A 144179-nucleotide genomic window follows, 5' to 3' on the forward strand; every position below is an offset into this window, starting at 1 on the left:
TATAATTTGCAAAGTCAGACTCTCGGTATTAGTTTTTACCAACTGCCAGGCAGAATTAGTTCATTCTGACAAACTAAAAAAATACCGTACTCAGAGTGCTCTAAAACTAACCATGGAGAAACCACAGGGTTTGCTGCATCAATGAACAGAATACATTTATAGGCCATTTTATTTTTTTTTTTCATTTACCTCCTTACCCCAACACCATTTTGAGTGAAGCAAGAAAATGAACACTCCTTGCAGGAGAACCGAGTTCATAACTGTCACAAAACACTGGAAGTCAGCATGATAATGAGCCAATTTGTGTGGAAATGAACTCATTAATGCTAATGTTTTGCTGACTCCCAACTGATTCACGAACTCCTTAACAAAAATCAAAACAGAAGAAGGAGGGGAGGCTCATGAATTTTGGAAGTGTTGCATGAAGAAACAAATGTGTCTCTTCCTTATTCATATTCCAAATTCAGTGATCTACTCTCTGATCTGATCATCCTATCCCAGAATGTAGTCTGGGGAATATCAGTTTGTACAGAAGATATTATAGCTGAACTGTAGAAATACCCACTAGGTAGAAAAGAAAGTATTGATTGCTTCCAATTTTTAATTCTTTTCTAACAAAACTCTTCTTTACTTTCAAATGAATAAGCTTTCCAACCTGAGGAAAATAGGACTTTTTATATAAAGAAATCTCAAAAACAATTCTAGAAGATATTGATTCTCATACAACACTTCAGACATATACACAAATTTGTCCTTCTTGCCAATGATGCTTTTACCAAGGTAATTTCCTGGTAGAGTATACCTATATCACCAGTACTTTCTGTATCTAACCCACATATTTCAAATTCACCATATTTTTTTTTCCTTAAAATAAACCCACAAAAAAACAGGGAAAAGCTGAGGTACAAAGGTAAAACATGAAGTTTTGTTATCTCAGAGGAGCATTGAGAGTTTTATCACTACAGGCTGCAAAATATTAGAAAGCTTCTACTGCAAACGTATTGGAAGAGCTGGAGTTCACAAGGTATGTGCAGTTCAGATAAACATCTCAACTCTTAACTTGAAAGATTAGACTGTAAATCTTGCTTGAGTGCTTGAATAAGGAACTTCAGAAGTGCATCACATGCAGTTACAACTATTTTATGAAGATTAGGATAAAGTTTTTTAAGACTCATGAAGATAAATTTGCATTGAGTTTATTTTTTAAAACTGATATTTATTAGATTTGGTTAAGATGATGCAGGGTTCAATTAACACGTAATAATTTATAATTATTTTATCTACTCTAATTCATACTTAAAGGCTCTAATTAATTAAGATTTTAGAAAATCATTCTTCTTGATTATGCCAATTACTTCAGTCAAAATTGCATTACCATTTATTTTTATAGGACCACAGTCAGTACAATTGTATTTCTTTGTTATTGAGCAACATACCTAGCACGGAAGAGAGACAAATTAATTTAGCAAAAATATACTTCTTTTATTTCCTAACAAACAGTCAACATTTCTAATAATTTTCTCAATGCGACAGCTATACAGTGATGCTACCTTTTACAGAAAGTACTCGAATTAATAATTTTTTATGGGTTTTGGTTGGTTGGTTGGTGTTTTTGGTTTTGTTCTGTGGTTTTTTCTTACATCAAAACATCTTGAGTAAATCAGAATTCTTTGACTTCATATCTGAAGTGAGATATCTAGGACCATGACCACCTTCTAGACAGAAACCTAGTATTACCAAACAGTTATTTATCTTTTCGCTAAGCTAAAATATAACACTTTATTTCCCTTTTCTATTCAGCTTAGGAATTCCAAAATTTTCAACTTGTTGATGATCTAAATGAAGATGATTAAACAGTGTAGTTATGGGAATTAAACAGTAGTGAAAAATTACATATAACTTCATTTATTTTTTCTGTGGTTTCTTAAGGCTAGTTTTTAATGATTGGTAAAACAATCATTACTACTTAACTGTTGTGCTGCTGAAAAGTCACGCCAGAAAACATTCTGACCCTGCAGTGTAGCTCTGAGAAAACTGAGCTAATTTTAAGCAAGTAGTACCATAAAGTGGATAAAGGAGCACATCCAGGGGTCCATAAAGGCTGTTATTTTAGCTATCAAAATAAGTTCATTTTGCTCCAATGGAGGCATCTCTCTACTATTATATTTTGTTTACATACCTGAGAAGTATTTGAGTCATACTTATCCCTGTTCTTTCTCTTTCACTCTAGAAAAGTAATCAAATGGCAACTTATATTTGCACCAATCGTTATCCATTGAGCACGTGACCTGCTCTCAGGATTGTTGTTTTTAAGTGACAACAGGCTCAAAACGAAGCAGGTTGCAAACCACATTACTGGTATTGACAATTTACAGTTAGTCCTTGCCACTAGACCTCCAAAGACTTTTTCCTGGAAACTTGGGTTTCCCCACCACTTGCGTCGTGTGACAAAAGACCAGCAGAAGGAAAACATGTAGTTAAAAGTCACTAGTGTACTGCAGAGTAGGGAACATGGTTTGCAGCCTGTTTTCTGCCCACCTCCTTTTTTAAGGAGAGGGAATTTTTGGAAACTGTAACAGTATGATAATTTTGACAGGAAAAACATCTCCCAGAGCAGAGAGTTGCAAAGGGTCACCTGTGTGCAAAAGTGGTTTACTCATGAGCAAATACTATCAAGAAATACTTTCTCTCCAAAGTGCTCTCATCGTAATTCTATCTGTCAATACCAGGTGAATATGTGACCACACACTTTATTCACTCAGCAACAGTCAGGTAATGATCAGTGGCTTTATGTTATTTTTCCATTTGTATGCTGTGTGCCATTCAGCCTTTGCAGCACAGAATGGGTGAAAAAAAAAAGGCTATATTTCGTTTCTGGGAGCTTCTGAATTCTACTGCATTTCAATGAAGATTCACCTGCACATAGACCAGATGATTTACAAAAGCATATTTTGCACAGCTGGAACACATTAAAATATAAAATGTTATTTCAATGATCAGTCTCTCCCCTGTGCAGGGAAATATGTTCCAGATAAGCTTCAAAACCACATACTTTAGCACCAGAGCAGATAGAGCAGTTTATGCAGATGGATAAAAGAACTATAATAATCTTGTTAGGAGAAGTTATACCATAGATGGAATTTCTTTTAGTATTTAAGCGCTTATTTATAATCTTCATAAATCACCTGAGCAGACAGTCCAACTTTGAAAAGCTTAAAGTTGCTGACAAAACAAAATTGCCAACAGTGAAAAAAGTAGAACCAAGAGTTAAGTAAGCAGTTCCCACTATAGACAGATAAAATAATTGGATCATTACATGCACCAGATGACTAATGTCATATAAAATAGTATTGAGACATCTGAAAATCACTGATTGCTTAAAAAGAGAAAAAAGGGGTACAGCATAAGCTCTGTCTCTCAACATTCCCCCCCCCCCTCCCATCAAGGGGTTGGGGGTGAGCAGTATTCTGGAAGGGCCAGAACCACCAGGCTAGCTGACCCAAATTAACCAAAGGGCTATTGCATACTATAATGACATCAGCTCAGATATAAAAGCTAAGGGAGTGAGGAGGAAGGGAGGGCAGGAGGGTGGTATTTGTTATTTTATGGTGTTTCCCTTCTGGAGCAACTGCTCCTGCTGAAGCATGGCTTCCTGGGAAGCATTTGAGCATTGCTTGCTGATGGGAAGTAAAGATTAATTTTTTCACCTTTGCTTATGCACCTGCAAGCTTTTGCATTTTTCTTCTTTTTCTTGTTTTTATTTAGTAAACTGCCTTATCTCAACCCACTAGTTGTTTTTCATCTTATTTTTCTCTCCCCTGTCCCACTGGGAAGGGGAGTGATAGAGAGGCTTGGTGGACACCTGGTGCCCAGCCAAGGTGAACCCACTACAGTGACTACCATTAACATATAAACAGAGAGAAAACAGAAACAGAAGTTTTGTCTCTGTCCCTTTTACCTGCTGTTAAAGAATAAACATCTGTCTGTATAACACAGAGTATTGTCAAAGGAAAAGCCAGGTGAAAACCTCAGATACACTAAGCAAAAAACTTTTTAATATAAACCCTTTTTCTGCTTGTATTTAGAATTATCCAGATACTCTTTCTCTTATAAATACTTTTTATACTTCTAAAATAAATGCAAAATTATATAACCAAATTACTTTAAATAAATAAATAAGACACACACCTCATTCATCTCTGGTGTTTTCAGAATTACAAGAACAAATAAAACTTAGATTTTGAAAATATCAGAAATTATATTCCATCCACATAAAATACAGCCTTCTGAATCTGCTCTATAACTCCAGTTGTTTGACTGAAAAAAAAATCACCACCCTTTACAGAAACATTCAATTAAACAATATTGTTTACACTTAGAAAGATCACTTATCATGTTCTCTTTATCAAAGCAGTCATTTTCTTTGCCTTGTACCTAATTAATTTAAACTTGTCTTATACAGTTCTTGAATGACAGTCCTTAAGACACATTTTAAACTAAGGATGATAATGGACAATCAATGGAAAATCCTCTCTAAGTATTTTCTTACATAGAGAAGATCATTTGCAGAAAACTAGGGTGTAAATTTATAACAGAGTCATCACTTCTCATTAGTTTCACCTGCAAGCACTCAGTCTTCTGTACCCATGGGGTGTCAGGCCATACTTTGTAAGTAGAGTAAACAGCCCCATGAGAAAGGCACCTAGTAGGTAGAATAACTTTTTAGACTGGCAGTCAGTAGTGACCCTTTGTTTGGTCTGCACTGCTGAGCTATATTGGACAAAAATGGGTAGAAACAAAATTCTCCCCAAATTGTGGACATTGCAGAAATGTCACCATCTCCTCAGAGAAGTTCTCTGGGCCACTTATTTTGCATATAGATGGTCACAGGTTCATAGGTTGACTGCATATCTTGGACAACTGTTATGACTACAGGGGTGAGTCTTTTCTGACTAATTTTTCTTCTTTATATCTGTGTAGGCATCCAGGGATGCTAGAAGTAAAAAGACCAACCAACCAACCAAAAAAAAAAAAAAAGACCAAACAAGGAAAACAACAACAGTGAATAAACCACAACCAATCCTCATTCTTTTTTTCTATATCCTCGCCCTTTCTGTAAATTAATTCCCATATTGCATTCTTCATAGTGAATTGAATGATGTCTGTGATTTCCCCAGATTTAATTTTCTACAGAAATGCAAGATAAAGGTGGAGAGAAAAGGGGAAATAAACATCTAGTTATAATTGAATCTACAGACCTCCTTCATTTCTTCAGGAGTGTTCAGCTGTCTGAAGTTTATCACAGTAGCCAATGATCAAATACCAGCAGGCTCCTTAGGTGATACTTAAGGATTAAACAGATACTCTAATTCACACCCTTCTTACGGATTTTGATGCCTAAAGGTGACACTATTCTTCATCAAGATTCCATCTAGAGATCTATAATCCTCACAGATCATGCTCCCATTTGAGCTCATTTTTTCCCTTTAAAATTTTTTTAGCCTTGGCACATCCAGAAGGTGTGGCAACAAGGATCTATTTAGGCTCTCTTAATTACTCAGTCCTTTCTTCCTTCATATGAAAACAAAAAAAACTTCCTAATGACTAAAAGTGTCTTTCAAAGGACAAAACTATACAAACAGAAAAGCATATATTTGAACCTAATATACTGATTGCCCTTCTGTGAAACCTGTGCTATTTACAAATACAGTCCTTATTTCCTATTTCAGAAATTACCAACAGGACAGTGATTTTAATGGAAGTTATGATGCTGAAATTGTGCACATTGAGAAAAAAATTGTGTTTTCCAAATGTGTTTTTCCATTGTTCTTCTATAAGACACTGAAAATCATTTTTCCTCTAGTCAAATGAACCAGGAGGTTCCCGGGTCCTTCTGAGACTTTGATCGCATGAGTCATGATTTATGTCCTGAAATCACTTGCTGCTACTATTAAATCAGTTTAGGTTTTGCTCTGAAATGATGTCACTATCAAGAATAAAATATAGACTGGTTTTTTTCCTTTTAATTTACCAGAAGCAACTATAAATGAACTGTAATTTTTCTTCTCTTTCAATCATGGTCTACTAGGGTAAATAATCTAAAATTTAAAAAAAAAATCAAAAGAAACATTTCAATAATACTGTGGTTTGATTTTTTTAAAGTAGCTTTATGAAAAGAGTAAGTTTTAACAGTGGTTAAAAAATACCTTTTTTTGTGCAAAGCTAATCTCAGTTTGTTTTTGAATTGGTTTAGCAAAATTGGAACTTATATGTAATTTCCACTCAAACCCACAAGTAATTTAGTTTAATTTGTAAAACATCACAGTCAGATTTCAAACTGCATCACAGCCATTACATGTTTCTCCATTTTTTTATAAACAATAGAGATCACTTCCTAAGGAGAAAGAGGAAAAACAACCACTTGCTAATGAAAATTATTGTATCTGGTTATGGTAGAACTCAGTTAAAGCCCTGTAGTTTACTGTAGGAAGAAGAGGTCAGCAGATGATAGCATCCACATTCTGTTGTGGCCACATTGCTATGTATGCAGTCAGAATCACGAGGTGATAGAGACAAAAACTCTAAAAACTGCCCCCAAAATAAAGTTGATAGAGATCCTCAGCCTCAAATGCAGTGTTCATTAAAACTCTCTGTATTCCTAAACTACAAAATATACCTTAAAAATAACTGAGGGTCACACAGTTCTGAATCTGAATTCACCTGAACAAATTTTATACGCATTAAAATAATTGTAAAAGTTATTATTTATCATTATTAGAAGTGTTAGATGAATAGCAGCTAATTAGTGTTAAGGAACAAATCATAGCTGTAATTTCTTTATACTTCTCTAGTTTGAAAATTCATCCTACTAGTTTTCTTCTTTGTATTTCTAATAAATAAAGAATTATTGCTTAATGTATCTGGCCTCCATCATATTTTTTATATAAGACCAGTCTTTTGTAAAATATGGGGATTGGCAGGGAGATGACATGAACATCACAGTAGCCAAGATTTTTTCCTTAAGTTTGTAGATTTAAACCATTAACATTTGAAATATTAAAATGAAGACATTTATAAATTATGTGTCTTGTAAATGATTTAGCATCTGAAGAATTTATAAAAATGAAATGATGATGAAATATAATGATGATGAAATATAATCGTTGTTAGTGTCTATTCTAGAAACTATTAGTTAAATCAATGGGAGTCAGCTTATTGGTTCCGGTAGATTTTGCATCAGTCCCTAAGCTACTCTAAACAACCAGCAAATCAAATTTTGTCCTAATGTTTCCCCTCATACTTTGTTTATGATCAATGTTTATTTTAAACTTCACGAATGAGATTAAAGGTTCATCTTAACCAAATAAATGCTGTAGATCTAACTGAACCTTGACTATGTGTTTGCTACAAGTATTTCTAGGAAACACAGGGAGTAGTTACAACAAAATTCTTTGTCATTACCTGAGCAGTCACTATGATTGAGTGACAAAATGCAGTCAATGGGTTTGCATCAGTAAGTCACCTAATACATAGGAATGTGCAGGATATTCAATATACTGTCTTCCTACATCACAAGATCTACAGAAACACCTGCTTAAGTAATTTTATGCTTATTCACTTGGGAAAACAGGCAAAGATTAAAGACTAACAGGCTGTCAAATGTATTTTTCCTTTACTTTAACATTTGTCGTCCTCGAGTCCTCTGGAAAACAATATCTGAAATCAAAAGAAGTGCATTTATTCTTCTGGCTAAAGAATGACCAAGTTTATTTCTTAGTTTGACATAATTAATTAACTAATTAAATATTTTAAAGTGGAGGATTAGAATGGCAGTGCTTGGCCTCAAGCACAATTCATGCTTTTGTTTTAAATCCTTGCAGTACCTGTACTTAATAATGCTAGTGACATGTTAGCTATAGCTTAAGGAATTGTGAACATTTCAAAGAAATTAATTACAACTTCCCATTCAGAGGCTGGCAAGAAAGAGTTAATTTAGTACCTTTTCTCTCAAGATACGAATTTTTAAGAATACCTATGAACTTTTAATTAGTTGAATTGTGGTATGTTACATGATGTTGCATGATCCGATTTACTGAAACAGAGTTAATTTTTTTCACTATGATTGAAAGAAGGACTTTTTTTTAAGTATTTTGAATTGACAGCTGCATTCCTACACATTTTCCATCCAGGTCCATTTTTTGAGTTTTGAAAAGTTAATTTTTTAATAAAAAAGTCCAGTTTTATAAAATCTGAATGACTGAAATGAGCTATGGAGCACAAGAGATGGAAGCTGCCCAGAGACCCTTGGCTGCAGAGCTGAATGAGAGTGTCAAGCACAGGTACAATGGCTTCCATGGGGCACCGTGTTAACCAGCCACTTGTCACACGTTTCTGCAGGGCAAAGTACATTAGAGACCCAGTCTCAAACGTGTCCCATATATTATCACAGAACCATAATTGGAATTCTAAAGTAATTCAAGGGTTCAAGCTTTAAATTCATGGATTTCATAAGGAAAAAAATAATCTTTAATTTATTTTTTGCAATCCGTTGCTGTACCCATAAATGTCACTTATCTTACTAACTTGTATTTACTTGCAAGACAATATCCCATAATTTGGAAATTTTAGCAGAATCCAGTTCAAGAAGATTGTAAAGCTCACACCATTGGATAATTGTATGATATATAATATTAACCTCAAAATAACTATAATAAAGAGAAAGGGTTTTTCCTTAGGTTTGAGAGCATCAGGGAGGTATTGATGAACTGGTCACCTGTGATGTAGATCAAAGCTATCCAAGAATGCAGTGAGTTACATATTAAGGGTAAGGATAGGAAAATATGCACAAGATATTCATTAAACAAATATTTTGGAGGGAGATATTTCCCAAGGTTCATGAGGGGAATGATTTCGGTACCCTGTAAAGAGGCATGGACAGACCATGTTAGCTCAGGCTAGTGAAATGAAAGCTGACAAGACATTATTGAGAAAAATATTAAAGAATAATACAAGTACATGGTTAAGTAAATCCTGTAATAATATGCAGAAGCATACACTGGTAATGAATTAATTTAATTAAACTTATAATCCACATAAATAAAAGCCATGACACATTTTTATGGTCTGTGGCACAGGACATGTTCCACTTTCTGAGATCATCTAGGGTTTTATTTCTTAAATATACTATCATTGCAAAAACTTGGGATATTGGCAACATCCATGGTATTTTGTCCCTTCTTTCTAGAGCATGTTAGATTTATGAATTTTTTTTTTCCACTACATGTCATAGGTTAATTGCAAAACATAAATTTAGTGTGTATTCTGCAAACCCTTCTACATCTAGATTTCTATTACATGCAGTTACAGAATTTTGGATGGTACTGTACTATTCAGTTCTGTCTTTCTGGGCCGGAAAACTAACTTCCTTGAAAGATTTCCAAACTTGCTCCTGACTGTAGCTGTCTCCAAGTGTATCTTTAGTTTCTTTATAATTTAGGAAGGTTAAAATGGGAACAAATACAACAATTACTGCAGCTACTCAGCTAAATTACTGCATTTGCTAGCAATTTTGCTTCATCTTTCAGCTGAATCACTGTTCTGTACTGACAAAGTTAAAATAGCCTTTCCTTACAAAGACAACAAAAACAGCTTTTTTTCCTCTGAGCAGGTAGTGAGACTGAACTCAGTTCTTACATAAATGCATTTCAAATGTTTAATTATTTCTGAAATGTATAATGGGAGATGTTAGTGAAAACAGTATTTTGGGAATGGCTGATCATGGCTGTAGAATATGAGGTTACCTGATAGAACCCTTTCAGCCTCCCACAGGCTAAGCTGTTTTGCATAGCACTGCAGCTGCTTTCAGAGGCAGATGATCCATCACCTCCTCAGCAGGTGGTATGGGAAATCAGAAACTATAAGAGGGAAAAGGAACAATAATAACTGTAATAATTGCTGCGAAAAAAAACCCCAATAATAGTAAGTATTTGCAAGGCAGGAATAACGTGTTCTATCCCAAACTTGCTGAGTTTGCAAGACTTGCAAGGCTGTATTTTGAAACACGCTGAGATTCAAACCATTCAGCAAAGGATAAGGAAAGATATGACTTTCTGCAAGACCTTTTCACAGACCCCAGCGGCAAATTGAATCTATATGCTGATTTAAAATAGACTTAAATCCTTCCCCACATCCAAAACAGAACTCAAAACTTTAGAAAGAGTGTTGAGGCTACAAAGATGAAGGTGAATAATTTTTTTTATCCATCTCTGTTGGCTTGTATTCCCAGTTTCTTCAAGAAAGTCTCACTAGTACACATTTGCAGAAGGAACAGACTTGCATTCTATTTTATGCTCTGAATGCGTCAGATCATGATTAGCTCTAAAGGATCCCCTCCTCTACTTTATTCCCTGTTAATTTATCATAAAGCAGCAGCCCAGCAACCTCACGAGAGTTGCACATTCCCATATGTGTGAGAATATAAGAAAGTTGAATTCAGATAAAAGTAAGAAGAGGAGGAAGGGTGAATTCTGTGTTTCCTCAATGGTTTCAAGGATACCTCCAGGAAATCTGTTGCTTGATGTGTCTCAGTTCATTTGCTTCTGTTCTGTGACTACTTCATGGATAATAAAAGAGACCTATGGAAGGAGCCTTAAAATTACTATCTAAAGTTTTATTTCCCTTGCTTGGATGACGAAATTATTCAGCAGCTTATCCAGAATGCTATGATATTTTGAAGTCCAGAGGAATTTCAGCAATTACCAGCAGTTTTTCCTCTCGCTGAACTTCATCTTCCAGTGAAGTGATAATGAACACAAATTCACAGATTATTATTCCGAGGTTTACAGCTTGGGCCAGGGACACACAAAATTGAGAACTGATACTTTTTAGATGTACAGTCATTTGAGAGCTTTCTTTTGTATTTGAAGATATTTGATTCCATGATAACTACAAACAAAAGGCAAAAGCAAGACCAAAAGTAGTATCAGCTACTAATGATGTCAAGGAAGATCTGCCTTTGATATTAATATTTGCTTGTGTTATGTGTCATAGGATTGAAAGAAACTTCATACATCATCTAGTTCATTCTCCAAGCCAACATACACATAAATCATTTAAAGTCATTTGGATGTAAAAACTTTAGATTATGAATATTCAAAAATGTCAATGAAACCTGATCCAGAGCTTACCCAAAACTATTGCAGAATATTTTGTGTAAGGAACTTGTGGATTAATTGTCGTAATCCAGTATTGTTTTTCTGTACTGACATCAGAGGAAAGTATCTTTGTAGTATTTTGCTGATAACTTAAAAAGAGAAAAAAATACAAGAATTAAAGACATACTGCTACAGTTTCAACCAAATATAAAAGTTCAATATAGTCTAAATTCTGAAGAAAATCTTCATCCCATCCTTAAACTGGATTTGCTATAGCTGAGACAACAGCTTGTTTGGGTGCTGCACAAAAACTTATTGAAACTGGGAGGAACACTGGCAAGGCACAGAGTCTTGGAGCACAACCCAGCAAGCAAAGGGAGGAAAAGACAGGATAAAATGCAAAAGTGACCCAAAGAAGCCTTTGTACTCACAAGGTTGTTTGACAAACAGTTATACAAAGTAACCTCTGACTTTCATAAAGAAAAAGAAATATAACTTTTTGGTTACTACCGACTGTTCTCTAGTTCTGCAGAATTTTTACTTCTCTTTGGTATTGAAAACTCAGAAAACATTATCTTTTTTACTGGGCATTTTAGAAGAAATCTGCAGTAACAGCAAGTCACAGTTGGCTGCTTTGGCTGCTTTAGTAACGTGGTGTGATTTCAAACATACTACTTCCAACACCAAATTCTAACACCTGCAATGAAAAGGAGTGGGTGAGACACCAAAAGAAATTACTGAGAAAAATTTAAAATTAAAGGAGTGCCTGTATGAAACATGCTAGTGACACACGTACAGGTTAAGCCGAGTTCAGAAGACAACATGAACTGCTGAAAAAATATTGCTGCCAAGCTTAAGCACTCCTTTTGAAAGGATGACTAGCCAAACGTAACCCTCTCTTTTTTAAATGTCTGAATAATGCCTGACATTTCCCCACATTCACTCTCTGAGAAAAATCCTGATAAAAATGAATGAGAGAAATATGAGGCAATTGATGTTGCTGCTGAACATTGTGCTGCACAGCCTCCATGCTTGACACCAGCAAAAGTTTTTATGAAAGAACAAGAAGTCATTTGCTTCAGGTCTGAGGCTAGCTGAATTTCAATGTACAGTCTTAGATGGACATTGCTTCAAGAACCAGCTTCCTAATTGCGAGTAGTTATTTGAAGGGTTGATCTCAAACACTAATAAAAGGTTCATAAATGTAATAGATTAGATAAATAACACATCAAGACAAAAGACAAATAGCCTGGAAAAATAGCAAAGTTGCTAAATTGTCCTGGATGAGTGTGTATTTCATTTTTAATTCACAAAGGAGAAGTAGTTTACAGTAACCAGCTGGAAGAAATGAGGCTAGAAGAAAAAACGTAACAGGGTGGCACTGGGAATAATACTTAATCTTTTTTCCTTATGGCAGTAAATTCCATATCCACTACTGAAGACGGTAACTCTTCTTTGATTATGTGTCACTATTCTGAGAAGAAAATAAATCAGCTTACACCATTCTGCAGCAGCTGAGGTGTCTATGCTACCTCCCCTTATATGTACCTGAGGTATAGCTGTCTTCCAGTGCACACAATGAAAACCCACTTGAACAATATACAAGGAATTGTCTTTAAAATAGCTCCAGATATTTTCAATATATTAAAATAAAATTATGTTCTTAATCAAGTTACTCCTGTGGTTTACATATGTTCAGAAGTTGAAATTTACATTGGCCACATCCATCTCCTCCAAATGCATGTGTTCTGAACATTTCTGGAGGCTGAAACTTTTGTAGAGGAGTATTCAATTCTATTTTTCTTGATATTCCTTCTAAAGAAAAAGTCCTGTGATTTATTCATTGCAAAGTAAGACTATTAAAGTGTCAAAGGTTGAGAAATGAGAAATACTGGTACACTCATCAAAATGTTTTTAGTTGGGACATGATGTGTTATAGTTTAAAAAAAGTTTAATTGAAAGGGATTATTTATAGTGACTACTTTCAGATAGACTGATTTTAATTTAACTTGCTTATATAGGATGTTTAAGGGTGTGTTGAGGGGAAGCTGATTAATAAGCATAGCTGTCTGTGGTAACATGTAGTTTTTTTTAAAAATTGTTACTGTATTTATATTTGGTATCATCATTATTAACAGTGATTAGGAAAATAATCTGATTAAAATAAAATATGATTAAAATAAAATTGATAATACATTTTCATGTAGTGCTCATGGACATTATTTTTAGCTCAGCAGAATGTGTCAGTGTTTGCTGATATTACAAAGTGGAAAGCAGCTCTGAACATTCGGCTGTAGTTCTCTGTTAGACAACTGCCTAAAAGATTTCCCTTATAGTCCAGACTAGAAAACCCCTTATATTTACTATGTATGTGTTGCTGCTGTCCACAGGGATGGCGACAAAAATGACACAGAAGTCCAAGTCCAGGATAAATGGAAATATTTAATTAATTACAGACTCATTTATATAGCTTTGTTCGCGAGAGTGGTATAATTATTGGGTGCTTGACCATCCACCTCCCAGAGTGATTGGCTGAATGCTACAACGCCTATTTCAAAATATTTTCTTCAGTGTGGAAAACAAGACTGTGCATAACAAGTTTGCACCTGTGAGATCAAGTCTTGGTTTACAAAACCCTCTACACTGTTTACGGCTAGCTTGCAGAAGGGAGACTCTCACAAGCAGCTATAAAAATGAGAAAATTTCTCTCCCAGCGTTTTTAGCATCTACATGTTTGCATCTCTGTGGCGATAGTAATATTTGCCATAAGGTATTTTCTTCAGGAATTTAATTTGTGAGTGATATCTATAGAGTATGAAGTGTCCCATCTGCCTTAACTTTTCTTGCAGACAAAGAATTTACTGAAATGAAAAGTTTGGTGAATTTGACTGATAAATTTATACAAAAGGGCTTATACACTCCTGGCCTGCTTTTCATTAGCACTTGTTCTCCAAAGATATGGGGGGCTTTGAAATCACAGGGAAATTGAAGAGGGGTTTAATTTTTTTTTTCTCTAATTTTTTTTTTTTTAAATCAACAGGTTGCTGAGATTAAAAGATCAGATATTCAGAAAACCAGTATTCTTCAAGTGAGAATGTAATTTATTCCTGTTTCTTTTTTTTTAATAGGAACTTTAATGTTTATTTTTTTTTTTTATTCCTACTTGCTGTACTTTTCCCAGCACCTAAAATTGCCCTTCTTTTACTTGAATATCTACGTATGCAGTTTATTTCACAAATACATAGGTAAGAAGGATTCTGATTTGTAGACTAAGAATAGTAATTTGACTGTTATTAAAGTATAATTTCAGAGCTGTTGGCTGCAGGAGGGAAATGTTGGACCTTCAGAAAAAAGCTTCTATTTATATGGGGAACTTTTAAGAAACAGTTATTTTCCTTTATTAAACCCAGACTGCCAGATACCTGAGAAGAATTGTGTGACACAAATATTATCCTGTCAAAGCATCTAATGGAACCCATAATACTCATCTAGTTTCTCTCTTCCCTGAATTGTTAAGGTCCCCAGTGATACCACTTGGGAATATAAGCTACAAGTCATTTCTTTATGACTGGCAAAAACCTATTTGGTAACTCTCATTTTATCTTTTTCTGTGGAAAAGATCTGTAGCAGTCTTTAAAGAAGCAATGCAGAATCTCAGATTTCATTAAGAGCACAGGCCACTTTCTGTTTTCTCAAGCAAATCTCAGTATCTATATCACAAATAAGAAAAAAGCAGGGAGATAGAATAAACACTGTTGTTGAAGTACAGTTCCGTATCCCAAGGATTTCAGAAGCATTCTGTGAAGTTAACTTGAAAGAGAATACATAGTAATAATTCAGTGCTAGTCTTTGTTATACCATCTGTGGTTCACAGCAGTTGAAATATGATTTCGTGAATAATACTGATTGTCCCTCCTACCTCTGAGTTACCTTTGTGGATTTCATCAAATTATGTGAGCAACCAAAAAAAGATGCTCTGAAGTAGGCTCCTAGATATTATTTTCTCTTTTATAATCAAAAGAGCAAGTGAGAATCAGCTGAATTTAACAAAGTAATAACATAAATGAGCATAAATGGTTGGAAAAATGAGACTGCACTATTTTCCCCAAGAAAAAAATAAAATGTGAGAGAACATGTTGTCAACCATAGCTGTAATGTTTTCTTTGAACAATAAAAAAATCTGAAAACATAGAAGCTGTCCAGACCTGTTATTCTTATGGTCACCATGACAGCTTAATATGCCACTGGATTTAGAGTTTATATTCGCTCAGAGGAATTCGGGGCTGCTATTTGATCATGCTTAGTGTCAGTGAATAAAAGACAGTTCCATTCAGTAATAAATATATTGTACATATATACAGTCATTCCATTTGAATCATTTTTACTGAAGCTGAGAAAATCTATAAGAAGCATTGACTTAAAAAAAAGAACAAAATAAGAACACAAATTAGATAGAATAGAGAATGGAAATTATATTCTCTAATACAAACAATAATTTTACAGGATTAGAGCACAACCCATCCAAACATAATTATAAAATTATGATAGCAATTAAAAATAGATTGTGAAGTGGTAGAAAGTAAAAAACAGATGTCACCAACCATCGATATCAAGAAAAGATAACAAAGATCACAAAGATAGTAAGGACCCCTGGGATGGGAAAATGTTTGCCATTCTAAATGTATTTCTGGAAACTTGTCATGGACTATGCAAATCTTGGCAAAGCCATTGCACTAGATGAAGATAGTACATTACAAAATCAGATTGAAATAAGAACATTCAAGTGACACATTTATTCTAAGTATTTCTGTACCATAATTGCAATAAACCAGTGATAATATTCTAAAAAAAAAAAAAAAAAACCAAACAAAAACAAAACCAAAAAAAATTCACCATGAAGTTAGACAATATATTTAAAAGATCATAGAATCCCAGAATGCTGTGGGTTGGAAGGACCTTAGAGATCATCTAGTTACAATCCCCCTGCCATGGACCGGAACACCTTCCACTAGACCAGGTTGCTCAGAACTCCATCCAAACTGGCCTTTCAACACTTAAAGGGATGGGACATCCACAGCTTCTCTGGACAACCTGCTCCAGTACCTCCCCATCCTCACAATGAAGAATATTTTCCTGATAACTAATATAAACCTACTCTCTGCCAGTTTTAAGCCATTGCCCCTTGTCCTGTCACTACATGCCCTTGTAAATAATCTTTGCCCGTCTTTCCTGTAGGCTAAGCAATTTGATAAACAAGACCTGAATATTAAGCTCACAAGTGCCAAATAGGATAATAGAAGATATTTCAAAGCCCACTTACACTATTTTTTAAAAATTAAATTAGTTGAAAAGATTTAGAAAATAGTGCAGAGATTAGATTAAAGTTTAAAGGGTAAAGTAGTCAGCGTAGCTGTAATAGACTTACAGCAATTTGGGGTTGCTGGAATTCTAATTAATATATAATTAAGAAAGACATTGAGGTGCTGGAGCATGTCCAGAGAATGTCAACAAAGCTGGTAAAGGGTTCAGAGTGTGAGTCTTTTAAGGCTGAGGGAGCTGGGGTTTGCTTAGACAGGAGCTTAAGGGAGATCTTTCTCTTTACAACTACCCGAAAGGACGTTACAGCAAGATGGGGATTGGTCTCTTCTCCCAAGCCACAAGTGATAGGACAAGAGGAAATGGCTTCAAGTTGTACCAGAGGAAGTTTAGTTTGGCTATTAGGAAAAATTTCATTACAGAAAATGCTGTCAAGCATTTGAACAGGCTGACCAGGTAAGTGGTGGAGTTACCATCCTTGGAGGCATTAAAAAGGCTTGTAGAAGGGTCACTTAGAAACGTGATTTAGTATGGACTTGGCAGTGCTGTATTAACAGTTGGTTTTGATGATCTTAGAGGTCTTTTTCAAACTAACCAATTTTATGTTTATGTGCTTGACAAAAGCAGTAATACATCTTTTGTTATTCAAAACTTCCACCAAAAAAATTTCAGCAAAAATTAATTGTTGAGATAGACACAAAAAAAGCTCTGATAGTGCAGAAAACAGGGAGGCATCCATATTTGGGTTAGCTTGGGTCAAGTCTTTGTCATCAAACACAAAGTATTCATCCAGCAAAGAGCCACACAGGCCACAGTTACAAAAGTGATAAGTACTCATGGAAGAGCTTTGGGAGAAGAAGTTAGTGGGATATTTTGTCCCAGAAATATTTCTCAAAAACCTAGCTACAGCAGCCAAGTAACTATTATAAATGGCCTCTTGCCTGATAAGGCAGGAAACAAAGTTAACAGCTGTGTTGTATGTGTAAACAATAGATAACTGACTTTTGAGTCATTGACTAATTTACACAAAGTGTAAGATTTTGACTTCTAAGAAATTTTCACAGATTAGACACTCTGCCATACCCCACAAAAAACCCTATTAAGGATTGTTAAATTTCTTAATTTTGCAGGCAAATTAATATTAATATCTAAATGATAATCTCAAAGTCACTCAAAAATCTTGTCTTATTTTCTCTACAGATATATCTGTAGAAATTCACTACAGAATATTCCCTGTGGTATATTCCTGTATGGGGAAGAATTCAATTCCTGAGAAACTAAACCAAAGCAGAGATCCCCACTGAGCTGTACTACTCATCAGTCCTGAAAAAGCATGTTTGTTCTGCTTCCTCCTACTGTGTGAGCTTTGGGCATCAGAAAAAGGATACATCAAAGTAATAATGGTCTAATGACTGATCTAAGTCCCCATGAGATGTCTTGACCATCCTATGATAAATCTTCCTGTCTCTATTTTTGATTTAAAAGTTCAGGAGAAGAACTTCTTCTATCTAGCAAAGCCTGCCTCCAAGATATTAGGAAAAGAGTGACTTGGAAGGTCTGTTGTGGATTTATGCAATGTGATTCCTTGAAATATATCATACTTCGCTGGCATCTGTTTTTGTGAAAAAGTTGGAGGGTTCTTACGCAGATTAAAAAGTCCTGAAAGAATACTGGTTTATGAGTTTATAAGCATTTCAATACAACGTATCAATGAATGTAAGCAAAAATAAAAAAAAAACACCCATAAACCAACATAAACTCCTAGAAATGACTGCTCATTCAACATATATCTTAGGAAAACAGAAAAAAAGCCCTGCTTAATACAAATTTATAAAAGGAAAAATATATGATGAAGCATGATTTTTGAACAAATTCTGTGTTGAAATAAGATAAATTTTCGTTATTATTTTCTGGAATAGTTCATCCAACTATAAAAAAAAAATACTTTAAGATTCTCAGATGAATCCCACTGTAAACATATGATTTTAACTAATCTATATTCCCAAGGAAGCCATCCCTTTCATACATTATGAATATTAATTATGAAATGAAACTTGACCATGTATTTTAAAATGTTTGCAATTACAAGCTGCAAAAAAAGCATCTAAAATCCTTCTTTGCATATATATTCTAGCTAAAACTATTTTTGTGAACACAGTGAGGGTAAGTTGAATTTCAGTTTTGCATCTGGATACTAGTATTTTATGAATGATGCCTTGCTGTAGGTACAGAACTAAAAGGAGGGCGTTGAAACTGCAAACAGTTGTTTTATGAGTATATTCACCTTGCATTTGGGTCTGGATATGGCCTTTAATTCCTGTCCTAAACTGAGATGTTGCTTCATAGCTAATAAACATGGATGAATGAAATTATCCTTGTGTGCAGAATATAAATCATTTTTAAGGCCCTTTGAGATGCTTAGGGGTTAAAGATGTCATAGAAAATTATCACAGTATTGTGAGCATCAGTCCATCATTCTGTTATTTCCATAAGCTATCCATAATAGCTTTATCTTATGATCAGACTGAAGCTTCAGGATAGTTTTTATCTCAGAAGAGGGTGAGATCTCTTTTCAAAACTATTGATTGATTTCAAGCTGCAATGCAGTTTGGATTAATGGTAAAATACAAGTATGTTACATTGGGCAATGAAGAGAAAAAAAAAAAGATGAATCATAGTATAGAGGAATAGGAAGAATATACAGAACAAGACATTGTAGTGTGTTGGATAGAGTATTCTAGATGTTCATTCAAATAATCATCTCACCAGTATGTATCAATAAGACCACAGCCAGGAGATGGAGGAGACAGGGGTTCTGTTCAACACTCTGAAGAGTACATATAAATACTGCATCCAGTTTTGAGTTCCCCACAGGGCATAGACATTGATAAACTGGAATTAGTTCAGCAGAAGTCTCCCAAGCTGGTGGGGTCTAGAGCTCCTGCTCTATGCAGTGATGCTGAGAGACTGAGCCTTGTTCAGCCTGGAGATGAGGTTTTGAGCAGCCTGCATGTACCCAAAATGGGGGTTGCAAGAACACAGAGCTGGGAAGACACTGTGGTACCTGGTGAGAGTACACGGCACAGCAGGCTTAGGTGGAATACAATGAAGTTCTATTCAGACATGAGGAAGATATCACCATAGTGAAAACTTTCAAGTATTGGAAAAGGCTTCCCAGGGAGCCTGTGCAGTCTTTATCTTTGGAGAGTTTGAAAGTCTGACTACATAAAGCCCTTAGAAACTTGGTGTGGATTCAGTCTTAGTCAAGGAGACCGTACCAGAGACCTCCTGAGGTCCCTTCCCTCTGTAAGCGTTCAGTGATCCAGGCACAGCCAGAATCACAGCACAGCAAAATGAACTCCTTAGATACCCACACAGGTTCACTGATTCCTTCAAGTGCTCAACATTTGCCTATCAGACCATAAAGTCTGTTAGGGATGTGAGATGGTCAGCTGCAGTCTGAGAGCACATGATGGAGATTGTTAAAAAACCCTCTCAGGTTAAGAAATAAGCAGAGGAAAGAGTGCATTTTTATCCCAGGAAAACAACCAAACCAAACCAAACCAAACGTTGTGGTTTGACACTGGCCAAACACCAGGCACCCACAAAAGCTGCTCATTCACCCTCCCCTGCTACAGCTGGGCAGAGGAGACAAAAATTAAACAAAGGGTTCATGAATCGAGATAATGTACGGAAAATTACGCCATGAAAAGCCAGTGTCCATAAAGCAGACAGAGGAGTCCTGCAACTTTATTCAAATAAAGAGAGAGTCCACTGGGGCACATGCCCGCAGGGTTTTCTCTCTCAACGTTTTGGAGGATGCAGCCTCCTGTTATCCTAAACTCCCGACCTCATGTTGCCCTCTTCCTTTCCCCATTGCTGAGGTTCCAGGAAGGTACAGCCTTCCTGAACTGCCTACCACATATTTCCCCTTGAACCTGTCATTTTACCCCAAAGTTCTGAAGTTCAGGCTTGTGCAGACCCTTGTCTGTTTCAGGAGCCAAGCTGTCTGCGCTCTGCAACAAACCTGCTGCCCAAAGTTCAGAAACTCAAAATTGTACAGATCCACTTGTCTGTTTCAGGAGTCAAGCCATCTGGGCTTTGTAGCACACCTGCTGCTTGAAGTTAATAGAGACATTAAGACTAATTTCAAAGACGTTAACACCCGTACTTCACCCGTGGAATTGTTTGTGAAGACATTAGCGCACATCTTCCCTATCAATAGAGACCGGGAGAAAACACTTCAAGGCAAAACAGGCTCAACTTAGAGATACAAAGTGAATTTGTAACTAACAAAATCAGAGGAGGATAATGAAAAGTAAAATAAGCCCTTAAAAAACACCTTTTCTTCCCTCAGCCCCTCCCTCCTTCCCACTGACAGCACAGGGAGACAGGGCATGGGGGTTTTGGTCAGTTCATCACCCAAAGTTTTCTTCTGCCGCTCAGGGAGAGGAGTCCTTCCCCTGTGAGACGGTGGGGTCCCTTCCCACGGGAGACAGTTCTCTGTGAACTTCTCCAGTGTGGCTCCAATCTCACAAGCAGCAGTCCTCCTAAAACTGCTGCACCGTGGCTCTCTCTTTCCACGGGGTTCAGTCCTCCAAGGACAGGCTGCTCCAGCCTGGAAGCAAGGGCCCCCTCTCTCCACTGGGTCTTCCACTGGATCACAGCCTCATCCAGGCATCCGCCCGCTCCAGCATGGGCACCTCCCCCATGGGCTGTGGGTTGATCTCTGCATCCCCTGTGGACCCCTGGGCTGCAGGGGCACAGCTGCTTCACCATGGCCTTCACCATGGCCTGCAGAGGAACCTCAGCTCCAGTGCCTGGAGCACCCCCTCCTTCTTCACTGACCTTGGTGTCACCATGTTGCTTCCCTCACATGTTCTCACCTCCTTGTCTTCTCTGGCTGGAATTAAAACTATGCCCCACTTTGTTTTGATTTTCTTCTTAAATATGTTATCACAGAGGTTTATCACCATCTCTAATTGTCCCAGCCTTGGCCTGCAGCGTGTCTGTGTGCAGAGCCATCAGGGATTGGCTCTGTTGGACATGGTGGAAGCTTCCAGCAGCTTCTCGCAGAAGCCACCTCTGTGGCCCTGCCACTACCAAAATACCAAGCACTGCAAAACCAACACACCAAACCAAACAAAAAACCTCCAAAACCACACAAGCAACAAAAAAGAAAACAATATCCAACACTCAGACATAATAAGAGCCAAGAGTAAAACACAAAAGCAATTTCATTTAGGCTGGAAATATATTCAGGTGTATAAAAGTATTTTATAAATACTTATATACAGTATATTTATAAAATACTTTTATAAATACAAAAGATGGCATAAATAAGAGAGATTTCTTTCACATTAACTTTGCACATCTCAAAGGTGGAGGTTTAATGCACTCTCTTAAAAACACATATTTATGTCTCTCTATTGTTATCTATATAATCTATATTTATCTATATACAAATATTCAAATATTCACAGAGAGAAAGGATTTGTCTTAATCTTTTACTAAGTAAATGCTCAAAGTATGGAATAATTTGGAGTCCTGTACATCCTGACTTTGTAAAAATTGCCAGGAATTTATTTTTCTTCTGTCAAAATTATTTTTTTGAAAAAAAGTTTCAGCAAATTAATTAAGATTTTTTTACATTTTTTGGTAGATTTTTCTGGTTTAATATTATTGCTATTAGCCTGGATTTGATTTTGACTGTTTAGATTTTTAAAGGCATGAAATGGACTTGATGATCTCAAGTCGTGTGCTGGTCTTGGTATATAGGTTTATATCATCAACATTTATTTCAAGAAGTATTTAGACTTTAAAATGACAATTCTTAATAATAATAGTTTTCATTTCCAATTAGAACACTTAAATATTATTTAACCTAAACAACCACTTTTTCAAATTCTTATATTTGTTAAGATTTATAAACCTTTCTACTCCCCAGTCTAAAAAGATAAGTAGGCACAAATCCTATATGGAACTGCTAGTACTTAAATTCATTGCTGAATTTAGCCTGGGAATAGAATACTACTTTCATTTAAATGAATAATGCTCTGGAGATTGACATCAGCTGGACCTGGATTTTAATGACAGTCTCCTACTCATCTGTTCTACTAATGTCAAGTAAATAATTGTTCTTTTGTTAATTAATAAAAGTTTTTCATATGCCTAATGATGCAAAGATTGGCTCACAGTAAATAATATCATGTCAGTGGAAAAGAGATCAGTGATATTATGCATTCAGTAACAAGTCCTGACAACTTTCTCTTGTCTCAAACCGGGACAAATTCACTTGCATCAGGATTATCAGTGACAATGCTCAGTATCAGAGGTATTGAAACCTAATTAAACTGTTCCTTGGTTCAAACATTCAAAAAACCTGACTATAATTTTCAGATGGCAAACTGCTGATTTTGTAGGGAACCTAGAAAACACAGTTTTCCTGAAGGGCTCTGATTTACCTTACATTTCAACAGGATAGTAGCACTGAAACTGTAAGTTCCACACGTCCGCCTGTGATGGCATTGCTATTCCTCTGATCACAGTGAGGAGATAATGAGAGCAGGTCAGAAGCTGGATCAGAGGAGGGAATCTTTTGTTTTGGTCCAAAAAAGTACCTGTGCATATCCTTAACTTTCCTCTCTGACAGTGCTTACAGGTCTACATAGGCGATGTAGGTGGATTTGCTTTATGAAGACAACATTGTCAAAGTCCTAATGAAGCCATCCATGAACTGTCCCCAAAGGCTGTTCTATTAATCAAATTCACATAAAAGTAATCTCATTTTGACTTAAAATAATTAATCTAATTCATCCCATGATAATTAGTGAAGGATATTACTATGTTTAATAAACCACATTCTCAAATCAAGACTTATATTTTTAGACCTTTTTTCCCAATACATTTAAAAATAAACTCCTTAGGTAAAAGAAAATTAATAAAACTTAAATTAAGTTCATAATTATTATGAACAAGATATATTTATGCTTTTTCTTCCCATGTACCAGATAGCATGCACAGCTAGCTAGTAATTTACAAATGAGCAATTATCCATCACTAGGGAATGACCAGGAGACAGATAAGTTCAAATGTTATATATCAGCAATTAATATTTTAGAATATAGAAAAAAAAGATCTGTAAGATGAAAAGAAAAAAACCTACCACTCTGTAGAGGATGTGGTTTTAAACACTTCCATGGAGAAAAATGTCAATAAAAAAAGAAAAGTAAGTTGTTTGAGAGTTGGTTGGCACAGTTTTTTTCAGGTTCTGAGAGAACAACTTCAGATGGAATTACTCTTTGGTTGAATGTTTTCTACCCCAGAGTGCACCAGCAGCAAAATGCAGGAGTATGAGTGAGCCATCACAGCAGCTAAAGGGATGGTGAAGCACTTATTGTAAAGGGGTACTGTACCTGCAGTAAAACTGCATTTGTAGCTTTAGTACCCATGTAAGCTATTTCTTTTCTTAACAAAAAAAAAAAAATCATGTAATTGTTTAAAAAAAAAGGCCAATGGCCAGTGGAGTTCACACAGACCAATATCCATGAATGTTTTCCCCTCTCCAGGACTCTACTAGACTGGAGAGTTGATACATTCTATATACTGACCTCTCAGTTCATAATCCCTGGCTTTTGATGCAGTAGGCCACCTTTTGTTCAGATCAGAGTTTTTTCCAAACCAGACACATTCACCCAGCCTGTCATATTTTTAGTGGAGCAGGCTTGTTTTGGGTCAGGTTTATTGTTCTTTTTTTTTGTAATTTCTTTTCTTTTGAGAGTTAGTTAGAATGACCATAAGAATGGATGAAACCAGTTGGAAACCCACAGAGAACATTATTCTACAAATATCCTGAAACTACAAGTTTCTAGGGCTGAAAATGCCAAAAGTACTTTCTCATGGCTGTCTAATAATGCAGATTCCTCTTTCAGAAATTAGGAAACGTGGATATGTATAAAATAAAACTTAACAATTGTCAAGTGTTAACCACATGTTTTATGTGCTAAGTAATAGTAAACCTTTACCTTAAGTGAAGTTGAAGAAGAATATTTCACTTTCGCTAAACTTGTTTAATCATCCCAAAAAGTTTTACTTACAGGTTCTTTAATTGTACATCTTTCAGGTTGACATAATTACATGAATTTTAATTATTTAAGAGCAGATACTTCTAGGATGAATTCAGACATGTAAAAGGAAAAAAAGAACAGTAAAAGTACAGGTATAAACAATGATGCAAGAGAGATTTAATGATTTGGAATACATAAGTACAATAGCTTTATTTCATCTTATTATAAAATGGACATTTTTACATTGTCAAATATGTTTAAAAGCAAAACTCAAACAATTTACAATGAAGACTAATGCCCATGTAAGCCTTTTTTTTTTTTTTTTTTCAGAATGTCAGGGGAAAAGGAAATACTGCAATACATAATTCAGGTTTAACACTAGAATTCTCAGACAGGGGGAGGGCGGGGAAGGGCCTATATTTTCTAAAAGTAGTGAAAAATATATATTACTGATTTTTACCTAAACATTCTTGCAAAATAATACATCTAAAAATTCCTTAGGAGTAATAAAGGAACAACAGACCCTTGTATAGATTTTTTTGCTTGCTTAAATATTTAATTAGAGTTTCATCTTTTTTGTCACTGCTATCTGATGAGAGAACATTTATGTAGGAACATAGCGCCTTCCCTTGGGAATTCAGTTCAAAACTGCCTTAGTACTTTCATGGAAACCACTGAGCTTCAGCCACCAGTTGAGCGCTATTTTCTTAAAATATCGGTTTAAAATTGTCTAAATGGATTCTCCGTGTCTGGTCTGCCTTAGTCATGGATGGATAGGAACAAATGAGGAGGAAAAGAAGCACTACATCACTGCTGCAACCCCTCCCAGCCTTTCCCATAAGGCAGAAGGTGAATTTCCCCAACAATTAGAGGCTGATGCTTTGTAAGATTCAGTCATTTGTCTGCGATGCTACAAACAGTATTTAAACTCCTGTCCCACTGCAGCTGATCTGAGCAGATTTTGAGATTTTGTGTTGTGCACAGATGACCTGCATTCATAATATGAGGATAGTGGACAGATATGTTATAGTTATGCATATCTACACAGATTTACAAAGGTTAACATTAAATTTTTCTGTCCAGGTATAAGCATTGGAGATCCATCATCATGAAGATCAGATAGATATATTTTATTCTATTTCACCTAATTAGGTGCAATAGAATGTTCATAATCAGCAAAACAATTTCTTCATGATGTTCAAATACTTTGCAAACCAAGACCTTAATTGATCCTCTGCCAAATGCTTATATTTGAATTCAAATAAAAATATGAGCTAAAACTATTTGATTTTGTCTTCACAGAATCATAGAATTGTTTACATTAGAAAAGACCTTAAGATCAAGTCTGAAATGACTAACAAACCCTTTTTTATAGTTTTAAAAATTACAATCTTAAATAATACAGTATTTCTCAAAATGAAAAATAGCTTATTTTAGAATGAAAGACAAAAAAACCCACCAAACAACAACAACAACAAAAAACCCTAAAATAAAGCATTATTAAAAAAAAACCTAATAGACTTCTTTAACATTTTCGAAGTTCTCTTTTCTGGCTATTTTTTTAAGACCAAACCGAAGACCCACATGACCTAATTTAAGTCTTTCAATTAATAAAGAAGTTGTAAGTTCTATATCAGTCTTTCAAATCATCTATTCACAAAAAGCATTCACTCATTTTCCCATAAGCTATCTATATTTCTGAAAGGAATGTCAAGAAATCTCTAAATTCTCCAAAATAGCTAAATTTAAACAAGATGTCAGTAAAAGATTGATTCCTCTTTTCCTCTTTTTTTTTTTTTTTTTTTTTTTTTTTTTTTTTTTTTTTTTTTTTAATTGCAGGGAAAAAGGTTTTGTTTCAGCCAGACCCATTCTGTTGCTATGGGCTTTTGACCTAAGGAGTGGTTATCTAGAAGTCTCCAGTCCTGATTTTCTTTTAAATGTCAGGATTTATATATAAACATTACTTCCCCACAACTAACAAAGAGTCCCGTTGCTCCTGTCAGATGGAAAAGAAGATATTGGTGTCTGGAGAAATGTTTTTCCATGGGGTAGCAGGTGAAATGCAGTTTAATCCTTTCTGAAGGTTTTGGATGGGATAGAATTAGACTTCCTCATAATAACTGGTATGGGGCTGGGTTTTGGATTTATGCTGGAAACAGGTTGGTAAAACAGGGATGTTTTCATTACTGCTGAGCAGGGCCAAGCCAAGAGCCAAGGCCTTTTCTGCTTCTCGCCCCATCCCACAGCAAATAGACTGGGGCACACAAGAAGTTGGAAAGGGAGCACAGCCAGGACAGCTGACCACATCCGTAGTATATGATGTCATGCTTAGCATACACAGCTGCAGGAGGTGCTGAGGGCTGCTGGTTGGGAACTGGCTGGGCATCATTTGGTTGTTGGTGGTGAGAAATAGTTTCAATTTACATCACTTGTCTTTCCTTGGATTTTCTTTTTCTCTCTGTGTTTTTTTTTAATAATAATAATAGTAACAATAATAATAATAATAATAATAATAATAATCATGTTAAAATCCAGGTCTGTCTCAACCCATGAGTTTTCTCACTTTTACACTTCTAATTCTCTCTACCATCCCACTAGGGCAGAAGAGTGAGCAAGTGGCTGTGGTGTTTAGTTGCTTCCTGGGGTTAAATGCTGATAGTATTAGGCACGATAAAAATCAATGCATTTTCACAATTCAAAATAATAATTTAGTTATAAGAGTATGATATGCAGTTGTTCGGTTTTGTATAAAGCACCTTTTTCTTCTAATAATTCTTTGATTAGATCTCTGTAGATCAGTTTTATTTCTAAACAGAAACATTGGATTTTGCTCCTGGTTAACATTAGTGAGTGATTGCACATCCAGGGTGTTTTCACCCCTTTTGACATTCCAATGTATTGAACTGAGTCAGATTTACATTTTCCTAAGAATCATCATTTACAAGGGCACAATGCTTTGTGCAATAGTTATTTCTTGCAAAGTGCGACATCTTCTTCAGAGATTATATTAACCAAAGTGAACAAGTGATATGCATTCTACTAAAGGGAAAGGACATCACCATGATGCCTGATAATAGAGATCAAGAAAATGCTTCTGGGCACTGTACCTCTAGCATGGTTTCAAAAGTCACCATTCCTTACACTCTATTTTAATTATTTATCCGTGCTGTTTTTATAACTGAATCACTTTTGACAAAATATAAATGATGATAGTAAAAGACAGTTCTTTTTTCTAAAGGGTAATAAGAATTGTTGGAGGCTACTCAGTTGTCACATCTGATTGCAGCAATCCTTTCTCTTTTTAAGAGTGTGTATAATTGCCATAAGTGTACAGAGACCCTTGAATTTCAGGATCTCTTCCCATTCTGCTGTTGCTTGCCACCTGTCTATCGCTGATGCTTCCCAACACAGGCTTCTTTGCACCATCTGGACATGCTTCCAGCCACATCTGACAGCTTTGGATGTGCTTTGCTGCCCCATGCCTTGAAAACACCTAAACCTATGGTACTCAGCAAACTACTTTCCAGAATGCTCCCCACCTCACTCTATTAGGAAAAAAAAGGTATATCAATAAGGCTGGAAAGTCTTAGGGGCTTTCCTCTAACACTTAATTGTGACAAGAAGTTTAATAAGGGTGTCATATTAAAGGCTGTAGGAAAAGGACTGATTTAAACAAATTCAGCTAACTGAGAAGCACATGAAACAAGACATATCATGAGAAACTGCTGGATATGATAGAAAACTCTAAGTGTGAGAAACTTAGTGAATTATGGATAGTGCTGGGAGGGACTGCAGAGTGTCACAGGTGGTAAAGGGGAAGCTATGGGAGAAATGACCCAACTTCTCCTCAGTGGAGGAGAACACTGAAAATTTTTGGGGGCAGAGTCTTGCAAGGCCAGTTCCATATGTTGGGCTGACATTGCCAAAGGAACAGTATAATAAATAGTAAGTTTGTGTACAGTTGCGACAAAACTGGGAATTATGGAAAGTAGGGTAAATAGAGCAGGTTTCACAGCTAAGCAGATTGTGGTAGAGACAGAGAGGTAAAACAATGGTGAAAATGAAAGTCAGAAAATGACAAAAAGATTAACAAGGTATGCAAGTCATGCGCTGGTCTCATCTGGGGGCAACTGTTGGCAGCCTTGGGCATAATCAGTATCCTGAGCATAACCAGAGAAACAGACCTTTTTTTCTGACCACACCATAGGTGCCAGACCTGCTGCCATGGTCACAAGGACCAGAGATGGTGGAGCAGATGCTTTCCCAGGTGAGCAAGAGGAACACATGGATTGACAACTCAAGCATCCTGGTGTCTTCACATTAATGACTGCTGCAGATGTGGTACCACCAGTAACAGCCCACACTTCATACCACAAAGCAGCAATCCTTGCACAAATGTATCGACTATGTTAAGACATAAAACTTTCTACTAGCTCTTGACAGAGAACATATGAGAGAGGAAACAAAATGTATTTGAGAATAGCAATGGGTATAAACTAGTCAGTTCATCAAATACAATCTGCTGACATGAGCAAAGTCCATCACAAAAGTCAGATGCTGAGATGAGTAATGTGGGCCAGGACACTACTAATTCATATGTCAGTGCCACTAGAAGAGTAAAATCAAGGCTCCACAAATATATCAGGAAAGGGTAGTTTGAAACTGCTGCCACGTGGAACAGTCATCATCACAGCACATTTACAGAAACAGGACTTTTTGCTTATGTATAATTCTGGCTTAAAATAGATTAAAATGCTTCCAGAACCACTGCATGTTTCTGTATTATTTCTAAAGTACAAACCAGGGGAAAATTAAAGCAGAAGTTTCACATCACCACATGTACAATTCATATATTTCTGGGGTAAGTGGTTACCACCCCATTATGAAGATAACTGGAGATTTGGCAGAAGGAGTTCTGGTTTTTGGTGATTTTATTTTTAATAAAAAAAACTTCAAATATCCACTTATTTATTCATAGCCCCTCAAACTTTTCCATTCTCCAAAAAGATGTGAAGGTCCAGATCTCTTTATTTCAACACATATACAGGTAATTAAATATGGATTGAGATTTTTTTTGCTAGGCGGATTTAAGTTCAAGCAAAATAAGCAAAATAATTACAGTACCTGAATGTATAATATTCAGTTTTGTCCTTCCACATTAGTTTACCAGCACTGTATATGTTTAAACTATCAAATGTTTATATCAAACTTTTTATTACAGCTCCTCTAAGAAAATTATCAGGATCAAGTTTAATTTTTCGACATAAAGGGTAAAAACATTGGGATATATCTTCTTGCTATTTTGAATGGATTATACAGGTCCATTAAATTTATAGATTTGTGTTTGAATGTTTTGTTTCTGCAGGGTTTTTTTTTTTTTTCCAACTTATAAAAAACACAAGAAAATAAAACTCATAAAAGTTGTTTAAGGGCAAAGTATCCATAAAGTCATGCCAAGATTTTTACAGACAAAAAGGTTCTGTCTGCTGACCCTGAAAGAAAATTTGATTAAGGCATAAGGCATTCAAGCAGACATCCTACAATGTATTTGTCAGAGTTAAAGAGCCCCATATTGACGTATTTGCTCACTGCTACAACTGTTTTTGAAGTATGCACTCCAATAGAGCCAAATGTCATCCAACAGAGCAAATCCTGCGTGTGTGTTCCCATGTATAAATACTCACACACACAAAGCAATAGGCAGGTTGACTACAGAATTCTGAGATTAATAATAAGGATTTTTTTCTCAGAAACTTCATGGTTTTAAAGCCATTCTGGTGACAGTCATTAGACAGAGCTCACTAGGCAAATCTGCAGGTGTGAGTAACCATGATCAAACAGCATGTGAAACTCAAATACTTTCCAGCTTCAGAAGGAATAGTATAGTGTAAGATAATAATGCTAAGAGCATGAAGAAAAAAAATCCAGAGACAAAGAATAAAGCAGACTCATGGAAACCTAGAATTGTTTATATTGGAAAAGATAAGACGATCAAGTCCAACCATTAATCCAGCACGGCCAAGCCCACCATTAAACCATGTACCCAAAGGCCACATTTACATGTCTTTAAAGTATCTCCAGGGGATGGTTACTCTTACCATTTCCCTGGGCAGCCTGTTCCAGTGCTTGACAACCCTTTTGGTGAAGAAATTCTACTAATATCCCATGTAACCCTCCCCTGGGGCAAATTGAGCACTTCCTCCCTTGTCCTATTGCTTGGTACTTGGAAAAGGAGACTGGTACCCCTCCTTTCGGGTGGTTCCAGAAAGTGACTCCTTTTTCCCAGGCTAAACACCCACAGCTCCCTCAGCTGCTCCTCCTCAGCCTTGTGCTCCTGACCCTTTACCAGCTCTGTTGCCCTTGTCTGGACATGCTCCAGGCTCTCTGTTGGGGTCCCGCCCCCTGCCATGGAGCCCTGGGAGAGGGGCCCTGGGGGGGAGACACGGGGTTTCCCTGCCCCTGGTCAGTCTCATTCCCCATTGGTTGGTTTGTGTTCCCTGGTGTGGCCAAGGACCCTGGGGTCCCGTGACTGCGGAGTTCCTGAGCAGAGCCTCGGCCATGCGGTTGGAGAAATAAACACCTCTGAAACATCTACCATGAATCTGTCCATATATACTTCCTTTCCACGGGACTCCTGGTTTGAAATATGCTTGTTGCAGTAATCCCCGCTGCAACAGCTCTCCGTGTCTTTCTTGTAATGAGGGGCCCAAAATTGAACAGAATCACAGAACTAACTAGGTTGGAAAAGACCTTTGAGATCATCAAGTCCAACCTATGACCTAGCACCTTATCAACTAAACCATGGCACTGGGTGCCACGTGCAGTCTTTTTATAAATCCTCCAGGGACAGTGACTCCACCACCTCCCTGGGAAGCTCTCTTACAGTGAATTTATGATAATACTGTATTCCCCTATCATCTGCTTTATGCCCAGAAATGGGTCCTGTAGCATTAATGGGTCCGGGACAGGGGGAGAGAGCCAGAATAATTTCTCAGCGCAATGTGTTCTCTCCTCCTCCGTGTGCTCAGCCTTGCACCAGGGAAAGAGGGGGGAGAGAGTACATTCCTGCTTTTAGCTAGCTTCTTTTTTTGTTAGCTGAGGCAATAAGTTTTGCCAGGACTATAACAGCATTTCTCCAGTGACTTCTGTGGCTTCTTCTGAACTCTTCAGCTTAGCTGTGATCCAAGAACCGCACCATCGGTGGCCAGACACTGTGGACCAGCGGGGGAGGCCACGGGACACGGCATCCTGGCCCAGACCTTGGGAGAAAGCCGAGCCAGCTACAGACAGAACTTTAAATCCATCAGCTTTCTCTGCAGAGAGAAGGTTTAACAGTTATTCCTTTTCCCTGTACCCTCCAGGAACTCTGTTTGTTAAACAAACAGGTTTTTTTACTTTCATCCAAGAAACTCCTTTTGTATCAGTGGGGGAGGGAGTGCCGAAACCTGTCTTCTTTAGAGGAGGCATTCACTCCAGAGCGTTCTCTTCCTAAACTTGTCTCAAACCGAGACAGCAGCCCATTCCAATGCCCAACCACTCTTTTGTAAAGAAATTTTTCCTAGTGTCTAGCATAAACTTTCCCTGGCACAGCTTAAGACTGTGTCCCCTCGTTCTGTCAGTGATTGCCTGGGAGAAGAGACCGACCCCCACCTGACTACAACCAACTTTCAGGTGACTGTAGAGAGTGATAAGGTCTCCCCTGAACCTCCTTTTCTCCAGGCTAAACAACCCCAACTTCCTCAGCCATTCTTCACAGGGCATGTGTTCCAGGCCCTTAACCAGCCTTATTGTCCTTCTCTGGATGCATTCAAGCAGCTCAACATTCTTCCTAAATTGAGGGGCCCAGAACTGGACACAGTACTCAAGGTGTGGCCTCACCAGTGCCAAGTAGAGTGGGACAATCACTGCCCTGCTGGCCACACTGTTGCTGATCCAAGCAAAGATACCATTGGCCTTCTTGGCCACCTGGGCACTTGCTGGCTCATGTTCACCTGGCTGTTGACCAACACTCCCAAGTTCTTTTCCGCTGGGCAGCTTTCCAGCTTTCCAGTCACTCTGTCCCCAGAGTAGCACTGCATGGGGTTATTGTGAACCAGAGGCAGGACCCAGCACCTGGTCTAGTTGAGTCTCATAAAAATTTGACCTTGGCCCATTGATCCAGCCTGTCCAGATCCCTCTACAGAGCTTTCCTACCCTCCGGCAGACCAACACTCTTACTCAACTTAGTTTCACCTGCAAACTTGGTGAGGGTGCTCTTGTGAAGATCATCAGTAAAGATATTAAACAGGGCTGGCCAAATACTGAGCCCTGGGGAACACCATGGGCCACCAAGTGAATGTAGCACCATTCACCAACACTGTCTTGGCCCCACTATCCAGCCAGTTCTTAACCCAGTGAAGAATGTACATAGCCAAGCCATGGGCTGCCAGCTTCCCCAGGAAAATGCTGTGGGAAACAGTGTGAAAGGCTTTGCTGAAGTCCAAGTAGACAACATTCACATCCTTTCCCTCATTCACTAAGCAGGTCACCTTGCAATAGAAAGAGATCAGGTTGGTCAAGCAGGACCTGCTTTTGATAAACCTATGCTGGCTGAGCCTGATCCCCTGGTGTCTTGTACATTTCATGTGATGGCACTCAAGATGATCTGCTCCATGACCTTCCCTGGCACTGAGGTCAGACTGACTGGCCTGTAATTCCCTGGATCCTACTTTTGGTCATTCTTGTAGATGGGCCAGATTTGCTAGCCTCCGATCAACTGGGACTTCCCCACTTATCCAGGACTACTGGTAAAAAATTAAAAGTGCTTTTTGAGCTCTTCTGTCAGCACCTTCAATATCCTCAGGTGGATCACATCCAGCCCCACAGATTTTGCATGTCTAAGGGGTGTAGCAGGTCACTAACCGCTTCCCCATGCACTATGGGGGCTTAATCTTGCTCATATAATCTTACCCATTTGCAAATGTTTATTTTATTCGGCTTTAGAAACAGAGCTTTTACCTCGCTTTTAATTTGTCAATTTGTAAACAAAATTGAAAGTCCACATCACAAAAAGGTCTGATACAAATCAAAAAGCTGTTATGTATTGAGCAAATTAATAAAAAAATGAGATTTGCACATTTGTCCTGTCTCCTGGGGTCCTGTCTGCATCTGGTTGGTTGTACTTACCATTTCTGTGGTTTCTCTTTGCTATCCAAATACTTTTTTCTGCTAGTGGGAAATAGCCACTAGTTGGTGAGGATAGCAATTGTTCTAGGAAGACAGAGCATTATTTACTCCAGGTTTGCCATCTGGAATGTCTGGAGAGAACTAGATAAGCTAACAGTTTGTCAAGAACATACAGCAAAACAAACAAAAAAAGTGTTCAAAAGAAGGTGAAAGGGAAAGAACTGGCAGAACAAAAGTTGCTGCTATAGAGCCTCATAAGTGTGATGGCTTGTTTTTGTTGTTGAAGTTTTGCTCTGTAAGAAAATGTACTGTTATGTCTCTGAAAAGTACTGCAATTTATAAGCTACCCATGCTGCACAAGCCAGTCCTGTGACAGCCCAATAGACCCCACTGTTAGGGGAATTACTTAGCCTAGTAAAATATGACATATATAAGAATAATGGAACCTAGATTGGGGCATATCATATGCTATTATTCTCCTTAATATCTTAAATAATACCCATCTTCCATTGTTTTCTTACCCTTCACATATTAGTGGTCTTTTTTCAGCCATCCAATCTATTCATATTTAATTATTTTAATATTTCCTCCTAAATGATACTGTCAACTCCCTGACTGTTTTTAATCCCCTTCTCTGAAATCTCTTCAGTATTTTTCTGGCAACTAGGTGCCCTACATTTAATGTAGCATTCTGAATATACTCACACTACAGCTGAACCGAAAAGAAAATTCTCTGTGGCAAGATACCCATAAGAATTTTCCACCAAATTGTGTTAGCTATTTTTGCTACAATATCATGTTGTGTTCTCAATATTAACTGGTTGTAAGACCACAACAATTCTTTATTCATTATTGCTGTCTAGATTTATGAGGTGTTAATTCTGCCATGATTTACATGATAGTCAGCATTGAGTGAAGAAAGTGTTGCACTCCATTACAGCAGGCTGTAGGGCGGGCAAGAAGAGCAGGCAGTGGCTCACTGAGAGTGGAAATTCATTTCTTTGTTCCATTTTGGAACTATTCAGGAATAATGGAACACTTTTTTGTGTTTTCAGGGTGTCATAGACTCAGATAATGGTTACAGTTGGAAGGGATCCTAAAGATTATCCAAATACCTTGCCATAGGCAGAGAGACCTTCCTCTAGACCAGGTTACTTGGAACCCCTTCCAGCCTGGTCTTGAATACCTCCAGGAATGGGACATCATTAAACAGACACTCAGAAAGAGAATAAATTTCGTATGCCAAATCCTAACTGAGACTTTTCTTGATAAGTCCCTTCCTGTTCCTGGATGATGTTGTCACTCAGCAGACAAAGCATCAAAAATCAGTTTCTTAACAGAATTTCCCCTACCTTCACTTACAGATAAGTAAATTCTTCCATCTTTTAAAAACTTAAATAAATATTCAAAATAATGATGACTTGTCCTTAAAAAAAAATGAGTCTAGAAATAAATTTTCATAGACTTAACTTTGTCCATGTGAGGTCCTTGCCAGTCTCCATCAGCATTTTTATATTCTACTTTACAATCTGAGTAACCTGATGAATGAAAAACTGCCATTATTGATCACTGAACTTTGCTGACTGAGTCTATAAAAGGACTTCAGTTAAGAGGATGAATGAACTAGATACTATGAAGGCTTTAGCTGATACTGCCCACTTTATTTATCCACTGCTTCCACAATTCTCTCTTTATCTCACTTTGGTAGTGGAAATTGCACAGTTCTGACTGCTGTGAAGTGCCTTAATTTTACCCAAATGCTCTGAAACCTGAAAAATATGTGTATTTTCTCTGTATTTTATAAGCCTCTCTTTAGTTGCATCACCGTACCCCTAAGATTTAATTAGCACAAAGTCCTAGCTCTGCCAGGACTCCAAGGGAAGTATCCCAGTGTTGCATTCACACCGTTTTTCAAGTGTGATCCTGTGTTGGGGTTCCTCCCCCCTGCCATGGGGTCCTGGGAGAGGGGACCCTGGGGTAGAGGCATGGGGTCTCCCTGCTTCCTGGTCACATGTACCCTAATCCTGTTCCCCAATGGTTATTTTGTATTCCCCTGCCCAGGAAGGACCCTGCTGGTCCCATGATTAAGAGTTTTTGGTCTGGACCCTGGCCATGTGGCTGGAGAATAAAGATCTCTGAAAAACATCTATCAAGAATCGGTCCCTGTTTCTTTTCCACGGGCCTCGCTGTCTATCCATGTTGCAGGAATCCCCACTGCAACAATCCTGACCATGCAATCTCGTCTTTGCAAAACCAGTGTAATATTATTTAATGGATTGTTCTGTTCTCCATAAAATATCTGTCCTTTCATTTGCCTTTAATAATAAATTAGATCTGGCCACAGATGAGGAGACAGTCAATTGTCAGATGCTAAATACCTAGGCCAAGGACATTGCACATGTGAAAATGAAGCTGACTGAGCATGTTGCTCACACAAAGTCTAGTTCTGTAGTGGCTCAGTTCTTTTGGCTAACATTCACACTGCTGCTGGTTTATATACTCAGTGGCAACTCCTGTCTTCATTTTTTGATTGGAATCCAAGTGCACCCCAGCCTATTTGGGTGACAAACTGAAAGTACTTTGAAAATTTAATCTGTTGTAAGCCTTCATGCCTTTCCAGACACAAAATAATTAAGGTACAGGTTTTTATTCTCCCTTGTATCCAGTTTTGCTGCAAAAAAAAAAAAAAAAAAAAAAAAAAAAAATCTAGAGGCATGCCTTCTGCAAAACTGAATTCGATCAAGAATTGATTTGTAGCTGCATGTAAGCAGTGTCAGGCAGAAGAGGGATTCACAGTGTTCATCCTGTTCTACATATGGAAGCACAACATGAACATCAGCTTCATGTGCTGATCCACAGCAGGCAAACATTGCTGCACACAGCTGTTCTTCTGTGAAATGTTTGCACTTCCAACGTACTCCCTAGCTGTCTTTATTCTGATTCTAGGATGATACCATTCAGTCTTTTCTGGGATGCTTTTGGGTGAAAGCCGGAGAAAAAAAGCCACACCATCACAAACATAGTCTTGGCAGGCTTCCCCACTGGGTTTTTTTGTTGGTTTTCTTTTTTCATTTTGTTAATTCAAAGAGACACTTTGAAGGCTGAAGCACACTTAAGAAGTCTCTCAAATGACTTTTAGTTCTTCTGGACCCCACACCCCATCTCCAGTCCATAAGGGTAAGTTCTTCTAGGTCATGTAATTTCTTTTTTGTGGTATATCAGAATGAAATTCCTATACATTTTGTTTCATAGGTGGTAAAAGTTAGTGTGAGGTACATGTCTGAATTACCATGTTCTGGTAAAATTCTAATCCTTTTGAGATTTTGTGGGATTTTTACCACTTATTTCAATAGAGTATGAATTTGTCTTAAATTTCGTGCCTTGCATTAACAAATTCACTTTCTCAAGCGCTTCTTTAATCTCTCTTACTGTGCTATATTTTAAGAGTAGTGGGGAAGAGAGGAGATGCATCAGGAGTATGTCTGAGAATCCGTAGGTTTACCTGTGATTTATAAAATGGTAAATGAAATAACACTTTATTACTCATTATTCTTAATCCTATTTCCAGTTAGTAACATGGGCCATAGAAAGAGAAGTCTTATTAATGCAGGATTACATTTACATTTCTCTAATATTCTTATATTTTATTTCTCGATTGCATCTGCGCTTCATAGAATTTGCATTGGTAAAGAACTTAAGAATAAGCTTAATATTAAACCTGAGCTTAACTACTTCATTATTCCACACAACATGTAAGCTTATGATTAACACTGGCTGAAGTCAATGACAGCTTACAATATGCATACAGTTTTTCTCTGAACTGCAGATTACCTCACAAAAAATGAATTTTGGGGAATTTTACATTAAATGTAAGATTAAATGTGTTGGTATTTCTCAGCTTTGTTTAGGATTCAAGCTCATACTCTGCATTAAAGTGCAGAAGTACGCCACATAGCACTTCAGCCTTTATAGTTCCTCCCAAGTTAGTACCTTCTGTGAATTAATTAATGTGCTGGTTTTTCTCTCTGCAAAGTCACTAGTGAGGAACAGAATATAACCTGACCTCCTAAGGCAGTAAACAAGTAGTCATTTCCTCCTAAGTCACTATTTTGCAGCTCATCATTTCCCTTTGTTTGCTATCTTCCATCAGTGGTTATTTCACATCATAACACTCATAGTTAAGCCAATTTAAATTAATTTTGAGAAAAGAGCTTTTATAGGATGCAGTATCAAATGTTTTCCTTGATTAATTGAAAATGCCTATCATATTATGTTTTTCTTTCATCCACTAATTTTTTAATTCTATCAAAGAAGCAATCAAGTTTATCTGGCAAATCTTTATTAAATCATTTTTCTGCTTAGCTCTAAAAATATCAGGATGAATGCCAAAGCTGTTTTTCACAAACATTTTTTCCATCTTCAGAGTGAAAGTAGCTAGTCATCAGCAGTAGATGTTAAGTAGCTAGTGAAAGTAGCAAAAGAAAAAAATCAATCACAGATGTACAGGGTTCTGATATTATAAGAAATTATTTACTGAAACAAGCAAACAATCAAAAAATATATGGGTAACCTAATGATTAGGACTTTCTAAATTGATTCTGGAGGTGTTGTCTGGTAAAAGTTTTTCAGCTGATTTCTGGTAAGCATGTTGTGGTTCTGCACCATACCTGTTTCTCTGTAATGTTTACATTAAAAGTTCTTTTCTACTTCATGAAAGTGTAATGAGAGAAAATACAGCTCTTCTCCAGCTAGCAATGACCTAAAAGTAAAAATTACCATCAAATTACAAATGCCTAGTGTATATTGCTATTGTGAACATTTAGACAGGGCAGTATGTGAAAACAAAGTAGAGATGGATGCGGGTAGAGGTAGCATCCTTCGAGACTTCAGCTATTTGCAGTGCCAAAAGCAATTAAACTGCAGCAACATGAGCTCGTTAGTGCCCACACAAGACGTTAGGAGATGCTTGAAAGTAATCTCGCTGCCAGAATTCCACCAGCCACTGCTTTGAGGGCACAAACTAGTGTAGGCATGACCACAGAGGGTGCAATTGTGTCCATGGATATTGAGGAATTTATATATTCTGAAAATCTAGCAGATGATTGTTGGGAAAGAACATGAATGTATTGGCACAGTGCCTTAACCTCCTGCAGCTGCTGTGTGGTTTCAGCAGGTAAGTGGATCAAGAAAAGCCAAAGAAAGCAGACTATAATACTTGAACTGATAACAAAAGATCACTTATATCATCTTTTGTGAGGCCCAGAAAAGGGAATTGAACCTTTCACTTCTTGATCCTCAAGGGCACTAAAATAAAAAACGAAAAAAACAAACAAAAAAACACCCCAAAGAAACAAACTTTAAGATTGAGTGTAGAAGTTTAAAATCCTATTACTTATAACCTGATATCTGTTTTGAAAGATATTTTATTCCTTAGAAGAGGTGCAGGGCAGTAGAGAGAGCAATAGGAACATTTCCAAAATTAAAACAGAGTTTTAAAATTTTACAGTGATATCTTTCAGAGAGTACTATTGATACTACTGAACCCCAAACTCAGCATTTTGAAATTAACTAACATTTTGGGCCTAAATTGAATGGTACACAGAGGACCGAACTATAACATAGGGCTTTATGTTATTACTGGTAGTTCCCTGCAACAATTTTTTATGAAGTTGAGGTCATTAACAGGAAGATGAAAACCAAGCAAAGAAAAATGCTTTTTACTTCTCACTGTTCTCTGTGTCTTGGAAGTGACATAACCTAAGTTCAGTTAGCGACAATGGAGAGGCTTCATTCCTATGCTGTGTTTTTGGGGGATGTTTTTGCATATGGTGGGGACATTTTTACTCATTTTGCATATGGTGGGGACATTTTTACTCATTTTACTCTACATTTTGCACATTTATAGCTCCACATCATCATCATCCTACTGCTGATGTCTCTCATCATTTCTGAGCAATGCAGTCTCATAATCCCTCTTTATATTATTTGGCTTCCTAGATATCTAACGATGGTATGTGGCCATACCTTACACTATATCCAGTGCTCCATTCAAGATAAGTAGAAAAGGAAACAAAACAAAGTTTTCCAAAGGAGACAAAGACAACACTAATTTAAACATTGAGATTATTGCAAATCTTTCTTTCAAAGAACTGTTTACCTTTTGGACCGGAAATTAGTTCAGACACTGCAAGAAGAGCACTTATCACACAAATTAATTCCCTTTGTTATAACAACAGAAAGGAGCCTTTAATTTAAGCATACTTAATTGACATATGGCATAGCAGGATGCAAGTATTCATTCGTAAGTAACTTAAACTTCATGAAGTCTTTAGACACAAGAAGATACAATAATCACTGCAAGATAAAAGGTGCAATAAGGCTATTGAACAAAAGTGGCATCATGGGCAGTGATTAGACTGAAGAGCCATCAAATGAAAGGTCTTCCTACCTTTAGGCTGTCCAAATGAAACTGACAATTCTAAGAGGGGAAAAACAGAATCATTTATCCACATGAACGCTGTACTGATGCTCTATTAAATCCTAGATGAACTCCAACTCTTCAGGACCTAACTTCTAAAACTACAGTCCAAGTTTTAGGATGGGTATAAAGATCTTGGGGATTGAATCTGTTCAATATGTGAAACTTAACAAAGACATAACCTACATATTCTTTCTGTTATCCTCTGTGGCTTTTTTTTTTTTTCTTTTGGATGGAAAGGGAGTGTTCTTTTGTTAAAAAAAGACTTCCATACCTGCCCAGACAATTACAAAAACTTGTCTTGTATTGAAGTCACATTCATCTTTGATTATTAAGGTCCATACCTTCCTGCACAGCACTGCAGATGTGGAAGGAAATTCAAGAGAACTTCTAGTTCAGAACACCTGAGCTAAGATGGGTCAGAGTATAAGCAGATGTTTATAAGAGATTTTTGTTTTTAATGTCTCACTAAAATACTATTTTGAAGGAGATAACAGAACCAGGTGCTAGATAGCTTTTTCATCTTGTTATTAGAATAAAGACAGTTTCCCAACGTCAAACCCAGATTTTTTTCAAGAGAATTTATTTCTCCTCACTGCATTCCCAACTGAAACAAAAGTCACAAGATTCCCATATTGCCTGCGCCTCTAAAATTTCTCCTTCTATAACTGTCAGTGTGTTTTTCACCACTGAGACTTTAATGAATTGATTACAACCAGGCTAAGAAGACATCCCAGGGACCACCATCTATTCCCAGGCCTTCAGTTCTCATAAGGAACAAGATACCACTTTTAGAGTTTTTCAATCAGATGGGATTTCTTGTACATCAGTGTTTCCCAGACTTACAGATAAAAACTCCCTTATGTGCCTATCTATTGCCTGGAGATCTTTCACATAACATCTGAGAATGGGGAAAAACCAGCTCACTTCAATCTTTGGCATGGGTTTAGGTCTCCCAGAGCTGAGGAGCGAAATGAGGCAGCAAGATTTGGCTGGTGGCACATTAATAAACTAAATTGCTGCCAACAAGTGTAAGCATAAGTCATATTTTGTCATTTTTATTTTGGTTTATATTTTAGTTTTGTCATAATTATTTCATTTTATTTTTAATAACTTTATTAACATCAGCAATGACTTTTACAGCCATTCATGATTTTAAAGGAGATAGAGAGTTGCAGTTTCAGTTCAAACATATTTTGTATATCACACCACTTTAATAGAATGGCAAAAGCCTTTTTAACTCCAATATTTTGAGTCCAGTTGGCAAATTGTCCTGACTAAAGAAGGAGTTGGGCTTTCTTTCTATCATCTCTTTTTATTCTTTATGCATTCATGCATTGATAGTTTAAGAATATAGTATAGAGTATCTTCTGGGATGTTGTAGTTAATCTGACTAGTCTATAAATCTTCACTTTTTTCATTTTTACGAGTCTACAACCATCCTAAAGTCAAATAAAATTCAGGCTTAAAATATCTAACCCTGGAAATTCACCGCAGAAATTACCTAAATAATACCACCATGCTCCACCCCCCCCCAAGTACCCATCCTACTGCTCCTGCTCACTCAAGCTGAAGGAGGTACAGGATTTGGGGATGGAGTGCAATTGAACCTGGGAAAAGGAGTGGGAGAAGGGTGATAGGTAACATTTTTAATTTCTTTGTTTTTGTTGTCAACAAATTCAATTAGCTTTCCTCAAATCTGTTTTGCCTGTGATGATTATAGGAGGCAGCTCTATCCATTTTTATCTCAACACATGGTCTTTTCTATCTTCTTTTCTCTCCTGTCCTGTTGTAGGGAGGGATGAGAGCACCTGGGTCGGTACTTGGCAGCTGTCCAAGGTCAACCCATTACAAAATAGCACACGCACTTCACAGTAAGTATACACTAACTAATATGGGTCCCCTGATCCACTGGGAATTAAGCGTCAAACCCTCATTAACTTTATGCACCCATATTTTCATCCAAAAAGTTAGAATACTGCTGCCTTAAAATTTCTCTTAGGGGGAAAAAAGATAAAGCCCTCATCAGATGATTATTTTTTTGAAAGCTGAATATACAGTTTCATGAATGAATAAAGCCATTTGTATTACTGAATTGTTTCGACTATTTAAAATCATAAAAGTATCCCAGAGAACTATGAAATCTTGCAAATAATTTAAATTTCTGAAGTAAAGAAGACTAGCAATACTCTATTGACTGCCTGAAATTTAAGATCTATTCATATGTGCTACCTTTCTCCATCCCCTTCTAATCTGGTTCACCTGTAGTGAAAGAAAAGAGAGTGATTTGTCATTGAATTTTACATTATACTCCATTATTTTCTGAAGGAACCTTCTCTAGTGATGGCACAGAAATTCAGCAGCTGGTGTTAGCCTTGTGTATAACATCCTTACTATGTATCTGAAAAAATACATCTTATTGAGAGTGGAAGAAACAAAGAATTTTTAAAGAGTCACTTGAATCAAAACATTAATTATGTGACTTATGTAAGCATTTACATCCAACAAGTTTTAAGACTAATAAGCTTCTCACTTCTGTCAGGTTTAAGAAGAAAAAAAAGATGGCAAACAAACCCCTAAAGTCAGTAGACTGCAAAGAACTTGTAACTTTTCTTGTACTATTTCATGAGCTTTCTGATCATCAAAGTATCTTTTAAGTCAGATGAGGATTTGAATTTTTAGCTTTGAAAACCAACAAGAAGAGAATGAAACAATTTAGGAAAGAAATGAGCACATACTTCCAATCTTAAATATCAAAAATTATCATTCATCTTCATGAAAATAAAAATAAAAATGGTTTCAGTTCCTTCACTTTTCCCACATTTGCCACTTTAAGCAATTTCATGCGGACGGTATGTAAGTTTTATTAGAATTAAGGGTTTCTACAGCCCACTCTGGTACACACACACACACAGACACACACAGACACACAGTCTCTCTCTCTCTATATATATCAGTTTGGATTACCAGTCATTATTACCACAAGGGACAACTCAATGATGAGTTACCTAACACATAATGGTGAGATACAACTCATTCTAACAGAGGGACAGAGGATAGTCTATCACTGATTCAGAGATCTTGATGTGTTTCCACAGGCCAGTAACACCACATGAAGCTCTCAACTCAGGTCATTTTTTTCAAGCAACAAAGTAGATATCACCTTAAAATTGAGTTATTTTCATATTTAACAACAGCTCTAGAAATTCAGATTAGTTACTACTGAAAATAATCTAGATGATATTCATACTAAGTGTTCTGTGTTTCCTATAATGACTAGTGTTCAACATCAACTAGTGTCTTACCAGTGGAATTCTCTTTCTTTTACAGAGAACTGAGAAACCTTGGTGTTGTGGCTTTGTTGGAAATCAGCTGAGAGTTTCTAGGTGGATCTGAACACAATGCAGAGGTAGGAGTTCCTGGACTCCTGACTCTCCAGAGCTGGACCATCAAAAAACCCAAGAAAAACAAAAGCCAAAAAAGAAATAAAAAAACCAAAAAACAAACAAACAAACAAAAAAAAACCCACAAAGAAACTAAAAAAAAAACCCAACCAAGCAAGAAATCCAAACCAACCAAAAAAACTCCCCAAACAAACAAACAAGAAAGGATAAAAACCATACCAACCCCAACCAATCATAACCAATTGAATTAGCAGTGAACATCATAGAGTGAAAAGAGATTGAGAGTGTCATAAGTAAGTCATGAAGACACCCCATGTTTGAAGTGATGAAGACCACATGTTTGGGGTTTTTTCACCAAATATTTAGTGAATATATGCTTGTTCTCGTTTGTTTCCTTTCACTTTACATCTAAAAATCCCACATTTACTTTCTGGGATGGTTTACTGAAGACTCAACTGCAGATATAATTTTTGATTTGGAAAAAAGAAACTACTGTTTGGTGTATTAAAAACAGATAAAACATAAACAGTGGATATGAAGAGGATTGGTGGAGAAAAAAAAGAATGTGAGACACAAGCACCTTTGAAGGGTCAGTGAAGAATATATTTTGAAAACTAAAAAGCAACCAAAATTCTTTAAACATATGTGAACTTTAGAATAGAAGAGTATTTGAATACTTTCTAGCGTACGTATTATAAATGACCAGTAGGCTGAGATATATTAATGTAAAATAATTATAGGAAATGTTGTGTAATAGAAAAGACTTTGTGGGTTTTGTGACATATTTAAAGGAAAAGTTGTTATTTTATCAGTAGGTAAGGTTGTATGGTTTTGGTTGGTGTTTTGTTTTTTTTTTTTTTTTTGAGATCTCCTCACTTAATTTATAGTATTTTTTAATTTGCCATTATCTAGGCTCTTCTTTTTCTGGAGGTGTAATTTTACTCCCTTAAATAAGATAAAGCATAGAAATAAAGAACCATTACATATTTCTATGTATATGATAGCTGGTAATGGGTCATGAAAAAAATGTTCCATGCTTTTTCCCTAAGTACATTTAAAATATATTTTTCAGAGATTTTCACACATTAACATTTCTTTTGACCACCTAAGCCAGAACAGAGCAAAAGCATTTTCTTTTGGAGAGCAATTCCCAATACCCTATGAAACAGTGAATGTAGATTGAACTTCCTAGTCTTGTAATTCCTTGTTAACAGATTTCTTCTTTGCATTTTTCTCCTTCCTTTTAAAATGACAATTTTACTCGGTTTCCATATCTAGATTGTAGTCTTGTAAATATTTACAGTTATATGACCCTACAGAAATCAAAGGAACTAACTGTGTCATTAGGTTGTGTAGAAGTATGTGGAATGCAGAAGGCAGACTCACCCCTTTAATTAGCATATCGAACACTTTAATCACCATTTGATTCATTTTTCAAATACAGTTGAATTTAATAAGTTAGCCATATTGTAAACCAAGTGAATGAACTATAACAACGTAAGTGCAGATGTATGAGGGAAATAACCTATATTCTAATGAGATAAACTAAATTAGCATTTAATAACATTTTTACACCCATAATTAATCATAGTGGAAAATGGGACAGTTACCTACTAAATTACCTAGATATTTTATCAAATCATATAACTGGATAATTAGACTTCTAAATCCAGTCATGTATACCTTTAATTAATTGTTTGCTATTAAGTATGGATTAGCTCCTATTGCACATTTTCATCTACACATTAGGAACTGGCTTATGGTCTTTATTTATTCTGCATCTGAATTTGGTTATTCTGCCTGTTTGTATATTTAAAACATCTCATGTCACTGAAGTGGAAAAATTTAACAGCATTTATAACGTTCTTTGTTTCAGCTGTGCTTCAAAAACCTTCAGTCTTTCACCTCCTGATGCAAACATGTTATTCCTCAATGTATTAAGCATCTTATGCTGATGTCAGTCATATTACCTTCCTAAATGTTTCATGGTTTTTAGGATTTGACATGACATTGGAATAGACAAAAGAGAAGAGCTTATTAACAGAAACTCATGAGATTTTAATTGCAGCAATTTCCTTGTCTTTTTATCCTGATAGAAAGGTATAGTGGTTCCTAATTTAATACCCCCCAAAAAAGTAAATCTTCATTAATGTGAAACTCTCAGTCTTTTACATTGTTTATTTAAAACCTCCTTGACAGTTTACTTTTTTTTTTTTTTTAATGTAGAGCATGATTTATATGGAATTTAAAGCTAGATTAGCCATTTTTATGGGAATAAAATGTAAGCAACTGAAGCTTTCCCAAGTGGAGATTAGCTAATCTTTTGAGAATCATTTAAAGGGAAGAATATCCATTGCTTAATGTATTACTGTGCACCAATCGATATCTAAATACCATGGTGACAGACTCATTAGAATTACTAAAATCAGATATGTATACCCATTCCAATGTTTTATATTGACCTTTTGGAAATCTAATGAGGTGGAATGAGAACAAAAAAAAAAAAAAAAAAAAAATCGGTAAAGACAGCATAGTAGCTACATAGAAACGAAATGAGGAAAGAGCAGAAGCAGTAAGAAAGGGAGTAAGCAGTAACTAAGACATTGTGAGCTTCAGTGGTTATTTTTAACGCCATCAAAAATGGTGAAATTAAGAGAGAGGTCTTAAGAGACTGAGATAAAGTGCAGAGCAGAGTAAGGGAAAGGAGAAAAGAAGGCAAATGGCAGCTGGGAGGCCAAATACAAAAGAAACTTTTGTGCTTCCATAATAAAGGAACAGTAGAGAGTTAAGCAGTTAAAATAAAAGCAATGACCAGATGATGATTCTATTTTTGAGATTTAAAAAGTTGACTTTTTCAGATCTGTGTACAGAAACTGAACACAGTTGGATCTTCCACAAAAGCATATTTTTAATGTATTTCCTTCTGGAATGAAATGTTTAGAAAATATTCACTGAAGGGTTTGAAAAATACAGCATACTTTTACTTGAAATTTGATTTTCTTTTCTCATATTTAATTTGTATAAAACTACATTTTCACAATGACAAACTTTCAATTTTTTCCCCCAAAAACTCTGCAAATGTTTTTTTTTTTTTTCACTAATAATGACAGAACTCATTAGAATCTAATAGGAACATAAATAATTGGGGGAATGAAAAGTTGTATACACACTCCATAGAACATGCATACAGTCCGTAGTGGAAAGATATGTAGATTAGCCCTGAACTTGGTAACAGGCCTCCAAACATTGTGCAGCAAAAGATTGTTCAGAGGGATCAACTCAAACCCCTAAGAGTCTTGTGTGGGCTATTGTGGATGGAGAGGAGGAGGGCAGTTGGCTTAGTAATGGTGGTAAACAGTTACTCAAAGGATGCAAGTGTGGTCCTTAAAAATTTTGCTTAAAAAGTCATTATTGATATCCCCTTGGAAAATCTGCATTATGCATGCAGTTTTAGTTTAGAACAGTGTTTTGACTGGTTCCCAGTTTCAGATGTTGGTTGCTTCTTTAACTGGCTGAGTAGGGATTCCGCTCTGAGGCTAGTTGAGCTACAGAGCTCTCTGAAATGTTCAGTGGAAATTTTGGATGGCTGGTCTGTGCACTCACTTACTAAATTCTCTTATTAGTTCTTCATTTGCTCTGAGTTTGGGTTAACTATACAAGGAGAAAACGTCCAGCATAAATGAGATCAATTATTTCATGGCAGTAATTTTCTACACTAATTTTATTGTCTCAGTGAAATCAATTGAGACTGATCTTCTTAACCTTTCATATGAGACAGATTTTACTCTCATAGTTCAGTATACACTTCCATAATAGGCCATTTCTCACAGATACACTGCTGTGTGGATGATACTTTAAACAGCTTGAGGCAACATTAAACTGTTGGTACCTGTCATGTATTGGATTGTGTGACTGTCAGACGTGTTTGCTCTCAAATTCTGAAGCTCCTGAAATGGGTCTCCGATCCAGTTCACACTGATGTAAATTAGAGAGAAGTCTGCAGAAGTCAGTGGGAGTATGCATGTGTAAAACTTGTGCAGAATTATATCCTCAGTTTGATGAATCCCTGTAGTCTGAGCTAGCAGATATTGTCTTTTGGCAGTACTGCTTGTAGGCCAAACCAAAAAATTTCCACAGAGAAGGTTGCTGCTTGAAAAGAATGTTCTGGTGCAACTCAAGTACTCAACAAGAATACATTAATTTTCTTCAATACTTCCTGAGGAAATAAGTTAAATCACATTTGGCTCTCTCTTAATAGCTTAAACCAGACATAATTTTTTAACTAAAAAGAGCTTTGTCATTAAATACCAATGAATTAACCTGAAAAGTATCTTGGAAAACAAAATGGATTTAAGACGTTTCACAGCATTGAAGCCAGGATCTATAGATATGACACCCCAGATCCCTCACATATTCTAGTGATGCCTCAGCTAAGACACCTGGAGACCTGGATTTTGAACACCCTAACTTGTAAGGCTACTTGGACTCCTTTCCATGAAATCAGAAAATGAGAAATCAGTCTTATTTGATTCCTGGATCCATACCAGGGCCCCATAGTCTTCCTCAGGCATCCTGTTACAATTTTAGGGTTTTAGGTCTACAATAATCTGACCAGAGTAAAATTAAATTACTTCTTTACCTCTTTCAATTCAAAATTGACTTTTCATGGTAAAATCTGAGATATCTGACATAATTCTATTTGGCTCAAAATAAAAATGTAACTTCTGCATATCAACCATTTATAAGGAACAGAATTTTTACAACCTAAAATCATTATTGATTTAAAATGAATGAAATATAAAGGTACGACATATTGCTAAAATATAATTTTTCACTTTATTTACATTTGAGCACAATTTTGACATAATATGACTAAATAGAATTGAAAAAAAAAAGTGGTAAGTTTCTGAGGATTTTTTTTCTTTGCTATTCTCATTCTAAAAGAAATGAGAGCTACTAATTTTGTTTTATTTTACTTTTTTTTTATTCTGCAGAGGCCAAACTGATGGTGTTCGCAGCCAAGTAGCTATATCACCTTTCCTTTTAGTGTATATTAACTTCTTAGGATTCGAATTAAGTTACAGGAAGGAATTTAGAAATGCACGTCTGTATATTTTGCTTGTTTTCTTGTTGTTTGATCATGTCCATTTTGCAGAGCAGATGTCTAATGCCTTTACAATTTAAAGTTTTAAGTTGTTTCCCTGAACGCTGGTTGAACTTCTCTCAGAATTGGTATGGGACTGATAATCATAAGAGATAAAGCTTTTACTTGCCACCCAAAGAAAAGGATAATATCTCTACCATGGCCACAAGAATTCTTATCTTGCTGCTTCACTGAATTGGCATGCAAAAATTCTACCTGTAAATACCTGAACTCCAATTCAACAAGCAGTGTAAATACCTACCTAATTTCCATCTTGTGTATAATTCCACTGAGGTCCTGAAATTATCCACTGATTATTTTACAGATTAATTTCTCTCGACAAGATATGATTTTGAATTCAGTGTGAAAAATAGGATTCTACAATGAGATGAAAAGCAGAATGCAAATTATATACAGAAAATCTGAGCACAAAATTGAGCTCTCAAAGTTGGATTTATTCACCAAAGTTCTGTGCTTATTATCAACACAGGAAATATTTTTTTTGAAATACATTTTGGCTTTAGGTTTTTAGGAGTGGATTTGGATTCATTTTTAGTACTGTAGCAGTCCTTACTCTGTGACTACTGAATCTGCAAAAGGTTTCCATAGAGATTAGCAAAAAATGAGAATGTGAAATCCGTATTAGCATAATACAGGCATAAAAAGTATACTTTTAGAATTCATTAACTTTTAATAGTTTTTCCCTTCATCACAGTCTTCATCAAAGAATGTTTTCACATCCAAAAGAAACTTGCTAGTAAAACAGAAAAAAAGTAATCTTGTATTTCTACATAGAAGTGGTAGAAGTGTGTCACCTGTGTGGCTATTTTAAGAAAATCCGAGAGAAATGTTAAATAAGGGCAATCAAAAAAGATTTGAGAGTATATTGTGAAGGGATAAATTAATGAAGTTTACTGTAAAAAATATTGAAAGGTGCTTTGTGCTTATATTCTCAAATCTAAATAGTCGTGATTTTTAACTTTTTCAGGCAAAGTTACAGCAATACACAAAGATTGAAGTTAACTGCTGTGAAAAAAATACAAGCAAAGTGATTATATACCACTTTTGTTTTTTGACAGTGATTCATGATTAATATCTTCCTGTGATCAGCTGCAGATGTTAGGATAGATATGTCTTCTTGATTTGCAATTGACCAGATGTATTTTCCTGCATTTAATTTAAATTTCCATAAAATTTAATGAGTTGACTACAGAAGAGAGGACAAAATGATGTCATATAATCTCCTCACTTCAATGCTTGGTGCTGAATCTTTCTCAAAGTCAAATTCATTAACTGATGAGAATCAGAAAAGATACCCCACCTCTCCCCAAATCCCTAGTTATAGTGGTCAAAAATACCAAATAAATGAGCCAAAATTTCATTGTTCTTCTTCATCTGCAGCATGGACCTTCTAGGATCATCTGGGAATATTTCACATAATCAGGGATTGCAATTATAAATCTCTGAGAAATATGTGTCACCTAAATTACATCCAGTGTGTCTGATGCACATAGTTGCATAATATTTTGTCCAAGAATACAATGGTATAGTTTCATTAAATTTGTTGCATTTTAAATAGCAGCTTCTGGATTAGCTTTACTGTGTAATCTATTAATCCTTTCCAGATGCCTGCAAATGGAATTGAAGAAGCTGAAACGAATAAATACACTCCTGGTTTTGAACAGAACTTTGAAAATCCCAGCAGAAGAAGACATTTCCACTGTTGTCACTGATGGTTCCATGAGCAACACTTAAATTGCACTTTTCTTAACCAAACTGAGAAAGGACTCAATCTGTTTTCCAGATTACAGTTCTAAGCCACTGTTTATTTAAAAAAAAAAAAAAAAAAGCTTAACATGTTAAAACATTTGTGTTTTATTGGAACAAGTGATTTTACGGATGAGGATTGTTCAATGCATTTATTCACAACCACTGTTTGCACTGCAAGACAGCAAGGGAGCACATCTGCCTGTTTGCATTGTAGTAGATGCTGCACATGAATTCTGCTGGAAGACTCTGAGGGAGGAGTAAGTCTGCTTTTCCATGCAGGTAAACTAGACAGGTTAAAAGGGAAATATTTCTCTAGTCTGAGGTGGAACAAGCAGAAAAAGAGAAAACTAGACAAAGCTACCAAGAAGACCAAAAAGCTGACATATCTTCAGGCTTCAAAACCAACAGAAGTAAGTACTTTCTGGGGTGCCTGACCATACCTGAGGATTAAGAGTTTACTGGAACCAGTAAGGTTCACTCAGCTGCTGCATACAACTTTGAATAAAAGTACTAATTTTGAAAAGATGCAATGTGAGAAAAAAGTTGCTTATTGTATTTCTGCTTATATTTAGTCTCACTAAGAGGATTTTTTTTTTCCAATTTTGAAAAGTGTATGGTTGCAGTCTCTATTCTAAAGAAAAAGCCAGTATCCAGAATTCAAAAGTCTCTTGGTATTTTGAGAAATGGGTGAAGTAAAATACAGGTCTAACTCAGAGTGCTGGTCAGCTCAGGAGCCATCCCTATCATAAAACTAACAGCAGTTGGCTTTAAATACACCAGAAGACCTACTTAGTTCACATTCAGACAGTATTTGACCTTGAAAAATATTTTAAACACTCAAGTTTATTTTTGTTTAGTTTTTGCCACTTGGAGGGATGAGGTAGTGGGGAATGAAGGAGTTGAATTGAGATGGAGAACAGGGAGGGTAGGAGGGGAGGTGTTGTTTTAATTTGTATTTGTTTCTCACTATCCAAACCTATTTTGATTATCAGGGAATTAAAATATTATTTCCCCAAATCATGTCTGTTTACCTGTGATGGTTATTGATAAGTGCTCTTTCTGTCTTTACCTTGACCTACTATTCCTTTAACCTTATTTTCTCTCTCTGTTCTGTTGAGGAGGGGAGTGGAAAGCAGCTGGATGGGTATCTGACAGCTGACCAAGTTCAAGCCACTGCATATCCCCATGGTGATGTTAAATATAAAATCTGTTTTGGTTTTTTTCTCTAAAAATGTCCAAAATCACATAATGGAATAGATGGAAACTTAACTTTAGGGAAGATCTCAGAGCCTAGGAATGAAAATATGCTGTGACTGTAGAGTTGTGAGGTGATATTTAATGGCCTCTTTGAATTACAGGCCTTTAATGTTATATAATATGTTAATATAAACTAACCAACTCTGAAGAAAATTATTGTAGGGGAAAGAAGGAGATCTACATACATTTCCCTCGAGGTACTAAGCAACAGCAAGTGGTCTGAAACAGAATGTCCAAGGCCATGTTATGCTTTAGTCAAAAGTTCTTAAGGGACTTGTTATCTTTACAATAATTCCTTACATATTTGTAAACAAACAATTGTAAATAAAGGAAGGAAGAAGGATTAAGGTTCTGATAAAATATTTTTGCAAAACGGGCTATGGAGGGATAAGCTGTTTCCAGGACAAAGGTTTCTGAGAAAAAAAAAAAACAGATTTGTTATTGAAACAAACTAAATGTTTTAATGTTAAAATATTTATTTCTCTCATTTAAAGAAAGAGAAAAATCTTTCTGTCAAATGTCTCTCCCCTCTTTGTTTGTTAGTTTTTTGTTTATTTTGCTGCCATGGCTGTTGTACCTGAAGAGAAGTGGGGTGAAGAGCCATGTTTTCTGGCTTATAGGAGACAAAAGATAAGCAGGAAAGGGTCATAGAAAGAATGAAGTTGTGTTTCCATAGTACAACCATGATAGAGTGGAACAAGGTTATATTTGCTTTTACCATTAATTTATTTTCTTAGGAAGCCAATTTTTTTTTTTTTTTTTTTTTTTTTGGAGCAATGCATCAAAAAGCAGGAAGGCAATTCAGAAAAATACTTTTTGATAAGTAGAAATAGCTAAATGTGTATTTGATTTAGGTAATACCTAGTGTCTCCCACAAACCACTGTTCTGATAGGTTTTTATTATTATTCAAACAGTTATATTTACCAAGTTTATGACTGTCCATTTATTCTACTTATGTCTTTTTTTTTCTCAGAAAAAGAAATTAGATATTTATAAGATGAAATTATCTTAGATGTCTTTTTCAACTGTACTAGTTTGAAAACAAACCAGAGGGAGGCACCAAGTCAGAATAACAATTTAATAGGGAAATTAAAATAAAGGCAGAAACCACTGGTTCAAACTGACAGAGTCAGGATACAACCTGACCCCCTGTCAGTCAGGGTGGCAGCAGCAGTCCTATAAGGTGGTGGCTGCAGTCCTCCTGAAGTGGTGGATGTGGTTCTGCCGAAGCAGTGATCCCGTAGAAGGGGCTGCTCTTCCTCAGAAGGTCCAGTGGTGGTTATGTAGCTCCTGTCCTCTGGGAATCCAGTGGAAATTGTCTGTGGTGTTCGGAATCTCAGATTATATCCAGGATGGAATGCTTGGTTCTTCCCTCTGGGTGGAGCATCTCACAATGGGATGATGAGTCATGACATAAGGCACTGATGGGCTCATTCGCAGAAGATAGTCCGGAGGGAGGAGGCAGGGAAACACTGCCCCACCTGGTTTCAACAGCTCATGAGGGTGGTAATAGAATACACTGCAACCCAGGACATCAACCTAAATGATTCTATGATTCTATGAAATTTTTATCACACATGAAATTTCAGGACCATGGATAGATGTCACACACTGGGACTCTGTACAGTGCTCTACAGTACCCTGCTGCCAGTGAAGGATTATTTTGCAAGCATGTTAGTTGAATCAAAAACTAAGTGAACTGCCAAGACTTAGCCATGTGCCTGACTGTAAATAATGTCTTAGAGTTATTTGACCCTCTGGTGGAAAGTCTCTCTCTTCATAATCTTTTCCCAAAACAAGAATTCCATCTTTAACAAGTCCACAAGACAAATTTTCTTGAGTCTCAAAATCCAAATGACAGTGAGAATGTTTTTTTGCCTGGCATCTTGGTGCTTCATATATTCATCTGAAAAGAAGCTAATCTTTTGTCTAATTAATATTTCAGTCTAGGAAGTAGAACAAAGTCATCAAGATATTCTGATTTCAGAGTATCCTGTAAATCTTCCAGTTCAAACAGTCTTTTCGGAATAAGAAAATGTAGTTTTAAAATCATATCAGACAGGGGATATAGTTTTGTGTATGTTTAGTTGGCATTGTCACCAAAAATAGAAATCTACACTTTTGGTTGCTTGTACTCATACCTGTACTACATAGCACAGCCACTAAAAAAGAAACCAAAATATTCCTTTGCCATCTTTCATCTTCTTGCTCTCCACACAAAAAACCTACCAGATCCATTTTAGTGGAAATCTGTTGTTGGGATTTTTTCTGTTTTGAGTTTGGTGAGCTTTAGTTGTAGTAGTAGCAGTGGTAGTGATAGTAGTAATAGTAGAATTAGTAACTTAATGTAATTTAATTTCAAGTCATAAAGCCTATCCCTTAAAAAATGGAAATGTTACTTCAACACATATATTAGTAGCCTATCTATGAATATGTTTATGTACATGTACAGGACTGTGGTTGTGCACCTGAGAGCACAGTCATACACACACACACACATTTATATAAATATTTGAACTGCTTTCTTAATTGAATTTCTTGCTTACATCCTTTTCAAAATAAGTATACTTTTTCCGTTTAATTTTTTCTGTTTGATAGCTTAAACAATGCGGGAAATGTGAAATAACTTCACACTCCTTTCAGTTGAGTCACTGAGTCATCTTTGCACAGGAATCTTAGTAATTAGAATGATAAAAAGCAATCTAAGCCTCCATAGCTGTAATTCATACAGTACACAGCAGTAGCATGTCTGTTTTTTACCAAAAAAAAAAAAAAAAAGGAAAAAAAAAGAAAAATAAAAGGAAAAAAAAAGTAAAAGTAGTTAATTTTAAAGGTAAAGCGAAGCAAACAAGAAACCTAAAGAGCAGAACATAACAGAAAAGCTGGCTGAGTAGGTTTCTGAGTGTCTTAAGTACTTTCTGTTTTTAATGCGAGTTTTGGATCTTTCAAACATTCCACTTTGAGGGGAAAAAAGGGAGTCCCATTAAACCTGCTACTAAGAGACAACTCCCTCTGATTTTTGAAAGTTTTACCTAGGTATTTTCTAAGTTATGGTCACCTACCTTTAATTTCAACAATGTTTTTAAAAATATTTTGATGTTACAAATGAACATATTTCTGAGTGTATTTTCAAAATGGTTGGCAATTGAGTTTTTTGGGAGCTATCCAAACCTGAAAGTGTCATTAGTATGCCTGATTGTTATTATCATGTCAATTCTGTATTATATTTCTTAAATGTATATTTGATTTTACTTTTTGTTTGTGATAATTCTAATTTTTTTTTCTGTACTGGTATCAAACTGAGAACACTGAAAACACTAATCCCATTCTCATGAAAGGATGGATTGACAACAGCACACTCTTAAAGTGGACGAAATATATCCCATCCTCTCAGCAGGCAGATAAATAGCAGTCAGCAAAACCAGAAGAAAGAATAGTAAAAAAATAAACAAACAAACAAAAACCAAAAAGAAAGAAAAAGAAAAAATTTAAAGAGAGGAAAATATAAGAGAAAAAATGATCTTCAATCTACTATTTTCTCAGGTAAATCTAGATTTCTGGAAAACTTACCAGTGTTAGACAAAATAATAACTGTGCTTTCTGTAAAAAGGAAAATAATAATTTTCTAAATATTCTTTCAGGGAGTACCCCAAACTGTGTTAAACAGCACTTTTCATTTCAATAAGCTTAGGGCCTGGTTTCATAAGTCCTCATTTACATAGGTATATCTCAGTGAATGATTCATGAGAATAGGCTTTGGTGGGAGTGTTAAAGAGAGAACTTTGCAAAGCAGGTCCATTTTTTTGGTGACAGACAAACCTGTTTAAATTAAAACCTGTGCTGTTTGCATCCATCTGGATACTCTGATTTCTGAGCCAATTTTTCTAATTCTAAAAGCAGTTTGGCACAAATGTTTTAAATAACTAACTACTTTCAAACACTATTAGCTGACTATGAAAGAAGAAACCTACACTTAAAAGTTCTCTAGTCTTCATCAGTTCTAAGAGTTATTTGATAATTTGAAGAGAAAATGTGGTTGATATAATAGCTGTTTATTTTTTCTCACCATAATGACTGTAACATAAGAGTTGATGTTATGGCTATAATATTATTCTATGGCTGATTGAAAATGAGCCTGAGAAGCAAACCTGAAACCTGCTCCTGAGGTCTGTACATTTATGAAACAAGGTTCAGAAAGTTCTGAAAGCCTTTTTCTCTTATGTTTACATAAAAGCTTGTACATACAGTTAGGTTAATAAGTTATAAAAGCAAAAGAAGAACTGGCATATCTATGCATCTAAATATAGAATCTGAAGAAATCTATAGCTAATGCATTTTCTGAAAATCATCAGATAGGTTTCTAAGGCACTTAGAGTGTTATTCACTGTTAAGCATTTGTGATTTGTAATAGATTAGTCTTTCAAAGCAACTATAGCCATCATAATGCATGGGTAATCAAATAGTTCCTACTCAACTTTCTTCTTCTGAATTTTATATAAATTTTTAATTAATGCCTTACATTACTTGAGCTTTTATGCAATTAGATGATAAATTATTCAATTTTTGATGTTATGTTTTAGACAGATGTTAAATCAAAGAAGTTAATGATTGAACATATTTTAATAGATTTGCCACTGTACCTTTTACTCACTTTAAAAATAGTTTTTGATTGAATTTTGGTGCTTATGAAAGTGAAAGGCTAAGGACCATTTTTTCAAAAGGTTCTTTACTGAGTCTCTGACTAATTGCAGAGTTTTGAAGACACTACAAATTATAGGCCATAAACAAAAACACAGATGAAAAGGAATTAAGTGGTATTAAGCATGACTCACCCCAGCCTAAAAGACTTAAGAAATAACAAAGTATAAGACACTTCTTAACTACATTTGAAAACCAGCATTTCTTCTGTTTCTAAAAGATAAAAAAAACCCAACAAAACAAAACCAAACAAATAAAAAACCCTGTTAAAATTATTCACCATTAAAATGTAAAGCAAATCTTTACCAATTGATTTCCTGTGAGTATTATGCCATCTAAGGACTGTTGAAACTCAGTATCATTCAATGTTTCCTCTGAAGAACTTCTCTTTGGACAGTGGCATGACAGTGAGAAAATTGGCTAATGTCCTGCTTCTGGCCAGGACAGGGTTAACTTTTGCAGTAGCCAGGAGGGGGCATGGCTAAGACAAAGAGGTTTTGTATACCACCTTTTTCCAGGCACTGGGGAAGAGCTCCCTTCACCTTTTTCCAGGGACTGGGGAAGAGCTCCCTTCCGAGTGGCATGGCATGGTGGAGGGAATGGTTGGGTATTGCTGGGGGGTTTCCAGGTGAATCTCTTGCCTCTTTCATGTACACTCTGTCATTAGTATTGTCACTGTTACTGTTTGTTTTCTTCTTTTGCTACTGTTTCCAATAAATTGCCTCCAATTCTCCTCTCCAGCCCAGCGCACAGGGATGGTGAGTGACAAGCACATGGTTTAGAGGGTTTCAGTGGGAACACTAAAGTGGGGAACACCACAACAGATAGGATGAAGGAGAACTAGCTCCTTATTCCTAAGCCGTGACAGACAGCATGCAGGAGAACTATTTCATAGAATCGGAATGGTTTGGGTTGGAAGGGATCTTAAACACCATCTTGATCCAACCCTTCTGCTCTGGGCAGGGAACCTCCCACTAGACCAGGTTGCTCAAAGTCCCATCCAACCTGTCCTTGAATGCTTCCAGAGATGAGGCATTCACACCTTTTCAGGGCAACCTGTTCCCATGCTTTAACACCCTCACAGTAAAGAATATCTTCCTACTACCTTATCTAAACCTACTGTCTTCTACCTTTAAGTCATTCCTCCTTGTCCCATCACTACATATCCTTGTAAAAAGTCCCTCTCCAGCTCTCTTTTAAGCCTCCTACAGGTATCAAAAGACCACAATGAGGTCACCTCAGAGCCTTCTCTACTCCAGGCTGAGCAACCCCAACTTTCTCAGATAGATATATATACCTGATATATACACCTTTCCATCCACAGTAGAATGACAGAACAACATGAAAAGGTGAGAAAGCATATTAAATGAAAATCAAATCATTTTGGATGAGTAAACAAGTTAGTATTACAGCTAACATTTGTTTTTGCATGTACTGGCAATTTAGCAAAGCTATTGATTAGATACTTGAAATCATTCAGACCTTTCCAGAACTGTCTTGGGGTGACTGTATGATATTGTATTCCCTATCATCTGCCCTATGCCAGACATGAATCCTATGCCTTTCTTCAAGCTGTTTCTCAGGAGAGGGGGGAGAGAAGCCAGGAGAACTTTTCAAAGCAGTTTGTGCTCAAGGACACACACCCCCCTGTGTTCTGCGCTGCAGAACCAAGGAAAGCATATTCCTGGTTTTTTTTTCCTCCTTTCTTGGCTCACTGCAGCAGGGAAGAGAGTGTCATCCTCTTGTTTTTTAGCTAGTTTTTTGTTCATTAGCTAAAGCACGGAGCCCTAGGACTTTGATTTCTTCTTCTTCTTTTCTGGACTGTTCAGCAACACCAGAATATACTGGGAGGCCCTACACCATGGCCCAGAGAAGTCCACGCCGAACCCCAGCTCCAGAGAGGGGAAAGCCACACTCACAAAGGACTCTGAAATCTACTCAGGGTCTCTCCACAGTGAGATGTTTTATTATTTAGCATTTTTTTTTTTTTCCGTGCCTGAATGCACTTTACTTGTTAAATAAATAGTTTTTTTCACTTTTCTTCTGAGGAAAATTCTTTCCGAACCTTGCAGGGAAGGGGCGGCTGTAACCTGCCTTCTATCAGAGGATGTTCATTTTGGATGTTCCTCTGAATTTGTCACAAACTGGGACAAGAAGAAATACAATAACTTCAGAAAAAGATCGTTATTTATGCAATTGGCTTTTCTCCAGTATAACCAACTGGAAACTGTTTGTACTGGTTGGAACCAGTTTTTACCTTTTTTTCCAATTGGATCTGGTATAATGCAGAATACTGTAGAGGAACAGATTAAGAAACTGTTATATCCATTTGAGTCTAAGTTATTCCTGGAAACTCTCTATATTGAATTGCCATTTAAACCACTGTTTTGGAATGAAATACATTCTAGAATAACAATAATGATTGTGACTCTTGGTTACCATGACACTAGAAAATACAGAGTTTCAAATTTTCAAGTTCACAAGGCATAAAAATCCAACACCTCATTTGTTCACAGACCTGACAAATGTCTACATAGTTTTGCACTTTTCTTCTTTCTTTTCAGATGAATAATGGGAAGATTCAATAAGTTTGATACAGCTCTTACCTGGTTCCAAGCATTCCAAAATATATTTTACCCTCTGGAATTGTTTTTGATATAAATAATTTAATGAAGTGTACTACTTCCTTACTGGGGGTCAACCTCTTCTCCCAGGCAACTACTAACAAGAGGAGACTACGTACCCTCAAGCTGCGTTAGGGCAGGTTCAGGTTGGACATCAGGGGGAATTTCTTAACAGAAAGGCTTGTTAAATTTTAGAATGGACTAAAATGGCCCAAGGAAGTGGTGGAGTCACCACCCCTGGATGTATTAAAAAATTTAGTGGTATGGTCTAGTTGACAAGGTGGTGATCAATGAAGGGTTGGATTTGATCATCTCAGAGGTCTTTTCCAACCTTATTTATTCTATGATTCTGTGATATGTAATATTGCTAAAGGAGAAGCTGCCACATGAGTATTTTCACAGCATTCAGGGAGTCATACACACACACACCACCTGAGACTAAGTGCCAGGAGAAGAGCCCTTTGGCAGTGGGCTGCTCCAGTAAGCCGATGGGTTTCCCATTTGACTCCCCCCTCACACACACTCCCATTGTCAGGCCCACTTCCTCCTTCAGGTTCAACCCCAGGTTTCCCAGGGCAGAGTCTCAGGTGTTGGATTAAAAAAATTAAAGAATTTAATAAAGTGATACAGCAGCAGGTCAGCTTGAGCTGAGTGCCCCTGGAGGGAGACCCAGAACAAAGAAATCAGTGGGCAATTTTTTCTTGGTTTTCTCTGCATTGCAGTGGCTTACCTTCATCTTCTGGCATCCCTCTAGTTCTCCTGTAACATTTCAGGGTAAAAAAGCTAAGCACAGTAGGATTGTTGTTCCAGAATGTAGCTTGGTTTACTGCAATTACTTCTACCCCTGCAAGAACAGCTAGACTGGGAGAGATGAAGAGAGGAAGAGATCAGATAGCAAAAATAAAAAGAATTTTGCTGAAAGCAGCCCTTTTTATTCAAATCACACTCTCCCCAGGAGACACCAGCTGAATATTGCATCTGAAGCTAAGTACATTTGGGAGTCTAGAATACTCCCAAAGAGAATCTATTTAATGTTCCAGAGACCTCAATGAGCTTGATTCAAAATCTCTGTCAACAAATGAACAGAAGTTTTTTAGATTGAAATAAATACTAAAAAAACCTTCTCTTGGAATTAAGAACCATCCCAGAGGAAAACATTGACAAAGGAGCTGGAAATTACTGGCAGGCAATTTTTTATGCCCATAAGTTTCATGCAGATAGGTGGGCAGTTCTAACAGACATATATTTACACCCATGGGTTTTGCTTCCAGAATGCCACATGCTAAGGACTGTACTACTGCAGGGGCTCAATCACAATTTATTTGAATTTTCAGGGAATGTTTTTTTCCTGCCAGTTATAACTGTTGTATCACTTGTTTAAGCTCTGATTGCAGCAAAGGAGGATGCACAAGACTGAGTCAGTATGAGCATGCCACTGTGAGATATCCATCAGGCACCCTCTTAAACATCTACTAAAAAAACCAATATTGCTAAAGGATTAAATCCAGTGTGCTACATATATGCAATTCAACTTAAAAATCGAACTTTTGTTTGTTTCTGGGGTTTTTGTTTAGTTTTGTGAATTTCTTTGTTTTTGGGTTTGGTTTGTTGCTTTTCGGATAGAAGTAAGTTCCTTTCCAAAAGATTTAAAAGATAGAGAGTTTTTTCCCACACAACGTAGAGACTGGAAAATGTTACCCATACAGTTGTGCTAGAAACCTTAATTCTGTTGTTGCTGTGATGTGAATGAAATAACACTATTTGGAAAAGAAAATGTAGAATGTGCATTTAAATTTGATCCTCTTGTAAACTGAAGAATGAGAGAACACACTATATCAAGCAGCTGTAGATTTGCCATTTTGTATCCTTACATATATATAGTCTTTCAAAATGATGGTTTTTTGCACAACCAACCCACACCATGTATTTTTTTTTAACTTGGAAAACACAGTGGTACTGATACCTGATATAATGTTTTATAATATAAATGTGCATTAAGGCTGACAGAAGGTTGTAACTGGAGCTACAAGGCTGAATACCTTTGTTAGCCAGCCATTGCACATAGAGAATTACATGTATTTTCAGAAAGGAGGTACTGATACATTATGTTTGGCATAGGCCACCCTTCTAGAAATGCAATGCAGCTTCTTTTTTGGGGGAAAAGTCTAGATTTTCCTATGTTACTCTCTACTCTGCAGATAATTTCAGACAGACAGAATCTTGTGTTTAGATACAGTAAAAGAAGATCAGGTTTGTGACTACTTGAGGAAGCTGAATATATTGAGTCTATGGGACCTGATGGGCTGTATCCCAGAGTCCTGTGATAGGTGGCTAATGTTATTGCCAAACCACTTTCCATGATATTTGAAAAGCCATGGCATACAGGTGAAGTCTCAGTTAACTGGAGAAAGGGAAATACTGCACCCATTTTCAGCAAATATAGAAAGGAGAACCGCAGGAACTACCAAACTATCACCCTCACCTCTATGCCTGAGAAGATCATGGAGCAGATCTTCCTGGGAATTATGTTAAAGCACATGGAGGACAGGGAGGTGATTTGAGACAGCTAGCACAGCTCCACCAAGGGCAAGTCCTGCCTTACCAACCTAGTGGCCTTAGGTAGTCAAGTGGCTACAACGGTGGACATGGAAAGTCTTTCTGGATTTTTGTAAGACTTTTGACCTGGTCCAATATAATATCCCTCTCTCTGAATCATAAGCATATGGACTTGATAAATGTACTCTTTGGTGCATGAAGAACAGCCTGGATGATCACATCCGGAGGCTAGTGGTCAACAGGTCAATGTCCTGATGGCATTGTGGGTTCCCAGTGAAAAGTGATATCCCTCAAGGGACCATATTTTGACCAGTACTGTTTAATGCCTTCATCAATGACATGGACAAACGGGTTGAGTGCACTCTCAGCAAGTCTGCAGGTGACACCAAGTTGAGTGATGATGTTGAAACCCTTGAAGCATGTAATGCCATCCAAAGGGTATTGCACAAGCTCAAGAAGTGAGCATTAGGGAATTTCAACAAGGCCAAGTACCAGGTGCTGTACCTGAGTAGGAGTATCCCCTGCTGTTAAAACGCTCTGTGGCATGAAGGAATTAAGAGCAGCCCTGTCGAGAAGCACTCGGGGGTGCTGGCGGATGAGAGGCTGGACATGAGCTGGCAATGTCCACGCACAGCCCAGAAAGCCAATTGTGTCCTGGGCCGCATCCAAAGCAGTGTGGCCAGCAGGACGAGGGAAGGGCTTCAACTCCTCTTCTCCATTCTGGTGAGACCCCCCCTGCAGTGCTGTGTCCAGCTCTGTAGGCCCAACACCGTAAAGATATGGATGTGTTAGAGTAAGTCCAGGGGAGGACCACAAAGACAATCAGAGAGATGGAGCACCTCTCCTGTGAAGACGGGCTGAGAGATTCAGGATTGTTCAGCCTGGAAAAGAGAAGGCTCTAGGGGAGATCATGTTACAGTATCTCAGTTCTTAACGGGGGCTTATAGGAAAGATGAGGATAAGACATTTTTTTAGGTCCTGTAGTGACAGGACAAGAGGTAAAGACTTTAAACTAAAAGAGTAAATTCAGACTAGATATAAGGAAGACTTTTGTTTTTACTATGAGACTGGTGAAATACTGGTACAGATTGCCCAGAGACATTTTGGATGCTTCATCCCTGGAAAAATTCTAGATCAGATGGGATGGAGTCTTGAGCAACCTGATCTAGTTAAAGTTGTCCCTGCTTGTGCAGCGGAACTGATCTAGATGACCTTTAAAAGTCCCTTCCATCCCAAACCATTTTATGATTCTATCATTCTAATTTATTTTTTCATTTTCTCGTGTGCTAACACAAAAGGAATTCCTCTTTGCCTGTAGAGATAGAACTTGTTTAATGTTCAGCTCTATACTGACATTTTTACAGATTGAAATCTCTTTGCCTTGACTATTTTGAAAGTTTTTTGAGAATTTAAAATGAGCAAGACTAAGAAATATCCTTCAATGTGAAATTGTTAAGGCACACATTTTATGTTCATATGATGAAATTTGTATTTAAAACCAGCAAAATAAAGACATGGTCTATCTGGGCATATACCAGGCTAAAAGGGACTAATGTGGTCTCTATGATGCACATGTTGCCCTATGTATAATTACTCTATCTAAGGCCACTAAGTAAACCTCAGACTAAGTCTCAGCTAAGTCATCTCTGACTTTGCCCTCAACATTGTGAAATTTCTCACTCTCTGAAGTACTGAAGCAATGTAACAGGATTAGCAAGAATTTGTGGAGAAGTGAGGGAGAGAGGTTTTTGGTTATTTATTGAAGCAAAACATTATTGTCTCAGAATAATTTAACATAAGTTATGATACTTTAATTCATATCTACTTTAAGGAAAAATATACTTTGGAAACATATTGTCTTTGAAAAGAGAACTTCCCATTGCATTTTCCCCATATCTTGTTACAAAGAGCTCAATTGTACTAATACAATAAACAACACAGTTCCCCTGAGAAATCTACACACATCCAAAACTAATTCCAGATTTCATAGGTTAAAATATCTATGATTGGGTCTCCAATGACAGAAGCTTTTAATCTTTATGAAGATTGGATTCACTGGTATTAAAAAAAATAAATCACCTTTTAATTTATCATCTTTTATTTTGGAAGCTAAGAAAGTAAAAAAGAATCTTCATGAAAACCTGAAAGAACCCCACTTGTTCCTTGTCCTCATAAAAAAATTAAAAAGTTTCGCAAGGTAACAAAGCCATCTTGGGCCGGTTTTATCAACATCATCTTCTAAGGATCTATGATCTGACCCAAAGAAGAGTATTTCTACTGACTTTGGCCAATTTGAATTTGATATATATCTACACCAATGAATTAATCAGAACTGAAAAATTTTTATATTCTGGCTTTTCCATGCTCTGCTTTTAACATTCTCTTTTCCATCCAGGTCATTAATCAATAGCTGAGCATAAAATGTGGGCTTTTTTCCATGTTTGGGAATTTTTTTGAGCTTCAAATTTTTCCATAAGGGTAAAAATTCAAAATCTAGGCAATTTAGAAAAAAAACCCCCCAAACCCTCAGGTCGTTCAATCAGCTTTTGGATCTCCCAAATATTTCATTTTAATATTGTTTCTATTCTATAATAATTAGCTAAAAATTCTCTCAAAGATTGGGATAACTAATTCAGAACCAGCTGCTGCAGAAATTTGTTGTGTGTGTCTCTGTGTGAGCAGGACTGATCCCAGAGGCTCGTATATCCAGGTGCATGGAACTGGGGAGATTTGGATCCAAGGAAGGCTGGTGGGAAGGCTGACCAACTAAGCCCAGCAGCTGAAGGGATCCAGGCTGTACATAGATAGATAGATAGACAGACAGGCATGTATTTCCCACTATTCATCCTTCATCCTGACCAGCCAGAGAGGTGAACAGGATGAGACCACCCACTGGTGCTGTTTGTGTTTGTGTCAGTGGTGATTATGTCTGTCTATGATGACCAGACTAGAGAGATGTGTTTTTATAGGTGAGCTTGTATATGCTACCATTGGGAATACATCCTCAGCCTTGCTACTGGTTGGGTCAGCACACAGGGAGTTGTTGCAGTCTCACCTGGAATAAGATTATTCAATTTGTCACCCCCTAACAAATCCAAAAGCAAAGAAATTTTCATTTCATCTATCACTAGAGTACCAAAGCCATAGTAACATCTAAGAAAAACTTACTAGTAAAAATATCTCCTCCATATAAGAAATATAATGAAGATTTTTATATTTTGAAACGATACAATCCAACCAGATTATAAAAAAAAAAAAAAAAAAAAAAAACACAGACTCTTTTTATGAACTGTGTAAGTTTTCAGAAATTTTCAGAAATAGAAAATGTATATATTCCTTAGCCCCTAAAAAAAAAGTCTCAGCTTGCCCTTGCATTCAAAAAGAAATATAATTTCACTGGAATTTGAATAAAGTATTGTCAGTCAAGAGACTTTATTGGTAGATGGCATCATGTGTGGGAAACACGCATAAATTTACTGTTTGCTGCGCTTTGTCTCTTATGGCTATAAATATTCAACAATGGAAAAATCAAAACAAAGGTTGTACATGAGAGTAGCTGAAGTGGCAGTTTGCCTTCACTGTAAACCACATAAAATCAATTTTATACCCTTATATATTTTGTGCCATTATAATTATTCATTTTTAAAGCAAATGTAAGCTTATCAAGAAATTAGAGTTCCAAGTTTAGGTATTTTTTCCTAAAATGAACATGAGTACTTTTTCCCACCAGGTCGAGAGTCTCCTAGTTTCTTAATTAAATTGGAAATTCCTGGTCATCTCACTTCATTTCACAGGAATAGTTGGCACTAGCTTTAATAGTGAATACAAGGAGTACTGTTTCAAGACTTTTTAGAAATAGACAGATTAATGCAGGTAGGTGCAACCTCAGTCTCCCCATTGCAAGGCTGAAGCCAAGAGGTAAGAAAAGATGATCCTGACACACAAACCAGACAAACCTGAGCCAGCTTGATTCTAGGCCCAGTGCAATAGGTAAGCAGGTGGTGTGATCAAACTAATAAGCCTCTCCAAGGTCAGTGCTTCTTAACTTTTTCGCAGTACTGATTCAGGATGATTATCTTCTTCCAGATCCAAACAAGTCTGCATTGTAGTGCAAGGGAATACATCAATTTTGATATTTACTTGGATTAAGACCCTTGCACTGTGTTCCATTGTGTGATGTAGACATACAATAATCATGCAGTCTGGGAAGGACTTTATTTTTTTCTCATTATCAAACTGAGAGTAGGAAATGGCACTGGGCAGAAGAGGAAGCCTTGTCTGTTCTTGATGGACATAGTTGCCTTATTATTTTCTCTCACCATTATCATTATTCCATTGAATTTTTAATAGTTGCTCCCAATTTACCCTACTTTGAGAGTGGCTTGGCTCCTAAATATGCCATTTCACTTTCCTTAGCAGCAGGAGCTTTCCATGATGTACTAAAATTCCATTTTGCCTCCCCTTTCTTTCTGGCAGCATGCTGTGTCCATCAGCTATCTCAGAGATTCCATCCCAGAGGAGGCTGCATTTCGTTAGCAATGTACTGTGTAGTTATACAGTTCAAATCTGGTCTGAAGATAAAAATATTAATAATTGGATCAGTAGTGGTTTGAATTCTTTATAGCCACTATTTCTATTCCATCCTCTTCTCTCTTTGCAGTGTGAGGATGTGCATGAATCACTGGCATAATACTCCTCCTGTCCTGAGCAAGCAACAAAACTCTACAGGGTTTCGAGAGACAATTTAATTTTTTGAAACAAGTTTTTACTTCATTGCCCCACTCTCAGGGAGCTTCATAACCGTAGAAGCTGCCAGCCTCTGTTCAGGACTTAATAGGAAGTCTTTGCCAGCACACAGATCAATGTCAACGAGATAATGATTACTGCTGTCACACTACTCATTTTTAAATGTGAAATCTGGACTGTCTTTTGTTTGGTGCACTTTGTGAAAGAAACTGAATTTTTCGTGTGATCAAGGACACATTGATGGGTAGTGCTTGGTAAAACATTAAATTAAGTGCTTCTTAAAGGCACCTTTAAAAGAAACTATTACTGAACTAATGATGTGCAAGTGATTGAACTTGTTCACTTCCCATCTCTGTGATGTCATTCTGATGAACAAGTCAACACTAGAATGTGGCAGGTAGTTAATGGAATCAGATTTTGTCCTGGCATGCATCTTCCCTTCTATATTTAGCAAAGTTCCCTATATTCAATTTTTAATAATAGCAAAGGTTTAAAAAGAAAGACTTAATAGTGTAAGATATTTCTATGATAATAAGCGTTCTGACATTCATGGCGTTTCAGTTCTCCATCAAAGCCATTAATATTAATCTACCTGGGTCACTTCCCAAACCTTTTCTTATATTACGCCTTTCTAGAGATACTTATATTTTAATACAGCTTTAAATAAATAAATAAATAAATACTCTTCCCAAGAGAGAACTAGAACCTTAAAAGCAAGTTATTTCCCAAGTGTTAAATAATTCACCATGTTTTAAGCCTTGTCTGTAAAACAGAAATTTCATGTCCTTTGTACATTCCATTTAAGTTCGTAGCTCTATGAAGAAAACACTATCCCTTGCTGTACATTTTTAGAGTAGACAAAACAATAAGATGCTTATCTCTCACATTTCAGCTAAATTCTAAAGATGTTATCGTAATGCAAAAATTCAATAAAATAATCCCTGGTCAACTTGTACACCAAGAAATTACTCTTCTTCTTTCTTTTTCTGCTATTTTTTCTGTAAAAACAGTAAACTATAATTGACATTAATTTGCTTCCAGCACTATGAAGAGCTTTGTGGAGCTTGGGGTAAACAACATATATGGGCACAATCACACCCCTACCCTCATATTATATGAGTCGCTGTTCCTTTCTTTCATTCTTTCTCTTATCAAAACATGATAATACACTGTCAACTGCAAAGCAGTTGGAGCAGCCTCAGAAAAGCAGGAAAAGATTCTTCTGGGACAGGAAGGGAAGGATTCTTTGTACCAAAAGGAGAAAAAAAGCTTTTCTTTAGCCATTATTATCCCTAGATCTGAGGGAAATGCTCTACTTTTTTTCCAGTGACAGCAGCCTTGCTTCCCCCCATAGACAGCTCAAACACAAATTTAAAGGAGTAAGTCTGAGCTGATCAGAGGCCTGGAGCACCTCTCCTATGAAGACAGGCTGAAACAATTGGGGTTGTTAAACTTGGAGAAGTGAAGATTCCAGGGAGACCTTAGAGCAGCCTTCCATACATAAATGGGGCCTGCAAGTAGGTTAGAGAGGGATGTTACACAAGGGTGTGTAATGATAGGACAAGGAGGAATGACTTTAAGCTGAAGAAGGGTAGGTTTAGGTTACATATTAGAAAGAAATTCTTTACGGTGAGTGTGGTGAGGCACTGGAACAAGTCGCCCACAGAGGTTGTGGACTCTCCATCCCTCCTGGAGACCAGACTGCATGAGGGTCTGAATAACCTGTTTTAGTAGAAGGTGCCCCTGCCCGTGGCAGGGGTTTGGGAACTAGGTCATCTTTCAAATCCCTTCCATCCCAAACCATTCTATGATACTATCTATAATTCAGCAATAGGTGGCCCTTTGCTCATCTTCTTCCTCTCTTCCCACCCCAATACTGATGAACTGTGCAGGCTGTACTAATAAATTAGAGGATGACAGTAGCATGAAATGGTTTCTTTCCTGGAGGACTGACATAAGAGACCATTATAAGTCTCTATAAGTGACTATAAGCTTATATTCTCAGTTTGGTCTGGATTCCTGTGCAAAAGATACAGAAAGAAGTCACAATTCCAAGGGTTTATCAGGATTGTATTACAAATCAAACTTGTTCCATCCATTTTCTTATCACTGTTGTAGTACAGAAGGAAAAAGAAAGATGAATTTTGAAATTATATAGTGCAGTTTGAAGAACTGGATATGATAGAATAAATGACACATCTTGTTTAATCTACCTTCTCCAATAAAGTAAGTCTGCAAATCTCAACATGTTGTTTTATCCCCTCTAATGACAGCAAGCCAATGCTTGGCAGTTATTCTCACACATTATTTTCTATTTTTCACTCCTCAGCAGTTTCCTTCTCTGTCCCAGAAGTTTGACAATGCTGTGGCTGCAAACTTATTTTAAAAAAATTATTTAAAATTAATTTTAAATCCACTAACACTTTTTCATTGATCCAATATGGTGCTTTGACATTGGAGTTTGTGCACTGACAAACATCTAATTCTACTGATTTTAAGTTTGCATTGGTGGAAGAAAAATATCTATTGTAAGAAAAGTGCTGCTAATGTGGCAAATCTTCAGGCCTTTTTCCCTTGTTCTATTTGACTCTTGGAAGAGAAGTTGCTAATAGTTCTATGTTTCACATTAAGTTTTTGGTGTGTGAGATAATTTTCTGCCATTTACACTTCAAGAAGAGTCAGTTTCTATTATTTTTTTGTTTGTGAAAAACAAACCCAGTAATAATTTGTAGGAGTAAGATCCTTGAGTGCATGGCTGGACTTTGGTGCTGGTCCAAAATGTCCCTGTTGTTAAGTACGATGGAACTAGCTCTTTGTGTGATGTGTCCGTACTTACAAAAGTGTGTGTTGGGAGGGTTGTTTGTCCTGTTTGTGGACATGTTCCCATGAGGAAAGTTGAGCCAATATAACTGTTTCAGAGAAGGGGCTCTCCTATTCCCCTTTGTCACCTTTCACCTCATTATTTGCACCTTGAATCAGTTCTGCTAAGAAATGTAGGAGGAAAAGCAAGGTCACTTTATTTTGTTTGCTGGAGGGGCTTATGAGCACCAGAGCAGAAGTGAGGGAGGATGCAGGACTCAGCTTGGGGTACACAGAGGAAAGAGGAAAAAAACAGATTGTGCCTGAAAAGGTACCTCCATCTGAAAGCCTCACGAAGAAAAAGGACCAGAAAGTGGCTGGGTGGGAGTGCAAAGGAGGGTGGGGGAGGAGTGGCAAATAATAGCAATCTAAGCAATTAACCTAGTATAATGAGGCCATTATCTAACATAGATTGATTAAAAAGAAAGCAAAACAAACACCTGGAATTTAACATTACTATAATTATGTATTTTCAATCAAGATGGTAACTCTTTTTTGCAGAAAAAAATGATGAATCTTCTTCTTCAAAATTTATGAAACTACTTCAAAATGCAAAAAGGCAGGTTTATAGTCACCTTTTTCTGACATGTGACAACATGACTATAGACTAATAGTGGCTTGGTATGGTTCTTCCCCTCTTCTCCATAATATTTATTTAGGATTTTTTTCCCCCTTATTATTTTTGTATTGAGGAAAGTCTCCTGTGGTGAAATTCATCCTAATACAAAACACCAGAACAGTCTCTGTGCTGCTCCTGCTTATGCTGTCTTCTGAAGAATAGATGTAAAGGACCAGCAAGAGAGGAGCAGACGTCCATTGTTCCAAAGCTTCAGTTTACAATTTTTAAAAGAAGTGATAAATCTCTGTTACATCTATTGAAAAGTAAAAATAAAGCCTTGCGTCTTTATGACAATGTGTCTACTTCACGGATTATACCAACGTGTGGAAAAACAAATCCACTAATTTCTGGGATGTGAATTTTTCCTCTTCATTTCATTTATCTCTTCATTTTCTCACACACACACAATTATTTATAGGCGTGTGTGAGGACAGAGAAGAGGTCAGCAATCACCTAAATAAATCACAGAGAACATTCCTACCTGGAAGGGCTTTAAGCAAAATGATGACATTGTTGTAAAGGACTTTTATTTTCCCAATGAGGGAAGAAATTTGCAGCACCTTTAGTTTACATATTTATTCTGTGGTGTGACATACTGTCTATGCTGAAATTAGGCCAAGTAAAAAGGAGAAGTGTCACAAGATTCTCATCACAGTCCATCCCTCAGCGCAAGCTCAATACCACCAGAGAGTGTTTTGTCTTCTCAGACCTGCCAGGTCAGCTGTGCACTTGGCCATTCTTACACCACCTCAACCAAAATTGTCAGGGCTCTCTACCATCCATCCAGGAAGTTTCTGCCTTGCCAAAGCTGCATCTCTCCCCTGCAGAAGAACTATTTTCACTTATTATAGTCAAAAAAAGTAACCCAAAACCAGCACTCTTCTGTGTCTGGTCAAGTTTATAATGTACATTTTGGAATTCCACCTAATGCATATTCATAATAATCAGATCCTCCTGCTTTTTGGACACTTATAGTCAAAAGCAGTTTTAATTTCAGCTATATGAAAGACTTATGTTTCCAAATCACCTCAACTCATTTTAACCAGGGAGTTGCAAGAAATTTCTTAAAATGCATGTATCTGTGTTCTGTCTTTTTCTTCAGAGAGATTAAAGGAAAGTAATGAAATTGTTTCTTGCCATATTACTGAGAAAGATTAAAACTGGAAACACTAATTTGAAACTGCATTTATGTCAGACCTCCCAGCTTGTTCTTCCTCTATAGATAAAGATCTGGGACATACACTTAGAATATATATATTTGTCTCTTTTGCATTTAGTAACTGTGAAGAGCTCTGACCTCTCAAAGGTGGCAATAAATAGAAATACATTAAGATACATGGCTCATCAGTATGGGTCCAAAGTTCACATTCAATCAAAGGCTAAAATAAAACTTCACATACTGTTTTCCCCACTGGTTTATATACTGATTTCTCAGTGTGTTGCCTATGTATTACATTTTAAAAGGAAACTTGGTTTTTGCTGCATTTGTAAGCAATTGAGGGGTGTTTGCCATTCAAGGACTCTTTGTGAAATATGCAGTGATCTGCCATAGACTGTAAATGGGGTCCTTGACTTTTTCTTGGCCTGTTGAACTATCTTGATGATATGGACACCTTCTACTTTATTGCAAAATAACCTCAAGACACAGAAAAGTTTCATGAAAAAGTAGAAAGTATATATAAAATTTCCAGGAAAAAGAAAGGGAAGAAAAGGAGTCTGACAAGACCACCTAGAGTTGATATTCATACTCCTGATGTCGTTCCTCTACAACATGATTTAGTGTCCTGCAAGCTTGAGACTATTTGACAGGGCTTTGGTTCATGAAGGATCACAAGTGTCACCCTGAAGTCAAGTACTATTTGTCATAAAAGGAGCATCTCTATAACAAGAAAACCCCCAGACGTTTAACATCTATATCTCTATGCTTAGTCAGACAATAAACTTTGAATTTTCAAATGTAATGCTCAGAAGCTTGATGCAAGTTAAGGAAATTGCCCAAGGAAAGCTGTGATTAAAAAATGCAGCTCTCCAATGACTATGACAAAGAAGCAGTCTGAAAAATATACTTTAATTCTTCATAGTTGAGAGTGATATGGAGTAGTCCAGTTTGCAAAAAAAATTCTTTAGAGACCATCTGCACTGAGACCCACAGTCCTGTCCAGTGATGCCTGAACTAACTCTTCACCAGAAAATGCATGTCAGAATGGCTCTTTCCTCACACTGTTAAACTGAAATGGTTGTCCAATAACAAGCCACAGCTGGAAGGAGAAAAACAAAAGAAAAAATAGTGTTGATGCATGCCTTGGCTATATTAGTGGTTGCTTTTTAGGTATTAAAATATATATTCTATTTGATTCTTCAGAAGCTGAGCCTGAAAAAAAAATACAATGACGGAAGCTATTAGCATGTTGTCAATAGTACAAAATACATCAATCTGGCTGATAAAAAGTTGTCCAAAAGTAGCAACAGAATATACTGTTGAGAGTATAGGAATATCATGGGACACTCAGCTGTGTTTCCCTCACAGAAAAATAATCAGACAGGCAATTTTCTGCCCATGGAGAGCTCGCCAGGTATGCCACTCTTTTACTAGGTGTCAGCAGTAGATTAAGAATTATTCAGTCTATGGCTGTCATGGAGATGCTGTAGCAGAAATGCCATGCTGACATTTTTCTTAATGTTATGAGGTTTCCTGACAGAACCCCAAATCATTTAAAGATAGACATTATATGGAAATAAACCTATCAGCCTGGCATATAAACAAACCTGAGTATTCTTGACGGCATTAGCCTAATGGACACACTTGCTCTTGCCATTCATTAATTTGGTCTAAAAGTAGTGTTTAGGCCAGATGCAACAGAACATTTCATATTTGACATGTTTTTTATATATCCTCTTTCCACCTCAGATATAAAATATTAAAATATAAAAGTAAGACTGCTTTCAACATTCAATAATCATTGCTATGTTTACTCAGCTTTTGAATAAAAACAAAACAAAATACCCTAACCCCAGTAATTCTTTTTATAGTACTATATTCCATGAGATTTCAAGGTAGAGTTGATTGATCTTGCTCTAATACAAATCTTGTGTGCCTTATGAGTGGAAACCTTCTGGTACAAAATCTCTGATGAGAAATAAATAATGTGGAACATGTAGGTGACATTTTACAAGGTCAGGTTTCCAACCTGTTACTATAATTTAAAAGGTAATTCCATCATTCTTGCCTATTCATTGCTGTTCGGCTATTTCAAATGTTCTCACATGTGAAATTAAATCAAACTTGCCCTTTATTTGAAAAGAAAAAAATGAAGGAAATATAATAGCTATATACTAGAATTTTCAAAGCTGTTTTTTGTATGACATACATTCAGACAAGGCAGGAGTAAATCCAAAGTAATCTATACAGTGATATTGGTATGAGAAATATATTGTTAATTAAATAAAAAACTGGAAATGCATTTTCCAAAAATATATAATAAATATTTATCAAAATGTATTTTAAAAATGAAAAACAAACTTCTATTTATTATATTCTAAAGTCTCTCTTCTAGGCAAAAGTTTTGTCATGACAAGAAAATATACCTGTGAAAAACTCCCCTCAAGTTCAGTGAAATACTTATATCATGATTTTACATCTTCTCAATGGACAAGGATCGAACTCTCAGGAGTGGGAGCATCGTCCCAGGCTCTGTCATCAGCCTTCAGTGTCAGTCCTCTAAGTATCACCAAACAGAGAGATCGTGAGCTCTGAGAGGTGTTCCCCTCAGAGAGAGGTGCAGTCCTCTGAGGCCCAGAAGAGTTTAAAGGGCCTCACTTAGAAACACTGTTTATAGGGTTGCAAGTTGTTTGGCTTTAGTCAGCAATAAATTTCCACTCTAGCTACAGTTCAGATCAGTACTTACTAGAATTTTCCATGAAATGTCCAGTGACAATAACATTATCTTGAAACACCCAGAAGCCTACTGATTACTTTTTGGCCCTAATGAGATGAATGATAGCAGTCCTTGTATTTCCCCCTATGATCTAAAGAATAGCTGACATAAAGATGAGGCTATGGGATGACAAGAAGTGTGTATCACACTGGCCCAACACAGCAAGATCAGGACAGAACCTGCAAATGACTGCTTTTGAAAATCCTAGATGAAAATCGCATGGGAAATTTGGGGAATGTGTTAACAAGAAGTTTCATTTCTCACTACTGTGTTTCCTTGGAAAAACTACCAAATACTCAACATTTTTTCAAAATGAAAATTATTTGACTCAAAAAAAATATAGGCAAACTTTTAATCATTATTCCCTCTAGTATTAACAGGTTTCATTTTTATACTCCTCAGATATATCCAGTTCAATTGAATCAGTCTTTAAATTCAGAGAGGAGAAACCTACCCACTTCAGAACTTTACACAGTAAGTACAGAGGTTCTCTGATGTAAGCTTAAACTAAAAAAAATAGCTTTGAAACAAAAGCATAGTGAAGTTCAAGGAGTCTTGGCCTAGCATATTCACTTCTAAACTGAAACAACATTAAAAAATCAAAACAAAACAAAACAAACACTAGACAAGGGAAGAGGAAAAACCAAGAAACTGGAATGTGCTATGTGCTGCAGGATTTGTGAGTTTCCATCAGTGCTAAAGGAGAGAAGAATTTTCACTTGACATTTGAATGTTGATACCAATACTCATGAAGGTAACTGTCACCCATTGTACTATTCCAGCATTCCCACTTTTTTGTGTGCCAACACATTTTGTGTGCCAACAAAAAAAAATGTAAAGTAAAATGCAAACAGATAAAACTGATTACACATGGAAACAAGCCAGGTGAAAAAATGGTAGCACCATTCAGGGAAGCAACTAATCAGGGAAGAATAGCCCACAATCAAAAAAGTAAAGGGTAAAAAAAGAAATAGAGAATATCTCATGTAGTCTTTGGGGGCAGAAACCTCCCCTCTCCCAATAACCAAGCAGCTTTTTATGTGATGAAATTCAGCTCTTCTTACTGAAATTGAAAACATAAGGGAGAGGAGACTTTGTGCTTTAAATTAAAGCTTATTCCTCAGTGTGTAAAAGGGCCTGTCTAGTCTATTAAAGCAATTTAGAATAATTCTTCCTACTATGAAGTAAATCTGGACTGTCACTAGAATGTCAGAGTTGCACTTACTATCCTTGTCAAGAAGCACACCACTGAGTGGTAAAGAGACATGCAGTAGCTACTTTTTCTAAGAAGACAAAATTAGAGTCCTTTAGAGCAAAGGTAATTCATAGTAACAAAAAATCAATAATTCAAAGCCTGAAAAAGGAACCCTGATACAGATCCAGATCCAGGTGGAAAGACAGATACAAATGAGTATATAGCTGATTAGGCTAAAGATACAAAGAATATAGGAATAAAGGTGTAAGTGGGAACAATTTATACTTCTTTCACAGGAATCCCCATTGAAGTCAGTTATAATACCTAGCTTGGTGCTTGTGACACATCATTTATTTATAATTCAGGATTAAATAGTGAGGAAATCACAGAAATTATCTCATGTGATTTCTCTCCAGCAGAGATTTTAAAGCTAGTCACAACAAAATAAAAGGGAAAAGTCTAATTGAAGACTTAATATGATTAGATTTCAAGATATATTAGACAAAATAAATGGGCTATTATAACACAGAAGGAAAGAGCCAATCTAGAAGGTGCAAAGATTCCCTCCTTCAGTATTTTTCTTTATCCAATATCAAATCTATTTTTTATAGATATACATTTCAGGCCCATCTGGCAGGACACAAGCATGGTAGAATCTGTAATCTAAGAATGATTTCCATTGAAATAGATGGAACAGTTTGTTAACAATGTTAATTTGCTGTCCCTGTTTAACTTCTCATTGATGTTGATATTTTACTGTGGATAGATAAACCTGAGGAGCTTTTGACTTCTACATTAAACTTGCCCAGAGTTCCATATTGGCAGTATAGTCCATGGATACTGCCAGGGAGTGGCTCTTATTGTTTTTCTTCACCTATTCATCTCCTCTTCCTAAGCCATCATGGTCTGGTTTACTGAGTTGAAAGGAAGATGAATTATTTTGCACTTTCTTCAGTGATTGCGGAAGACCCATAAACTGAGGCTCCCAAGATTCCTCATAGAGTCTCCAGGTTTAGACAACTGCCTGGTGTCTAAGCCAGGACTCATGGAGCCAGGGATGTCAGCCAGACTAGTGAAGGCCCACAGCACTTACTAAAGAAGTTTGATGTTGCCCTTCCCAGCATAAAATAGAAAATTCCAAAACAGTTAAGAAAGGGTAAGAAAAAAACCCCAAAAAGGCAAAAAGCTGCCAATATCTCAAGTCTTTAACAGAATAATGTAATATGCTACGGAAAGATGTAATTTGAAACAATCTGCTTGGAAATTTAAAAAGTATCTGTAAAACATTCAAGTGCTAATACCAGTAATAGTATTTTTATTCATAAAATTATGATTACACAAAAGCAGGAAGCAAAAAGAACTTCTTCCCAATAAAAAAGAAAAATACAAACCAAAACCCAGCTTTGATTCTCATTCTGTGTTTGTAGTTGATTTTCATCTTCATTCCTTCCTCTCTCATATTCTCTTTTAGAACAAAATAATAAGAGGAAACCTTACACTCATTTATATGTCTAAGTCAGATGCTTTGACAATGAATCTATATTAAAATGTCATTTGTGTACCCTTGTCTTTGAAATATAGACAATTGTTGATCCAAATACATAGAAATAGTTCTTTGTAAAGCACCAGTACCATGGCTAATATTTCCCCCAGTGATTTCTGGATTACTCACTATTTCTGCTTTTATAAAAGCAGGAGCATAAAGAGTAATGAGCCATTGATACTTGAATAATAGGGCCTGGTGGGACAAAATCAATGGTAGCTTAATCCTTATTGGTTCCTACTGCATTTGCTGCCTAAAGCAGCCTGAGACCAGCCTTGGAGCAGCTGCAGAACTTATATACTTTTGAACTGAGCAGAGTCACCTTCTTCATCTCAGTTGAGGCTTCCAGAATTCAAATTTCCATTTAGTAGCCAGAGTTTTTACTTTCCCTACACTTTAATGTTCAGAAGAATAAAAAAATTCTACAATTAATTCAAGATTTGAGTTAGTCTCTCACAAGTTGGTTCAAAATAGTGGACTTGTAAGTCTGTGGATCTGTGCTCAGAGTTTCAGAACACATATATAGTGCTAGTGTAAGGAAGAATCAGACAGTAAAAAGCATGAAGGAAGAATTTCAGTTTTCAAAATATGGTGAGATTTTTTTTTTTTTATTTAAAGAAAGAAGTTCTTGTGAAGAAAACCAGCATAATTTTGTGAAGTGGCTCATATATGGGGTTTTTTTCTAAGCAGAAATAGGATTTTTTCAAAAGTGAAGTCTTCCAATTTTTAATGCATAATAAAACATTACATAGCTTCCTCGTTTCAGGTAATTAGTTAAATGTATCCCACTTTTTTTTTTTTTTGTCTATCCTTTAATATTAGAAATTAGAATTAGAAAATTTTAACCCACTATACTTCAGCTTCACCTATTTAGTATAAGTAAAGGTAGTACAGGTGTCTAAAAATCACAGCAAAATGATGGGGAAATGCTCACGGGATTTCAGGAATGGAATAAAAGTCCTGAAATTATTTTGCTTATAAAATTTTCCAAAATGTTCACAGTATGATAAGATATTATCTTAAGTTTTCCTTGAGAGGAGAAGCTATATAGAAATCTCTATCTTTTCTGTTTGTTTTAAATGCTGAATATGACATAGGTAGCTCACGTCTATGTGCTCTGCGATCAATTCCAACTCTCTCTTTGGGTGAATGCATGGGGGTTTTTTTAAAGGAAATATTACTCTGTATAAATAATTTTTTAAAAAATGTCATCATTGGAATAACCTTCATTTCCATTATATGCTGCCTCTAGGTCTCCTGTCCTACTTAGATTAACCCAGCAATTCACATAGTAAAGCCATCAGTTGTGCTGTACAAAAGTACTTTGCAAACCTCCCCTAATTGCTTTTGTAAATGTCACACCTTTCTGCAGAGTATCTTTTTACCGAAAGCAAATATTTAATTTTGAGCAGTCATGCTTTACTCACTGCAAATTTCAATGAGCTTATGGGTGTTGGACATAAATGTGAAAATATTTTTGTCCTGAGTTCTTGCTGAGTGTTCTTGAGAGATGCTGGAATACGCTCTTTGTTCCCTAAACCAACTGGGAGGCTGGTGACTGCTTACAGAAATATTTCAATATCGTTATTGTATTTTGAACCTCTGAAAGGTAACTGATATTTTACAAGCCTGTAAAATAGCAGTTAAGTCATGCTAGCATCTGCAAAGTGCTCTCTCTTCTTTTTCTCTGGCATTTCAGTTCAAGAAGGGCACATCTTTGCCATTTCAGTTGACATAGGAGTGCCTGATATGTAGAGAAGTCATCTTTTTGCTCAAGAAACCACAACTATTAATAAACCAAGACAATCTATCTGTCTTGATTATGTTTATGCTTTTGGCTGGTTCTTTATCTACCTGGTTCTTGACTTACTAAAGGTAGGAATGAATGAATTTCACACTGTCTAGTGAAATTTCATACTGGCTACTGAAACAGCCAGGAGATGTTACAATCAAATCATTCAGACTCAATTTGTTCAGCACCTACAGCAAAGCTCAGACAAGTTCACAGCTTCTGTCCTGGCCTGTGGCTGTAGGCAGGATCTATGACAGCCATCTGTTTGTCTTAGACACTGATGGAGGGGGGAAAGAAACTGACACAGAAAGAGGGTTTGGGATGATCCTTGGTGTGTTTTGATACTGAGACAGTGAGATGTGTCACTTCTCATTGAAATTTCACTGCTCAGTTAGTTAATTTGTGCTTTCCTCCAATGTAATAGAAGTTCCATTTAAAGAAAGAGTAGAACTTGAAATGGCCTGTTTTGATTCATACAAGATATATTTTCTTCTAAGCATCTATGAACTATATTTTGCTATACAGTCTCTGAGCAATGTAAGACACATTATTTCAGAGCAATAGGAATTTTTTGGTATTTCATCAGATTCAACATTTTTAGTCTTTCCCGTCGTATAAGAACTATATAATGTCAAAATCATACTCTACTAATTGAAATACTTAATTACTAATTAGTTTGTGATGCTTTTCAGCATCAATCAAATTACAGCTAAAATAGGAACTACTAAGCTAGTGAGTTCACTTTCATAATAGAGATGACTGGCATTATCAGAAATTCCTTTTGTTATCTGCAATTGTCACTTGAAAATATGATAGGAAATAGAATTTGGAAGATTAAAAAATAAATGCAATCCTGCGTACAGTAAGAGGAAATTTGATTTTTCTGTAGATTCCAAAATGGAAACAGTTTTCTGTGTAAATTGTGACTACTGTTACAAAATGGTTTATTTTTATGTTTACTTTTTTGCTATTATTTATCTGACATTTAAAAATGAAAAGTCAGTCAATGTCCTGAAAAACTTTAAGTGAGAAATTTCAAACATTTTAAGATACTTTTGTAGGAACATTTTCAAAAGGAAATTTCACCAAGACCAGTTCACATATTATTTTTGTTCCACTGAGCCTGAAGACTCTAATTGCTAGTTTTACTTCACTTTTCTTATATCACACTTTACTAGAAAAAATATTTAACAATGTTATTTGTATTTTATTCTATATTAATACTCTGAAAAGTGAATGCCTAAACTTAAGACATGATGTAAAATTGTGAAAATATATTACTCTGTCTTAGTACCGATGGAAAAAACAATTGACTACTATTGGCATACCATTGTTTGTAAATATTCATATATATCTTGTTTTGTATGCTTTTTAACAATAGTGTGAAATGCAAACCTTACATTATATAGATATGAGAGTCATGTTTCTTTGCCTTTCCTGCACCATTTGCTGATTTTGATTTTTACAGCACTTTATGTTTCTGTTAAATTATTGGGTTTTTTGCTGACTGTCTCATGGCTTATACAGGTATCACATTTTATTGGAGTGGCTTTCAGGTTATTGGTTTGAAAGACATATGGGATTTACTCATAAATGTCTGTCCTTTCCAAAGACTCTCGCACTTTCCTCTTTATTGCAATTCTGGCTGTGTCCCCTGACCATATGTTCTGAAACTCTTCATCAAGTTCTCTTTTATTTTATTTTTCTTTTTTTCTTTTTTTCTTTTTTTCTTTTTTTTTTTTTTTTTTTTTTTTTTTTTTTGTTAAGGCAAATCTCATTACTCTTCTCTTTTTTTTTTCCTCCGGAAATTCACTTCATTCATTGACAAATTTTCACAGGCCTGAACGGAAAACAAACTAGTACTTGTGCAATATTTTAAGAATGTCCATAGTGATATCCAGGGGAAAAACAAACCCCGCCCCAGTGGTTTTACTCCTCTCCTTTAATAATTGGTTTCAGTTCAGGTATGATTTTTATGTATCTTGAAGAACCTTTTAAAATCAATTACACAACTCCTGAACAGTTCCTGTCCTTCACCTCAGCATAAAATTTAGTGAAATGCTTGAGGACACAGTTCAGTGTTAGCAATATTTTATAATAGTTTTATATCTCGTGTTTGGATCTTCTGTTTAAAGATAAATGAAATCCTAGTAGCAAAAGATGATGAAAAGGATGTTGAAGTGCTAACTTTATTCTCTGTAACAGCAATATTCTACCCACGGCACACATAGCTGAATTTATGGCACAAGGGCAGAAACAGCTTTGGATCATAAATTATTAGTGGGGGTTTGTAGCACCTCTTCTACCATATGAGTTACTTGCTCAATGCAATCACCACAAGTCAGTAAGTTTGATTTTGTGAAATTATTTTTCTGAAAATACAATTAAGACCAGAATTCTCCAAATGTCGGAGGTGGAACAGATGAAAGGGATATAGGTTCCTTCCATGAACAGAATTTTGCAGATGATGACAATTTAAGCTACCAAAATGCAGCTAATTCTTTGGACAGAAGCAACATAGAGAAGGGACAAGGAGTACAACTATTGCAATATTTTTGCTAGTGAGAAGCATCTGAGGATCCTTCAGACCCTTATGCATCTAAAATTCTTTCAGGCATCTCCATCCTCTTATCAACCTGAAATGCAGGAGCAGAAAAAGACTTGCCATGCAGAGTTTCTGTAAGCCACCTTGGTAGCAGACAGCAGTGTGAGAAAGAAAATTAAATTACAAAGGGATCACTCACACTGAGGTAAGGTACAAATGAGTATGGCTTTTTGTACAATAACTTACATAAATGAAGGTAAATTTATATTCACATTGATTTTAATAGTGTTCTATATGAAACAGTCTACCACAAATATAAAATCCCCAAAGAACTCAGATGCTAACAAATTGAGCATGAGTTTAGCATTATGTAAGATTCATGGCTTATAGATGAAAAAATAGTACATAAACTAAAAATGTATGCTGCTATGACTGCTTTAAAGCCTGAGAGCTTCAGCAATAGATGTGACATAAAGTCTCATTCCACTTATTTATACTTTTTTTTCAAAAGTTTTGCATTATAGTATATGATAAGAGTATATTTAATATTTTTATTTAGTCATAAAAAGTGAGCACATGCTTTGATATACTAGGGGAGCATGGGTTTTTTTGTTTTGTTCATATAGTTATAATTTATTTTTTCAAACTGACAGCAGAACCAGAGAAGTTTTTTATTTAAGTTTTAAAACTACTTACATTTCCATTTTTTAGGAAAAAATCCTGAAACTTTAGATTTTGCATTACGAAGGAAAATAATTTCAAAAACTGAAGCCAAAGGAGTAATGAATGTTTTTATTTTATTTTATTTTATTTTATTTTCCTTTTTTTTTTTTTTTTTTTTTTTTTTTTGTTGTTGTTTGTTTGTTTGCTTAATAGCAGTTTCATAGTTCTACATTCAAGAAACCTCACAGAGGCTTGGATAGATGTGAAGTAATTTTATGACAAAAAAATGGTAAGATTAGACACTAGTAATTGTTATGTCTACCTACTGTTTATTAGACTAAGCGCCAAATGGATCAAAGGGATCAGAATGAAATATCTGCATTAAGACACCTTCACTAAAAACTCCCACCTTCTTCCTTCCTATCCCTCACATCTGGGTGAAAAGATTGTGATTCCATAAGTATATCTGCATAGCCACACACGTGGAAATGCACATGCACATATACAGCTGGTCAGAGCATGGTGCTAACAACACCAACCAACATTGTGGGTTCAATCCCTGTATGGGTCATTCATGTAAGAACTGGACTTAATAATCGTCGTGGGTCCCTTGCAACTCAGAATACTCTGTGTATTATTCTGTGTGTGATTTTCCTGCTGTGAGAGACTGGAATGTTACTGGTCAATGACCCAAAACAATCAGCCATTTGCAGAGGTGGCAGGGTGTTTTGCTGGGGCTGGGTTTGTACCACCCTCCCTTCCCCCAAACCAAAGGGAGGAGAAGAGTTTTTCGACATCTAATGGCAAAACCTCTGACCCCTATAAGACAGAGTGGGTGAACACCCACTCCCAAAGGCTATGGACAAGGGTTTGAGCCAGATAAGGGAGAAGGCTGATAAGAAGCAGACCCTGGGGAGGTGGGACAGCACTTTTTATTGTGCCAATGTCCTGCCTTACACAAGGGCTCTGCTGTAAACCTCTCCCCCTTCCTGGGCAAGGCCACATTCACATGGGACATTCACATTCACATGTAGGCCTGAGGGTATTCACCCCTTCGGATGGGGCCTAACCAGGTCAACTACACTGACATGAGAGAAAGCTGTCAGATCTTAGAAGGTGTCAAAAACCATCAAAGACCCCCAAAGCACCCCGAGACTCACTTCTGGGGCCTTCCACCAGAGGACTGTGCATGATCCACAGTGTTGCATCAGACAGAGCAAAATTACCCCTCCTGGGCAGGTACCTGGGTGTCCTCACCTGAACCAGAACGTAAATGAACCCACTGAACTTGTGCTTCATGGGCTTCCTCCACATCAGACAGATCAAGACTGCAGCCATCAGTTTGACCAACAGACATCTAAATTGGAGCAATCAAGTCTTGTCACTGGATCCACAAGTGGTGAGCTCTTGCTACTCTTATCCTTTCTTTATTTTCCTCATATATTTTATTAAGTGATATTTTAATGCTTTTATATTGCTTTATTACTATAGATAATAACCAAAATAGGTTCTTATCCATTCCATTCAAACCAAGTTGTTCTAAGATGACCCCTACACAGATATATATATTTATAAACACCAATCGTTCAGTGTCATTTCCCTCTGATTCACACCAAGGTATTTACAGGAACCTGAATTACCCTTGTGCTCAGGAGCAGGTTGTAACACCAGCATCCCTGGTTCTGAGATTAAGTTATAGCATGGGAACTGAGCAGCACTGTTACACCAAAGTGAGTCTTGGCTTACAGGCAATCTAAAACATCAGTTACAAATAGGAATTATTCCATTAATCTAAATGAGGTACTAATATCCAGAAGGATTGATCGCTGAATAAATTGTAGCTACCTTTGGATGATTGTCTCTATATAGACAGTACAATAAAAAACCAAAACCAACCAACCTACCAAGCAAATTTATTTTAGTTATGTATTTCTTTAAAAAAAACCAAAAATTTTGGATTGAAGATGTTTTTTTAACAGGAGAGTGGGGATTTTTGGCTGTAGCATTAAAAGTTTGCACATATGCAAATGACATTTCCTTTACGTTATTTTCAGCTGTTCCCTGACAGAATTGTTTTTCCTTCTATCTAATTTCAGACAGTAAAAGTAACCTGGACTGAATTGAGATAGTTTGGGCTTTATCTGGACAAAATTAGATGCTGAAGACTGACATATGGAGGGACACACACAGAGAAAAGCTGAGTTTTCAATTACCCCTATGTTAGTCAGATGCTAAGAGAAGAATCAGACTTATCTGTTCTAAATGCTGATTAATAGTTTAGCAATCTTAAACTATGTCTACATTAGCAAATAGCATAGATCAATAAATCTCTAGGCAATCATCTTGTGCAAAACACCTGAATCATGTGCTATGCATATTTCAAGGCTTGTGGAACTTTTTTTTCTTTTCTTTTTTTTGAAGTACTTTGGACTACTCCTAGTCTGGTCCCACAGACTAAAGGCCCATTTGAGATTACATTACATTACATTTGGCAGAGTCCTGAGGTTAATTTTCCACCTTAATTTCATTCTGAAGATATCCCATTCATATACCTTAAGACTATGCCAGTATGTCAACCATAGCAGAACAAAAAGGAAAAAAAATGGAAACTAGACCTCTACCAAACCCATCTGAGGCTATAATACAAGCAGAACCTGAGAGCCTAACAAGGCTTGGAAGAATTGCTTGATCCTTGTGCTGTGCCAGTGACAAACTTTGGCTAGACAAGAGGGTATTGTCGCTCTGTGTTTGGTACTGCCTCTCTCTGCAATCCGAATCACAGAAAATAGGGCCATAATTTGTGTGTGGTAACCTGGAAGTTCCAGGTTATTTTTTCTGTCAATAAATATAATTCAATACAGAAACATTCACACCATTTATTTCTGGATAGTATATTCTACTTGGGGTTCTAACTGTCTTTAGTGGAAAGTCATGTACCTTCTTCTATTATTATTCTTCTATAAATATTTAAGTCTTATGTCAATCACAGTTAATTCGCAACTTTTGCCTACAGCTGGTTTTAGCTGTAGTGTTATTGTTTGGTTTGGCCCAGAGTATTTCAAGCTAACTGAGCAAAACAGAGGTAGTAATGTCAGGCTATTTCTTCATTTAAACCTTTCTATCATGGGACTGAAATTAGAAAAATATCTCTAAAATTTAGGTCTATCTTTGACCCTTCTTTCACATTCTGCAATACAAATTATGTCTTGCTGTTAGAGTAGCTAGGTCACGTTCCTCATATCTTCTCAATCTTAATGAAGAAAAGTTAAATAATTCCAAAGGGCAGGGCAAAAATGCAAAGGCTTGTGAGACCTAAATTTGGTCCAAGAGGGACAAATAGTTCATTTTCATAAGAAGATGAAGAGACATATCAGCAACACTCCCAGGAAACAATGTTCCACTATGAAAGGAGAATCTAATTGGGATATTTTTTAAAAGAGATGCTCAACATACCTAGATCACTGACTGAAAATTTCTGCACATTACCTTCTCCAAGACAAATTTCACAACAAATATTCAGAAAATATAATTTTTTTTCATCAAAAATTAACTGACAATAAATAGGACAAGTTAAAAGTCAGGATATAAAACACCCATCTATACATGCATTTATTTGCACAAATTATTAACATATTTTATGCCAATAGTGAATGAACAAGTTCATTATGGAGGGAGCTCCTTATTAGAATTCTCACCTTTAAATCCAAATGAAGACCTTGCCTGATTGTACATGAGTTACAGTGGATTGTAATTCTTCTCTTCCTAATTAAACTGATTTTCTAATTTCATTTGCTATGCAAAGATTTTCATCATCCTCTGCAGTCCTCTGGTTTATTCGTGATCTCCTAGCATAGAAAATGAGCCAATAGAAGAAATGAAGGGAAAAATGACTGCAAAATAGAATGAGAATGCTGTCTTTTCAAGCAACTTTATTGCAATATTTCTGTAAGGACAATCAGTCTCTGAATACAATAATTCCATAGTGCAAAAATATTTTAGGCTTCTGTAGATACGAATTAATAACACCAAAACTAATATGGCATTACTGAATATTAAAACAATAACAACACCTGCCCCAACACTCAATATTTCTGAAGGATTGTTTATGTTCTTTCTCAACAAAAATACAGACTAGTCACTGTTCTTTACCTGAAAGACATCGGGGACAATGCCTTATGTTTCTCAGATGTCTTACTGAGCCTTGATTGTTATTTGTTACAACATTCCGATATGCCACTCACATACAAGTGTCTTATAAACTGTACCACTTATATTAGTGTCCAGGAAACTTTGTTGTCTGTGAAGGAGGAAAATAGGAATAAAAGGATATTGCCTGGAAAGTGACACTGCAGCTGGAAAGCCACTCTGCAGGCTACTTAAATTCTCATTAGGTTTATTATGGTAATGAGAGAAGAAAGTCGAAACAAGACAGGATTCAAAGTGGGCTTTTGGGAGGAAGCTTCTGATTCCTAGATGAGCTTCTGACAGTTTTTGAGATAACTAGTTTGGGCATGTCTTTGTGTGGTGTCATCAAAGCCGGCATGAAAATAGATTATGTCTTAAATGCAGAAAGTTAGGAAATGATCATCTCATGCAGCCATTATTGAACATAAGTGTTTAAATGAAGATCAGTGAAAAAAATACTCTTACAAAATACTTTTTGTGAACTAGACTTGCCACAATGTAAAGCCTCAGGATCATTGCAGAAAAGAATTTCTTTGTTCCCAATAAGTCACTGGAAGTGTCTTGAGAGTGGAATAAGAGCAAATTTACAAAGTGCAACATCTGATGCTAAGGACCTGACCTCTGCATTATATGCCTTTTGCAGAGTTTTAGTACCTATCCACTAGTAAAATTAATCTTATGGATTGAAGCCAATGAACAGGTGTTAAGCATTAAGTTCACCTCACATCTTCTAGTTTTTGTTTTCCCTTGAAGCAAAAAAAATTATGTGCTCAAAGACTTTTTGGTGAAATTAACTGAAACAGCATGTGGGAATGAGTCGAACATTTGTTTCAGAAAATCAGTTCTGATGTGAATGAAAGTACACCCAAGAATTTCTCTTTCTGTTTACTAGAAAGAACAAATTATGTCCAAAGGAATAAAAAGGAGATGCGACCAAAAAAATTCAAGAATTTACACACAGGAATTGTCCCCTTTACAAAAAGCATAAGGAGGTGTGATCAATCAACAAAACCCTGCAATGGAAAATGGCTCAGATGAGATGGGCAAGATCAATGTGCTTGGAAGATAAGGGAAGAATGTATGGAAGGACTGACTGCTGCAAAGAAAGCTGAACCTCAGTACTATGGGGAACAGCGGGTGGCCTTTATTTGAGATAAATGGCATTATCAGAAAATCAACTGTTTTTATCAGCTGAGTGTACCAACTGGTTGTGTAAGAGGCTTCCTGGAGCTTACTGATGGAGAGTATTGCCTTCTCGAGTTTTCAAGACCAGCATGGTGGAAGTGTAAATCTGGCTTAGCCCTACAAAGGATATAAAAATTGAGGAACAACTAACAGGAACTTCGAAGAGGTCAATGGGCTTAGGCTGGCTTCAACATATTGTTCCTCTGTAGTGACTGGGAATGCTCAGTGTCAGGATGATGAGCATGCAGAGAGACTGGCAATGGGAAAGAAATTTATACTATGGTTCAACTGTATGGCGCAACTTCTATTTATGTGCCTGTAATGTGCCCTCAGTACACTGCTTGTGTGCCTTTCTTAATGCAAAATACCATGTAATAACAGCAAATTTGGTATTACAGGTTAAACCCTCTTCATGCAGAGGAGGGTTTCTCTGAAAGAAGCTAGAGAGAGAGCATTGGACTCTGACAGGAGAACATAAAGCTTACAAGGTGTTATTTCTTTTACTCTGATGAGTATGTTTGGATTCTATCAGGAAATCTTCAGTAGGCCTAAGGCAGAGATAGCCATTTCTATTCTGTTTTGAACCCATTATGAATTTCTCTTATAGCATTACGCTCAATTTGATCATTTGCATATCTAAAATAATTGCAGCTTGGATTGAAATTTAAAAGGTACTTTTGAAGAGGACAATTATACACACATATTGCTGCTGTACTATATTATCATCATCAAAGAAAGAGTTCATTTACATCAACAGCGTGAAAGTCAAACAGGCAGTCATAGGAACAGAATAAAAAGAAAACCTCAGCTGCTAATAGGAATAAAGCTTTTTTCCCAAGAATAGCTTTACTAATTCCAATTTGATTTCATTTTATTTATACAAATATCATCTGGATGAAAATTTTTGGTAGTTACAGTGGGTAATATCTAAAATAATAGCTTGTGGATTCTATCAACTTTTTTTTTTCCCTGAATGCATTTGACTTTTAAAGTGAAATCAAAGGAATAAAGCAATTAATTATGTGATTCTGCTTCTACTCTAGTTAATTACATATATACATTGATCATCACTGTTGATGATTTTTTTGTTAAAAACTGTTCAAAATGGCTAGCAGCAAACTTACTGTGGAAATATTCCTATCAGTCATTATTGGGCATTATATTCACATTCTAACATATTTATAGAAGATACATAAGAGGTTTTATAAATTACCACACTGTGCAGGACAGTGGGTCATCTATTCAATTTTTCCTAGTTCAGGGACTGGCAATAAGGAAAGAATATGAGAGCATGGCAAGTGTAGAATTGTCCTTCCACTGATATATTTTTCACAGCTACAGGCCACAAGGGATTTCAGTACTAGACACTGCATTTAGAATGCTGCATTTAACAGGCACTGATAACTTGTCTTATCTATTTTGAACTAATTTATACCTACAATTATAAGTTGTGTGGAAAAATAGTTATTTTTCTTTTAAGCTCGCTAACTGATAATTTCACTGAGTGTACTTCTTGTGATCAATCATTCTCTATTTATCACCATAACATCATTCATCTCTGTGTAGCCTCATTCTTTTGGCCCCCCATCTATTACTTTTTCAGTCTGATGAATTCCATTCCATTAGTACTTCCTGATTCCACCGTGAAACATTTTTGTTACCTTTCCATGTTCTGTTCTGCTGTACCTGAGTATCTGTTCTGTATGTCAGTGCTCCAAGCCATTTTCTATGGTCTGTGGTGGATCCATATCTAATTAGGAGACAGTGCATGGCAGAGCAGTAGGCTAATGAACCACTGCAAGGGCTTGCTCTGAGCAAATCTTCAGTTGTTTAGTATTAATTTCACAGTGTGGAAGATTGAACATAAAGGCTCTAAAAGTTTATATGTCAACAACATGAAAAAATAAACAAAATTACTTTCAGTAGGTAAGGCACTAAAAATGTAATGAATACAGAAATACAAGTCTTAAAAACTGCTTGTTGCTGACAGACAAGCTGCCTATCACCACTGAAAAGTCCGCCAACAATCTGTGGACACCATCAGAACACATTTGATTGGAAGTGCATAGAGTTTAACATGTATGGATTTTTACTGTGGATCCTGGTATTTCACAGGTGCTCAGTTTCTTTATAACTGCATCTTATTAAAAAAAAAGTCATTCTGCTGTGAATAAAGTCCCTACTGGTACAATTTTTTCTGGCTCATTCATCACAATTGTATTCTCAACGGCTTCACTTTTGAAATAACACAACATCTGTCGAATAAAAAAACTGAAGCTTCTCCAATTGTTTTGCACCACCCAGCCAAACACATCCATGGAAATATGTACATCTTCCACATTATTTCCCACAGAAATATTTTTTATTGTCAGGTTTATTTGTCACAGTCTTTCAAAATTTTTGTATTGTTGTCTTCTCATGATAAGCCATAACATCTTCAACTAGACCATTAATGGGAACTATGGTAATTTTTGACTGTGGCAGTAGTAATATTATTAAAAATAATAATGGTTTTGTCCTCCTAAACAGTCAACATGCAACAGTTCGTTGTCTTTATATAGATCGTCATAAGACTCTTTCTAGCTATCCATAATTTCCTTCATGTGGTTTGCATCCCACCCATTTTAATTCAGTCATTTTACTATTCAGGCACACAAAACAGAAGATCTTTCTGTAGTTTTTCAAAATCAGAATATTTTGATTACTGGGAGTATTTGATGATACTGGAAACATTGACAAAATTGTCTCTTAATAGTCTCACCTTTTTTCTGATCATTTAAGAATGTACTGTATAACACTGGTCCTAACAGTAAGAATGTATCTGTAGAAAAATGGTTAATACTAAAATATGTTACTAACACTATAAAATTCAAATAGTTTCATATTTGGGACTAGCTCTAGTCTAGTCTGAAAATCCTGAAGTATAATAGGCTCCTGAAATACGTGCTCCACTCTGGTTTTGTCCAAAATAAATAGTTGTACACACTTCAAGACCACTCCATGACACAAATCAAAACACTTTGTAGACAATGCTGACTCTTTTTTAAAAAGTGCAATCTTCCTCTGCACAAAAAATGCAGTTTGGGATACTCCACCATGAGGAGTGATAGCTTAATTCTCATAATTTCTCTATCTTTTTAACCAGTTTGCGGTATGTAAAGCACTTTCCTTCTTTATCCCATGAACAAGACAGTTTCTTTGTGATCTTTTGGGGAAGGACACTATCAAAATGCACTAAATTAGTGAGAAATTCTTGCTCTAGGACACAGTGACTCCTTCAAACAACTCCTTATGCTGTTTGTTTCTTCATTATTCGTTGACTGAAGAAGAATTGAGTAGCTCATATGAGAAGAGGAAATTTATTACACCTTGGCTCAAAGCCATTAACTTTCCTGTACTGTAGTGCCACAGTATATGTTTTACACAAGATTTCAGTGTATTGCAATCATTATTATTTGTCCATAAAAATAAATGTGAGCATTATTTTCTACAGCTAGTTGACATGAATGAACCACACTTACAATATCACAATATCTGTATATGTGTGAAATACAGAATACGATTGTATTTATCTTTCATTTCATCCAACCACAGAGATTTATTATTTTCAGCTTAACTTCCAGCTGTTATTTTTTGTTAGCCTCTATCTTATTGCTTTTATAAAACATCAATGAATTTGTAACATCAGTGACAGAGTTAATTTTGACACCAACCTAAAGGCAAAGCTGAGTTACCTCTCATCCTTCCAATTGTAGAGTATATCTATTAATTTTTGTTTCTTATTTTAAGTCTTCTAGTCTCTTCTGCTTATCCACTTTATTGGTATTTTATCCCCAATGCCACCATATTCTTTTTTACTTTATACATTTACTGTATAAGTATTACTCTGTGTTGTTTATTATCCTTCCTTCTGGTAATATCGCAAACATTTTCATTAACTTTTTCTACGGTTCTTGTCCTCTCAGTAGTTTTGGCTCCTCATGGGGAGGAGAAAGAGAAAATTGGCAGTGGTCAAGCCCAGGAAGAAAGGAGAAGTGGGGAGAAAGTGGTTTTAAATATTGGATGTATTTATCACTACCCTACTCTGATTTGATTGCTAATTAATTAAATTAATTTCCCTAAGCTGAGTCTGTTTTGCCTGTGATGGTAATCAGTGAGTGATCTCTCCCTGTTCTTATTTTGACTATTATTTTTATGTTTTCTGTCCCCTGTCCAGCTGAGGAGGGGAGTGATAAATTAGCTTTGTTTGATACTGGCATCCAGTACATACACTAAAAATAAAATATTTATTATCAAAATTTTTTATAAAAGTTAAAAGATTTCCATGTGCTGGCTTGGTGTGTTTTCACATAAAGTCTCTAAGTAATCTAATGTACGTAAAATACTACTTTACATTTCCAAATAGAGATTTTTCAAAACATGAAACCCTTTCAGAAATATTATATTGATGACTTCCACACCAGATAGAGCTAATAGGGCTGATTGTCCAAAATGGAGCCATGTTATGAGCACTATTTTTGTATACCTACTACTTTGATGAGATTATTTTTGAGCCTGTTGTACAATTAAGTTTACTAGAACAGGCTGTATTTGCAGCCTCTGTATAGAGTTTAGGTATGTAGAGATTTTAGAAGGCAAGCAAAAGCTATACATATTCAGGGTATTAAACAACATGTAAACTTTAATTTTACACAGTTCATGTTCAGAGATGTCAGACAGAGATTTTGTAAGAGATTTTTTGAAAATGACTTAAAAATTACTTCATTTTTTCTATATTCTTCTAAGGTATACTATTAAGTATTTAATACTTCAAGTAAAATAGAATTCTCTATTCTATCATGGAAAATAGCTACATTTTTTGCAAGGAGGGAATAGGACTCTGACTAGAATTCCTTGCTAAACCATAAGTTATTTGCAACTATTCTTCTTAAATCAATAGTGAATGGACCAAAGAATGGACAAACTAGAGCACAGGAAAATTTTAAGGCAAAACTGCTTTGCTAATGGTCTACCACTTGAGCACAAATCTTTATTCTGTCTAAAAGATGCCTAAATGCAGAATCCCAATTGTCAGACCTAATCTGGACTGGTTAAAATGAATTTACACATTATAAGATCCTATCTGTCAGAAGGCTGAACATGGGAGGAAAAAGTAGAAGCAATCAGAGACATTGGTTTAAACTGCAGGAAGTTAATTTAACTTCATCATAATATTCTTTTTAGGAATAGAGGAATAAAGGAGTTAAAAAGCTGGTTTTTAATGACTACAACTGTCTTCCCCAGAGACAGGATTTTTCATCACTTTTTTCACAGTGAAAAATTCATATTTATTATATATGGAGAAAAAAAACCAACAGAAGAATACAGCATCAAACAGTCTAAAACTTTCTTCTGATCTCATCATAAAATCAAGTCCAGATGATAGGTACATGTTAAGAACTCTGAGTTAGCCATTAAACTTTTGAATAAAAGCCAATTGGTTTTTTCCAATAAAATCAGAGCAAACCTTAAATCCAAAGAACTTGCTAAATATTTCTTTTTCCACCAGAACATGGGTAGACATTATCAGATGCCTACTAGAGAAACTCTGTGGGAAAATTTGCTTATATGAATTTTTAATTACCATAGAGAAATACTTAATAGTTCTGGTTCAACTCTTAAAATAGGAAAAACACCCTCAAAGTCATTACTATGGTTTTTCACTTTTGTAATAAAAGCTACATCTCCTGAGTTACCATCCTTTTCAGATGGTTTCTGACTTAGGCATCTGCTGAGACACATCCCAGAAGGTGAGGGTAACTGGGGTTCTTGTTAATGGATCCCTTGGGGTGGATTACAGTGAAACGACACTGAAGGATCAGTGATATGTAGGGTTTATTTTGGAACAATTTGGAATGGAAAGGAGGCATGTAGCCATTTTGGTTATTTTTATCTATATAAATTTACCAATATAAAAGCATAAAAATAACACTTAACAAAATGTGTAAGGAAAAGGTAAAAAGAGAAAGAAAAAATGAAAGTAAAAAGAAATCACCACCGTGGATACAGTGAGAGACTTGATTGTTGCAAATTTTATGTCCTTTGGTGGAAGTCACGTCTTGATCGCTCAGGGGTGGGGGAATCCTGTGAAACACAAAGTCCAATGGGTTAAATTATGTTCAGGTTCAGGTGGGAACACCCCGGTACCTCCCCCAAGTGTGGGGTGGAATGCAACACTGTGGTTCATGTTCAGTCCTGTGGTGGAAGGCCCTAGAAATGGATCTGGGGGTGTTTTGGAGGTGTTTGATGGTTTATGACACGTGCTAAGGCATGGCAGCTGCCTCTCAGTGTATTTGAACCAATTATGCCCCATCAGAAGGGATGAATATCCTCAGGTTTACGTGTGAATGTACTGGTACTTCCCTGTGGGGAGTTTTCACACCTGAGCCAGTTATGCCATATCAGAAGGGATGAATAATTTAAATGTCCCCATTTCCTTCCTGGGGCAGGGATTTACAACTGAGACAGTTATGTGGGACATTGGCATGATAAAAACCATTACCCCACCTTGCAGAATCTGCTTCTTATCAGCCTTCCTCCTCACCGGACTCAAAACCCAGCTTGTAGCCTTCCATGGTGGGTGCTCAGCCCCTCTGCACTGGGCTGTTCCTTTGCACCTCAGCACCAAAGCACCTGCTGTTTTTGCAAGTGGCCGATTGAGTCATTACACATTAACATTTCAGTCTCTCACAGCAGCATGTCTGGGCAGAGTCTTTTTTCAAGTTAAAATACCAAATTCATACTTTTTAGAAAATTGTCAAGGACTGAAGGAATACAAAAACTGAGTTGACACTGATTTCAAGGGAACAATGACATTCTACAAGAGCAGAGAATGGCATTAAAGATGAATCTGTAATGTCACCACTATTAGTCAATTAACATGTCAAATGCTAATGTCTGATCTATTCCCCTCTGTAAATAGACTTCAGCTTTCCAAGGTTAACAGTTTTACTGCCTATAGGAGCACTCACTTTTCATGCAAAAAATTTTAAAGAAAAAAGAAGTCTAAATTTAAAGTTTTCTAACAATATGGAACTCAAATGTGACAGTTTTACATAATTTTCTTTAATGTAACTGAGCAAATAAAAACCTGTTACTGCTTCAAAGACATTATATTTATCATGCCTCCATTTTTTCACCCTGAAGCGTCTTCATGTAATAGATTCCCAGGTTCTAGTGCCTGTAACAATTGCAATATTTCGTTATTTTTAAAAGGTTCCTAATAGCAAGAGCTATTGAGGTGCTTGAGTATGAGACGTTATTGTTTGATGAATATCCTGAGAGCTTGCAGTGACTGTCCTAAGAGTGAGCTGTTTTCTGAGAACCATCATTTTTAATTATCTGAAGGGTAAGAACAATAAATATATTCAATGTCTGCCCCATATTTGCAATGTATGGCTGCTAAAGCCTTGAGGATAGACATATTCAAAACACACTGTCATTACACATTTGCTTGAACAGATCTTTTTGAGCAGTGAATGTATTTTACTGCATTTCTTAAAAGAACATCAGCTTACTTTACTTTAGCAACAATGATTCTGTTTTAACTATCATAAAGATGTTCATGTGAAGTGACATTTCATGTACTACAGACTAAACATAATACAAATCAACCTAACTGTTTATTGTGCATTACAGAGATACGAAGGAGTTTTTATGTATTTCTAGAATATATGGAATCTTGATGTCTTAACTGTTCCCTGGTGGGTTTAGTAACACACTAGACCTCCATGTTGCAATGGTTGGTTGCAGTCTAAATATGAAAGATCTCCCCATGCAGTGCCTGACCTGCTTCTATCTACACCCCACAGTACTCAACGCTAATATATGGAGCACGGGAACAGTGCGTGTTGAGCGACAGGATGCAAACCTGCGGTGGGGAGAAAAAAACCACAGTGTCAAAACAGCAGAGAAAATCGCAAGTTTTAGTGTAAAAGGGTAGCAGAGAGAATCAGATAAGTTTCATCAAAAGACACAAAGAGATCAAATAGTTACTAAATTATTTTTGGGGTGCTGCCTACAATTTTCTGTTCACTGCTGATGCTTTGTGATTTTGCAGTTATTTGTAAAGTGAAACGATATACTAAAAAAAAAAGATCTATTGCAGGGAATATTATGAAATTTGACAGAATGAAGTGTGTATTCATTGGCTCTGTAAAGGTAAGAGACATCTAGAAAGAAAGTGAATTATATTTGATGGATATTTACAGCTAAATCTTGGAGAAATTATTTAGAGTCATTTGCAGGCATGGGGAGCTGGAAAGGAATATGAACAACTGAATTGGAAGAGAACTTAAAGAATCTACTACTAAGTACTCTGACACTCTCTGAACTGAAGAAGAGTTTTATGAAATTTAATAAAAGTAAAATATTTTTGAAGTTATACAAAAACTAGGCAAAACTATCAGAGAGATGGAGGACTGGTACTTTCAGAAAGGCCCCCTTTATGTCTGTTTGTATGAACAGCTTTCATAAATTTCAATAGTCTTGGATTGAGAAATATTTACCAGGAAAGAAATGTTTGAAAAGAGAAAAGTATGTGCTGAGTAGGGAGTGTACAAACTCATGGACAAGATCTGGCAACTAGGAGTCCTGTATATGCAAGAATCAATAAAGTCAGGACAGCATGAGTTTGCTCAGTCTGTAGAAGGCCACTAAAACACACTTGATATCAAGAAAAGGTCATGTAAATCAGGCCACATCCAAGACTGCAACAGCACTTGCGCAGAGGAAGACTACAGCATTACAGAAACACCTAATGAAGTAAACATCACTCTGAAGAAGGGTCCAAACTCCTGCCTAAAAGCAAAGTGACGTTATTATGTCCCCCTACTCCTGAGGACTTTGTCCCCAGCTGCAGCTACAACTGGGTAACTACAAGGAGAGGTGAGAGAGAGTGAGTGAGTGAGTGAGTGAGTGAGTGACTACACTGTGTGAATACTGACCTTTTGTTAATAATCACAGTTTGATTGAATTAATAATAATTATTTAAGGAATAAAATGCTTCATAGAAAGACTTCAGAGGTTGCAAGTTGTATCTCCCCTTGACTCAATCCCCCATTACAAAAAACCCCAATTTATAGTGTTCCCAATACAAAGAAAAAAAAATAAAATAAGATATTTATACAGTGTATTTGCAGCAAAAGCACAGTTCAGTAAAAAGTGGAAAAAGAAGATTTCACAGGGATGTTTCAATTAGCATAAATTCATTACAAATATATCTAGCCTTTCAAATACACTGCCTTCAATTCAATGTTTCTGACGTCATTAAGTTGAAGAACATTTTGATATCTTTGGTATTCAACATTCAGAGAGGCAATGTTGGCTAGCTGACAAACATATTCATCTGGCTTGGCTCCCAAATCTAACCCCAGACTTTAAAGTGTTTGTGAAAAACAGTGTAGGCTTGACATATTTCAATCTTGCAGAAAGGGAACGAAACAAAAAACTTTTATCTCCTTTGTAAAAAAGACTTAATAAAAATATTTAGAACCATAATATTAACATTTCTTTTCCAAGTCCCAAAGAAAATCAGAACCAACAATTCATATTCTTCTCTGAGATTCTGAATCCAGAGAGTTTAAAGAAATTATTGCCTTCTGATTTAACTCATATGGAAAGGATAATTTCCTTTACAAGCAGAATGACACCAAATAGACAAGCATCATATTACAGACTCTGCTAAAGTAATATTTTTATTGTGTTTTCTCGAAATAAATAGTTTTGGATTTCAAGTCAGATATTTTGGTACTATAAAATGTAGCTTTAGTGCTTAGTTTGTCATCATATTTTCAAAAACGCACTTTAGGACTCTTTGAGGAAGACAAAGTAATAAAAAGCAGTAAGTGTAAATATATGATGAGTTAAACTGGACAAGGGAAGGGTTGTTTCAATATGTTGACAGCATATTGAAATAAGCTATATTACATTTTATCATTCCTGTATCTGATTTGTTTTTTATATCTTCAAGGTGATTTTATTTATATATCTCTTCTGCTTTGCATTTTTCCAGAGAAGATTTGCATGTTGTGACTGAAAATTCTTTCCTATGATATTTTTTCCCTTTCTGATGGGGGTCAACCTCTTCTCCCAGCAACAAGACAAGAGGACATAGCCTCAAGCTACAGCAGACAAGGTTCAGGTTGGACATCAGAAGGAATTTCTTTATGGAAAAGGTTGCTAAACATTGGGATGGACTGCCCAGGGAGGTGGTGGAGTCACCTGGAGGTTTTTAAGAAATTACTGGACATGGCACTTAGTGCCATGATCAGTTGATGTGGTGGTGTTTGGTTAAAGGTTGGACTTGATCTTAGAGGTCTTTTCCAATCTAAATGGTTCTCTGATTCTGTGATTCTAGTAATATTATCTCATCTTTTATGTTGTGTATCAGATTTTTCCTTTCCTTGTGTGCTTACGCTACTCTCTATAATTTCTCAGTGATCTTTCCCTGGGCCTTTATTTGTGGAGATTAGGAACTGGAAGAAAGACTGCAGCATAGGATTTCCCATTTATTATTTCCTCTACTTGCTGTATTTATTCAGTTCTAGAACTAATTTTAGGTCTGTGGAAAGTGCATAGTAATGTAGATGTGAGCAGCATAGAATCTACCTATTTTCCTTTATCAACACCAGGACAAATACAGCATGGCAAGAAATAGCAAAATAATTTCAAGTCCCAAAACATGGCATTTTTCCTTTTTCTTTTCTTTTTAGTTTTTTTATTTATTTTTACCAATAATGTAATATAAAATGGGTAAAAATAACCTCACAGGAAATACAAGTTTCTGTATACCTTAGATTTTAATACGATCTTTAAAGATGGATTTTGTGGATTAACCATGAATTTAGTTATTTAATGGATTCCTGGATTCTTTTCTTTTCTTTTTGAATGATTGCAGGTCATTCAAAATGAGATTCCTATCTCTAAATGCTTTGTCATCAATTCAGAAGGCACAAATATTATCTATATGAATATATATATTAGACTACTTCCAGGACTTAGTAAAAATGTTGCAGATAAAAATTCTGTTTTCAGATCACTTAAAAGAATACGATGAAAGAATTTTATGGAAGGATTTCAGCTTTCTTTTGAATATTGTTTCTGGACTTTATTTGATGTTATAGAATTACAGAAAGACTGAATAATTCAGTCTGGAAGGGACTCTTGCCCAACCTACTGCTCAAAGCAAGTTTGGCTTTGGGATTACCAGCCTGCACATACTCGTAACTTTCCCTTTCCTCCATAATGGCTATGAGGCCTGAAGGCCCTTAATTCTTACAGCCCATAACCCACATTTCAATTAAAACAATTTTAAATTAAAATTATTATTTCATTGAGATAAAGGGTCACTTTTACAGCTCCTAATCTTGCATGACCTAAGCGCAGTAACCTTGATTTACAATGCCGTAAGCTGATATTTAAGCAGTGTTCATTCATTAAACTCTGATTTTAAATTCCTCTGTAATAAGCACTTAGCTTGCCAAAGTCTTATACAATGTCATATATTTTTAGGCCACTGACATACAAAATTCCCTTGTACTACAGAAGAAAAATTTGTATGACACTGAGTGTACAAGTCTCTCAAATGATTGGCCTTTGCAGCATTATAAAAAGCTTAACTCCTGTGAGCAGTCCTAAGGATCAAGGAATGTTCCCTTTGTACAGGGCTTTTATTAATGTCTGATGACCGAGTAGTGAGCAGTAATGAACTGCATGTATTGAAGCAGAACCTCAAGAAAAACACAGAGTTTTCTGTTCCTATATCTTTGGGTGCTTTAGGACAGCTTCTGGTCAGAGTTTTGGCTCACAGTTGGAATGAAAGATATAATTCATAGGGACTTTTGACAACTAAGATTCTTATGCATGTGTGTGAGCACAATCTTTTCTTACCCACACATTATCAGCATATAGCTTGTATCTGTCTTGGCACAAAATGGAATGAACACTAGAATCCAATTGGCACTAACATACTAGAAACCATAACATGAGGCCAGAGAGGAGCAAATTCTAAGCTACTCCTTAAAATAGCCTGACCTCAAGTCAAACAGGAGTGATGACTAGGTTTACTGATTGTCATACAGAAATCCACAGCTTTCCAGGAATACGCTGTGTGCAACTCTGATGAGTCTTGAGCAATCCTCGCTGCAGAACAAAAAGAGAAACATTTCAGGGAGGAACTAGGACACTGGTTCTTTTAATCTCTGTTTAGGTTTCTATTTTCCTATCTCCCAAGTCATAAAAGTGAGGCTTTCAGCCTCAGTGTGTAATCAACACCAGCGCATGGACTCACATCACAAGTCAGTGATGCATTTATCACTCCCATTTCTTTAAAGAAACACAGTGCTGCATGGGAATCACCAAAAGAGACATGCATTGGACAGTCTTGAAAGACATTTTAATGTAAATTTTTCTGGTTTGTAGAAATGAGGGCTTCTACGAAGCCAAATTAAAAATAGTTTGTCAGCCCTTAAACCAGACGTATATGCCCTACACAGACTGCCACAAAAACCTAGGGTCTAATGTACAGAGAATTGTCAAGAAAAGGAAGCTTGACTCAGCAGTACTGAATCACTAGACAATAATTTTATTTCCTTTAAAATGAAAAAAAAATTGGTATATTGTGACCTTTTTTTGGCAATTAAAGCACAGATTAATGCACGATTTCCATGTTTTCTTTCTGAATCTGTAGTCAGTATAGAAAGGCATTGTTTATGATTCCCCTTTTCATCTCAAGTCCTCCCCAGCCCACCTCAGATGAAACTGGTTTACCACAGAAAAATTATAGTTCTTCCTGGGAATAAAAAATGAAATAATTAGACTAGCAGTACATAGAAATTAGTCTCATTAAAAAAAAAAAAAAAAAGTGAAAAGGAAAAAGGAAAATAAAAGACTACAGGATTAATAGGAGTCATGGCTTCATAGCTTTAGATATAATAGCCAGAAAAGTTACAGCCTCTCCTTGTTCTTGTATGTAACAACTCAAGTAGGTTAGAGCATGGTGCTAATAACACCAAGGTTGTGGGTTTGATCCCTTTGTAAGCCATTCACTGAAGAGTTTGCCCTGATGATCCTTGTGGGCCCCTTCCAACTCAGAATATTCTGTGATTCTGTGAAATACATAAACTTTTTCTCTTTTCCTACTTCCCTCTGTGCATTACTGTAAGCTGTAAAAAACAGACTCCTCAGTAAACCCTATATACGCAATAACCTGAAGAAATTCCTCTCAAGCTAAGTGTAAAAGGTGATGTTTTCAAGTACTGGATAAGCCACTCACACAAAAGAGCCCTACAGAACAATCTACAAGAAGAAATAAAGCAGTCAGGGCCAGAGCTTATATATTCCTTTTTTAGTCCCTTCTCACTCATTGCAATGAGTGTGCAATAGTTCTAGCTCAGTTAAACTTGTCTTATTTTAGTCTTGATTTGATCCAAAAATACAGTGACTTTTCTTCATAGATGAGATAAGGCCCTGTGACCTAGCTGTGAGAAATCAAAGAGCAGAAGCATGACAGGACTATATTATTTCTGAAAGCACAAAGAAATAGCAGTGTGTGCCTGGGGACATTTGTGTAGAAGTTCAGGGTATGTGAGCCACTCATGACCTTGGGCTCCAACTGGCAACATTTATTACATGGAGAGGTGCCTCCTCCCAGGTGCTCTTCTACAGCCCTCCTCCCTCCCACTGCGGCTGGGCTGCCACAGCGGCTGTCTAATCCCTTTCCTTGGAGGCTCAGATTTCTTACCCCGTGGGTACTCCGTACCCTTTCCTCATCCTGGTCTCAGGTGTGCCACCTCTTCCACACATCCTGACACTCATCTCTACTACCTTTGTAACATGGGTCCTTTTTCACGTGAAAGTCCTGAAGAGGTAAAATATAAATCTCACAGGCAAACTCTGCTATTGTTTTGTTGGTTTTTTTTTTCATATTCTAGAAAACCACAAAAAAATTATAATCTCTGATTTCTCTAAACCTGTACCATGTATAGCTTGCGTTTAGCCTTTCCATAGTGCTCATCATCCTGCCAAACAGGCTTTAAATAACTTAATTTATATTAAGAAATATACACTTAAGCAGACTTATAATACATTGTTTTATTGTATCTTATCTGCAATATCTTCTTCTATCTGGCCCAAGCAGATTTTTGGACTTTTGGTCCAAGTATTTTTGGACTTCAGACAGACAGATTCCTCAAGAGACAGGCAAGGAACCAAATAACATCAGGTTTTCATCAGTTAAAAGCCACACAACTAGGCTATCAAAGTGACTAGTAAACTTTACATACAAATACATAAGCTTACAGAAGGCAGTTTCCAGAGCTCCACGGTGTAACCACAAAACTGGGAAAGTATCCTTTCCTGTTGGGGTTCCTCCCCCCTGGCATGGGGTCCTGGAAGAGGGGACCCTGGAGTAGAGGCACGGCCTACAGGGTTTCCCTGCTCCCTGGTTAATCCTGTTCCCCAATGGTTATTTTGTGTTCCCCTGCCCAGGAAGGACCCTGCTGGTCCCGTGATTGCAACAGTTCTTCAGCAGTCCCCCGGCCATGCGGCTGGAGAATAAAGATCTCTGAAACTTCTATCAAGGATTGGTCCCTATGTCTTTCCACAGGCCTTGCAGTCTATACACGTTGCAGAAATCCCTGCTGCAACACTTAGCTGATACTGTGCTCTCTGTGAAGTTTCTAAATTTGGAACTAAGTTTGAATTAGAATTTGAAATGAGTTTAAGATGTAATAAGAACTTGTGTATAATTTAATATGTTTGGGGTTTCTGTGATCAAAGTATCTCCTAACTTTATATTTCACCACACTCAGGAATGGATACTGGTGTATAATTCCACATTATAAAGACTTTCAACTGCAAAATGTGATAATTTATGAGTAAATTTCACTGTACTTCCACTTTTATTGTTCAGAAGCAGAGGATAAAAAGACCTTAATTATTTTTGGGTTTGTATGACACATGCTTTAAACTGAAGAGTGTAAAAGTAGAAAGTACTCAAAATATATAGGCAAACTTAAAGCAAGCTGTTCTTCATAATGATTTATTCTCTTGACAGAAGTTTACAGTGTCTATGTAGAATTAGGAAGAACAAAATATCGCAGTGACACTTCTGAAGCATGTGGAAAGCCTTTTGCTGCGATAAAGAAATGACTGGGATAGGCCAACTGTCTATTTCAGAGAAAAAAACCTAACAAATTATTTAATATGGGTAATGTACAGAACTACTGCCCAAATAACAATAAAATTTACTATCCAACAGTAGACAAAAAAAAAAAGTTTGTGTTCCCACTCCTTCCCATCTGAATAACAAGTAAAAAGAAAAGTTCAGGTTATAGCACCATGTTGATCAACCATGGTGATAAACATAAGTTATTACTATAACCAACAGATCCCAATTTTTTCCCTGAAATCATGAGCTACATATCAATCTAGGTGCACAGTGGACACTTAGAGGAAATTAGGAAGGTTCAGAAATATCAGTAGACTTTCTAATACTGAGGAACTTTCTATAGATTTTATACCATGCAAAAGTCGAATTCTCCGTGCTAAAAGCAAATGCTCCACAAACACACAGATAGGGAGATTACTAATGTCTATTTAATGTGTTGAAAATTTCCTAAACTTAACATACCTTTAAATCTCAATCAGAAAATTCTGGTAGATAATAATGCTACTGAATAAAGGAACTAAGTAATCCACCTATAACTTCATTGCAGTTTTGACTTTGAAAAATACCTTTTGCAAACATACTTTAAAAAAAAAAACCTGAACAAATCCTGATGGAACAATGGATTTACAACCTCTGTCTATATGCAACAAATTGTGTTATATTTTTGTTATATCAAAGATCCTTAGCTATAAGGAACATTCTGTTTCTGTCCAACACCCTTATTTTTGAAACAGAACTGTGTTCATCTATGACATGACTCTTTGATAGCATGCATGTTTCTTCAAAAGCTTGGTAAAAAAATAAAATCAGAAAAAAGTATGCCCCAAATGCAATAAGCACCTAATCCTAAGCACTATCCTATTGAAAATGTGAAGGAGTTTACTTCAAAACTATGTAAAAGCATGTAATCAAGATAATTTTGAATGGGAAATGCCCCCGTATATTAAAAGAAAATTGGCTTAGGTATTTTCGGGCAACACAAGATACCTCCTGTTAGTAGCCTGGTAACTTTCTTTAGAGTGGCCATTTTTAACTCATACCAAACAGCCAATGAAAGTTTGAACTATGGCCTGGCCCAAAATAAAGTTTTCCTTTCTTCCATTGTGTACCATCTATTAAATTGCTATTAAATTTAAAATGGCACAGATCTGAGTATTTTCATTTTATATACCATTCATTTACTTTCAGGCACTCAGAGTATTTATCTACCGATGAATAAATGCCAAGAGAAGTAAAATAATATTGCTTCACTTTCAAATCAACGCACTGTCTTTTGCAAGTCCTCCATTCCATATCCCACTGGAAAGACCCTTCTTACCCCAAAGAGCCTGGTGAGACATGTATAAACTTTTCACAGTATTTGGGCTGACCTACTTCTCTCTTCTTTTTGAGAAGTCAGTTGTGATAGTTTACCAAGCTCTAGCGAAGCTTTGCTCCTGAGTCTAAAGTGCTTATGTTCTATAGGCTGGTAACTGTATTACCTATGTATTTTGAAAGCATTCCAAAATTTCTGTAAATCATCCTAGGTCCTGGGGTATTTTGAATAAAGACAGCCAGTGATAAATATTTATAATAAAGAAATTTTTATTAACAAATATATAAGGATTCCATATAATCTTATCATATTATATGGAAAATTAATCCACAGACACCAGAGGTTTATGTCCAAAAAAAGGAGGCAGAGGAGTGCTATTACTTTATTCGAATAAAGGGAGAGGCCATGGGGCATTCCCCTGGGATGTCTCAAACTGTCAGAGGATGCAGCCTCCTTTTTATCTTAATTTCCTGGCTGCATTTCCCTCTCTCAAGTACCTCCCCATTGGCTGAAGTACTTGAGAGGTACAGACTTCCCAAACCGCTTAATACAGACTCCCTTCTAATGTACACCATGCCCTTTTTCTTCTCCTATGGAATTTATGGTTCTTCCCATTGCTTCTTTCACCTCTCAATATCTATCTTTACCTGCCAGCAAATCCACAGTTTGTTTGTAAAGATAAATCCCTCTCATTCCTTTCAATATCAAAGAGCTTAATTTTGTGAATACTCCATTTTACAAGAAAGCAAGAACAGACAATACACAAGATCACTAATGGAATACTATACTGTCTCAAAAAGGTGTCTGCAATTGTCTGCTAAGTCATTTACAGAAGATGGTGCATAATACTTATCTTCTCTATTAGATAGATGTTTTAAATGGAGCTTTATTTTTCTTTTTTGAAACCCTCATTTCAACAATATTCTGGAAACCTTCAAATTTGAACTTCAATGATTTTAGTAATCACTCTGGAATATCTCTTCATAAAAAATACTGGTTTTATGATCAGCATTCTTTGTTAAAGAATTAACATTGTATATACTTTGTGAAATTTTCAGGGAAAGGCTGCTTTTAAAAGTCAAGGGAATTGTCACCTATAATTTTCTTGCATATCAGTATCCAGGTATCCTTTTAAATCATGTATTCTGTGCAATTGACAGGAAATGTTAGATAATGCAGAGCTGAAACATGTAACAATAAAAAACACAGTGAATAATAGTTCAGTGGCAGATTTATTTTGGGATTTAGTAACACTATCATTTTATTTAAACATCACATTTCCTAGATTTTCCAAAATGCTTTCATGTAGAAAGCCTCTTTTTTCTTATTGTTAATGCTGTACATGTAAAGAAAATGAACTGAAATATATGCCATCTGGATAATCAAACTATTAAAGTTATCAATCCTCTTCTATTAAAACATCTTGAGTTTGGTTTTAAAATTCATAGTTTGTTTGAAGAAAATTGTCAGCATCCTATTCATATCAGATTTGAAGGGACACTAATTTGTTATTCAGATTCATAGTAGTGCCTTTAGTATAACGTTCAAAAAGCCCACAAGCTAATAAATGTTAAATAAATATATTATTCTGATTTACAGCACATCTCCTTAAAGCAAATAGATAAGAGGAGAGATAAAGGGAAGGAGCTCAAAAGTAATTTCATGACAGTAAGTAGGTAAAAATTGGAATGCTTTATCTGGTCAATATCTCAAGCTTTCAAACCTCTTAATTTTAAAAATATCCAGGATGACTTTATTTGTAAGACACTGATGGATGAGTTTTGAACTGGAATTTTTATGAAGGAGTCTATCACACATGGCTTGATTTTATACATCTAATTCTTAATATTTTTTAAAAAGATTTTTCTTTTGAGCAAAACCGGGGTCCAAATTGATGCTTATTTTGGTGTTACAGCTATAAAGAAACTGGCCCTTTTCAAACAACAATTTGCATGTTTACATTTTTAAGTGAATGCCATTTAAAATTTCAGGTACAAAATAAGTTATAAGTGAAAATTTGAGAAGTTAAATCTTTAACTACCTTAATGAAAAAAAAAAAAAAAATCAAAGTGCTATCTGTTTTTCATTTTATGTCTGGGAAAATGTTCATACCAGACATTAGCAAGGATGATTTAAATAAAAAGCAGAAGAGGAGATGAGAATTTCCAATTACAAAGTCTTGCCCATGGTCTGTCTAGAGATGGACAAGGCAATTGTAGATTTTGACATGAAATGCACTCACTTGGTGCTTCATTGAGTCTGGATACAAGATGTGCTTTTGATGTGCACAAGTGTACCACAAAATATACATAGCACAGGAATACAAAGCAGCTATAAGAACATCGAATAGTGGCTAACACACACACAAATAGATAGCAAGGAATGTCAATGTACTATACTAATCAAGACTATGCCCTTGTAATTTCCACCTTTTTAAGACATGCAAACAGTCATCTGCAATGAGGTGAGAGGAAGGAGCAAGTTCCCCCACTCCCTGAAACAGCTCCCTGGAATTTCCTAGTCGCCACCCTTCAACTGCTAGAAAACAGAAATTATCTTGCTAAAGGTATAACTACTATGAGGTCATGACAAAAAGTAATGCAGAACCATTCAATCCTGCTCTCCCACAGAGCAGATAAATCTTGTGCCTATGTCTAGATCTGCCAGTAATAAATTGCTTAAGAAAAGGAACCTCCTTGTGATGTCTTTAAGCAGAATTCTCTGTCCCTTCCTTTTATTTTATTGTAAAGGTAAGCTGATGGTATCATTCTCACCTTTAAACCCCTTTTAAATGCAAATAGATGTTATCATGTGTTAAGCAGATGTTGCTTAATGTTTATGGAAATCTCTGTATTTTATGTCCTGTTTGGCAATTTTTTAAGGAGAAGTGAGGCTGGACATGTAGATCACATCTTATTTGGCACACAGTCTTGTGCTCTGCGCATCCTAAGCTGAACTTTCCTTAAAACTGAGTAGGGGAAACCTACCAAAACCATCCCCAGAGACCACTAGAGACCCCCGAAAGGGCCCATGCAGGTGCAGTCAGAAGTATTGCATAATTGCATTTAGCCCAAGCTAAATGACTGCGTTATGTAGGTGGCAACGATGTATTGGATACGAGGGTTTATGTAAACTTTAGTGTATCAGTTGTTTGTTTTCCTCCCTGGCATGCTCAATTTGTGGAAAACTTCCGCCTTACAGCCTGTGCAGAATAAACAATGTCTTGTTTCTAAACTTGGATCATTGTCCATGTTTAGAGAGTTACGAGAGTTTGGAAACTTTAGGATAAGGCTATACTACAAGATACAATTCATTTTCCACAGGGCCCACTCTCCCCCATTAGGCGACACATCAAAGACCTACTGTATGCACTTCTATGAAAGTTTTTTTAATGAAAAGAAAAATGAAATAAAATTTCTTATTCTGTAGTTATTTTATTACTGTAAGAATTTGCAATGTTCAGTCTCTCTAATATGTAGGAGGGTAGTACTTTTTCAACCTGTTTACTATCTCTCTAAAATGTGTTCAACTTCCTACCAGCAAGGCTACTGAAGGGCATAATGAGAGGTTAAATGACTTCTCTAGGAAATGTACATTTAAACATTCGTGAAACCCTGGGTTTTGTCTGATCTAAACCAAAACTGAAAAGCTTTCCTGAAGTGAAGGAGAACACTGTCCATTCAAGCCAGTGGAGGACCTAATTTCAAATCTTTTCTCATCCAAACACAAGAGTGATCTTTTCCATAGGGAACAATTTGCTGAACAGCATTTTTTTTCCTTATTTCTTGATGGTGCTTCCAAATAAGCCTCTCATAGAACTAATCATATACTTGCAATACCTGCAGTCTTATCATTGCTTTCAATGACAGCAATAGGTATAGAAAATATTATTATTTCCGTAAATTTTGTGATTATCTGTCATGTAATTTGAGCCACATAAATTCTGTCCAGTTTTATAACCAAGTTCTGTAAGCTCTCCCTGTAATACAGGATGAGAAGATGTTCAAACCAGTAATGAAACCCACCAAAGATCAGAGCAGAAGAAATATTCTTGAGGGAAATTTACTAACTTGAAATGCTGCAACTGGATCTTAAGGAACCTAAATGTTTTGCAGAGTATGTGACAGCTTTGAGCACCTACATTCTATGCATGTTTTTGTGGATCTGTGCCAACATAATTAAGAATTCTAACTGATCCCACACCAGTTTCAATGAATTTTAACTTTCATTTTCAGCTCTCTAACCATGTGCAAAGTAACGGACCCAAGGGAAAATTATAAATCCCTGTATTTCAAGCCTGACTGACCTCTAACTGTCAAGAGTTGGGGGGAAATTCTGTCTGGAAATGTTTTGTCTTAATTGTCTCTTGCAGGGATTCTTGAGCTTTACTGTGAAGCACTAACCAGCAAAATTAGTTGTTTGATTCAGAAAAACATTGCCTGTGCCAATGTCTGAGTTTTTCAGCTATTAGTCTCAAAACCTAGCAGATAATTTTCAGCTGCCTAAGTCTGCATTGTAAGAAATAAAAAAGTTGAACTTACAAAATTTTTATAATCAAAGAATTGTATTAAGTAAAATGCTTTTCTACTATGAATACTAGAAAAGGGTTTTTTTGTTAGTATTATAATGTTCATTAAACCATCTGCTCACTATACCCTTATTATTCTATATTTTTAAAAGAAGTCAGATTTTACAATATTCCTTGCTCATATATAGTTGCTCTGAGGTACTCCTGTGTGATCAGGGAAAAACACATCTGAACACAAAATTTCCATGTGGACTCAAGCAAGGAATGTTTCTTGATTTAAGAGGAATTTCTTACTTTATGAATGTAGCATATCATGCATAGCATGCAATTTGTAATAACTACTTTTGTACTATCTTTTAAAATTGGAAATCATGTAAGATTTTAAAGATTTTAATGCAATATAAATATGGATCCCCGAAATGTTTTTGCACTGGTTTTTTGAACAGTGACACTCTTAAAACATGTTTTTAAAAAAAGTTGTTGTAGAAACTAGAACTGCCAAAGTGCTGTCAGATAAATATACTGTGGAGGCCACCCCAAACTTTTAACTATATAGTTTGTACATGAACCTTCGTTGGATTCTATTAGTTGTGCAATATCTACAAAGATTACTAAGTCTGATTGCTATTTTAAACAGGATAATAAGCTGTATTTCAAAGCTTGGTTCAAGGATTATTACCTTTCTGCAAGATCCATATGGTAATCACTACATGTCTGTACCATACTTTTACTAATCAACATTTAGGAAATAGTAATAGATTTATTTAAGACTAATTGTAGTTATTTTATCATTGATAGCTTCATAGGGATTTAGTTCTTTGAAAATATTTATAGATAAGAAACAATAACACTTATGTGACTGGTGTGTTTTATTGCCTAGTGGTTCTTTAGGGCTTAATTCTGGCAAAATCTCCCTGTACACTTCATTATTGCTGTTATCTTGTGTGCTCATTATTGCTCTTGTCTTGTCGGACTTCTGAGACTCTAGAACACTTACCACAGGAGTGTGCTTTGCCAGTTGGGGCTGTCATCCGTCCTTTATATCCCTTAATTCCTATGAGAATATTAGCCTAAAAGACAAGGTGGCTAGACTGGAGCCAGGAGTTAAAATAGGACTGACATCTGGATTCACGTAAGTCCTGAGCAGCTTACGTAAGTGCTGAAATAATGAAGAGAATTCTGTCTTTCAATTACATGAAAAGTCCAATTTTTCAGCAAGGAATGATGAAGCTAGCAAAACCATATTTTGGGGGGACTTTTTGTTCCCCATTTTTTGCCTTTTTGCCTTGTTAAGAAGACAAAAATTTTCCTATAAACAGGTAGACATTGGGAAAAATTTTGTTCTGTGCCATGATCACTTTGAGAAGTTAGGCTACGAAAACTCTGTGGGAAATACAGCTTTCTTAATCTTTGCTCTTCCTTCTCCTAAATTACTAGGATGTGCTAAAAAGCAAGCAAACAAACAAACAAAAAAACCCAGATCAAAAGAACACAGGTTTGATTGCAAAGCCAAAATGATATCCAAAGCTTCTCATCTAGTTGTTTGTGTTTTTTTCCTATGAAAAGGCACAGTTACTGCGTTTTAATTTTGGTTCTATTCAATACCTTTAAGTTGTTAACACGATCAATTCTATCCTTATACTACTCAAGAAATACAATTTTGGGAAAGCAACTTACATAAAAACAAGTTTCTTGCTTATAGCTGTCAAGTCTGCCTTTCCAGTGAGACCTAATTCCCCAAGATTCATCTGCTTCCTTCCAGGCACATATTCTCTCCTGATATTCATTCAAAACACTGTTGAAGTATTGTGGGGGTACAGAACTCTTTCTGCTTAAACATGGAAGTCTGCTACTTCTAGATTTCCATCCTATGTACAATGGGTAGTTACCATAACAATGGATAGTTACCATGATATTATCAGGTGTTTGGTTGCTTTGTTTAGCAACCAAGCACCTGATAACACTGCTTTTCTGAACTATGGATCAAAATAGTGGCTCCTTTATTCTCTTTCAGTTGCCAGAGATTTTAAAGAAATAGTAGTATGTAAGCTGGTTTTAGAAATGTATATTCCAGACAAGAACTGTTCCCTTCATGTTTGTTGACACAAAGGAAATAAGATAGTTATAAGCAGAAGTGAAATTCACAGTTTAGCACAATAAATTGTGACATGTTTGAAAATGTTTTTTCCATGATAGATCCGTTGTTACTGAAATTTCCACCAGAAGAAGGAAGAAAATTATTTTAGTTTTTCCATATCCTGCATTGGCAATAAACCCATTGTATAATTTAATTGCAATCTAGCCTAGAGTTATATTAGACATAAAAGACTAGAGGAAAAAAGTTTAGGAAAAAAATCAACATATGTCATCAGATATAAGGAATAGTTCTGATATGGGAATCACTGAAGAGTCCTGGTCTATTTAGCTTTAGAGAAAAAAAGATTGAGATTCGTACAGACAGAAGTAGAGATTAACTAAAATGTTAATAAATATCCATGAAATCAGGTGTGGTGCAGAGAACACAAATAGGAAATAATAATTTAAATATTGCATTGTTAAAATAAAAATATTATACCAATAGAAGTTAAAAATTTAAAAATTTGCAAAAGCTAAAAATGTTTTTTGTTTTCCCATGAACGGGATTTATGAAACCAATTGCCAAAGGAGGTGGTGGGACCAGATGATAGAAATATGTTAAAAAGGATATCGGACACATTTTCAAGGATAGGATTTTTGATTCTAAGGCAATCTATAGCTTAGAAAGTCTGCAAATGGATGAATGATGGAGCCTGAGAGGTTAATCAGAAACCAGCAGATTGATGTTTGCCATGAATTTATTTTTTCTAAAAATATCCAGGGTGATCATGAAGGCTGACTTGTGTTCTAATTCACAAGGAAAGTAAATAAAGATTGATCAGTTACATTGGTAGAAAAACAAACCCCCTGGAAATAGTTTTTCCACTGCATAGTCATTGTATAACAGAGATGGAGTGTGGGAGGAGGACAAAGATGTCAGCGGGGTCACAGTGCTGTTTTCCAACACAGTGATTTTTGTCTTTCTTGTGCTAATTGTAACATCTCCCAAATTCCCAGATTATTCATTTTCTGCCTAATTGGTTTGCAGTAACATATTGTACTTTATCCTGTTTTTGCTAATCATAATTATGTTAAGAAATAACGTAATCAACATTCTCTCGGTGTATTAGTAACATGTTGATCATCAAAATGTATTAATATTTTTGCCACAAAAATATATTCTACTTTTTCCTTTTATTAAGTTTCCTGGGTCGTTTTTGTTTCAAGGCCTGTTATTTAGAATGAAAGAATAAGTTTCTTTACTAAAAGTCAGTATAATTCCAACGAGTGCTAGAAGACCTTATCCTGCGCAGTACTTCCACATGAAAAACATCAAAACAGGAAAATTGTACTCAGTTTCAGGGTCCAAAATTGAAATTAATCTAGAGAATCCACCTAAAAAATTTGAATTGCTGTCCAGTAGGCCAGACAGTGGCAGAAAAAGGTCAGTAAGAATTGATTGCAATGGAGCTGCTCAAGTGAATTCAGATTATCTGACTGAAAAGGTGATGGAGCCACAGATCCTAAGCTGTTAGCACAAATACCTGAATGTGTATACTGAGAATGCTTATACTGTCGTGATGTCAAAGGCACATGTTAATCCAAAATTTATTTATTAAAAAAAAAAACAAAAAAACCAAAAAAACCCAACATAAACGTGGGATTAACTTTCAGATGACAAACATCACAAGCTTCTATTCAGCTAATTGCAAGGGAGCTGCATCTGTCTGTTTTATTATTCCAAAGTATCCAGTCATTAGCAAGTAAAAACATTTGTTTGCAACAGGTTTATAGAGCTGACACCTGACAGTATTCCTGTCCAAGCACACTACAGGTATTATTTTCTTCACCTTTTCATCAAAATCCTTCACCTTTTCCTTATGATAGTCATACAACAGTAACTAAAGTAAGAGCTCCTACGTCTTTGCAAACTGCCAGATTTAGAGCATCCATCCTCTTCCAGAGCAATTACATACTGAGACCTCATTATAAAATTCCTACTTCTTGTAACAATATGTAAGAAATCCACGCAGTACCAGCGGCTGCAGCGGCCCCAGCGCAGGGCACGGCTGAGCCCCTCAGCCACGGGCGGGCGGGCGAGAGCCCCGGCGAAAGCCTGGCCAAGGGAGGGCAAAACGCTGCCCGGCAGCCAGGGCTGAGCGGGGGAACCGTGCGGGAAACAGCCCTGCGAGCCTGAGGGGACAGCGGGAGCGGGGACGGAGGCGGGAGAGACCCGGCAGGGATGGCCCTGGGCCAGGGAGAGACCCCGGCGGGACAGGAGCTTCCCTGCAGCCCGTAGGAAAGACCCACGTTGGGCAGGGAAAAGTGTGAGGAGGAAGGAATAGGAGAGACGAGCTGCTATGGAGTGCCAGCAGCTCCTCATTCCCCATCACTCTGCGCCGCTTGGGTTGATGAGGTATATCGGTCAGGAGAGAAGGAGCAAAGCTGAGCCTGAGAAGAGGGAAGGGGTGAGTGTCAGGGGGGTTTTCTCATACTTGTCTTGCTTCTCACCATGTTGTGCTCTTTTAATTGTCAATAAATGCATTTTCCAAAAGTCGAATCTGTTTTGTCCATCTCAGTAGCAGAAAGGGAATCTCTTTGTCTTTATCTCGATATTTTTACTTTATTTTCTCCCCTGGCCAGTTGAGGAGGGGGAGTAATACAGCAAATGTGTGCCATATGGCAGCCAGCCAAAGTCAGCCCTCCACAGAAAGTATGGTTAACCTTGTAACTACCTACTTATGAAAATCAAGCACATATTCCAAAGCTTGCAGTGCTCAGTAATTTAAAACTGTCCTCTTTATAAGAAAAAAAGGTACCCAAAATGCTGTCAAAACCACATAAGGGCTCTATAGGTAGTTCCTATTTAAAATTATAATGAATAATTCTTTATAGGGTGACGGAATTTACAAATAGCACTTCAAGAGACAGCTATAAAATAGCCTTTATTGTCTATTTGATGCTCCAAAATCTTCATTTTAAAAAAAAGGTTCAGTTTTAAATATCATGATTAACTTCAGCTAATCAGGAAACATACCCTCCTTGTGAACAGAAATATGACTTCTCTTTATTTTTCTAGTAGTTTAACAAAGAAACAAGATCATTTCTCTGCCAAAAAAATACATCAGGTAAAGAAATGGAATTGTGTCCAACTGCATCACTGGAGTTTGGATCATCACCTTGATTAGTAAAGACTAATCTATTTGGAAGAACTAAATTGAGGTCTTGATTTAATAGCTCCACCATATATATAAGAAAATTAAGACCTTCCATTCAGTTGTTATGAAATATTTTTACTTTGCCGAGTATTCTGTTAAGAATGTGAAGACATGTATCAGCAGATATGCTTCTCTCACACATTACTCTGCATTCAGAGAAAAAAATTAACCCCTGTCTCAAATGTCCTCAGAGGGTTGGGAGTTGCTTCACTGCAAAGATATCTGGAATCCTAAACTTGCCTTTTCTTTTCCTAGTGCCAATTTTGAGCCTTCCCCTCCTGCAGGTCTGCTGGGGGAACCTTCTAGGTTTCATGAGTTCTGCTGGTATTTTTCCTTTTGATGGTTACATTAGCTCTCCATAGTTTCTATAATGAAAGGTGAACAAGGTCTATTCTGAGTTCTTTCTAGGTCTGGGATTCTGTATGATAACAGAAACAATCCCACAGGATATAAATATATATCTTGCACTGATCCTTTCAGCTAGTTTCAGTGTTTGCCCCCTCTCTGGCTATTCAGGATCTGCTAAGGAAAGCTGTGGTCTCTTTCCCTTACATCAGAATCAACTCCTCAGTCTTTCTCTACAGCTTAATCATATATCTGGGGCTACTTCCTAGTGTTGCAAGACTAAAAGACTTGTATTTAGCTTTCGAGTCTTTTTCTATGAAATAAGTATTTTTGGATGGAAGACAGGTTTCTGCTAAAACATAATGCATTATCTATTTCAAGGAGCTCACCAAGTTCTAATATGTGGCTGTGAAAGGATAACTGGCTAGCCATATAAAACAGCTTTAACTCCCTTCTCATGCTTAGCTTAATAGTATTGTTAAGGGCATTCATGTTTTTGTGGTCCCAATAAAGGTTAACAGAGGTCTGCTGTAGAAAGTGCTAGATCTATTTAGCCTTAGCTTGCTATTAGGTCAGCCCAAATAGAGGAGAGGAAATTCTGCAGCATAGTCCCAGATTCCTTATTTCCCTTCTTTTCAATTTGCTTTTTCCTTCTAAAAAATACATGTATTGCATTGACTATGGTCCTCATGTCCTTTAATAGCTTAGTATGTACCTAAACTAAAATTAAGACTTAGATGCTTTAATAATTGCACTTTTCCTGATAGGCACACTGAGAAAGCTTCTTCCCACTATTTATTTCCCTGAAATGTAGTACAACCAGCTTTTGCCAGTTGATATTACAGTGGTTCACATACATCACCAGCTCTCAGACACCTTCTCCTGTCTAGTGTTACTGGGCAACAGCATGACTAGCGCTGCATTGCAATGGCAGACATTCTGACCACTATTTCTATAGAACTAAGTGGCTGACAGTTTCCTATACTTTGTCTATATTAAAAGCCTTTGGCTTAATTCAGGAAAAGAAATTCAGCATGGGTTTTCTTCATATACAGTACTGCGACATGGAGGCAGTCTGGCCCCAAACTGATGTAATGTTGAGATTTTTTACATTTTGAAGTTTTTCCTGTGTTTTTTGCTTCATTTTTTAAAAGATATATATATATATTTATATTTCCAATTAAAACATATAACATTTTCCTCTTCTGGAGGATTTTTGTTTTTTGTTCAGGTGTGCAAATGTATATTAATTCCAATAGCAACAGTGCAAATTTAAAAAAGAGACAATTTTTGCCTCAGCTCCCGGGTATGAATCAGTAAAAATAGACAGAGAGCTTTAACCCCCTTCTCTAGATAATCGTGGATGTGACACATGCTGGTTTAGACACCTGCTGTAATTTACAGTAGACTGAAGATACCTCCAGCTGTGCCATGTGTTGAACACCTCGGGGGAGCACTGCAGAAGCTGACCACCATCATGGCACAGGAGAGTTTTTCCCTGCTCTCTGTTCTTGTTTTCTATCACCTTCTGGTCATGACTCTGATACCGGCTGCTGACAAGATGAGTGATGTAAGAACTAAGACCACAGCACTATCTCAAAAAATCCTGTCAGGTTGGGTGTTTGCTACTTTAGGGTCATTTCATACTGATATGAAGAAGGGGGGAAGGGTATGGAAAAAGAGAAAAAGAAGCCATGCTGTGATAAAGCATCTGAACTTTGCAGCCCTTAGGCTCAAGTTCAATCAGTAATGTTGTGTGCACTACTTAAAGACCATTGCCTAATATGCAATATTTACATGGACTGTCAGGCTGAAGAGAAGCAAGACAGCATGTCTTTTCCAGTTACTTTTGGCACAGTAATAAATACAGAACAATAGAATGTACTGTAAAATATGCTGGAAGGTACATAGTAAGACTAATTCCAATGGAAGTGCTCTGACAGACAAGTAAAGAGGACAGGGAAGACAGAATTGTTTCTTAATGGAACTTTGGAACTTTGACATAGAATTATGTCAGTGAATTACAGTCATATCTTTCTTTTTCATTCATACAATGCACTTTAGTTTAATAATATGTGGAAAATGAAGTATTGATGACAGCAAGTAATTTTTTAAAGATCCTCTTGGAATGGCTGCTTTGCAATAACCCATTAATAGTTGGGGAAAAAAAATCAGAAAGTTTTGAAGCCACTCTTCCCTGTAATGTTTTGTGACATTTTGAAATCATTCTTTAAATTGCATTGTGAAAAGACTGAATATTACTTTTTGAAATAATCTGCAAGCTGAAAATTGTAGCACTGGAAATCTTGTCTTTCAAACAACACTTTTTCCATTTGAAATATTTTTTTTAATTACTAATGGATGTGTAAATAAATTTTGAGAGTTATTTAGTATGAAATAGTGACACAAGGGTATTAAGTTTCCCTGCCAAATGCTTCAAGGTACATTATGCAAATAAAACACAAATATATATTTCTTGATTCAAGGCTGAAGACTGAAATTTCAAGTACAATAGACAATTAGAAGAAACATAGTTCCACCAGTATGCAAGAATGTTATCCAACAGCTAATTAAAACAATATTCAAATTCTCTTTCCCCCCATTTTCTGTACATGAACAGAAGGTAGCTTATGGAAAAAAAAAATATCAGCTCCTACTGAACCTATCTTATGTATGTAAAGTTATAAAACTGAGTGTTAAATTTGAGATCAATGATGGCATATCTATTAACGAATCATCCAAGTATTCACATTTGATACATTAACACTTGCTAAACCTCATAGCTGGCTATCAAAACTAAGGTATGAACCATTAATAGCAGTTGCAAAAAGGTAGTGAGATTGATTTTCTTTGCTGGCCTTTCTGCTGTACACCTCAGTGTATGAGCCATCTTTACCTATCTTGTCAAGTTTTGGTAGGACAATCATCTGTTTATTTTTTCTGTTTTAACCAGTAACAGAGACAAAAAGGCTATTGTCTTCTGATGCTATTCTCTCTCTCAGATGATAACTTTCATTTCTTATGTTTTCCATGGACAGCTAACCATAAGGAAATATCTCTTCCAATCCATTTAAACAAAACAGAGTAGACCCATGGCATCAGGCATTTTCCTCAGATATCTGGAACTATCCTACTCAGTGCTAAAAAGCACCATTTTTTTATGTCTGCCATGCCGCAGACCAGCATCCAGTTCTGTGAATTTCCTGCTCTGCTCTATCCATATCTTGTACTAGAATGGAGGAGAAAATTCTTCACAAGTAATTATCTGCCCCCCAGCCAAGAAAGGGTAAGAAAAATAAGAATGGAATGGAATGGAATGGAATAGAATAGAATAGAATAGAATAGAATAGAATAGAATATTTCAATTGGAAGGAACCTACAACTATCTAATCCAACTGCCTGACCACTTCAAAGCCGACAAAAAGCTAAAGTATATATTTAAGAGCATTGTCCAAATACCTCTTAAACACTGACTGTAATGGGGCATCAACCACCTCTCTAGGGAAACTGTTTTGGTGTTTGATCCTCCTCTTGGTTTCCTACTATCTAAGATCTCCTCTAATGCAGCTTTGAACTATTCACATGCACCCTGTCACTGCATAACAGGGAGAAGAAATCAGCACATCCTTCTCTCCTACCCCTCCTCAGGTATCTGTAGCGAGCAATGAGGTCTCCCTTCATTCTCCTTTTCTCCAAAATAGACAAGCCCAAAGTTCTCAGCCACTAGTCAGTAGACATTCCTTCCACCCCTTTCACCAGCTTGGTTGCCTTCCTCTGGACACCTTCAAGGACCTTCACATCCTTCCTAAGTACTCAAGATGAGACCACACCAACACTGCAGGATAATCTCCTCTTTCAACAGGGTGGTGATGTGTTTGTTGCAGCCCAGGACATGAGTTGCCCCCTGGACTGCCAGGGCACACACTGCTGCCTGACATCGAGCTGCTGCCAACCAGCACTCCCAGGTCCCTTTCAGCAGGGCTGCTTTCCAGTTGCATGTTTTCCAATCTGTATTTGACTAGGATGTTATTCCATCCAGACACAAGCACAAGCGAAGTTCTAAAAGTTAACAGGCAGTGAAAGCTCTTCAAAATTGTACATATTCTCTTCCAAATTCCAGTGATCCATATTGAGCTTTCAAAGCAAGCAGCAGCAGGACAGCTATTTCATCTTTTGCCACCTGTTGTCTTAATATTGAAACAAGAAATTGTTTCCCCTGTTGTGTTAGACTTGCGCATTTCTTATAATTCCAGTGTCCATATTTTGGGGTTCTTGATCAGCCATTAGTTTAGGCAACACCAGGACTGCTGGAAACAGATGGAGTATACTGTCTCAAAGGGGAAAAAAGACTTTTACCCAGGACTTAGAAGAGAAAATTTTACACTACTATAGTGAGAGCTTTACACTAGATTTGAAGGGGAAGGGGATAAAATCAGAACCAGACTGTCTCCATGTGCCAAACGATGAGCCACAGGGAAGAAGACTTTCCTGGTTGAAGAGAGAGTTGTGTCTGGAATTCAGGAAAAAAGTGAGCATTTATGAGATTTGGAAGAATGAGCAGCCCACTAAGGAGGACTGCAAGGATGTCATGAGATTATGCAGAGAGAAAATTTCAAGAGCCAAAACTCAACTAGAATTTCATCTGCCTACTGCCATTATAGACAGCAAAAATGTTTTTACAAATATACCAACAACAACAGGAGGGCTAAGGAGAAAGTCCATTCTTTACTGGATGCAGGGGAAAATAAGAGTGGGAAAGGATGAGGAAGAAGATGAGGGACTTAATGACATTTTTGCCTCAGTGTTTAGTAGCAAGACTGAGTTGTCCTCAGGATACCCAGCCCCCTGGACTGGAAGACAGAGAGGAGGAGCAGAGTGAAGTCCCCATAATCCAGGAGGAAATAGTGGCCTGCTGTTCCACATAAACTTGCACAAGTCTATGAGGCCGGATGGAATCCATCCAAGGATACTGAGGGAGCTGGCAGAAGAGCTCACCAAGACACTCTTTCATTTATCAGCAGTCCTGGTTAACTGGGGAGGTCACAGATGTCTGGAGGTTAGCAAATGTGATACCCATCTACAAGAAGAGCCAGGTATAGAATCCAGGGAACTACAGGTCATTCAGCCTGACCTCTGTGCTGGCAAAGATCATGGAGCAGATTTTCTTGAGCATGATCACACATCATGTGAACAACCAGTATATCAGGCTCAGCCAGTATGGGTTTATAAAAAGCTTGACTAACCTGGTCTCCTTCTATGACAAGGTGAGCTGACAAGGTTGCGAATGTTGTTTCTTTGGATCTTAGTAAAGTTTTTGATCGTCTTCCACAACATTCTCCTGGAGAAACTAGCTGTTCCCATCTTGGTTGGGTGTACTCTTCAGTGGGTTAACAATGTCCTGGATGGTTAACTCCAAAGAGCAGTGATGGATGGTGCTACTTCAGTTGTCTGCTGGTCACGAGTGGGCTTCCCCAGAACTCAGTACTGGGGCCAGTTCTCTCTAATATCTTTATCTATGATCTGGATGAAGGGATCAAGTGCACCCTCAGCAAGTTTAGAGGTGACATCAAGTTGGGTGGGAATGTTGACCTGTGGGAGGGCAGCAAGACTGCAGAGGAATTTGGACAGGCTGGATTGACGGGGCAAAGCCAACTGTATGAGGTTGAACAAAATGCCTGATCCTGCACTTTGGTTATAAAATCCCACACAGTACTACAGGCTAGGGGAAGAATGGCTAGAAAGCTACCTGATGGAAAAGGACCTGGGGGTGTTTGTTAACATCCAACTGAACACGAGCCAGGGTGTGCCCAAGTGGCCAAGAAGGCCAATGACACCCTGCCTTGTGACAAAATAGTGTGCTCAGCAGGACCAGGGCAGTGATCATCTCCATGTACGTGGACCAAGTGCAGTCACACCTTGAATCCTGTGCTTGGTTCTGGGCCCCTCACTACAAGAAAGAGATCAAGGTGCTAGTGCATGTCCAGAGAAGGGCAACAGAGCTGGTGAAGGATCTGGAGCACAAGTCTGAGAAGTGGCTGAGGGAGCTGGGGTTGTCTAGCTGGAGGAAAGAAGGCTCATAGGAGACCACATCATTCTATACAGCTACCTGAAAAGACATTGTAGTGAGGTGGGATTTGGTGTCTTCTCCCAAGTAACTAAAAACAGGACAAGAGGAAATGGTTTAAAATTGTGACAGGGGAGGTTTAGACTGGATATTAAGAAAAAAAATTCTTCATGGAAAGGGTGGTCAGGCATTGGAACAGGGTGCCCAAAGAAATCGTGGAATAAACACCCTCTGAAGTGGTCAAAAAATCTGTGGATGTGTCACTTGGGGATGTGGTTTAGTGGTGAACATGGCAGTGATGAGTTAACAGGTGTACTCTATGATCTTAAAGGTCTTTTCCAACATTAATGATTCTATGACTCTGTGTAACAGGCCTATGGGAGAATTCTATGGGCTATGGAATAAATCAATATTTAGTAGATTAGAATGCCTTCATTAGTGGCCTTGCTTGAAAATCCACCCTTTTATGTGATAATGCTGTCTGAAATAAGTTATCTAAATTTCACTGAAATCAAAACCAATAAATTTCCCACAACCTTACCAATTAGATCAAAATCCTGAAACTTCCAACGTGACAGAAAGAAAATCATAACTGTGTGTCAGTGAAATTTAATTTTGTCACTGTGTTCAACTAAATTTTGTAGAAACCTTTCCAGTATATTCAACAGCTACAAACCAAAATTAAAATTGGAGATCCAATTATATTATACAAATATATACATTCAATTTCCCCACAAATATCCGACTACATATGCTGGCACATTCCTAAATGCCCACTTCATGTTAGAAACAGAATACTAGATTATAAGAACCCAAATTAACAGATTAGTCTGATTTGAAATACTCAAGTTCAGAGAGCTTCACTGATCAGCTTAGTTTCACCCTTTCCTTTTTAGTTCTGTTTTCATCATCAAGCCTGTCACTTGCAATTTTCCTACTGGTGGCCATCTGTAATTCCCTCTTGAATTTTCTTGTGTTCTCTTAATTCCTTTCTAGTTTTCTCAGTACCTTCTCAAGACATGATAATGCAATAAATGGGTAGAGAGAAGCAGAAACCTTTTTTAAAAGCAAAAAATGGGAAAAAATTCTCATTTGATCATTTATGCTGAACATAAATTTTAAGAATGACAGCTGGAAAGTATTCTTTCAATATAGTCAAAGCAGAATATCTTTATTTTACTGAAATTCCTTTGTGACTTAATTTTTAAAACAAATTTTATCTATATTGAGAAACTCTGGCAATGTCTTGTGGATTAAAATGGTACTTTACAGTGAAAGGAAATTGTCTTAGAAGTTTTGTATTGACTTACTCATGTTAAAATAACTTGTAAGAAAGAAAAAATTTTTTAAATATATCCTTTTTTGTGTTTTATATACCATTCTTTAATTTTTAGAACTTTAATCTCGAAACCATGTTAATTACACATAGTGAATTGATGTAGTGCTTATGAATAAAAGTAAGGAAAAACTTTAGAGTTTGACTGTTGATATTTATAGACTTTGTGTTGTTCTAGCACAATGAAATATTTAGTTGTTTCCATAGATCAGTGCAAAAAAAGAATTAAACTTCATCACAGAAAGAAGATTATTTAAGCAGATGGATATTCTTGAGTTAATATCACATTTAAGTAAAGCAGATTTTCAACTCCTATGATATTTTACACCTGAATATGGGTGCAAAGAACAATTTTATCCTCTAAGAGAAATAATATTTTTCTAGTCTTTGTCACTATGATAAGCTGCCCAAATTCCTGATTCATCCTGTACTTGTTTTGGTTTAAATTCTAATTATTTTAAAGTCAATGGTCAGAATTATGCACAGCATATCAGAGGATGTTTTACTAACCCATATTCAATTGCACTAGTATTTCTCTCTATTGAGAAAAGATTATTATTAGCCATAATATATTGGCACTTCACATCATTCAGCAATGAACTGCAAAACTCTCTCTTCTTTGGCCATTTCCGCTGGTAAACTTCTTAGATTAACACTGGTGTCTGTAATTACATTGATGTATACCATCAGCTTCTGCTACCAGCTTTAAAATTTATTTTGATTACTCTAGTTTTCAGAAAGCAGACATTCTTGAATGTTATTTTAACATTCTCCCTGTTAAGAACACCCACAATTTGCTATTTGTGTCACAACAATTCTGAAAATTTTATTTACTACTTAAATACAAAAAAAATCCATTATCTACCCAATGCTGAAGTTAATGTCAAAGCTGTTCTCCTTTTAGTTAATTGGATACTTTTTCCACAATCTCTTTACTAATTTCCTCTTATCTGTTTCCATTGATTCACCTTGTGGTGCTGTTCCTGGTGCTTTTGACCAGATAGGAGAGAGATACATTTGTTTTGTCTACAAAAATCATTATGTTTGTTTAAAAAGAGCAAACCAAGCATCACCTCCCCCCTCCCCCTCCAAAGAAAACAACAAATTAGAAGTTAGTTTGAAATTATCTGCTTTTCCATTTAATCTCATCTCAACCATCCTTTCCCTCTAGATTAGTTCAGGAGTAACACTCACTCTTGGCCAAGCATCAACTTTTTCTTCTCACTCTTGCCAGTGCAGATTTTCACCTAGCAACAAGTGGTGCTATTTGCAGCCATCATATGAATCATACTTTTGCAATTTCAATATAAAACTCTCACCCATTGTACAAAAAAAGAATCCTATAATTAGAGTTATCTGAAACTTTAAGGTTATACAAAGTTTAACTGCAGCTTTAGACAGAACAGATAAAGTGTTGCAAGAACATATATCCTTATTCTGTGATGGAAAGTCTAAATGACTGCTTTTAGCCTGGTATGACCTGCAGTAACTATAAAATTATTGCTTAGTCAAGCAGGGAGATAGCTGCTAGGAATTAAGCCACTGAGACATTTTTGGATAACAGAAGATGTAATCTCTGGTGAGTGTGGTTCACTAAAATGTCAGGTTTAAGAATAATTCCAACAAAATGTCAGGTTTAAGAATAATTCTGAGTGGTGAGAATTTGTTACAAAATACACTTTGACCATCTTTAAAGCCTATTTGTCTTGTTACGTTCATCACCTTGTGTTGCATCATGCTAAACATAAAGAATGGCAAGACTGTTAATATATTCAGCAAAGCCTTAAAGAAAAACAAACCAAAACAACAACAAGCCCCAAACCAACCAAACCATGACTAGTCTAATTCCTATCCTTACTTTTAAAAAATACCAGTATTTGAACAAACAGTCCTTAGAAATACCTCTTTCATAACAAGCTCAAGCTGGGGGCTGTTTTCTAAGCTCAGTTTTTGATAACTAAGTCTATTTAAAAAGTAAAGCATCATGAAGACACAAATTACTAAAACTGACAAAAGAGATACAAGACTGGTGATGATGCTAGAGTGGGACCAACAGTGGCATACCTAGTCTAAGATTTTCCTCAGCAGTGCCTTATAGCAGATAACTCATGGGAAGATGCAAGACACTATCACAGTCTTCCCCCAAAGTATTTAAAACAGCCTGTCCTTCCTCTGACCTCTCCCTGTGGTCTTCTTATGTCCAGTGAGATGATCACTCTGTCCTATCCGAAACCTGTGGGATTTACTAATTTTTAATGCCATGCCATGACTTGGATATTTGTTTCTTTTTCACTCACCCCCCTGTCCAATTATTTTAAAGCCCCACAATATGTCAACTTGTCTGAAATTTTGTGCAATGAGTTTTTCAGGCTCCTTTTGTGTTTCAGGAAAACGTTGTATAGTTCAGGAAAATGTCACTCTTTTATTTATTTTAAAGCGGACACTTTCAAAGTTGATTAAATGTAATTCTATTTTTGTGAGGGAGTCAGAAAGCAGCTGTGTGTTGCTTAGCTGCCTGTGAGAGTCAATTTATATGCAGGGAGTAATAAATGCAATCTCTCTTCTAAGCAAAATAATTTTTCAAAAAAAGGAAGATTTTGCGTATTTAGTTATCTTTATTCACTTTTAGGCAATGTTGAATTTTCTTCTCTCCTTCATTAAATAGGAATGTTCTTAGGCAGTTTTAAACAACAAATGCCAGTAGCCCTTCCACTGAGAGCTGAATTTTCCTAGTTGTAGAAAATTTACTCTGGAACAGAAGAAAGGGCACATTTAACTGACATTTCTCTCAGTAACAGTGACAGCTTTGGAAAAAATATCAGTGTTCTCACTTACCTGGGAGCATTCTTGTATCTAGCTCAGGACTTTGTGCAGCACGCCTGTGAAGACATGAGGGAGGAAAAGGAAGCAACAAGGGTCATGGATGGCTCTACTCTGCCAAGAGTGGTACTTTGTCTCCTGTCTGGCTATGTATTATCCCAGAAATACAGTCTCTTAGCCTAGGTACAAATAATTGCTGAGGTTGCCAACAAATGAAATAAACTGTATTTGCAATGGAACAAGGCTTACTGTCTCTTAAATGTATGAAAAAGACAACTGTCATCTCACTAGCAGAACACTAAATTAGCCTTAAAGTAGGGCACGGGAAAGAGAATGTTCTTAGCCCTCTCTAGACAAAAATAACTGGTCCTTTAATGTTGATCGGTGTAATGGAACTGACATTTGCTCAAGTGCAACACTCAAAAGTGCCCATTAATTTTTTTGCTATAAGAAACTTATTTTACCTGTTCCTCTAAAAGGATGCTAATTTTCCTTTTTCTGCTGAAGTTTCGAGTTTGCTTATGCAACATTGCTTCCACAATGGCAAAGGGTACCTCAATTTTTCTTCAGGTCTGTGGTGTGGTACCAAGTAGCTATAACTTATTTCTATTATATTTACAGTGAAAATTTTACATTATTTTTTGCTTATAAAAAATAATTTAATTACCCTAATGAATTCTCTGAGGTTAAACTGACAACTGTCATTTATTATCTTATAATGTTTTGCTTGGTGCACAAAGAAATGAGAAACATATTGCATGGGAGTAGATTAGAATGTAAAGACTGGCATGCCTCATTGTGGGTCTTTAAATAAGCTTCCTCAATAGATTAAAATGACTGCAGCAATTTTGCCTCTTGTTTTGCAGAAAAATGCACTTTAATTCTATTTGATCTAATTTTTTCTCCATTCAATAGATTTTTCTACCTGTTTGATTGAAGAAAACGTGCTTCAGAACAAAGCAGCAATGGTTTTATCTCTCAGAGAATATTAATGCAAATAAGAGATTTCTTTTCACAAATAAACACCTTCCTTTGAAATTCTCTTGAAGTAAGCTAACCTAAATGTATGCTTTTGGACAGTGTTGCCCATGTAAGATAGAACAGATATAGTATGCCAAAACATTAATACTGTTTCACTGTAACTTTTTTTTATTTCCTGGTTCCTTAGGTAACTAAAATCTGTTCAATATGCATAAGGTAAGACAGGAAACTATCCTGGCAGATACCTGGAAGGTGAACATCATCTTCTAAGATTATTAAGTGCTATCTAAAGCAAATCCTAAAGTGAAGAAAGCTCCTCTAAATGTACACTGGTGGCATTAAGAGTAGAATTTGGTTTCATTGTTATGTAACACATTTCAGGTGGCATCTGGATGTGTTGCCTTGGCACATCTCATGTGTTCATGCTCAGTTTCTAGCATATCTATCAGTCATCTATATTATTTATAGAGGAAATCTATATTATTTACAGAGGAAAATAATTTGTATATTCACCAACTTTCCTAATCTCACACTCCATATATCCTTCTCTCAAAACAATGATGCTGCTATTCTATTATCTTAAAAAGAAGCATAACTTTCTTCTTTTAACTCTGCCTCATTTTGTTTGATGGGGTTTTTTTTTCAGTTAATTCAATGAGAAATGGTGTAAAATCTAGGAATTGTTTAGGTTGGAAAAGACCTTTAAATCCAAACGTAAACCAGCACTTCCAAATCCGTTACTAAACCATGCCACTAAGTCACACCTACACGTCTTTTAAAAAACCTCCAGGGTGGTGACTCATCCATTTCCCAGGACAGTGTTTCCTGTAAATCCTTAGCTGCCATTTTCTAATGTTGCTTATCATTGCAAATTAAAGCATAGGATGCTTGGGTGTTTTGTTTTCAAATAGGCTCAAATTGCAGTACAATGTGCAGAGTGATTTCAAATTATTGGAGGACTTCAAATTTTATGGGCACTACAGTATGGAATTTAAAGCACTCCAATAATTTTAAATCACTCTGTCTTGCACATAGCAATTTAAATTTATTGGAAGTGAAATTTGGCAGTGATCAGAGTTCTGGGCATCTCAGCATACACTGGTTTAAAATTAAAAGAGCACTTTAAATTTTTATAAGCACTTTATTTAAAGATCGGGGCTCTGGCCTAGGATGGTGTAATTTAAAGCTGGTAAAGGTTTTCCCACTTGAACTCAAATTAAAAAAAAAATAGGCCTCTTTTCAGAACAATCTTATTTTGCTTAACAAGACATCCAAAATACAATTTAGACAGAAAAGTCAGACAAAAAGCAAACAAGGTACAATCCTGTTAAGGCTATCTCATCCCATTCATTTCCGAGAAAGCTGTTGGTCAACTAGAGAAACCAAAACCCAAAGAAATCCAAGCAAAATTATAATCAAAATATAGACAAAATGATGCTACGTAAATACACCCCAGCTATCCTTTTTCCTCTCCTTTTTTATCTGCACCTAGTCTACAATTATCTTGTAAACCTCACAGAACAGGAGCAGCTTTTTAGCTCTGCTGATAGAAGTTTAGCGCAGTACAGGTATTGACAGCTGTGCAATCCTCCATGTACGTGCAACCCTCCCTGTACCTACAGTTATCCATGTGAGCACAAAGTAAAAGAAATGCTTTCAGGACAGTGTCCTGTACGGGCCGAGGTGCCCCGGTGGCGGCGGCAGCGCTGGGGCAGTGCCGGGGCTGCCCGGGCCGGGCCCAGGCGGTGCCAGCGGCTGCAGCGGCCCCAGCGCAGGGCACGGCTGAGCCCCTCAGCCACGGGCGGGCGGGCGAGAGCCCCGGCGAAAGCCTGGCCAAGGGAGGGCAAAACGCTGCCCGGCAGCCAGGACTGAGCGGGGGAACCGTGCGGGAAACAGCCCTGCGAGCCTGAGGGGACAGCGGGAGCGGGGACGGAGGCGGGAGAGACCCGGCAGGGATGGCCCTGGGCCAGGGAGAGACCCCGGTGGGGCAAGAGTTTCCCTGTGAACCCTGGAAATGTTCCAGGCTGGAGCAGTCAAAAGTGTGAGGAGAAGGAAGGAGCCGCAAAGAGGAGCTGTTATGCACTGACCACAGCCCCTCATTCTTCATCCCTCTTGCACGGTTCAGGAATGAAGGACTGAAGTTGAAGAAGGAAGAGGGCAGCAGCAAGGGCAGAGGGCATGTGAAGAGAGAAATTTTTCCATATCTCTCTTTGCCTCTCACCATGCAACTTTCTTTTAATTGTCATTAAATGAGTTTTCCAGAAGGCAAATATGTTTTGCCTGTGATGATAATTAGTAAGGCATCTCCCTGTCTTTATCTCAACTCACAAGCTTTTTAAGTCCTGTTCTTTCTTGGTTTCCACCCTATCCCTTCGAGGCTGGATTTGGGGTGGGTAGCTGAACAGATGGATGAAAGTTTGGCTGTTGGCCAAAGCAAAAACAAAGAAGCTGGCTGGTCTAAAGCTACTTCAAAGACTTTTCAGTAAAACACTTTTACGTATCTGAACTCCAAGGGTAATCCCAAACACCCTAGTACAGAGAGTGCTAATTAGTTCGATTGCTTTATCTAAACTAGAGAACTATGTCTAAGCAACTACAAGGGTTTATACTATGGAGAAACCCTCTCTCCATTTCTGAAGGCAATTTTAGTTTTTTTCTTCCAAGGCTTGGCAATGCACGTTACAGGTTTTAGGCCATTTATTAAGACAGCACAGTGAGAACAAAAATCTCCACCCAAATCTTCTCTTTAGTTGTATTACCCTAGATGAAATATGATGGGCAGAATACTCAAAAACTATTCAGGAAAAGTCTATGAAGTCAACCTCTTGGCACAAATAAATTATCACTTCATTATGTGTTTTTTATAGGAGGCCACTTCAACAGAGTGAGGTCCATGGATTTGATACAGATTTTTTAATTATTTGTTTCTCTTTCTCTTCAAATAGAAGTTAGCCTCAATGCATATTGTCAATGTATATTGTCAGGAGTCATGAATAAACTACATGGAAGGATGCCATGCATATGTTTGATTAGAAGGAAATATGATGCTACTAGACATTATTGGGTTCCACAAGACTAACTTCTGGTAACTGAACATTTACAGTCTGGCAGGCACCTTCACAAATGAATCCAGAATGTTTGTTCACGGTAATTTGCTTCCAGTGCTATTCTTGGTAATTTAATTGTAAATGAAACAATTTTACTGTAAACAGATGGAAGATTCACCCACCCTGCTTCCCTAGGAGGCTGAAAAGGTAAAATTAATAATTTTTAACATCTCCTTTAACAACAATTCTATAGCTACCTACAGATAAACTTTATATGTTCACATAATCATAGCTTTGGTTACTTAGAACCAATAGTAGTTCAGGTTGAAAGGAACATCTGAAGATTGTCTAGTGCAACCCCCTGCCCAAGAAGTGTCAGCTACAGCAGGTTGACTGGGACTGTGTCCAGCTGAGTTTTGAGTTAATTCAAAACATGCTGACATCCTGTACAAAAGTTGGCAAGGGATCCTCAGTTGACTTAGGAGTGGATAAACAAAGCATTACTGTGATGTCAGATTCATCATTCCCATAAATCCCACCTTCATCTTTGCCACTACATTGCCATCCATATCTGAGCCGTCTACACTAATCACTGGTGCCCCTGGTATGAACGACAATGGCCCAGTTCTCCACTGCCTTTTAAATGAGTGTACAGATAGGTCTCAGTCCCTCAGGACTGGGCTGTTGTGTTAGAAATCCAGGATTATCCACAAGATGCTAATAAAGTGTCTTCCATTTCCATCTAGGACCTCCCAAGCACGTGAATCCCTAGGTTTTGCTGGGGTCATGGGCTCAACATCAATAGAAAGTCGTTTCAGCCTGACAGATCAACCTACATGTATCCTTAGTGGAAACTAATCCTTTTCATTTCATATGGAGTCATCAACTTTGGTGGTTTTTCAGAGCAGAATGCTCTGATTTTGGAGCTCCCATAACTGCTCCACTGGTTATTGATGGTAAGAATTGCTAGTGCTAGCTGTGTGTCCCAATTGGGTCAGGAGACATCAGCAAGTCTTTTAATCAGGCCATTAGTCTGCTCAATAATCCCATTGTCTTGGGGGTTCTATGGCAAATGGAACACCCACTTAATGCCTGCCTTTCAAACCCAATCTTGAATCACTGTGGCAGAAAAGGATCAGAAGTGCTGGCTGACAGCTGCCTGAACACGAGCCAGCGTGCGGCCAGGAGGCCAAGAAGGCCAATGGTATCCTGGTCTGTATCAGAAATAGTGTGGCCAGCAGGACCAGGGCTGGGGAGGCCACCGATTGAGTATAGTATTCTGTTCTGGGAAGACGGACATTGAGGTGCTGCAGTGTGTCCAGAGAAGGCCAGTGGAGCTGGTGAAGGGTTTGGAGCACAGGTCTTATGAGGAGAGGCTGAAGGAACTGGGGTAGTTTAGCCTGGAGAAAAGGAGTCTCAGGAGTGACCTTATCACTCTCTACAGCTACCTGAAAAGAGGTTGTATGTAGCCAGGTGGGAGTCAGTCTCTTCTTCCAGGTAACAGGTGACAGGACAATGTCTTCAGGTTACACCAGGGGAAGTTTAGATTGGATATTAGGAATAATTTCTTCACCGAAAGGATTTTCAAGCACTGGAACAGGCTGCCTGGATAAGGGATTGAGTCACTATACTGGGAGGTAGATGTGTCACCTAGGGACGTGGTTTAGTGGTGGACTTGGCTGGGTTGATGATTCGACTTGGTGATCTTAGAGGTCTTTTCCAGTCTTAATGATTATGTGATTCCAAAGGCCTCTTAAAAACTCTCACAGGGCACTGACCACCTCTCTAGGAAGCCTGTTCCAGTGTTTGACTACCTTTTCTGTAAAGGAATACTTCCTAATGTCAAGTCTGAAACACTCCTTTTGCATCTTTGAAGAATTCCCACATAAGATTCCTGTCAAAAGATATAAGGGAGAAGATGTCAGCACGTCCCCATCTCCTGCCCCACCTCAGGAAGCTGTAGAGAGCAATGAAGTCACCCTTCATGCTCATTTTCTCAAAACTAGACCAGCCCAAAGTCCTCAGCCACTCCTCACAGGATATTCCTTCCACCCCTTTCACCAGTTTTGTTGCCCTCTTCTGGATGCATTCCAGGACCTTAACATTCTTTGTAGATGTACCCTCTAAGATAGAAGAAGTGTCAATCATATGGTTCAGGAAGTGACAATTTAAAAATATGGGAATTTATATTAGGCTGAAGCTGAGCAACTTTTTTCCTTTACTGAATAGCAATGGTGGATTTTTTTAATTACTGAAAAACTCTAAGTATTTTTCCTTAATATATATTAATTCTTACAGTTTAGCCATGCCTTCCTGCTCCCATTTTTCCTACTTAAGAAAGTTTTTTCCATTCAGTAACAACAAAATAAAAATACTTACAGGACATCCCATTCAGATTTATGAATGATAACAAGTGAAGAGTGGGTGAGCAGTGAAAAATCCAATTTAGTCATGACATCCAAGTGTTAGAGTCATGAAGAAAAAGAGAAAAGATATTAGCTATTAAACAAGACACAAAGCACAACAAAGTTACCTGATTCTTCACAAGAAAGTTTTCTCCCCGCCTGTTCTCTGGATGACTGAACTCATCTATTCTTGACTTCACCATTTGTCAAACCTTTCTTTTCAGAATCTACCAGCTTTATCTTCAGTCAGACATGAGGAATATCAGCTATTTTCTGATATTTTCTGATCACATGAACATGGAAATTTAGTCTACTTGGACTGCATTTATGCATTTTTATCAAATTAATCACAGCACATAGTGTATTGTTTTATAAAGTGACTGGATTGCAATGTGTCATACTCAACTTCAATCATGCATCCCATAATCCATTGCAGATATATTAATGTCCAAGTCCTTTAGGCAGCAAGCCAGCACTTCCAAGGACAGTTATTACCCAAGTAAAAGTATGAGAACATGATCAGGATGTCATATCACTAATACATAACTACCACAGAATGCCACAACATTCCTCCTTTCCCTGGATGACATTTGTAGACTATGTAATGAAGTAGACTGAATCTTGTTAGCAAGTCTAAAGCTCTTATCGAGTGCAGGCTGGTGATGTAGATTCATGCAAGCTCCTTTCACTGGGAACAATATCCCTATGGCCTGAGTTCAGAAAGGTAAGGTACAGAGAAGGAATAATAGGAGGACCTGGTTGTCACCACTGATTTCCTGATTTGTGTCAGAAGCAGGTGAGTCAGCACAGTGCATCTGTTGACTCCCACCCTGTGAGATGGCTGAGGCTCTGAAAGGAGGGAATGGGTGGCAGTAGGTTATAGACAACACATGGGCAAACCAAAGGCAGGAAGGTGAAAAAAGCAGCTCACATGGAGGTCTGTGTCAAACTCACCTTGTGTTTGGTTGTGAAGTTGCCTGACTACACTAAATCACTGTGTAATGAAAGGGATGACTTTGCATCCTGACCCTTTTATGTCCATGTAGATCCAACATACATTCAACACTAACTCTTCTCATATTTTCCTATATATGCTTTATTTATGCAGCAAACTCTAGAGTGAACCTTGCCACAGAACTCTGTTAAAGTCACACTTTCACAAACTCATATTAAAACCTGTTTTTTGCTGATACCTTTGATGGTGATTCCTTAAATAGCTCAAACCACTTATTCAAAACAAGGATAGGGAATGGGGAGGGGGGCTGCAGTCAGTTTATAATGCTTTGTCTCTTCTGCTTTCTCCCCACACTCTTCCCCTGCTCCAGAATGGCATCCCACCCCTGCAAGACAGTTCTCCATGAACTTCTCCAGTGTGGGTCCTTCCCACAACTTTTAGTTTTCCAAGAAGTGCTCCAGTGTGAGTCTTTTTTACAGAGTAATGTCCTTCAGGAATGGGCTGTCCCAGCATGGGTCCTACCAGAAAACCTACTCCATTGAGAGGGAGTAGTTCTTCAGGGCACATCCACCTACTCCGGCATGGGATCCTCCATCAGGCTGCAGGTGAATCTCTGCACCATCACAGTCCTCCATGGGCTGCAGGTACACAGTTGCTTCACCACGGTCTTCCCCATGGGCTGCAGGGGAATCTCAGCTCTGGTGGATGGAGAACCTCTTCCCCCTTCTTCTGCACTGACCTTGGTATCTTCAGGGCTTTTTCTCTTACATGCTTTCACTCTCCCAGCTGCTGTTGAAAAACATTTTTACACATTCTTGAATATTGTATCAGAAGGGTGCTAAAAATATCCCCACTTGGCTCAACTTTGGCCAGAGACGAGGTTGTCTTTAATCCTGCTGGGAATGGCTATTTCACAGAATCACAGAATATTCCAAGTTGGAAGGGATACACAAGGATCATTGAGTCCAGCTCTGAAGTGAATGACATGTATAGGGAATCTGTCCAATATGAAGGCAGCTTCTAGTATCGTTGCACAGAAGCCACCCCTCTTCCCCTTGCCCCCAAAACCTTGCCATATAAACCAAACACAGTAAGGAGCAACAACAACAAAAAGACCTAAAGTGAAATATGGACAGACCAATTGGAAACATCATTAGAACTGCAGAGACAGGCAATAGAAAATCTGGCAGAACAAATGACAAGTTAAAATTATGCTGAACTTTTTTTAAACAAATTTAAAGTGACAAGTCAAACATATGCTATGTCAGAAATATACATACTGTTGCTCAAAGGGTTTTTTTTTTTTTCCTCCAGTACTATGCTCCTTCACAGTAATTTTGTTGTCACAATTGACTGTGAATTTCTTTTTTAAAATAAAACACAGCCACAAAACCACTTTCTATAATCCTGTACCTTTTCTCTGCCTTTCTCTCATATTCTTCCATCATTTACACCTATTCTGTCAGGGCATTTTTCTGCCTACATTTTCATGCTGAAAATCTTTCTTGGACACATTCATACCATCTATTTTAACCTTCTGTTTTTTTGGTAGATTTCATACCACATGATAAAATAAAATAATTCACCATTAGTTGTCTATGTATCTCACTAATTCACCACTCTGTCAGCACCTGCACTGATGGGACGTCACCAATGTTCCAATCTGTAACACTCTTCAGTACTGTACTGTTCTTTAGAGCCATTGTAAATTAACTTGAGAAAGTATTATATGTTTTAGAAATGGTGTTGAAGGTGGATATGGAACTGAAGGTGGAAATGTCTCATTTACTAGTACTGGAAGCTTAATCCTGTTCCTGGATGAATGTAAATGAACTGCCTACTTACTTTTCAAGATGCTCTACTTACTTTCCATTGATCTGTTTTACAGCAAAACTACAGAATAGCATCTTTCATAATTATAGCTGGTTTTGTTTCCACCATGAAGACACAGGGAATCGTCTTTTCCGGAACAAATGGCTGAAGATGCTGCTTAGGTATGACCTTCAAAGTTTAAAATTGTCCTTCTCTTGCAAGAGTTATCATTATATCAGTGGTTATTAAATGACTCCACATATCCTTGAAGATATATTTGCAAAAAAATTTATATGCCACTTCTCCTGTGTGACTACTTTATGAATTTTACACTTTGATTGTACATGCTCATAAAGCGCTGACTACATAGATTTTAGGTTATTTAATAGATGTAAGGTTTCTGAGGAACAGGAGAAATCTGTTCTATAATATATTCTCCCTCTGCCTCAGACAATCTAATTTTGGTTTTGCTTTTTAAACCTTGCTCACCTCCCAGCTGATTGTTCTGCACATTTATTAAGTTACATGGAAAAAAAAATACAAAAAACTTGCTTCATTCACTTTGAGTTCCTTAGATTTTGCTTTTAACAGGTGCACTTTAAGAACTTAGGTGAATGTGCTGTTTGCTTGTTTCAATTCCTTTGGGGCCATAATTACGTTGTGAAATATTTCCTATATAGCTTGTATGCCAGCTCTCAGCCTGACAAAATTTATAACAATAGAGATACTGCTTAATTAAACTCCAGTTTCCAAAATATGGTTCATAATGAAAATACTGACAGGTACTTAAATATAGTTACATTATAGCCAATAAAATGCTAAAGTATATTCATTTTAAAATATTCAGTGAAACATGACCTACTGTCAGCTAATTCATGGTTACTGGAAAATCTTATTATGTCAAATAATGATTGTGTTAAATTCCAAGTTTTACTTGCATACAGTGTATAACCCACCCTCCACATACCCTTCCCCTTTCCCCCAAACTGGTTAGATTCTTACAAAGCAGTGGATGACTCAGTTACTTGGAATCAAAATTTTGTGGAAGTTAAGGCTGAAAAGAATACATAAATATTAGACACTGAATCCCATGAGACAGATACAAATCAAACACTGAACAGCCCCCCCCACACTCCCTCCCACTCATCCTAGCATTTTTAGATGCCTTAATACTTTGGAAAATCTGGAAACAAAAGGGATTTAAGAACAGCTGCACACTGCTTTGTAACATGTATTAGATTTAGATTCCCAAATCTCATTTTTTCAAATATGATTTAAGAGGCCAAATTACTACAGTCTCTGTGCAGATCTTTCTTATTTACTGTCACAGAGCCACCCAAAAGGAAAAAAAGGTAACAGAAAAATAATTTAAAAATACACAATTCTTCCACTTGCAAGAAGCTCTTCACTAATCTGCCCCTTTCATATATAAAGCAGTCTATTCAGGCATCCCATGCACATTCAGAGACAGAGGCAGAAATGTGTGCTTCCAGCCACTGCCACCTTACTACTTGGCCTGTGGCATTCTACAACTTGTAATGCATCCCCTTACCATGGTTTGGCCATTTTTAACTTGACCACTCAGGTTGAATACCATTTAATTCTTTTCTTGCAAAGGGCAAGGGGTGAAAGGAAAGAGGGTTAAGAGCATCTTTTTTCACAATTTCAAATGTAAAGCTATTTTTTAATACAAAACCTCAGTTCTAGTAATAAATGTAGTCACCTGTAGTAGTATTTGCAGGCAACATAAGACACTCCTCCCCTCCCCACTGTCTGCCACTGAGATCCCCCTAAGCTAGGGACTGAAATGACAAATGGCCCAAAAGCTACTCCTGATAAGTCTTATTTTATTAATGTTTTCTGGCATGAATCCCTTCTCAGAAAGTTGATAAAACTGGAGCAAAGATGGCTAATACCTGCCCTACTGAAAGATATCTTTCATCAAGTAAAACCACTTGATCAAACATTATTTTATGACCTAGTCAGAATAAAAATGAAACTTTTGTTTTATAACTGTCCTCAAAATTCCAGAAGTTTTCCTCTATAGTGAACAGGTACTGAGAAATACCTAAACAAGATGAATAGATGTAAGGATTTAGATTTATATATCTCTGATATTTCTTTTTAGTTTATCCACCAAATCCATTTTTGAATTACACTTCAGCCAGTGCAACTGTATCATTTGAGAATACAACAGAATTATTTTTAAAACTCTGGTTTTACCTTTAACCTGAAATTAGGTTTTCATCATAGACATACACTGCAGAAATCACACAATACCATGTTGGGAATTACAGAAATTTCACTGATTAGAATAGACATGAGGAGGACAAAGACTAGATGGTCTTGCCTAATGAATAAGGTCAGGAACCAGGAGTGGGAAGAAACTCAAGTGTCAAAAGTTAACACAAAGGATCAGGGTGGGAAGCTAGTCAGAAGATGAGATTACAAGTCTGAAACATTTATCAGACAGAAAATGACTGTTCTAAAGAAGATTTTTGCTCAAATACAATTATGATCACACTTGCAAACTCTGTGGCTAATATTCCCTTTGTGAGGCTGAGGATATAATGCTGCTGACAACACCTCTACTCCCAACATGGCTGCAAGGAGAACAAGAAGAACAGCTCTGCCAATTTTGAGTCACAGTTTAATCATCTCTCACATTGTTTAAATTATATTTTTGTTATTAAAAGCTCTACACTATGTTTAAGATGCAACATTCACACAGAAATGACTCCTGTGTTTCATAGGTTTTCCTATTCTGCCCAGTGGATAGCTGTATTAGTTACTTCAAGTAGACTTCAAGTACATAGACTTTCTCCCTCTGCCAAATGATGATGAAGACATAAACCAAAGTATTATGCAATGTAAAGTTTTCCCTGTTAAGCTGCATTTCATTTTGACACAGTGACATGTTAAGTTTAAAAATGTGAAAAAATTGTTACTTTTGATGAAACCTTATGATAGATGAGATTTCTAACAAAACTCCATCTAAATAGATGGTAAGAAATAATAATTGCTAATAAATAAATAAATATTATTGATAATAATAGTTATCATTAATACCAGTAAAATTATTGTATCTGAGACTATTTCTGTCTCTGTTTAAAACAGGAAAGGACTCCTACTGATATAAGAGGAATTATACTCAGATACAGTTATTTATTATTCCCCGGTGCTAAAAAGCTTCATTTACTGTTGGTAATATTCAGTAATTATTCCAATATACTTTCATTTCCACATCACAAGGTTCTTTGCAAGTACAATTCAACCCTATGTGACTTCATAGTTTGCATGATTGGTCATATTGCATGATAGCACTGACAAATACATTCACTTTGCAAAAGTGGAACATAACATATTTCTGTTTCAGCTAATATGTTCTTTCTTGAAGTTCAGTTTCTGTATGAAATAAGACTTAGGTGACTGTGCCCTGTCTTCATCTGTCACAGATGACAGGTACTTTTGAACGCATTGCTCGATCTCAACAGGATTTGACAGAAAAATGTGAAGACAGAGAAATGTGAAGCCCCTATCCTAGTTATGAAAACTGACAGCTGAGTGAAATGGAGAGGCCTAAATTAATTTTGCAGGCTGGAGAAGGCAAGTGCCTAGACCTGGTCATTTTGGAAAGCCATACTGTGAATTAGCTGTCAGCTGCCCAGTCAGAACAGGGGTGTAACCAAACAAGCCACAGCAAATGCCTATTTTACCCAGAAAAATATGTAAAGTATATAAGAAGAGACATCAAAATACTAGGTAAAGGATGGCTTGGCAAAAAATTCCTTATGGGGAAAAAAATCAGTCATTTTAGCTTAACTATTCCTGGAAATATTTTTCTCTCTCTTCTTCCCCCTACCAGCCTTTTCTTCCCTCCTTCAGCAGCCAAAATTCTGAGAACAGAATTAGTTCCTTTTGTGTTAATATCTGTGCATCATCTTTATATCTTTATATGTAGTACCTATGGTAGATAATGGGAGGAAAAAAACCTGTTTAATTCTTGCCCCTGTCCTCAAATGCATCTCTAACTTTTCACAGTGCAGACCTGTGACTAAAAAGACATTACTTCTGTAATCATGTAACACAGTAGAACTGGTGTGAATGAGACAGGAGACAACCTTTGCCAGCAATGATGCCATAGGAAAGGAATTAGTATGATTTTATTATAGAGTACTCTTCCAATGGAATATTTGACTTGAGTTTCTTCATGAAGCTTTAATAGGTTTCTGTTTTTAGACTAATAGCTGTGCACTTACAGACACTCAAAAAAATGATTTATGCCTTTTATACTGAGGCAATGTCTAGAGGGGATATGAATTTCTGCCTACTATGCCTATGATAGAAAGATGGACGCCTAGGAGCAGAGATTTTAATACAAGAATAAATGAAATATGTGGTTCAGCAAGAAACCATCAATGGAGGTGCCAGGTTTGGCACTTTGCATCATTGGCTACAATTTTTAAATGGTTTTACCTGTAAGACATGCAGAAAGAAAACATGCAGTAAGAAACAGCCCTCGTACTGTGAAGAAATACCTTTCATCAATAGTAAAAATTACTGGAGAAATTCAGAGGCATGTTCAGTTATGATGAACACCTCTATGGATGTTTTGATGCCTGGTAAGAACCAGAGTCCTGCAGAATTTCTGTTGCTTGGATGTTACAGTCTTTCTTCGCTCTATCTGCCTATTTTCACAAAGTACGTATTGAGACGTGCAGGTTTTATTTAAATTTGCTTGAAAGTGGTTAGTGGGTCTAAGTGGTTAGTCTGGAATAAAAAAAGGGGGATGAGACATGAGAGACAGTGCTATTACATATGCCTCACACCTTTAAGAAACCACATTAAAGAACTTAATATTGACATTTTAAGGTAATAAATTAAGATATATGTCTTTACTAAACTCAGATACAATATACTTTACTGTGTCCTTGAAGTAACACCAAGAGATGATCTCCCAAGGAACGTCTAGTGTCCTTTACTGAATAGCCCCTTCAATTCAGTTTTGTGGCAACAGTTATAAAACATCTTTTGAATATTATCCAACAAATGTTCAGCTGAGACTCAAAATAAGTGGGAGGAAATTAATCACAATTATTTCCCTTGACCTTAAAAATCAGTTATGGTGACAAATCCCCCATCCCTTCTCTGAGCTAGAGAATTTCTTCTTCTTTAGTGATTCTGTCTCTGTCGCTGTAGAACTCTTAGGAAATACAAACTTATCATCATCTCCTGCTAAAGGTCTTAGTCCAGTAACACCCTGGTTAACTTTAAGCACAGCCTTAAAGTTTTTGCTGAGTAAGAGTAGGACTATATGAACAATTATATTTAGGACATGATCATATGCTTGGGTGACTTCAACTTTGAATGCAAAGCTGTAAGGGTATGAAAAGAGATTGTCTGCCCACATAGTTGAAAGACTAGCCCATCTGAATACTGGTGTTGTTAACCCTGAAAAGCTATTTTACATAAGTACCGAGCTAATAATGTTCTATATGTGTATTTGCTATATATACATCTGCATATATCTATATCTATATCTAAACATACAATGTCATTATACAGTCAGGAATGGAAGAGTTACCAGAGGCTTTGAAGAGTAAGAATAGAAAAGGTAGCTTGATTCAAGTTCTACAGATACACCAAAATAGATATGCGGGATATCATTATGAAACAAAGTGATCAAGCTACCATCTAAAATGTCACCCACAACAAAAATAAATCTGCTCTGCAATTGACTATATTTAGATGAATTATGTAAAATCATAAGCAAAATGCTAAGTAGTCCTTTATAGTATCTTGAGCTGAGATTATTTATAACTCATTAAGAGATTTATGGTAAATGGGTATGTGTTGTTTTTTTTTTTCTTCCTTAATCATCCTGGGGAAGCAAAGTACTGTGAAGGTCTTACAGGACCTTCAAGGCCAGAAAAGTCAAGCATATGCATTCATCATAGCATATCTGTATATAGTCTTATACTTTCAGTCTAAAACATTTCACTGCCAAAGTGTTGCAAGTGTAAGTGGAATTTCATAATCTATGTCTTCCTGCTTCCTCAGTTGCCCTTAGTATAAAGCAGTTGGCCAGGAAAAATAAGTGGGTTCCAGAAGTATCAGGATAGACATAATTAATGTTATAAATAATTGATAACACTATACCAGAAATGGTGGCAAAAAATATCTGTTGATGGAATTTACTGAGATTGTCAAAATCTTTCAACTGTGTTTAGCATTCATTCTTGCGATGGATTAAATCAGTCTTATTGAGCAAGAATAAGACTGATTTAATTTAACCAATTGAAGCAAGAATACACAAATAAATTCATTGTCTAGTTATCAGTATTTTCCTCAACTAACCCTTCCTGTGCTCATAAAAAAAAAAAAAAAAAAAGAAAAAGCACAACCATAGAACAGCCTGATGTTTCCCCCATCTTTAAACTAATCAAGTCACTCTTTTTTGAAGCCTGTTGACCTTGAAGTCCACTAAAGCCAAATATCCTGACATCTACGTGTTCAGTTATTAAATTGGCACTGGATAAAAACCACTGTATGATCACTGTTGGTCTTCAGTGAACAATATACAGAAGCATAACTTGAACAGTCGTGTGTAGCCTTGCCAGTTCTTCCAGTTCTTACTGCTATTCAGTGACACTCAGAAGCCAACATTTAACCATATTACTAACGGAAGACTTTCGTCTTTGTCTACAGAATAAATAATAATGCAAGTCCAGCAGTTGTATTCTTTGTGGATGGAATATAAGCTGTGCAACATTAAACATTATTTAGGCAGCACTTAATATGACCTGTTTAATTTTCTATTTCTCCTCTTTTCATCCTACATTTATAACTTACTGTGGAGGCATGGAATACATGGCATATAAATGCATCTATTTTATATATACTTAATCATTATAACAGAAAATTAAAAACACCAGCATGTTTAAAGTAGAAGTAGGACTTTTAACATTTGGAACTATGCCTCATAAATCCAGTTTATGGGTGTAAAAACTGGTGGTAATAATTTGAATAGAAGAAGTCTGTGCCCAAATTCATTACTGCAAAACCAGGATTGCAGACACAATTCTTGCCTGTTTACTGTCTGCCAGTTTTAATATGACCCAGTTTAGGGTGTGTAGTGGTTTAGTTCAAAATATCCATTACTTACTTATTTTGCTTCTGTGATATAAGAATTAGGAAAAACGCAAAGCAGGCACAAAACTTAAAAGAATATAAAGAAGTTTATTAACAGACCTAAAAGAAAGAAAAAAAATCAGGCTAAACCTTCAGAACACTTTCCTCCTCCTACCTTTCTCCCTTCCCCCTCTGACAACGTAAAAAGAAAACCCTTGAGATTTTCAGTCAGTTTACCACCTCTATAATAATCTTTTTCAGTTCACTTAGGGAGAGGAGTCTCTCTTGCTCCTGCTATGGAGACATCTCCACGAGAAACAGTTCTCTCATGGCTTCAATGTCACAGCAAGACAGCCCCTGGGTTGGTTCTCTGCTCACATGTGGAAGTCCCTTCCCTCAATGTACAGCTTTCCCCACAACTGTTTCTGAGGGTCCAATCTTGAGCTAATGGGGTACCATTTTTAGGTTGAGCTGTTCCGAAACAAAGGTTCTCTTCACCTATCTCTGGGAGCTTCTTCATCTCTAGGAATAGAGGCCCTCCTCCTCCCCTGGGAGCAAGGGTCCTCATCAAATTACAGCTACTGTCATTTGCTTATTTCAGCACAAGTATTTTGTTCACTATTACAATTTGAATGCTCCACCCCCCATGCTTTCATGAAATTACAATGGGTACTCTGAGATATCATAGCCCATCACCATAGCTTTACAACAGAATTTCAGCTTCTAAGCTTGAAGCATCTCCTCTTTCTCCTCCCTCAGGGTTTCAGCTCTTCCTGCTTCACTGACTTTGGTGTCTTTATGGCGTTTTCTTCATGTGCCTTCACCTTCCCTCTTCCTCTGGTTTGGGAAAGGATTGATGTCTGCAGGGGTCATCTGTTCTGGAGGAAACTTGAAGCACTAAAAAAGGGTTAATCTCACCTGGGCCTTGCAGCTGGAGTTAGCTTATCACTGTTGGTCACATGATCTTTGCTGGGCAGTGGGGCAGCCTCAGATGAATCTTTGGCCGCACTGGAGGGGGGGGTGGGGAGCCGGGCTGCGCCTCCTGCATGGAGCAGGGCTGTGGGGGGGGCGGCGGATGGAAGAGGGCCGCGCCATGGCCGACCCGGCCGGGCCGAGCAAGGCCTGGCCTGGCCCCGCTGGGCCACCTGCAGGCCCCCCCTGCTACCTGTCTGAAAGCCGGAGGACAAGAGAGCTTTCCCGGGCTCTGTTCATTCTTAAATGCGGATCACGGGGCGTGTCAAGCTTCTTAAGTGGCTTTAAAAGTTGTCAATATTCAAACTAGCCAGTTGATAGGTTCTGTCAATTCATAGAGGAAGCTCTCTTTGCAAGGGAATCGCTTCCATGACTGATGGAGCCTTCTTTACTAAAAAACCAAACTATGCTAAACCATGACAGGGTGAAAACCCAGGGAATCTTTTTGCAAATTTTGTTAAGTCAAATAAATCACACTCTAGAAATCTGAAAGAATAGAATGCTTATGCTGAAGACAAAGCAGAAAGAGGTAGGGATGGCAATTTTCTTCAATTTTCCATCAATCCCTTTTGGCTTTTTAGATGTCTGCTATCAGCAAAATGTTCTGGATTCCAGTGGAGTGCTCAGACCTCATCTGTAGGTGTAATATGGGAAGAGAAATTCTGGGAAAGAGAAGAATTCAGACAGAAAAGTACTGACTCCCAAATCTTGCTGTTGAATCTTTCAGCCTAGAAGGTCTTTAGAATATTTTCAGATTCCATTAGCTCTCCTCATTGACAGACTCCAGGGAGACAGAGTGATGTGGCTTATTCTTCTAGAACTAACAGGGTGCTACTTTCCCTAAGTTTACAAGGTTAATTTAACTATTTTTATCTAGTTTTTTGAGTTGGCACTTGATCTTTGGTCACTAAATTAATCCTCCTAATCATTTTACAAGAAAATTATTATTCACATCAGCTTGCCAAATATGGAAAAAAGACTTTCTAGTATCATGACTACTTCTTAGATCCTACCGGACAGCTACACAATTCCCAGCTATTAAGCAAATATGTAACTCAGAACTTTACTGAAGAAGGAGTTGTAGACTTACTGAAAAAGTTATTAAATACGCTGTGATGGGACAAGCAGTATTTTCACTCGTTTCTTACCTCCCAGGATGATTACTGCATTCTAACAACTCAGAGTCTTGATAGTGAATATTTTAACTCAGAACTTCTTTCCAGAAGTATTGAAGTGGATGTCCATGACAAAATATACATTTCTTCTAGCTCAACATTTTATAGAAGAAGTCGGGTGAGGAGAAGGGAGAAAACAAATCAACTTGTGAATTTTCATAAGTGCATAAGAACAAAGACAAATGTTTCACAGTATGCATATCTGAGCTAAAAGTAAAAATTAAAAAATGAAATAAAGTCAGCTTGCTTTTAAAGTAGAACAACTTTTATCTGGACTTCAGAAAATCCTATTTTAAGCTTTTGCAGTGAATGAGGCAGACCAGGCATGTATGGTGCCCCCCCCTTGAAGCATACAAGATTTGTAGATGCCTGCGATCAAAAAGGAGTGGCAAAAGGCAGAGGGTCTACAAAAACTTACAATTTTATTAGGAAATTATACACTTGGCATGGAAATTGTCTAAGTTAGTGTCTTATATTGCAGTATAAACTAAATGACAGCAGATTTGGAATAAGGGGTAGGTTGAAATAGAGAGAGATTGAAGAGAAGCAGAGAGGAAGAAATGAAGAAAAGAAGATCACCACTCCCAGCCCCAGTGCCCATTCAGATGGTGGGGTGTGCAGGGCCCTGGGGTCTCTGCCCAGGTTTTATGAGGTTACCTTTTTGAGACAAGCTTTCCCTGCCCTGGAGCTAAGTTTCTCATTTTCTATGCAAATTAGTTACCATAAACAATTAATTCTTCTAAACCTTTCTGGAAATGGGTTGAGGGCTTCAGAGCTTCTTGGTGGTCTTGACCCCCTCTACTTGGTTGGACTTTGGTAGACAGTCCATGACTGCTCCTTGACCTCATTCCTGCACTTGTGCTGTACTGTGGAATGCTTATCTCCAGGAGCCAGAACAAGGATGTTTGTCTCAGAAAAATGCTGCCCTATCTCTGTGTAGCCCCCATCTTCAGCCACATTTTGTTCTTTCTCGCAGTGTGGTCTCAGCAGCAAACCTGGCTGGCTCCATGGCTATCCACCTATTGGTGTTTGAGACGTACACATCAGCCCCTAAGCTTCTGCGCTTCTACATCATGTCAATCCACATGTCCCGTATCCAAGTTATTTTCCTATGAAATGTTTTTCCAGTAACTCCAGAAGTTATGGAGTGAAACTGAATGCTTTCTGTTGCTTTTGTGGTACTTTGTATACTGCACTTCAGTACAAAGGATAAGACATAAGCAGTATATGAGAACTTTTAGACTAAATCCCTATCCCACTGAAAGCCTGGAAGGCCTGCAGATACAATAGTAAATACCTTTACAAGTAACAGCTGTCTTAGCTTGGAGCAGGAGGCAAGTGCCATCAGACTCCAAATACAGCAATGATTTGCACATGCTGCAGCTTCCAGCAATTCATTGAAGCAATTAATTTAATTCTGGAATAAAATAAACCATTTATTTAACTGTCACTGTAGAGGCAGATTAAAACAAAAATATAATCCTGCCTCAGTTGGTAGAAGTTTTACTTAATAAAATATTGTCAGTTAAGACATTTCACTGTGTGGGATTCATGCAAATATAAACCTGAATTTTCACTTGGAGCATTATTAGTCTTAATTATTCTTTTGTACAGCAAGGTCTGTCATAGCATTCCATTGGATATGCCAGCCCTTTAACTTGTTGAATTAAGATAATCGTCCCACTTATTTGCACTTTGACATTTTGATACCAGCTGTTCATTTATAAGAGAAATCACTTGGTAATATAGCTCTTGTTTCCAAGCGTCTCTAACTTACAACATCTTTCTTTAATAACTCAGATTTAGTCATAAATGAACTTCTATATGGCATTAGTGAAATGTCAGCAGTCAAGAAATAAGGAATTCTGATGTAGAAGCATCAAGAACTATTTA

This window comes from Coloeus monedula (genome assembly GCF_965178545.1).
Source record: "Coloeus monedula genome assembly, chromosome: 1".
Taxonomy (NCBI): domain Eukaryota; kingdom Metazoa; phylum Chordata; class Aves; order Passeriformes; family Corvidae; genus Coloeus; species Coloeus monedula.